This window comes from Chamaea fasciata, unplaced genomic scaffold, assembly GCF_029207755.1.
Source record: "Chamaea fasciata isolate MVZ Bird 193981 ecotype frontalis unplaced genomic scaffold, bChaFas1.0.hap1 SCAF_7, whole genome shotgun sequence".
NCBI classification, from domain to species: Eukaryota; Metazoa; Chordata; class Aves; order Passeriformes; family Sylviidae; genus Chamaea; species Chamaea fasciata.
Window position 1 is genome coordinate 39,339,891 of NW_027094092.1, and position 141,476 is coordinate 39,481,366.

Consider the following 141,476-nt stretch of genomic DNA (forward strand, 5'->3'; position numbering starts at 1 on the left):
CTGCCGGGCGGCGAGAGCCGCCGAGGCGGGGGAAGAAAGGTTCACCCGCGGGGAAAATGGAACGTGCCGGCGGTGGACTGGGAGGCGGAGCCGGCGCGCCCGCCTCGCGGGGGACGTTGGCCGTTCACCCCCCCGTGCCCGCGGCGCGGCCCCCCCGCTCCCCGCCCCTCCGGCGGCTCCCAACGCAGTGCGGCGGAGGCTGCTGCCCGGGGCGCGGCCCGGGAACACATTCCCTGCGGGTTCCACAGTGGGAGCGCCGGCCGCTGCCGGGGGGCAGACGCGGGACGGCCCCCGCCGGCCGCGCCTGCCGCGAGCGCCCGGTGTTTAGGAAAACTTGGAAAGGGTGGTGATGTCTGGCGGCGGCGGCGCGGAGGCCCGTATGGGACCGCACGTACGCCTTTGAGCCAGCAAAATTACCTCAGCAGCATTCCTGCTGCTGCCGCGGGAAACGCGCTGAGTGCGCAGGAAAGGTGGAGCGCGGCAGAGTCCGACATGTGACAGAACCCGGTGCGAGCCTGGAGGGAGGCAGGAGAAAGTGCTCCAAATCTTAGTACTCTCAGTTCCTTAAATCTCACCCACTTTTATAACATCCGTGCCTACATCCACTGTAGGTGTGTAAAGGTGACTTCTGTGCTTACAGAGTTTTAAGAGAATTTAGAAGTGTGTTACATGCTGATGCTGTAAAGGCTGAACAACAAGATGGTAATTGCATACATTTTTATTATTTAAAAAAGTATCGAAATGAAGTACTGGCATTATCTTGGACTAATGGACACAGTTTCTATAACAGCTTTATTTCTGAGTGTTCAGAAATGTACACACAAAATAATAAAAGTTGTGCTAATAGAAATAGAGTCTAGACTCTTCTTTCTGTATACGGAGCAGACATGCATTACAACCAGATTAATCAACAACCAAATCAAAACCACCACTCTCCCTTTACTCCACGACTGGCCATTTTTGCTGTCTCACAGCAGGGGTGAAAAAAGAATATCACTTATATTTTCTTGATTTTGGTCCTGGGGGAAGGAAACGTGCCTTCCATTTCTCCTTGATTGGAGAGAAGGAGCCTGTAGAGGCAGATGTTATGAAAGTAAGACTATAGGAAATTCCCAGCCAGCCAGTTCTCTCATCAGGGACCAGTGTTGCTTCACACACCTGCACAAGTGATTTGGACCAGCATAAACAACTCAGGTAAGTGCTGTGCTACTCCCACTGCAGATTCCACCGAAAATTCCCCAGGCAGTCAAGATGCATGTTCTCTGAAGCAGCCAAACTCATCTGGCCTAGAAGGATGCAAATGAAAGGAACTTATGCGCCTACATGTCTCCATATTTTAATATCTACTCAATGATTTCCCATTGTTGAGCTGGTGATGAGTCAAAGGACTTCCAAGATTACTGAGTATCTTAATGTAAAACAGCATCAAGCTTTATGATTCAGTTCCTTTGGATTACCAAAGCAGCATCAAGAAAAGTTGGTTTATGAAGTTAGTAGTTCTGCATTTATGGTTGCCTGTGTTGGATTGTATTGGATCAGCAATACAGTGGCATGCTGTGCTAGGGAAACTTTCCTGTCTGACCATCCAGGAGCTACTCTGGCGGTCACACTCTCACCACCTAAGTTGAGACCAAAACCCCTTCCCAGTGGGCAGCTTCAGTGAGCCTGACTCCCCACACACCCCAATATTCACACAGTCAGACAAGGTTTCCTTACCATCTCCACACCAGGTTTCCCATAGCAGAGTCTCAGTGGTACCAGTCCTTAAAATAAATCAGGTTTGGTGCAATAACTAACTAACAGTGTGAGCTGGGACCCTGGACAAAGGAAACCCTAGGTTTTTATACCCTCGTAGTATAAGCATGGGAATGTTTGGGGGTCCTTGGCTGCTGCCATGTCTCTGAGTGTCCAGTCACCTGGTTGGGACAGAGGTCCCTGAGCTTGTCAAAGGGTCAGCAGTTCACGGCCCCTTGCCTCAAACTCCAGCCATCCAGAGGGCTCTATCTGCAGCTTACACTGCAGCTGCAAACTGAGCTACCTGCACTGAATATATTCCTCAATGGTACAGTGAAATAGTCTTTTACTGTTACTGTTACATGCCTATTTAATGAGCTCCAGCTTTTTGGGACTGTGTTAAAAATTCAGACTTCAGGAGCTATTACTTTCACTTTTGTAGGCTTGAATAAACGAATTTGTCTAAAGCTTCAGGCCACCACAACTATGGCTGAGTGGTCCAACATGATAAATGCCAGACTTTCTAGGTTCCCTGATACAATCCATCTGCAGGGCCAGGATGGCACTGAGGCATCCCAGTCTCTGAGGCTGTTGATTCTGGGTGTTGAATCAGTTTTCCCTGCCTTGTACAACAGAAACGTGCTTCAGCTTGACTGAAAATTGATTTCACAGTGCAGGCTTTTGTTAGTATTAATGCAATGCCTGCAAGCTGATGAGATAATTACCTCAGAAAAAGACGTGCATCTAACTTGCTTGCAGACTTTATGGAATTACCAGGTGGCTCCAGCAGGTAGCTGGTCAATAGTCTTTTTGCTGAAGCACAAAGCTGTGAGTATGACTCCAATGCATTGCCCTCCATGAAGCCACTCACTGCACATTTAAAGCCGAGAGAGATATCTGAATCTGTATGCTGCAAATAAAATTTTTCAAATGTTCTCAAAGGCAGTAAAACCATATTGCACATCTTATAGGAGCTGGAAAAAAGAAACCATTTCAAAGGAGTTCAAGGCAGGAGACAACAGTCATTTACCAGGAAGTTACTACAGGTTCTTTCACAGTCCACCGTGGATCAGAAGAGGCTGTGCTCCGAAGGAGCCTCAGGAAACCTGATTTTGCCAGCCTTGACAGCTGCTGTTTGGTTACTTCCATATCACTGTGGTTTTCACTGCCTATCAGCACCAGGAGTGTACCACAAGCAGCTGTGCTGGCATGAGAGTCAGGAATCACATACAGCTCCAAAGCTACGGGCTAGCCATGACCGAGTTAAAGTTTACAGGACCTGAAGGTCACTAGTTCAGGTGCTAATGTCAAGACCAGAGGCTGCCAACTTCTTCAGGTGCTTAGTCCTGGTCACCTACAGATAATGAACTAAAACCAAAGTGCAAGTTTTTTAAATTACTCAGTCTTTTCATGGTTTTTTAGGTATATTACCAAGACATGTATGTCTCTGGAATTACTAACTTGGTATATGTTATTAGTGAGCTACTGTGAATTCCTGGAGTTTTCCATCACCCGCTGCAGGAACAGAGAGAGCAGTAAGTCAGAGCAAAGCAGAAACAGAAACAAAGTATTAGTAGGAAACCGGTGTTTCCACATTTGCTGTAACAAACCGGGATAATGTGTTCCCTGTTGATTTATGTGGAAAAAAAAAAAAGAGGAGCTCAGCAGATTGAACGTTTCCATACGGTTCCGGTATAAGTGTTCTCCTGTACGGTAACAATCCATATAAAAAAGGTTACTTGAAGAGGAATCAGGCTGCAGCTAAAGACTGCAGGCTTGGTAACGATCCCGATGGGACCGGGGAAAAGCCCAAGCACGGGGCTGTTCTCTTTCTGGGGGCGATGGAACCAGACGGTGGCAGGCGGCAGCGTCGCCCCGCCCCGCGCTCGCCCCGAGCCCGCGCGGTATTTCCGGCCCGGCCCGTCACGTCCGGGCGGCGGAGATGCCGGTAAGGCGGGTGGTGGGGGGTGGCCCGGCCGCTCCGGCGGGATTTGCCGACGCCCGTGGGGTGCGAGAGCCCAGCGAGCCGCGGAGCGCGGGGGGACGCCCCGGCCTTGCTGTCCTTCCCGTCCCCGCTGCCGGGGCCGCCCCTCACGGCTGCGGCCGGACCCGCGCCCTGGGGCGGGTGGCACCTGCCCCGCCGGGCCTCGGCGCTCCGCCCTGCCCCCGTTCCTCCGCCGGGCTCCTCCCGGCTGCAGCGCGGGCAGCCGGGCCTGGCAGCGCCGGCTCTTGTCCTCGCGGGTCACTCGGGGCCCGTCCTGCCGGGTGCGGGCTGACAGGGACAGCGGGTGGACGTGGGAGTCTCGCCGGGCCCGGGCTCGGGCTCGCTGCCTGCGGCGGACTGGGTTACTCTGCGCTCGCTGTGTGTGGTGTCTTGCCTCTTCGCGGCAAGTGAAGCACCGCGCTGCAGTGCTGCTGCCGGGAGTGTGAGAGGAAGGCTTTTAGGTTCTCTTTTTAGCTGATCCAGTATTCTCGTTATTTTTTAACATAGTCGGTAGATTGGTAGTTGTGTTGGAAAGGGGAAAGAGCTGTATGTAGTTCACATTTTTCTCCCGTCATCAGTGTCTGAGTGTTTTCCCAGCAGGCAAGAAAAGCTTGTCCTCGTGTTCCCCTTTGAGCACAAACATCATATAGGTATTTGTGAAATAAGTTCTATTTATCTGGGCTCATCAAGAAATTAAAATTCTGATTCTGTGAAATATCCTGACTGACAGGAAGAACTGATGTTTCCTGCTGACAGGTTGTTTGTATATGGCTCCCTTTTATCAATAATTTGGATAATTCCACTGTGTTGAGGGCTGGGAATTTAGCTTCCTCATGTCTTGCATGCTTTATGTGATTTGCAGTTGATCCCATAAGTTTCCAGAACAAACAAGGCAATTTGCCATTGAAAATTAGTGATTGCAAAGAAAATGTGGTAAATAGCATCCTAACACCATGAAATTAATTTTAAAGGCTATTTTGTTGATTCAGTGAAAACAGAAATCCAGGCACCTCAGTAAATGAGCTTTACTGATACCTCAAAGTATATTTTACAGTTGCATCAACACATGTTCGCTTCTTTTTGCTTTGCTCTTGTTTTTCAGTTCCTCTTTCTTTGTTTCCTTTTTTGTTGTTTTAGGTTAAATTAATTATTTCCGCAACAGAGCTTCTTGCAGAAGGACCACCACTCTGGTTTGCACTTAGGAAAATATGAAAATAATCAGGGAGTGTTGTTCTCTCTGAACTAAAAAAAAAAAAAAAAAAAAAAAAGAAATTAAAAAAAAAAAAAAAAAGAAATAAAAAAAATCTGTGCCTTGCTGAGAACAGCTGCAGGAGTTGGACACTTGAATCAATGTTATCGGATGAGTTAGAATCCAAACCTGAGGTGAGCAATTATGAACTGAGTTTGGTTCCCAGGAACGTTTATGGGCAACACTTAAGAGTTCAGTGAGTTTACTCAGATTGCTGCTTACATACTAATTTTCCAAGTGTTCTCAGTGACATCTTCTAATGCTTCCATGCTTTGATTTGAATGGCAAAATATTAGAAAAATATTATTTCACCTCCTTTCAAGTATCAGCCAATATTCTTGCCTGTTCTCAGGTTACATTTTTTCCTCACTATCACAGCACTCTTTTTTTACAAGAATAAAATAAATTTAACGAATTGACTATTTCTTTCCTGCAAACCAAATTGACTTTACTTGGTTTGGGACAATCTGAATTATTCTATCAGCATCAGCCAGTCCTGTTTTTCAAAGTACTCCTGTTTCAATTAAGCAGTTGGCAAAAGTGGTAGGCAGCAGCACACAGGGGATCCCAGTTGCTGGGTGTGAGGCTGCTGGACTGTTCCAGGTTCAGCTGGTAGCACAGCTGGGCATGAATTGCAGGGACCTTTGTGCATGCACAGCTGGCCACAAACACAGGGGAAGCATGAACATACACATTATCACATGCACAGGTGAAGCATGAACAACGAATGTTTGCTTAGTGGGCTGTAGCTGTACCCTCATCACTCAGTTCTCATGCATACTCACATCCACATGTCTCTGCCAGTCCTACAGTCCTTCCTTCTGGCCAGACCCGGGGCTTTTAGTCTTTTTCTGGCTGGAATGCGTTTTGGGGTTTTTTTTTCCAGACTTTGGTAGCCTCCTACTTGCATTAGTCAACTAGAAGCTCACTAGCAGTGGACTCACTTGTGGGTAGAATATTTAGGAATGTCTTTGGTAATTAGATAGGAGGGACTGCAGTGATCAGGCACAGCAGTGTACTGACTAGCAGCCAGCAAACATATGATTGGAGTCTCTTCTCTCCCCCCTACTCCTGGTTCTTCATTTATCCACCTTGATTCCTCCTTTGATCCTCCCCCTAAACATAGCATAATAAGCTTAACACATCCTGCTGTCCTTGTTATACTGGATAGTAAATTTGGTCTGTCCTATGAGACCCATTCTGATAAGCCATAATAACTTTGTTTTCTTACCAGTTAAAATTTCTGGTTGAACTTTTACAAGATGTCACTCTACCAGTGTCGCACTAATCAGCTTCTGAGGAGTTCTGGGTTTTGTTACTCTTACCTGTAATGTGCTAGATACAAGTATCTGCAATTTGTTACATTCAACACCACCACCAGCTGCTGCCTCTCCGATTTCTTGCCTTATTTTTCAGGTTGAATGGCTATTAGCTAGCTCTCTGTGCATTTCCCCACTCAGAGAGGCAGGGATTGTATCACTTGGTGTCCTTGCTTTTCCTGGTTCTCCACTTGACCTCTGCAAATGGCTAAAGTCCTAGAGCACAGGACATAGTACAGCTATGAAATACCTTTTGGGGAAGTTTGCAAGACTTAATTGCATGGTTTTTGTTGAGTCTTGTTTCTATGCCTGCAGGCAATGCAACGTGTATCTTAAACTAGTACTCTAAAAAAATGGTGAATACATGCTGGTAATTCATTACAGCCCCTGTGGCGTGTTTGAGGCATTTGTTTCTTAACAGAGCAGCCAAAACCCTTCCATCACACTATTCAGGAAAAGAAGCTGCAAATCTGTAGCAGCTCAGAGTAGTCTCAGCATGATCTGCAAAGAATTCCTCTCTCTTGCCTTGTCATTAATATCTCCTACATTCTATCAATTTTTTTCTGAGTTCTGAATAATAAGGTGGGAGGACTTTGTTACTTTTGTCTGTGGATGGGTGAGTTCCCTTAGGTTATTTCTGGCAGCCAAGGACCAGGGCAGTTGGAATACTCATTGCTCATTCCTCATATAGGAGCTGTAACTGGGCCTTGTCTCTTCTCAACCTGAGTAAGGTATTTGTTAATTAGGCTTGTTTACATAATAGTCCTATTTCCTCATGACAGAGTTGCATTTCCTTCCCAGCAAGCCCATATTAAGAGTTGGCTGTATATTCTCTGTGGCCTGGTACCTAAAAAAGTTGACAGTGGTTGTTGCAGAGGGCATCCTTTCTGTAAATGCTGTCTTCTAAACCGTGTTCCTCAATCTTGATTGAGGCTATTTTATACTAAAAGTTTTGATTCATTTCCATGTATATATTTCCACCCTCTTTTTCTAGTTCTGATTATGAAACTTGAGTGGTTAGTACTATTTTCTATTCATTTGATGTGAAACTAGTAGATACCCTTTTTACACTTTTCCCAAATAGCAGTTCAAATGTCTCTGAAAGTAAATAATGATTTTATATCCTCTAGTGAACCATGGCACCACAATTCTTATGGCCACAGATGTTTTTTTTCATATACCTACCATGTGAGAAATGTATTAATTAAGAGTTAGCTGTATTTCTGTAACATCTAGATAACAATCAAAGCACTGTCTCTATTGCATGGACTTCTTTTTTTGCTACTGGTTTTATCCCTAAAGAAGCCACCAACATACCATTAAATATTTAATGCTTGAGTAGAGGTGAATCCCTCTTTCATAGAGAGTTACAAAGTTGCTTGGAGACAGTTGTATGGACAGATGGATCTACTTTTTCTTCTGGACTCCCTGCTCCCAAAGCTATGTAACTATCATTCGTCAGGGAACTGCCAAGATTTGCATTTTGCATGCTTTAAGGCTTCAAGGTGATTTATTACACTTGCAAGTATTTCGAGTCACCTCTACCACACTGGTCTGGTGCAGGGTGCTTTCTGCTCTTGGGGTAACTCTTAGCACAATCAAATGAATTACAACTCTGTTCTGTAAATTGGATTAGTTATTGAAAAGGGAATGAAGAGAGGTATTTTAGCCTCTCTTTTCTCTCCTCCTCAGTGCCTCACAAGGAGAGACACTTGCGATTTAATTAGTTCCCCAGAGGCTGTATGGTAGGAGGACATCTCAGTTTCTAGGTAACAAGCCTTCTGCCCTGCACACCCTTCAGCTCCCGCCCCTCCTTTCTCCTCCCCCTCCACTAAATTTTCTTTTGACCTCTTTATTTTGTTGTGGTTCACTGGTTAAATTTAGAACAGGAGTGGTTTTGATTAAAGACATGGTCCCTGCTGCTCTGGGAATCTAGTCTAGCTCTCCAGCTGTCTAGTGGGAGGATAGATCTGAGGTTCTGGAGAACCTTCTTACCCTGCCCCTCCCAACAATCCCTACTTCGGCCAAAGCAGGTGCCTGACACCTCTTGGCTTTTGAATCATCTGTTATGGGACACAAACTTAAGACAATCCATCCCAGGTGGCCATATCATCACTTGTTTCTGGTTTGGTTGTTTTGTTGGGTTGTATGCTTGGTTGGGTTTGTTGTTGTTGTTTTTGGTTTTTTGTTTGTTAAGAATTTCTAGTAGAGATTCTCAGTTCTTTAAACAGTTTCTTGGTTGTTGTTTGTTGTGGGTTTGTTTTTTTTTCCCTCTCAGGTCAGGGACATTATCCAAGTCTCTTGGTAACACAGGCATTCTGCATTGCTTGCAGCGGTAGACCCAGAGATCATCCTGTCCAATCATTTCTTGTTGACCAGCAGGGATAACAAGTATTTCCTCAGTGACAACAGCCAAGAAATATTTTACATTTTTTAATACATTCACTGTCTGCATTATTTTGAGAATTTTCAGTTATGTGGCATTTCAGCAGAAGTAGTTAAAGGAGGGTATATTCAAGAAGGTGATATGACAGAGCAAAAATAAAATTCTTTCTATCAAGATGCGGCTGAACTTTGCCCTCCAAGGATTATAGATTCTCTCTGTATGATTCATGTCTGTCCCATAAAGTTTGAATTTCTTAAGTCAAGGATGTCCTTTTGCAATATTAAAATTTATTTCAAATTCCAAGGGATGTCTTAGCTATAGAGTAAAGCCACCTCACACCTCTTACTGTTCCTTTGGTATTCTGTTAATATTCTGTACATTCAATTTCCCTAACTATTCCTATTCTGGTGTCCCAAGATGACCTACCTGCTTTACTTACAAATTCTAGCACTTTGGTCATAGTGGATCAGTCTCCTCCCTATGTAGGGATTCTACAGTCACCATCTCAGGAATATTTACAGCCCATCTGGGGCCTGTTTGTGATGCCAGATGTTATTTGGTTATGGGATCTGTCCAACTGTATCATCAGGTTCCTGCGTTCCTGGTCTTTCAGACATGAGACCACTGGACTATTCCCAGGTACACACTAAAGTGCACCTGGGTCTGAACGGCCAAAATATGCCTGTGCACACACAGACAGTAAAGACATCATGGCTGTGTGGCAAGATAGGGCTTTTACCAGCCCACTCAAACACAAATGGCCTAATCCTGTCCCTGCCTATCAGGTAAAAAGGCTTGAAATTTGCTAGCATATCCTAGCATGTCACACATGTCCTCTCTTGGCTGATGTACATACTTGTGGTCATGCATCTGTCCACTCTTTGCCAAATCTTGAGTCCCTCCAGTATCCATCTCCTGGCCTTGGGCTTTTTAGTTCAGCCTCTGGCCAGGATCTTGGGTTTCCAGATTGTGGTTTTCTCTATTTCACAGGCTCTGCCAAAGTGAATTTAATCAAATGAAATCAGAAACCATTTAGGAGCAGAAAGGATTAGAGAGGATGAGATAGACCCCAGTGGTGATGCAGAGCATCAGCCTGCAGCCTGTTACTGTGGTCAATCAGTATAATCCCCCATCCCCTTTCTGTTCCCAGTAGTTGTTTCTCCCCTATCTACCTTGATCACTCCCTTTCCTTGCCGTTGGTCCTTCCCATAAACATCCATAAGTTTTTCACAGTCCCACAATCTTCACTAAAGATATCTTAATATGTTTTATCCAGTCCCAGAATTTCCCCCATATCCCGTAAGAAGTTTGCTCCTGCAGATGAGATGGTTTCTGGTAACCCAAGATAACATTGTTCCTATTCCTTACAAAGTTTCTGGTTTCATTTTTTTCAACTTCACTCAAGTTATTCCTGTACCAGCCCATCCATCAGTGTCCCAGGAGTTTTGGGTATTTTTATTATCACTTATCTGCAGTTTGGCAGAGTTAGTGTTTGTATATCTGTGTATTTAATTTATCACCTGTCCTGTTCCTATATTTCTATGCTGAATAGCCAATTACCAGATACCCTTATAATTTCTTATTTACCTTCAGCTGCAAAACCATTTTGTGAGAAGCATAAGAAAGCATGACGCAATGTTTGTAGTGAGTTCTTTCCTGTATTCCAGTTGCTGTAGTTTTCCACAAAGGTATTCAATAATTTTGAACAAGAAGGTTTAGGAAAAATCCATCAAGATAAAACTAACATGAAAACTTTTTATTTTGTCTGAATTGTTTGAGTTGATGATTGGTTTGCTTTAGTTTATGTGAAGGGTTGGGGTTTTTTTTCTTCCACATTTTAATAATGAGCATGATTCATGTCCGTTTGTTTCCTTCTGCTTTTTTTGCCCTCTCATAATTGTCTGTACTAGTTTGTCATTACTTACCAAAGCAAATTAAAAGGAACTTTTTTCTTCTGAGCACCTGTTTGTGGTAGCTGCATTTTGCTTTTCCCTAGTGGCTTAACATTGCTATGTTGAAGTGGAAGGTTTAAAGCAAAGCTTTCTTCTTGTAGGAGGCAAGTTTCATTTAGGCCTTTTTGTATAAAAATAGAGAAGTCCATGAAACAAGTGTTTCATGGTGGAGTAGAGAAGCAGTAGGGCTCATCAACATGAAAGACAACCCAATAATTTGCATCTATCTTAGTGCTCACAGTTTTCAGTCCCTACATCTTTCTTCTGGTTGCCTTGCTCATTATTCCTAACTCTCTTTTTACTTCTCTTTCTCCTATTTTTTAAATCCTAAATTAGAATGCATGGCCCTGGGGGAGGGACCATCTCTTATTGCCTGTGTATTTTTTTGACAACATAAAAATAGTTCCATCTTCTAGCTAGGTCCTCTGGATAATCTTGTATCTAAGATGAAACAATTCTAACCTTTCCAACTGCCATCTGGCTTGTGGCCTAGTTCAAATGGCACATTGCCATCTGAATGACTTCAGGACTTAATTTGTAGCTTCGTAATTGTCAGTGATGACAGGCTGCTCCTAAGGGAGGGTCAAGGGTGATCCCAGCTCAGGCAGTGCCCCCACAGACCAGGCCACAACACTGCAGCACCTGAGCATGGAAGACAGAGACAGACAGGTGCTGCAATCCACAACCCTCAGCCCTGGATAAGGCAAAGTGATGAGCCAGGTCCAGAGTCTATCCAGAGTCCAGGTAGGAGCAGCAGAAGATGGGGCTGGAGACACCGATGCAGTAAAAATCTGAGGTTCGTCCAGTAGACAGGGCTTGAGACAGGTAAACCTACAGCTTAACTCAGGAAGGGAATGACTGGCCCAGGCTGAGCTTAAGAGGAGCCCCTAGGGAGAGAGAGCTTGGGTGGGTGTCCCAGAGGAGACCAGACAGGGCTGTTAAAGCTTCAGGGTTCCTACAGCAGCAGCTCTTTGAGATAAGAGTGTTTGAGAAAGCATCAGTCTTTCTAGTGTTTTTGTGAGAGGAAATGACCATAGAGAAATCAGAGCAGAAAATACTAAGTTTTCTTTACAGTTTCTTTGATTTAACAGACTTTCTCTTGATGTAAGAGAGGCTTAAAAAGACTGGTGTCTGCCACAGGAATAATTTGGAATTAGATGCCAATAGTTCTGAAAAGGAAGTACTAAGACAATCACAACATACAAAATAATCAAATTATATGTGACTATTGGGTTTTAATCACAAATATAAAATGGGCACATCAGGATTTTTTAGTCTGGTTTTTTTGACACTAATGAACTATCTCACTGCACAGACAACTCCATCAGGGCTCTGTGTGACTGCATGCTAAAATGTGTCACAATGAGGGTAGTAGATTTGAATAAATATCTTGTACAATTTCCTTCTAAATGCCAAAGATAAAAGATGTTTGCTACCTACAGTTGTTTGCTAGACAGCAGCAGAATCAGCAGAATGCAGGATCTTTGTCAAGAAGTTTCCTAGAGATAAGGAACTTGAGGTTTAACTTTTTAGTGTATTGTTATTTTCCATGTTTCTTCATTCAGTGTTTAAAAAAAAGAATGTGCATATAGGAGTTAATTTGTTTGACAGAACCTATAGGCAAGCAAATTGATCCTATGTGTGGGTTTTGAGCAGCATTTTCCCTGAAACATGGAGTATGTGTCTGGGTGTGTTACAACTGGCCCCTTTCTGTCTTTCTGAAGTATAAATCCCTACAGGGGAGGGATTTGAGACTGTTTATAAAAGCTTGTGCAGTTCACAGAATTTGTTCAGTCCATTGCAAAAGTTGGAGTGTGTTATCTCCTAACTCCCAGCAGCACTTCCTTTGTTAAATCACAGTATTTTAATATGGAGTGCTGTGACATTGGTAACAGAAAAAAAGAGAGTCTCATTTCTGTGTCTGCCTTGGAGGTAAAGAGGAGTCCAGTATTCTCTCTGGTACTCTGACAAAAACTTGAGATGTTGTAAAAGGATCAGAATGAGTAAATGAGGCACATGCTTTGCTGCTCTGAACTAGGTTAAAAATATGGGAAGATTTTTCAGGGGTGAAAAAAGTAATTTCTCTGACTTCCTGTTCAAGTGTCAGGTTCCTTTTTTATAACTCAAGATTTTGAGGAGTTAGCTGGAAGTAATTTTTGCCAGAGCTGACTGATGTTAGGGATGGCAAAATCTGCTGGGCTGAATGACCTCTCATCTCCTGGGCTCATCAAGAAACACGAGGACAGCTCTCTAATTCTGATATTAGATCCAGCCAACTGGTGAGGTTCAGTACCTGTTTGAAAACATATGTGTGCACACACTTTACAGATGTGACTGGTACCAAACATATGAACACAGGCTGAGTGCTTGTAGCTTTACCCTCATAAACACAGGCAGCACAAAGTACCTGATTCTGTGTTCAAGGGTTGCTGCCTAAGGAAAACTTTCATGGATTTCTTTGGGATCTATCTCCACACTTCTCATTTCACTTGCTAACTAGGCTGGCTTGGAGTTCATTAGCATATGACACACACTAGAAACGAGTGTGTGCCACTAGAGATGCAGTGTAGAGAGCAGGACCACACAGGAAGTAGGTAAGAATGGAGTTTAATAAGACAACAGGATGGAGTGTAAGAGTTATGCTGTGCCAGACAACTGAATTGACCAACTTCCTGCTTATATGCAATGGGCCCTTTTTATCCTTCCCTCTTCATTTTCTTGTGTTTGTTCTGCCCTGATCCATCTTGATCCTTCCCGTTAAACGACGCCTAATAAGTCCTGTACAAATCTCCCCAAGTCTTTTCACCAGTCCCAAATTTCTCCCCAGGGAATGCATCTCAGTTTGAGTCCTATACCTGTTTATGCAATAGTCCCTCTTGTTTTGTGTAGTATTTTGGAGAGGGTTTCTTCTGTTAATCCCCTTAGTGGGTGGGTTGATTGTCCATCTTTGATGGTTTTAGGAGTAGCTGATTTGGGTGGGTAAGGCTGTCTGTGTCTCCCTTGTCATCCCAGCCTTGTTTCTCTGATTGTTTTCTGCTTATTTTGAATAGCCATATGATAGATATCTTTGTAACTAGTCTTCTGATTGCCTTTTTAATTTAGAAAAGGCCAACTTTAAGTATTTAAAGACAATTATTTTAAAAAATACCTGTACCAAAGGCTGAGCATGGGAAACATTTATTTGAAATGTTGGACAATAGTAAAATATCAAGTAGTAAAGTATTAATAAAAAAAAAAAATACAGCCTAATTAGACTTACTCTGCAATGATTCAGAGCTGTTTATTATATGCTAAAGAAATTAGAAGTTTATAGGTATTTCAGAGATAACAAACAATTCTTTTCTTGTATTAATGTAAATGGAAAAGTTTTCATTTATATCTGTGTGTATTCATGGTATTAAATTCAATGTCTCCTACAAGACAGTAGGGACTACTGGATTGACTGGATTTAGTACCTTTTTAAATGATTTGTGCTGCTCTTGCTCTTGATGTTTCTTCAGCTGCTGGTTCAGTTTGTTCAAAATACTTCTATTCCACTGGGACAAGGACTGGTGGAATCAGAACCAAAAGACATCACCTGTCTCTCTCTGCTTCCTGTTACTGAGACCTCAGAATGCAACAGACTCATGTTGCCAGGTAAAATCTCTGTGGCAGATCTTTGTGATCCTGTCCTTCATATAGCTGCCTTTACTTCACCACTCTGTCCCCACTGTCTCTTGCTGATAAGACATTCCAGGGATAGAGAAACAAGTTCAGCAGAGTGACTGAATTGTCTCATTTAATAGTGATGTCTGACTAGTTAGAAACTTCCTCCTCCCTTCTCTCTGAAGTTTTGGGGTCTTTTCCTAGAAAAATAATTTCATAGGTGTCTTTTAGTCATAGTGTATTTATGCTTTTATTTACTCTGGTTTCACTTTCCTCATTAGATGATGAAAGAGATCTCACTTCTCCAAGTCACACTAATTCTTCCAAAGATGTTTCTTCATCTGCTGTCTTGAGAAGTCTCCAGGTAAATGTAGGCCCTGATGGAGAGGAAACAAGGGCACAGAATGTGCAGAAACCATCTGAACTTCTGTCAACTCCAGAAACTTCTAGTTTATTGCAAGACCTCCAGCCCAGCGACAGCACTTCATTCATTCTTCTCAACCTAACAAGAGCAGGTAATTGTCCTTCTGTTTGTCATCTGGCTGGATATGTCTCAGTAGAGTGCAGGAGATACAAGTACAACTCTGTCCCTGCTGCTTATGAAGAGGAAAGATCATGAAATTTGCTGGCATTATTGGATATTTTAGGAGCATTTAGTCATCAACATCTTTCTACAACATAGAGGTCAGTGGAGACTTTTTCAGGGCAGCTATTTCATCCATGCTATGAACACTAATCTCTGAGAAGCAAAAGAAATTTCCCTCTGTTCCATTATTGTTTCACAAGTTTGTCTTCTTTTCTAGGGCTGGGGTCTCCCGCAGAGCACTTGGTGTTTGTTCAAGATGAAGCAGAAGATTCTGGCAATGACTTTCTCTCTCATGATAGCACAGACAGCAGCACCCCATGGTTCCTACGAGTGCAAGAATTGGCCCATGACAGTTTAATTGCTGCCACTCGGGCACAGCTCGCAAAGAATGCCAAAGCAAGCAATAATGGTAGGAGATCCACAGATTGTGTCTCAAAAGTTGAATGTTCCATACAAGGCCCCTAGTTCCACATTGTTTCTTCCTCTCTTTAATTCTCTCTTGCCTTGAATCAGTTATGACATCTTCAAATCATCAGTGACAGAATTATACAGGACAATTACGCCTTTTTTCTTTAGTATAAATAGGCTTTGCATTTTTTCTTGGGGAATCAACTCTAGTGGAACCATCTGTTCATTGTAGCCTACTAGTTCTCTGGTACATGTAAAGAATATCTTCTTTCTGACTGCAGCTGCTTCTTTTTCAACTCTCATTTTCACTTTTAAGAGCGTATTTTTAATACGTACTGTAAATTATGCTTTCTTTTTAGCTTCAGTGAGTTTGGAGATCAGTTTTCTGCAGAATACATAATTAGATTTAGTCACATGCTTTCTGACTTAATTATTTTAATAAATTATTGCAATCAAATGCAGTATCTCTTACTTTAGCTAAGGTGTTTTTCAAAACAGCTTAGCTAATAGGTGATAGTTGGTTGATAGTTGAAATTGGTTGTTTGGTATTGATATACAGACCATTTTTACAATTTCTGGTGCATTGGCTTTCTATTCTTTTTGTGATAAGCCTAATCTGGTAACAGTTGATCTGCCAGATCCAGATAGATTGTTGGGAATAGTTTATGGGCCAGGTAAGGTTTGCAAGTCTGTGTCTCATCTCTGTTACAGGCTAGGCAGCAGCATGTAGGACTTGCTAAACAGTTAGTAGCCAGACACATACCTGACTTGCAGTCCTGTATCATATATGATGCTGTTTTTTCTATTAAATTTGACACATTATAGTAATCTGTATATTTTTTAGATTTCGATGGGCTTTATTTTTAATTTCCAGGTGAAAATGTTCATCTTTGCACAGGAGATGGGCAGCCAAAAGATTCAAGCCCCATTCCTCATTTATCTCGTGTGGAAAGGAAGCTGAAGTGCACAGTTGAGGGCTGTGATCGGACATTTGTATGGCCAGCTCACTTCAAGTATCATCTGAAAACACACCGGTGAGAAGAATGAAGCGGTTTGTTATTATGACCTTGTAAAAATGCAGTCTGTATTTGAGATAATTTGTTAGGTTTTGACATTGACAAGCTGTGAAAACCTGGCATTATTCTTATAAATATTAGGTCTCTTGAGTGCTTTAAGTCAATTATGCTAAAGAACTTGGATTAGATTTAGATAATTTTGCAGGTCCTTGTTATGTTTGGTTTAGAATTTTTGTATTTTCACAGGGACTCATATTTAATAAAAGAAAGAAGTCAAGCGTTCATGAAAAAAATGTGTTGCAGTAGCTGGTAATGAAACAGCTTTTTGTTGCTTTCCAGGAACGACCGCTCCTTCACCTGCCCAGCAGAAGGTTGTGGAAAAAGTTTCTACGTCTTGCAAAGGCTGAAGGTGCACATGAGAACTCACAATGGTGAAAAACCCTTTGTGTGCACAGAACTGGGCTGTGGTAAACAGTTCACAACAGCTGGAAATCTGAAGAACCACCTACGAATTCACACTGGTGTGTTTTAGACCTCACCTATTTGTGGTCTGCTGAGGTGGGGTCTTTCCTGAGGAATAAACCACTTCCTCCTCTGTCCTCAAACTATTGAAAGTATTATGTTGTTTACTTCTGCCCTCCATTAATGTCCCTTTTCTGTCAATTCCCATTGATCTGTAGGTCAGATAAATCAAGTGCTAATCTCTTTTACTGTCCTGTATAGTTTCACACAGGCTTTGCCTTTCAAATAGTATGTGGTGATGCTGTATTCTGTTCAGATGCATACTCTGAAGATACCCTTTCAGCTGTGTGATGGAGGGAGGGGTGTGTGAAACTAGACTGTTATCAAGGGAATAGTTAGTGAACATGACTTCTGAAATTGTGTTTTGTAAAGAGGTTATTTGAAATTCCTGAAAGGTTCAACTGCTTAGATAGTAGGAGTTGTACTGACATCTGCCTGACTGACTAGCTTGTGTTACCTATGCTGCTTGATGAATGAGTACATTTGGGACATACAGGGAAATGAGGAATGCAGTGGAATGAGTTGCAAAAATACAGTAGCAAAGAAAAGTAGAAAAAAGCATTAATTAGAAGACAGCATTGTGGTGTGCAAACTGCTCTGTTTGTGCCAATGCTAATTTGGGATGTTACTGTATGCTGGAGCCTGTATACTTTCAATTCATGCTCAGCTTTTTATAGTAAATAAAACAAGAATCTTTATTTCAAAGTGCTGTATTTTATACATGGTTGGTTTGTGATGGCTCCTCTGGAGAATATGATCCTGCCCTGTCAGTATTTTTAGAAGTTGGTATAACAGCCAAAGTGCTTTAGATGTTTTTGTACTAGAAAGTTAGAGAGGCACAAAAGTTACTGCTGAAATGACCAGCAATTTAATAGTGACCAACAATTTAATTAATGATCAGTGAAGTTCATAGTGAATATTTTGGTGATTTTGTTTGTTTAGTTTTTTAAGCCTCAGGGTTATCACAACACTCAAAAAAATGGCCTGTTCAAGCTCCTCAGAATATTGCTACAGATTCCCTGATGGCCTTGGAAGCATTGTATTACAGTTGGGGAACATTTCAAAATAACCTTGACAAGTGTGAGAGAACAAGGCCTCCCAGGTAAAATGAAATGACAGGTTATGTGGGTCGGCAGCAGCTGTTTGTGCCTCCTGCCTTACTTAAACACAACCGTATGGTGTGTGGTCTGTGGATGCACATGGGAAAAGGCTGCTATTTTAAAGTATGTGCAGTCTAGCTAGAACACATGGTTTGGGGGCAGATGTTGGGATGTAGTTAAAAATTGTACATACCAATAATAAAATTTTGAGTGTGTAGTAACAGCAGCTATATTTTTTGCAGTTTTCTTTTGCACTTACAGCTCCCAGCTAAGGTGCAGATTAAGTTAATAGGCCCAGCTGATACATGCACAATCCTCCCTGATAAGTGAGCATTCTGTAACCAACAGAGTAGTAGCTTCTGGAGGAGTAAGTTAGAAACTTTCTAAGCTGCAAATGGAAAATGTGGAATTAAGCATTTGATCAGACCAAAGGTGTTATGAAATTGGAGGTGTAAATAGCCCTAGGGTGTCCTAGAGATAGAACTGTGTACTGTTATTTAGGTCAATGGTAGTTTTCCTAAACTTTCACAGATTTATACCAAGCCAGAAAGTACAGTCAGTGTTTGAGACTCTGCTGTGTATTTCAGCTTTGGAATATCAATTGGAACATGCTGTGTTGTTCCTTTTTGCTCACAGCTGTCAAATGCTATTGTAGATAAGAGGCTAGTAAATGAGCTGTAGGGAGAAGACTTCTGAAGGCAAAGCCACAGTAGAAACACCTTTAAAAACAAGTTTACTCTGAAAGAACTACTTATATGTCATATAATAAAATGTTAAAATAGCTTGCATAATCTCCTGTGATCTTGCTATTACTCTTGTGCAGGGGTCCAGTTAAAATCTTGAAATCATAGTGTTAAACATAGTATTTTGAGTTCTTTTGTGGGATGTTGCAGGCAAAAGTTATGTCTGGCTTTATTAAGAGAGTGTTCAAAATAGATTAATTTTATTGCACTGCATTAATGTAGTAACCTCCCAATTTATCAGAATTCAAATAAATCAAAAATAGCTGTGATATAGATTTCAGCCCATGAGAACAATTTGTGCCTTGAATTACAGTTCCTCCACACATAGATATAAATGACTGACACATCTCTCAGAGGATTTTGGCAAGTTCAGCCTGATCTGAAATAAGGTATAGAATCTGATATGGAGGGAAATACAGTTAATGGGATTTTTGGCACTGAGAGGCAGAAAGGGAGCAGGACCCTATGAGTGTGTGGAACAGAGAGGTGGTTGTTGAGAACTGCATTGAAGATACATCATAGATCAAGTAGTTTTATATTATTCTATTATTATTTATATACTTGGAAGATTATCTAGAAAGAGTGGTCTCTTGCTTCACTTTTAGTGAATGATGGTCTAAGAATATTTTAAAATAATGCCACTGTTTCCTCTGGTAAAGAGAATGCTGTAAAAGCCTTAGGAAGCTTATCAAGGATGTGTAATTTCCATGGAACTCTGATATACATAAGGCCAAATGGGAGAATGGAGTAGAGATGTCCAGGCTGTTCTCAGGGACTTGGGCAATCAGATTAAGCTGTGATCCCAAAATCTTAAGAACTTACTTTTCCCTTGTAGGGGAAAAACCCTTTCTGTGTCAGGCACAGGGATGTGGTCGCTCCTTTGCTGAATACTCCAGTCTTCGGAAACATTTGGTTGTCCACTCAGGTAAGAGTCTTCATCTGACATTCTGTGATCTGTCTGAAAAAATGCCTTTATTGTAGGACTTTGATTTGAGTTCCTTAAGAAAAACCCTGGTTTCTACAGAATTTCTGGTCATAGTGTTTTTTGACTTCCCTTTTGTGGTGCCTGTAGCCTGTACACTTTAATCTTTTAGGTTGTTTCTATTTCTAAATTCAAATTACATTTTAAATTTTTTTTTTTAAATTTGTTTCTAAAATGTCATGAAGTTGACTATCTTTTCCATAGCTGCCATTTGGTTATTTGAAGGAGACTCTAGCATCTCTGTATGTTAACCACAGCCATTTGAATCTGAAATCTCTTGCAAGTGGGTTTCTGCCATTGGTACAGTTTTCCTTTATTTTTTCCTACCACATACTTGTAATTGGACAAAGGTTTAGGTGGAAATGTATTTCACAAGTGTTTCAAAGCTTCTGCCCTCTGTTTTGATTGATCTATCTTAAATATATCATCAGCACACAATGAAAATGGTATGTTTGGGGAATAGGAGATTTTATTGAGGTAATAACATTTGGGATTGAATTCTCCATGCTTTTTCTGTCCTGTCTCCTTGTCTTCCATGCCATTGAGCCAAGAAGTATGGACAGCATGCTTGTATTGTGAAAACAATGAATTGCTCTGTAAAATGGAAATCCTTTCACAGTGACAAGTCATCCTCAAGTCTCTGCTCCGTAACATAAACCAGATGCTGCAATTCATTGTGTGATGGCAGGAGACAGCTTCCTTGCCTCTGGTCATTTTATTCTATGTGTGGGACATCAAGTATTTCCGTATCAATGAGTAAACGATTTCAAATAACTTGTTTCCTCTTATCAATCTGACTTGAAAACCTTGTTACTCTTCAGACTTGAGTTTTCCAACAGACTTGAGTTTGCCATTACTGATATCTAAACTACTTCTGTTCTAGAAGCTTATGGCCCTCCAGGAGACGGGAATTCTTCTCATTTGGTTTCTACTGATAAATTAGCACCAGTGGTGTTAACAGCCATTTCAAAACTGTTACTAGTTTCTTAGTTGATGAGGTTTCTTCTCCCAGTTTGATAATTCTTGGGATATTTCTTCCCCCTTTGACTCCAAGGAGTGAAGCCCCATCAGTGCCAAATTTGTGGGAAGACATTTTCCCAGAGTGGTAGCAGAAATGTGCATATGAGGAAACACCACTCCCGAATTGGAACAGCTGGCAGCAGGGAGCGAGAACAGCCAGGTAAAGAAGGAAGCACACTCACTCTGGGGAAAAAGTGCAGGAAAAAAATTAGTGGACAGTCAAACAAAAGATGTTTTTCCTGATAATATGAGACCACAAGCCAGTAAGAAACAAAAGTCTGTTCCTCTTGGAGATGAGGACTGCTTACCCTCCCATTTTCTAGGACAGAAGGCAAAGGTGTATTTTTGTATGGTGGTCAAGGGGCAGATATATTTATTGTTTCCAAAATCAATATGAATGTAGTTGGGGTTTTTTACGTGGATTTTTTCCCTTGGTTATGTTTTCTTGTTGCAAGCACCCTGGGTTTTTACATAATGTGAATTATTTAAAGAGAAAGCCTATCCTGCGTAAGATCCCACCGTAGTAAGGTTCAAAACAATAAATGTAGTATTTTCCATCCATTGGAGCACTGGATGCCCAAAGAGTAGGAATCATAAAGTAGGTGTGTAGGGAAGAAGTCAGTATGACTTGAAGTGGGGCAGGGATTGTATCTTATATTGCAGTGTCATTGCATCATGAGAATTTTACCCTTTTTTATTTCATAATAGAGTCACTGATGGGCAGCAGTTTGCTGGAAGAACCAACAATGCATAGTAAGAATCTCATCTCCATGAACTCTCAGCCCAGCCTTGGTGTTGAGTCTCTGCACTTGCCAGACACAGAGTCAATTATTGGAGTAGAAGAGGGTGAGACCAGCTGCTCTTTTTTCCGCCCTCTTATTTGTGGTGACTGAGATGGGATCGATCTTTCCTCCTTGAGGCTCACCATATTGCAGTGGGATGAATGAACATTGCTTTAACTGTGCACAGAGGGGTGGGTAGATAGTGGATGAATCCTAAAACTAGAGTTGGAGAAGATCTGCTGGACCAAGTTTCTCTCTTGCAGAGCTTAAAAGGTGAAGTCTGCTGCTTAGGTGTCACTTAGCCCATGTTGTGGAATGCCATTTCAAAACTGCTTATGCAGTCCATCTCCTAAAGCCTAAAGTGTTTGTTTTGCTGGAGCACCTAGGAGCCCCAGCTAAGGACCAGGACCTCATTGTGCTAGGCACTGTTCAAATATTCAGTATCTTGAGCAACAGGCCTTCCTTCTACCCTTTACCTTCAGAGACTATATTCTAATACATCTCACTGTCAGAACCTGACTTACTATATGAAATAAATGTACTACTTGATATCATTTGGTTACATTTGCTGTGTTCTGTTCCTGCTTTTCCCAGTCATTTTTCTCCAAAATTTGTTTGGTATATCAAGCTCTTTAAATGAGTCTTCCACATGGTGTTTTGAGTATTTTGTTACCTTAAAGAGTCTTCAGAACTGGCATTATTGAGAATGCAGAGTTTTGCTAAGGTACTGTGTGTCTGTAATAGCTTCTATGCAAAGGGAATGCCTAGAGTTTACATTGCTCCCTAGCTGAATGGAAAGGTAGTGCTGCTGCTGGTTCAGGTATTGTAACCTGGAGGTTCCTGCAGAAGTTCCATCAGGTACCTGGGAATCAGGGTTTGATGCAGTTTGGCTGCCATCTCAGCAATTGACGGGAGATGTCTTCTTTTCTAAAGTATTTTTGTAGGTTAGCTGAATGGGCTGTAAATCTTTTAATTGAACATAACCAGGTATTTTCATGAAAAGCAAAAATCCAGAACCATAGTTGAAACTCTTTATTTCCATACCATTTTTGAGACATAATAAGAGACTACAGCTCTCTTTTAGGATTACAGAAATGTAATCCTCCTTTCAGAACAAAACTTTGTTTAGCAAAATAGATGTGAGTTTCAGTTACTTAGTTTGATGCCTTTACTTTCATCACATTTCTGCAATTTCTGTTTATGGACCAATATGAAGACCTTAATTTTTTTGTTATCATATTCATGTCATTCATGTCACCTTAGTATTTGTTGAAAGGACATAGCATAAAAATTTAAACTTTTGTTCCTCCTTTCTTAGGGCTTTCCTTTTTACTTCACATACTTGGAAATCTCTTTTTTTCAGCACCATTAACTATTATTATGGAAATGAGCAACCAGTTTTAGTAAATACTCTTTAAAAGGTATGTATTAAAATTTCAGTCCCACTGCTCCAAATATATCCATACAAAGAGGCTTTATACCACAGACTTAGAGCATGGAAGTAATCTTCTTTCCTTCCTCTTTCAATGTGGCAAGGCACGGTGACAATATGCTTACATCGCCGCTCTTTTCCAGGGGGTTCCCAGAGAGAGAACAGCCTCTGTTTGTCCTACACAATTAAACCTGTGTAGGAACTGATACACTGGGAACAGCCTTCCTGGGACCTTCCAAGGAGCTTAAGCCTGTTCTCAGTGTGGAGACTGAGTCACGTGTGAGGATGCTGCAGTCCAGTGCATTCAGCCTGTAACACAGCAGTGTGAAACACCTGGGCCACAAATTCTTGCATTTACTACTTTGTTATGATTAAAAATGTCATTATTTCAGTTTTATATCTTTGTCTAATGTGGTAGCTCTGACAGGTACTGCATTTCTGATTTGATGATAAGGTTGTGTTGTTACAGTGTAAGGAAAAAAGGACTGAGGTGACAAAAAGAGACACATCTTCTATTTAAGTAAGTGCAGAAAAGATGATTGATAAGGAACATTGAGCAATACAGAAACATTATATCCATTTTAAAATATTTTAATGTCAAAGTGCAAAATTCTCAGAAAACATTCCAGGTGGCAAGGATTTTTATTTTTGAAATGGTTATTAGTGTCAGGTAAAGGGAGGTCAATAAAGCGTGAAATCCGCCATTCAAGATGCACTAGGCATTTGAGTGCAATGTGCTGGCAGGCAATACCTAATCTTTTTCCCTCCAAAATCCATCTTTGATATCACAGTAGTCATACAGTTAGGAAAACAATAACTCAAAGTGATGCACTGTTTAATTACAACCTTCTTCATAACTTTGGTTGTTTTTTGAGTCAAATGAATAACCTAAATTGGTAAATGTTGAAACACTTTCAAATCACGAAACTTGGAAGATTTTTTAATATAGGAAGACTATTGCTTCTTACTAATGGGAGGGAAGAAGTAGAGCTGGTAGTGGGTGAATGAAGAATTAACACCAGAGAAAGACTTCCCTGTGAGTCTTCTCCCAAGATGGGTCAAATCCTGGTATTTGTTTTTGTAGAAATACCTTGTCTGAAAGCATTCTAGGACCGTGGAAGGCATTCTCCCTTTCCTATGCGCTTCTGTGGCATGAATGCAAGGAGTTGACACTAGAGGATGCACCTCTTCAATCTTCCATGCATACTTTTATCCAAAGATAGTGCTTCAACCTCTTTAACTTGTTTTGTTGCCCATTAAAGGGAAAGAGCTCACGCAAGGGACACTTTTGAAGACTAAAGGAGGCTGCAGGGTTTGCTGGGCTGAACAGGACATGCTCTAAACAACAGTTGTTTTTTTTTTTCCTTTACTAAATTCTCCCATCTCACCCCACAGCAATTCTTAGGTGTCAGCTTAAACTATTAAGTTCCTGAGGATTAACCTGGAGAATCTTAAACAAAGAAAGTCAAGAGCTGATTGATGGATTCTTCTGCAAGCTTTTATGTTGCCACTTCCTTTGCGCTCTGTTCCTCCTGAGGTACTCCTTCCTGTTCAGTACAGTCATCCTTTTCACCTCGAGGCTCAGGCAGCCTGCAGAAACAGTGATGGTCTAATACCAGAAATGGTTTGCCCCGTGCATATGAAATAGGGTGCAGTCACAGGAATTCAGAGAGAGAAGCCACAATGCTTAATAAGAGCAGTGAAGTTGATTTAATTTTTCCCACACTGGATTATAGAAATTGGAATGCATTCATGAGCAAGGAAAATATTTTTAGTTACATACAAAAGAGCTGTACTGCATTGTTTTTATTACCTTTGAACATCAGATTCTTCTTCCAGCAAGTCAGTGGCATCTTCCCCTTTTTTCCTTACAAATTCTTCGCTTAGGCCAACCTGCTGGAGGGTGCGTCTGTAGCGACGCTCTGCTCCTTGACGAGCATCACGCTGCGAAATCGAAACTTAAACAGTAAATACATAGAACTGGGGATTCCCCATAAAGTCAGCTTGTTTGGAAGTGCATATCTGACACTCCTAATGGGCACAAGAGGACAACACAACCTCCTGTCCAAAATTCTTGTAATCCATACAGTACACTGAACACTAGAACAATGTCTAACATCTCTCAAAGCCAGAGCTCACATTTTCCTGCTTCAGTTCTTCGTTTTCTTCCTTCTTCTCCTCTCCTCCTTGTACCACATCCCAGTCTTACCAGACTGGTATACTTGTGTCTGAGTCTGAACTCTGACACTCAAATCAGAAACGTCCAAAAGAGAGTTGTGTGAAATACTGTAAGCAGGCTTGTAAGTGGTAAGAACTAACAACAGTGAAGTTACTAAATAGAGAGTGCCTGTGAAATAGCTTCATCTCAGTTCAATTAAAAAACAAGCATCTTGGGTCCTAAAGCCTCAGTGCCTCCAAATGAACCTTGCAAATCAATGTAGTCTGAGATGAGGGTTTTCCAGAGGGACTGGCCAGTCCCTAAAGATTAAGGTGTTCTTTATGCAAGGATAGAAACCTAATATCAACATGAGTGAACACTATTGATAATGATGAATTCTTACCAATCTGGTACATGGAAATATTACCAGTATTTATCACATGTGTGTTCTCTGCCTCCGGTATCAGAACAGAAAGCCTGATCCAGGAGGGTACTTTCTGTTGAGAATTTTTAAATCAGCATATTGTCAATGTATTGTCACTCTCTCTAACCAGCTGTAGTTCCTGCAAGGACAGGGAACTGAAAGAGAAAACTCAGGAAAAAGATAAAGTACAGATTGTATCTACACCGCAGGTGCAATAGAGATTTGCAGCCAGTACTGTGTGATGAGTGGGATGTGCTCAATGCAGCCCCGGATTGCAAAGCCTACAGGAGATAAAAGCCACATAACCATAATTAATGTTCTTCTGTAGCAGTGGATGTACAAAGATAAAGTGCTTAACTGGAGAGGGTTTTAAGCAAAAGTTTTGCATTTCCAGACTGTAGTCTATGATATTCAGGTGCAGAATAGGTATTTATTTAATTTCTGGTGTGATAATACCTTAATTTTGATCAGACCACATACTGTGCTTGCAATACATACTACAAACTGGCAAGCTCCTAGATATAAGCCTGAATGTTTTTTTTTTCAAGTGGTAGGAAGGAATTTAAATTATACTTTGGTGGCTTTTTCCATGTGTTATTTTGAGTGCAGTCCAGAGACTATTTGTACTTTCATATCCATGAATTAATTTGAATTAATGCCTGTCTTAAATGAAAGACAATTTATCCTATTGCCCAGAAACACTCAGGGACTTTGACCAGTTACCTTGGTGACCTGTTCGAAGAGGAATGGTCTGTTCTTGACACGCAGCTGCATTTCTTCCAGCTCCTTTCTGTATTCTTTTGTTCTGTCCTGCAAATTTTGCCTGAAATGGAAAAATTGCTGGTCTACTATAGGTTTCCTCTGATGGTAGCTGATCAGGAACGATGAATTCTCAGTGTGTGTTTCATTCTTTAAATCACTTTGGTAATTCTCTTGATTCTGAATGCTGGGAAAAAAAACCCTATTGCTGACAAGTTATGGACCTATTAGCAAAGCTCTTTTAGACTCCAAGCAAGGAAACAGTATTCAGATTTTTAGAAAACCTTGTCACTTACGTGTTCTTTACCAAGTTACACATTACGGTCGACTGGCTTGCAGAAATTAGTTTGTACAAATGTTAATCCAAAGGAAATGATTCTGTATGGAAGGAGAAGTGTGGAATTCTCAAGATATCCAGATGAATGTGGAATGGATAAAACAGCCAAAAAAGGTTAGGCTAGGAATGTTTTTAGACCCAACCTGTCCTAAAGAATTATCTGTTGATCCTCAGTTTGTAGAGCAAACAGTTATTTTTGTGCAGAATAGGACACTGACCTGTTCTGTTTTGACTTCTCCTTTTGTGTTTCCTCCAGAGTTTTATGAGGATCCAGGGCTTTTGCTCGGCTGTTTACAGACTTTTGCATAGCTTGACATTTTGTTTTCTGTTTCTCCAGCCAATAAATTCCTTCTTTCTCCCCTTTGTTTTTGTTTTCTTGGGCATATCTATACAGAAAAAAAAGTTACTGATGAGCCCATGTGGACTGCCAGACCACATGCTAGCTGGGAGTTTCATTTTTGTGTCCTCTAAGGGGAAAAAGCAAAGTTTTAGCCATACAAGTGTGCAGTTTCCAAAGCAACTGGGAGACAGAGCAAGACTTAGCAAAGAAAGAAGACAGAGAAACATTTAGAAAATGTACTGTTGATGTAGTTGATGTGATGAGGGAAAACACTGGTGGTTTTCCCTCCATATTGTGCAGTAGTTGTGCAGTCTTGTAGACAAACTTTTCTACCTACCTAATAGCTGATTCCCTCTTTCTAGTTGCATCTGTAATATGCACAGGAAGGGTGTTGGAAGAGAGAGAGGAAAGTCCAGGCAGAGAGTGACTTTTTTGCGCTGAAACCTTGGAAAGCTTCTGAGAATCCTGAAAGAAATGGAACTTCATTCAGTGTATTTGTTCACAGACCGCTGCTAGTACAGAATCTCCTCTGTTATTTGCCTACCAAAGAGAACAGCTGGGGTATGAGAATGCACTCATTTTTCTCTCTTCCATCAGCAGAGATTTACATGTGGATGGGCTGAGGGACAACGGGAAGGAGACATGATTATAGCTATGAAAGGGTAACTGTGCCTTAGCTGTCAGCTCATCTCTTTGTGTAGAATTTTGTTCTCTCATTTGTCCTAGAATTCTGCAGTACTGCCAATACAAGGGCAGAGATCACAAGATGTTAACCATTAATAATTAAATGCTATAAACTTGAGAGGTTGGTATCTTGATAGTAGAAAGCAGTACCACAGAAATATCCTGGTATCTCACCTTTATCTTTTCACTAGCCTGCCTCTGCCTGGCATGGAGATTGGAGGTTCTTAGCTTGAATGGTTTACTACGAATTGGCTCTTTGATTTCTTGTCTCCTTAATGTTTTCCTCTGAAACGCCCAGTAAAGTTCTTCAAAATCTGGTATTGTTGGATTAATCCTTGGTTTGAAGCTGAAACTTTTGTCCTGTAAGAAGCCAAGTCTTTCCTGCTTGGTTCTGGTGGCAGTTCGGGACTGAGGCTCCCTCCGACAGTTGCTGGTATCTATAGGAGCTACAGAGCTCTTGAGCAGATCTTTTGCTCTCATTTGAATACGGATTTCCCTGAAGAGTTCGGCTTCTAAAGGATCAAAGGGAAAGCAATGAGAAGAGTATGAGTGACATAAAAGGTTGTGAAATTGCCACTGCCCAAGTCTAAACTTTCCATTATGATGGCAGCTACACATATAGGAGAGACCAAACATCCTGTGCTCTCCTTTACCCCCTTTTCAACCCCTCTCCCCTCTGCTTCCCAGAGAAAAATAATTCAAAAATACCAGTAAAAACATGGTAGGGTCTCTTTCTTAGGCATTAATTTCTAGATATCTCTTCTACTTACTGGAGCAATAACTGAACAGGACTTCTATTCTTAGGGGTAACATGTAACTTTTTCCCTTTGTCTCCTTTGTCTTGCAGAAGTGTTAATCTTCCATACTAGTCTCATACTTTTTACATGGGACTTACAGCCATATTGACTGTGTGGTACAAATGAGTTGTTCAAGTATACTTGTAATAGATGATGGCTTTTCCATGTAATCTCCAGCAGTAATTGTCTATATTGGAAAAGCTTTTAAGTAAGGAACATGTGATGGATAGATCACATTTTGTGACATTCATGACAAACTTTCCATAGAATGTTTCAGATTATAGCATCAAACTGAAGTCCTTCCCTGTGCAGCACTAAATATTTGCGAAAATGCTGACAGTTGGCTGGGGGTTGGTTTTTGCTTTTAGGAAAAAAAAAATCAATACTGCTGTTTGCAAAATAAGATGGATTAGAGTCAATTTATAGGCATTCATTGCCTGAAGTATGAAATGTTCATTTCTCCTCCCTTCTCATGTGCCAGATAGAAACAGAACAATGGTTTATTCTTTGCTACCTTTTATCTTTCTAATCTATTTAGTTTAGTACACCCCAATAGAATGTTTTCTGATGAAAACTGAACTGGTGTATCCTCGAGGAGAAATCACTGGGAAACAGTCAAAAAGGAGAAAAGGATGAGAAAAGCCATGAGAATTATTAAGGACTGGCTTAGTTCCCACATTCAAGTGTGAAGTCTGAATTGCTTACTTCAAACTTTCAACTGTAATGGCTTAAGCCATCTGAAAGCAAGGAAGCATCAGTAACATTTCCTTGGCTGTCCTTCTGACTAGAATTGTCCTGGCACCTACTTCCCCTGTTTCAGCACTTGAGCCAGTGCAAGTGGGAAGGCAACTGGAAACATCAGAGAATGGCAGGAGAGACTGGACTACTACACTGTCACTTAAAACCAAACTAATTGCCTGATTTGGGCTCAGGAAATATTTTTCTCATCTCCTAGGGGTTCTGTGCAGAATGGATCACTTGGTAGGAGTAAAATTGTCAGACCTAAGATACTGCATGGATCTTGGAGACCTATGGCACTACATCTGTCTTCATGTTTGTGCCACAAATCATCTCCATCCCTTTAGTGTAACCAAAGGTATGGAATCCAGTGTAGGGAAAGATTCCCAAACTATCATGACCTGCAGCAAAATGGGTATGGAAATCTGTCTGACGAGCTCAACATGCCCATGTTTTCTGGGGAGTGGAACAGAACTGCTGCTGACACTGACACAAGACTACTAAACTTGGGGCACTCTACTGCAATGGTATCTAAACAAAATGTAATGACCAGTGACACACAGACTCAACAACACCAGGGGACACTGGTTTTAGGCTCTAAGTGATGCCCTATGGGCCATGATCTTACCTCCCAGCATGGAGACAGCAAGGGACAGGCAGGGAGGTGTTTTTACAGAAAGAGCCCTGGCATGTTACCTTTGAGTTTATCTCCAAGAAGTGAGTCATAAGTAGATTTAGGAACTTTTTTACTGGCTTGCTTCTGTTTGGAGCTCTCATTTGGGGTTGCTGCTGCCAGGAATTTTTGTCTGATAGCTTCTTTCTTTTTCTCTTCCTTCTCCAGAAAACTGAAGGGCCGCTGTGTTGAAAGTAGCAGCTCCTTTCTTTTCTGTGTTGCTGTTTGCCTGCGAATCTCATTCTGCTCCATTATTTCCTGATAAAGGGGCAGAAACACATGGGCAGGTACAGGCTGTGCCCGGAATTGTTTCTGACATTCAGCTTCATCCTGGCTTTGCCTTTTGTCTCTCTGTTTGTCTAGTTCAAGAAACATGTATGACTTCATCAACTCGGACTTTTTGCGAGCTTCCCGCAGTGTCATTTTGAAAGGCTGAGGGATGGTGATGGAAGGAATCCAGGGAGATGAAGCACTTTTTGGCCTCAAGCGGCATTTAGGAAACAAGTGAGGCTTTTGCTGTTCCCAGGTACTGTCTGAGGTGAGGTCGGTCAAAGAACTGGACTGCCTTATGTTACCAGATGTATGACTAAGACAAAGACATTATGAAGGGGAAATAAGTGAAATTATTAAAAAACAGAGTTAAAAGAAGGGAGACACTATTGGTTGAGAGAAAGACACCATAGGCTGAGCTGGTTGTTAAAAGACAGGCCTAGGTTTTGTCATTTTCAGGCTCCAAATTTCGCTTTGCTATGGAAGTTCATGAGCAGAGCTTTGCTTGTTTTGTTTTCTGTGTACAAAATGGAAGTTAGGCCTACTTAGCTTTGTCATGCAATTTATTATGCTGCTAGCACTCTATTGCCAGAAAGGCCACAAGCAAACCATAAAGTTCCAACTTTAGGGTTATCTTGCTAATAGCTACTCAACATATCAGACAAATGCAGGAGGAGCAATCAGGCACACAGATGCATAAATCCTAACAAACAGTACCAAACATTAGCATTCCTGGGATGCTGATGGGAATGTCATCACAAGAAACTGCTTTAATGTGATGTTTGAGAGGTTCAGCTAGAAATTTTGTACCTGAGAAGACGACCATATTATTGATAATAAGAAAAAAAAACCCACCTGAGACTATCCTGGGTCTCATTAAAATAGCAAACTTCTCATAGGATGCCTGAGGGTAATTGTGAAAGTGAGGGGAAACAGGAGATTTTAGGGAAGGAATAAATGCAGGCAAAAGGAACTATCAAGGTGAATCAGAGTGGACCAAGAACAGGAAAGGGGAAAAAAGGGGAGGAGACAGAAGGTGCAGATCATGTGTGAACAGACTCCTGGTCAATACATTTGTTGGTGATTGCTGCAGTCTCTTCATAAACTATATCCTGTGTAAGAGTGTGCACGTGTGACCTGCTAGTGAATGCCAAGCTAGACTAACCACAAGGAAAGTCAGCTGAGAGCTCGATCTTGGGAAGATCACAGCTCTGAAGACTGGATACTGGATAGAAACGTGTGTGATCTGCTGCCACATTTTAGCATGATTAGCTGATGAGTGAGGTGGGGATTTGTGCTGTTCGTGTTTTATATGAATGCTGCTTACGTGGGCACCTACTGACCCCATCCTCCCTGCTGTGACTACGCTTGTGGCCAGTGTTTTGGCACTACACACGTGCATTTTGAGACTTCATGCTCCGCCTCCACACTGGCCAGCAGGATGAGGAATCCTGCACCCCATCCTGCCATCCTTACCAGGTGCCATCCTACCTGAGAGCCTCCCTCAGCTTCTCACGCAGAACGTCGGCCTCCCTCCTGAAACCCTCCAACTCCTCATCTTCTTCGAGCACCCCGAGGTCACCCCATAACTCTGCCTGGCACGGTACGCCCGCTTCTAACGGAGACCGCCGGCCCCCCATCCCGACAAGATGCTCCTTGCCCGGCGGCGGGAAACGCTGGAGTCGGCGTGTTACAGCCTGAGGGGATGTCGCGTCACCTGGAAGAAATAAAATAAATCGGGAAGTGCAAGTTTCGGGGTTGCGACCCCGCCTCCCCGCCCGGGAGCGCCGCGGCCGAGCCCCCGCTCGTCTGCGGGCCACCGCCTCAGCCCGCCCCGCCCCGCCCCCGGCCTGCGCCAATCAGCGCGGCCAGCAGCGCTCGGGCCCGCCCACTTGGCTTCACGCAGCCAATCAGATGCGAGGCCGGCGGCGCGCACAGCCGTTGTCATGGTTCCGCGGCGCCACTTCCGCCGCCGTCAGTTCCGCGGCGATGGCGGCGCTGCGCGGGCGGGCGCTGCTGGCCCGGCTCGGAGCGCGGCTGAGGGCCGGGCCCCGCGCCCCGCTCCGCTCCGCCGCCTCCGCCCCGCCGCTCTACGATGTGGTGGTGTCGGGCGGGGGCATGGTCGGGAGCGCCATGGCCGCCGTGCTGGGTAAGGCTGTGACCCACTCACCCGCAGTGTGAGATAGCCCTGTGTAGGATCTCAGTGTCCAGGATCCTGCTGTGAGATCTCCTTGATCCTGCGTCCTCGTGTGACAGCGCTCTAATATTGACCTAAAGCTGTCTGGTGAGCTGATCAGTGATGAGCCTAGCCGTATCAGTGTGTGTGCACAGCTGTTAATGGAGCCATTAGTTTGAGTTGTATAGACTGTAGTGTGTCTGTCAAACATGCTCATCCTTAAATAGCTTATGGTCACCCATTGCTGAAACTGCTTTTCTGATTATAGAATCATGGAATGGGTTGGAAGGGACCTTAAATATCACCTAATTCCAGCCCCCTGCTGTGTGCAGGGACACCTTCCATAGACCGGATTGCTCTGAGCCACATCCAGCCTGGCCTCAAGCACCTCCAGGGCTGGAACACTTACAGCTTCTCTGAGCAACCTGTTCCAGTGTCTCACCACCCTCCCAGCAAAGAATTTCTTCCTAATATCTAATCTAAACCTTCTCTTTGAATTCATTGCACCTTGTCCTGTCACTACATGATCTTGTAAAAAGTCCCTTTTTGTCTTTCCCATGGTTACTGTCTTTCCCTTCAGGTACTGTATGCCCAGGACACTGCTGTCTTTAGGGCTGCTGTAGTAGTAAACTCTAGATTTCAACTGATAATAGTCTAATACTCTAGTAATTAATTTCCATTAACAAATGGTATAAATTTGTACAAAAATGTAAGCTTTATGTAAAAGGAAAATACGTAATCCTTGCTTTAGCTGCAAAAGAGTTGTCCATCTCAGTAACAGGACTGTAGTCATAAAGCTTTAACATACAAAAGTTTACCTGCCTGGTCAAAACCTGTATTTTATATGTATTTACATACAATATACATTTTGTATATGTATATGTATTTAAGTGTTGCATCTACTCTGTCTTATTAGAAAAACTCAGGTGTTTTGTTTTTGAGATTTTTGGCAGGAGCATTGTAACAAAGCATATATTTACTTATTTTAGGGCATGACATCCACTTCCATGATAAAAAGATTGCTTTGCTGGAGGCTGGTCCTAGGAAAGACTACAATCACATGCCAGACAGTTACAGTAACAGAGTCAGTTCCATCTCCCCAGGATCAGCAACCCTCCTAAGCAGTAAGTATGATTATGTTGTTGGTATTTTTAACATTTTTAGACTTGTTGTTTGCATTTTTAACATTTATAGACTTGTTGTTTGCATTTGCATTTTTAACATTTCAGCTGGTTTTGTTTAAACAAAAACCCTTTTAACCACATGCTGTCTTCACCCTAACTTCAATAAAATTATTTGCCTTTGTCTCAGCATGCTGAGTTGTGGTTATTAAATCCAAATTCTTGTGATAACAGGGGTCTGTGTTCTGGTATCTTGGTCTGATTTGTTATTATATAAGTATTTGTGACTTTAGGGTAGTGAAAGGTTGTAAGGTGTTCTCTACAGCACCTGGAGTGTTCTATTCACAAAAGAAACTTAGTGCTTTGTAGTCTGGTAACTCAGTCCTCAATTAATGAAGATTAATTGTAATTTTAAAAAGATATTTGAGCCTTGATTCCTTATGAAAAAAGCAATTTCTGTACAATAATGGCTGTGCATTTCTGTGTCTGTTTTATTACCCAGTGATGGGACAGTAAGAGTTGTCGGTTAGGTCAGAGGTTCATGGAGAGCTCTTGTTTCTTTCCTGCTGGCTTGTGTTAATAGTAAAACAATGTGATTCTGGAGCTGTGATAGCACTGAGGCAGACCTGGCCCTGTCCAGGGGTGGTGCAAGCCAAGCCTGAGCATAGTCAGGGAAGGGTGGAGGAGAGTATGGAGTGAGCTTCAGTTCTGTTTTGGTCTCAGTGTCACATGTGAACCTGTATCTCCATGTGTTTGTGTCCTTTTCCCATTCCAGGTTGTGGTGCCTGGGATCACGTCTGCAGCCTGAGACTCAAACCGTTCCGGCGAATGCAGGTGCCTGACTTAGGGCTGCAGATACACCACGTGTCTGTCTACTCTGAACTCTCAAAAGTCCTTACATCAATGATACAAAGGTTTTTCTTTCTATGGTAAAGAGCAGGTCATGCTTATGTTAATTTCTGTCCCTTTTTTGTGGGTAGCAGTCTGCTCAAAATACCTGTCCTACAGGCTGAAAGGTGGATTCCTAATGGCAGCTGTAGATATCAAGGCATGGAAAATATGGAAATAATGATAAAGGGTGTATTGGTTTGGCTGGGATAGAGTTTCTTCTCTTCATGGTAGCTTGTATGGGACAGTGTTTCAGATTTGTGTTGAAAACTGTTGATAACACAGGGGTGTTTTAGCTATTGCTGAGCAGTGCTTACACAGTGCCAGGGCTGTCTCTTTCTCACACTGCCCTGCCAGTGAGCAGGCTGGGGACGCACAAGAAGCTGGCAGGGTACACAGGATGGACAGCTGACCCTGGCTGATAACCCATATGGTGTCTTGTTTGGCAATAAATGCTGAGGAAAAGAAGGAGGAAAGATGGGAAGTTTGGAGTGATGGCATTTGTCTTCCCAAGTAACCATCATGCTTGATGGGGCCCTGCTTTCCTGGATATGGTTAAATACCTGCTTGCCCTTGGGAAGCAGTGAGTTAATTCCTTGGTTTGCTTTGCTTGCACATGTGGCTTTAGGTTTTCCTACTAAACTGTGTTTACCTCAAGCCAAGAGTTTTGTACTTTTCACCCTTCCAGTTTTCTTCCCCATCCTAGTGCAGGGGAGTAAGGAAGCAGCTGCATGGGGCTGAGCTGCCTGCTGGGGTTAACCTACAGCAAGGTTGTAGGGTAGCTTTATATGTCAATTATGTAACAGAAAAGTAGGGATAAAAAACTTGACGTGGAATTACTTTTTGAGCTTAAGCTAAATCATTTAATGAAATTAATTCTGTGGTGCACTTTAGTAGCTGGGAATGGACAGTAATCCAGGATGCTTCCTCTAGTTCAGTATTTCTAGATTACTGTGTCTTTTTGCTGTTAAGTCCCTGAAATGGACTTGTTTATCCATAGCTTCATGTAATGTATTTTTTCTTCGTAGGTGTGGGATGCTTGTTCAGAAGCCATGATCGTTTTTGAGAAAGATGACTTAGATGACATGGGTTACATAGTGGAGAATGATGTCATTATGTCTGCTCTCACAAAACAGTTAGATGCAGTAGCAGGTAGTGGACAACTTCTTCAATGTTTTATTTCCTGCAGATAGCTTTCAGTTACTTGCCTTCTATTGTGTATACTAAGTCTTGAGATGGAGAAATTCGTCTAAGAAGTAACTCTTGAGAAATGGGCAGCTTCTGGAATTGGGAAGGGAGGGAGAAATCTGACTTCCAAAGGCTACAGAGCAGGAAAGCACTTGCATATGTATTTCTCCAGAATACAGTCTCTCCAAAATTGGACATAATTGAAAGATCTGTAGCTCCTTGTCCAGAGCAAGCCTTGCAGTGACAAGGGGTTGTCCATGTCTGTTCTTTCAGGGTGGCTTGATAATTGTAGGATGAGCTCCTAGGGTGCTGTTAAGACACGTGTGGCCGTGGCTGTTTGTAGTGATGTTTCTTTTTTGCCTGTCCGTGTCATGCTGTGACCACAGTACTCTGTGTTCCCATCAGACCGGGTGGAGGTTTTCTACAGGAGCAAAGCAGTTGGGTACACCTGGCCCCTTCCTTCCCACAACTGTGACACAAGCCCTTGGGTCCAAGTTGAGTTAGCTGATGGACGCAGACTTCAGACCAAGCTGCTGGTAACTAAGCTCTTTATTTCTGTTGATAAGGTGTCATCTCTAACCCAAGTCCTTTCCACTGGATTTGGTTCTGATTTGTGTGTGCAGCTCCACCCACGTGGAGTGCTAGAATGAGGCGAGTGACTAACCCTGTCAGAGAAGGTGTGGGATACTGGGCATGGCCTTCTCTCTGCCTGGTGCAAGGAGGTGCTGCTGAATTTGAGAAGAGCAGAAGGGGCCACCTCTTCTGGTTTTGGGGGATTTTTATTTTTTCTGAATGAACAGACAGTATCTAGGTGCAGGCTGAAGTTTTTAGAGTGAAGTACTAGCTCTTAGTCTTTCTAGGAGCTGCTGAAGAAGTTGCTTTGCATCTCTTTGTTTTACAGATCGGTGCGGATGGTCATAACTCTGTGGTCCGGAAGGAAGCTGAAATTCAGAACATTGAACATCAGTATGACCAGTCAGCTGTGGTGGCAACTCTCCATTTATCTGAGGTAAAATTCTGCTAAACTGACTCTTCCAGAAGCAGCAGAACCTAAGAGGTGATCTGACTAGCTGTCCGCTTACTTCCTTCCACTGTAGGCCACAGACAACAATGTAGCATGGCAGCGGTTTCTTCCCACCGGGCCAATTGCGCTTCTTCCGGTAAGCGGTCTGTATTTTTTTTAAACATTTTAAAAATTTTGTAGTCTAGTAACTTTATTTCTGTCCATGCCTTTCTGTGTTGGTTCTGTCTCTTAAGAATTTGCACATCTGCCCTTTACTCTTCATTTATTGTGTTTTCCCCTCCTGCTGTCTCACTTTATCCTTGGCATTTCCCACTTGTAAAAAGTTGGGCTGGAACTGTAATTTTCAGGGGGACTGGTGTGAGGCAGGGCAGTGAGGAATTCTTTGCACTGAATATTTATTTTTGTTTCTTTTTCTCTTGATATTTACCATTGACGTTGTCTTCAACCAGCTGTCTGACACTGCCAGCTCTCTGGTCTGGTCTACATCTCATGACCATGCATTGGAACTTCTCGCTATGGATGAGGAAAGCTTTGTGGATAGCATCAACTCTGCCTTTGTGAGTATCAGCCTTGTGGCAGGGAAGAGGCTTTAAGAAATTGAATGGAATCCTGTAGCTTAAACGACAGTAATGGGAGAGGTGGATTCCGAAGTTCCTTGCTCTGATGAGAATGATACTAAAGAGGCACTTAGCAAAGAAAAGATAACCCCTTGGGGCTGAATTAGGTTAGTTCCGAAAGTCACAGAAGTTAACCTAAATTTCCAAAAGGCAGGAAGAGTAGGCTCATCTTAGTTGGAAACTTGTATGTCCTAAAATGGTGAAGATAGATTTTTCTACTGATAGTTTTGTCAAAGTGGTTAAAATTCAGTATCTGGAACTCAGATTTTTTTTTTTTTTCAGTTGGGTTCTTTTCAAGCTCTAGTTTGGGTCAACTTCCAAAGATTTGTTTGTTTCAGTGGAGCAACATAAATCACTCTGACTTCATTGACACTGCTGGGGCTGTGTTCCGTTCTGCCATTTCCCTCCTGAAGCCCTCAGGGACTGCAGTACGTCAGCTGCCCCCAAGTGTTGCCAAAGTGGATCCAGAGAGCCGAGCCATGTTCCCTCTTGGAATGGGGCACGCGACAGAGTACGTCCAGCACCGCGTGGCTCTTATCGGGTGAGGTCCTCAGTGGTACCCCCTGGGTGACTGGGTGGCATGTGGTTAGAAATGATGTGAGGATAGCAACTCCCAGTCAACAAATCAGATGTTAGAAATAATACATAGTTCCAGTTTGACTTTACCCAGGTTCAGTTTGTTCTGTGTGCTCTCATGTCCTTTTGTATGAGTAGCTTTCTGTCCATTGTCTGTGCTTTCTGTGTAAATGGAAAGATAATTGTTTCCCTTTCCTGGTTTGTACAGTCCAGTGAAACAATCCAATAGCTCATGCTGGATTTGTACTGCCCCTTACATTGTACCAGCCATTCTGTGCACCAGTTTGAGTTTTAAACTCACCTTTCTGGAACACAAATGACAAAAATTACTCCATGTGGGATGTCAGACACTTTTGTATGGTGACCTATTCAAACAGAAAAATACCTAATTTCTTATATTCCAAGGTCGCATGTACTTTCTTCTTTGCCCCAGCTGCAGTATGGTGGTAGCTTTTAGTAAGTCTTGGAAGTTGTGCTACACTTCTGTGTGGTACACTTTTCATCTTTCCAACCTGTGAACCACTCTATGTTTGGGAGCACACTGTGCTTTATAGCTTGGTAAAGTACATGATCTTGCATTTCATATCAAAACATCATTTAATTTCTCTGACTTTGTGATTCCCATATCTGTATTTGTCTTTGAGCTTTACAGGTAAATCTGTTCACAGAAGAACTTGATTTTGTTTCTATTCAATGATAATCCCACCTTTTCTTTATACTCATGATGTCTGTCCACTCTGTGTTCGTGCAGTGTGTCATTGACAGAGCTCCTGTTGTGCTGAGGTCATTTACAAAAACATGAAGGTCCGTTCCATGCGTGATCTGAGAGGACTTTGGCTAGTCACCTCTTTATAATTTTTCCTTTCAGACCTGCTTTTTGTTACCTCCCCTTTGTCTTGCTTCTTACAACTGGAGAGGCAGTCAGGTAGTTCAGCATAGCATGCAAGGAGGTACTGGATAAAGTGCATATGCTGCGTTCTAAGGTGGTTCATTGCAAAGAGGTGAGGAGTGCTGCACTCATCCCTTCTGGGGTTTGTCAGCCACTGTGGCTTTCTTCGAGATGGGAAATTAATTTCTGTCTTCTCTTGCTCCAGGGATGCAGCACACAGAGTCCACCCACTTGCAGGACAAGGAGTGAACCTGGGCTTTGGTGATATTGCATGTTTAGCTCATCACCTCAGTGCAGCAGCCTTCAACGGGAGTGATCTGGGTAAGGATCCAAGCCCATGCAGTGGCAGTGAGAGGATTACTCTTCCAGGCCTTTGCTTAACCTCTGGTTAAGCATTCTTAAGCTGTCTTGTGTTTGAAAGCTTTGTTGAAGCAAAGCTGTTCTGATGTCCATTGGCTGTGGAGCAGTTCACAATTCTTGGATGCAGTTTCCATCCCACAAGTCTTGAAGCTGCTTTAAAAAAAATAAAGCTCTGCAGGATGGCAGTTAGAGACATGGTGAGATGAAGAGCACTAGCTGGTGGAAGGAGGTCTTTATTGAGATGGATCATGTAGCAGTGTGCTTTTTAGATGTTGGAGCTGCTACCTATATCCCCATAAGCATCTCCTGTGGAAAAGCTGCTGGGGAGGATTCAGGCAAAGCAGCCAAGCTCACGCATCACACACACCATGGCTCAGAGAGGCAAAAAGGGCCTTTGTATGAATCAGCTCCAGCAAGATTTGTTTCAGGCACTGAAGGAAGATCAGGAGCAAAGACCTGGCCATGTGCTCTGCACAGGCCTAAACAGGGGTCAGGGACCAATGGTCAAAGGGCAGAGGTCAGTGACCTGCAGGGAAGATGGGGCCAGCCACCCGAGGTGCCACCACTAATAGGGAAACAGGGAAAGGAGAAACCACTACAATTAGGGACATATGGGGAAAGCAAACTGGGGTGAATCACAGTGTTGCAAGGCACCATAGGGGAGATCCTCTCTTTCAGCCTAGGCAGGGAAGACTCTCGTCCCTCCTTCCAAGGCAGGACCCTGCGAATTCCCTTAAGGGGATCCAGGCATTCCACAGGACAATTTCTCTGTTCTCTTTCTGTTGCCAGAGGAAACTGCTCTATAGATAAGATGCACAAATGTTTGTGGCACATCAAGTGTAATAGAAGCATTCAATTATCTCTTCCAGGCTCCTTAAAACACCTCCTCAAGTTTGAAACTGAACGTCAGAGACATAATGTCTCCTTGATAGCTGCTACTGATGTGCTAAAAAGGCTGTACTCTACCACACTGGCTCCTCTGGTGTTGCTGAGGACATGGGGATTGCAAGCAACAAATGCCCTACCTCCTCTCAAAGTAAGATCTCACTTCAGCGAGGGCTGTAGGAATTGTCCAAAACCATTCACGAAGTATGCACAAAGTATAAAGATCTTTGTTTGTTTTGAATGAAACATTTTTGATTGGAAAATACTAGTTTAAACTGGGGAGTCTGTGTCCTGAATAGGCCTGAGGAGTTCCTAAATAACTGACGGCTCAGTAGTGATGTGGTGTTTTTTTTTTTTTCCCTGCAGCGCAAGAGAATACAAAAGGTCTAAATGTTTTATATTCTGTATCAGTAATTAGGAGTTAGAGGTCATCAGAAGTCTTTGGCTTTATTTTGCTATAGAATTAAAATGTCAAACCTTGAATTGTATTCCAGCAATGCACAGAAAAAACAGGCCTGTGAAGACACATCTTCACTAAGACATTGGTTGACTTCATAGATGCAGTGTGCAGCCCACACTTTTCCTGTTTCTGTGCTGTTTTGCCTTGTGAATTGTCCCCTCACGGCAGAAGTTCAAGTCTCTAAAATGCAAATTACCCGAGGAAGGCAGTGGTGAGGAGTTTCTGTCTTAAACATAGACCGTCTCTTTGCAGTGTATCTGCCTGAACTCTTCACCCTCTTGACCTAGTTGCTGGATTTTTGTGAGGTTCCTTAAGCCCTCTGCTCTAAAAGCTCCCAAGCACCAGCAAATAAGATTCTCATTTTTGGATTTCAATTTTTATTTCATTTATTTCCCACCTTCATATTAAACACAGGTGCCCTGTTTCCTCTGTGTTATGGTCATAGTTGAGACACTTCCTCAATTGAAAATCAGTACATTCCTAAGGCAGAGCAGCTGCCACTGGCACGGTGTCTTCATTAAGGAAGATTATGCTGCTGCTTCAGTGCTCAGAATTTTCTCTTTCTCTGTTTAAAAGGAAAAAAACAAATGAAGATGTCCTTTCTGAGCAGAAAACCCATTGGTGGTACCAGTTTTGTGCTACTTGGGAAGGAAAGGAATGCTACAGTTTTGTTAATTTTCTATGACATAGGCATAGGTTCTCTGCAGGTGGATAGAAAGACTGGCCAAGAACTGTTGTTCATTTACATGAAAGGGAAGGTGCCTAAAGGTTCTTTCTAGAACACATGCTTATGAATTACTTCTCTTTTTCTTCTCTTCTAGGAACAAATCATGGCTTTGGCCAGCAAGTGATATGTTGTCAGTCTGCCTGTGAGCAGCTTGCCTATGAATGCATTGCCCTTAAAAGGGACTTGAATCTTTGAATTGTTATTTTAATTTACAATAAAACTGAGGGATTGAGTTGTGTATTACATCATCCACTGGTTTATGCGAAAGATGTCTCATTTGCCCTCCTCAAGAGGATTTAGGGTTTCTTTCCATAGCACCACAATGTCTTCAGCCAGAGAACTAAATGTACAATGTGCTTTTAATTTGGGCCTCCTGAATTGAAGATTGAGGTGCAAACAGCTGTCTGTCTTTTGGCAAAGACAGTGCTGAATTTTGCCAACTGTTGGTTAATTTTTAACAGCTTTGGCTGCTTAATTACTTTCAGTTTCTTCTGATATTATTTCTAGAGCTGTAACGTCACTCCTGGGTTCTTGGCACCTCAGCTCAGACAGAAGGAGTGGTTTTCAGCAGAGGGAGAAAACACATGGTGGCAGATGTATTTTAAAATTCTGTCTGTCGTTCTTTCACCCTTTTCCCTGCCTTTCTCTTGGTGCATTATTTAATAATGGTGTTTCTTGTGGAACTGGCTACTCTTAGGGGCTCCATGGGAAAGATACAAGGCAACAGTAAGATCTTGGAGAAGAAAACTATACCACAACATCTTGAGTATTGTTAAAAATGCTTTAATTACTAAAATAGACAATTCAGGATATTCCGTATTAGGTTCCAAACACCAGCCTCTTGCATTAGACATTTGCCACTCATAAAATTAAAATTAGCACTGCCCATGGGCAAGATTTACACAGTATCAGAAATGAACATCAGAAAGAACGAAATGTAAGTTTTGAACTGAAAGCCATTACTTGTGCTTCTGCAGTCACTCATATGAGGCAGTTCTTGTTAGTGGCTGGCTAAAAGACATTACAAAGGAGGAGATAAAAATCAGGGCTGCAAGTAGGGCTCTTCTCTTAAAAGGCTGCTTACTCTTTAGTTTAGCTAATAAATAATCTCATTGCACTAGGGTAAGTGTGAGGACTTGACTGGGTTGTCCAAACCCCCCACCTACTTGGGTTCAGATGTAAACAGTAGGGGCTCAATTCTGCAATTTCTTGCAAAAATAAACCTTTTAACAGCGTTTTGTTTTCTCCCATAACTGAACAATAATGCCAGTAATAGAAAGCAGCAGTTCTGCTTCAGTTAATGAATTGTGCCACTGACAAATGAAGACCCTGAGCATTCAGATTAAATGCAACTTTGGTACTGGAAAGCAGATGCTCCCCCCTAGCATTTGTAGTACCAGAGTCTCAGGAAAAGAATGCAGAAAAAACAACTTCCTCTGCATGGTACCCTTCTTCTAGTCCCTCCTTGCTCCAGACAAAACCCAGCCCTTGAGCCCTTCTCAGAGCTAGTGTGTGTTCAGGGGGTAGAGAACGCTGCTGCTTCTTCCTTAGGTACAGCATCCCACCTTTCCTTCCTGTTCAAAACACAGCCTCACTGCTGACAGCTCTTAGTCCCAAGATCCAGTAAGAGTTTGTCATAGCACTGGCTCAGACTGAAAGATGACCTCTGGATTATTAAATTACCTCATTCTCAGGATAATGCAGCCTGGCCAGTAACCACTCCATCCTACTTCGTGTTTTCTGAGAATACAAAAGTGCTCACTGAAGACAAAATGAATGCATTTGCAGTCACCTTGTTCTGCAGACCAGACCATATACCAAGTTTTGCCAACAGTAGAAAGAGGAAAAAGAAATGTTTATGGTTGAGTAGAGGCCACAGTTACTTTCTTCATGTTCAAACAGAAACTCCTAGAGAGGAAGGAACAGAACTTTGGTGTGACACTGAGGAATTTCTCAATATGGATCTCAAACAGATTCTAGTAAGGAGTTCACATGTAGGATGAGCATTTCCTGTTCCAAAAAAGCAGCCTGAATTTATGGTGAGGTGTCAGTGATGGGATAAATGTGGATGGATAAGTATGGATGGCTCCATCTCCAACCCTTGGATTCTTGTTGCTGATTGCACTTGTTTCAATCAAAAGCACACCTTGCAACCCTCATGATGTAAAACCTGAGATATGAAAAGGCGTAGCTTAATCAGCCACAGGCAAACTTGCACTGCTAACTAGAGGAAAAGGACTAATGTTCACAGTAAGGCAAAGTTCTAAGTCTCCAAACTGTTTGGCAAGACCACTGGAGACATGAGTGCACTACTTCCTCCCCTTGCTGGGAATTATTTTCAAATCCAGTTTGCAGAGAAGGTAGTGTGAGGGCAGTCTTTGGTTTGACAGAAGTGGGAAAGGTGTTTTAGAGCAAACAGATAACTGCAACTGCCCAATAGGGAAATGTTCATCACAAGACATCAGTAGATTAAAGTTTCCCTTAGTCACATGAATAATACCTCTTTGTTGAGGTGGGGCAAATTCACCTGTACCTTACACATTCCTTGGGGAGGAGAAGACAGTAGAAGCTGCCACTTATTTCATGGGGTGGAAAAAGTGTCTACAGCTGTTTTTACTTAGGGCAATGGATGGGTTTTAAATGGGAGACCACACCTTAGAGCTCACTCTAGCATTGGGACTGTGGTGCTCAGACAGCTCGCTGGCCCAGGAAGTCTCCCTGGGCTGTACCATACCTGCTGTCCTTGGGATGGCACTAGACTTGACTCTTGGGCATGCACCACCTCAGGTTTGGTGTCCTGAAATCAGTTCACACAAGAACCCGAGGAGCACCAGCAGCAGAGGGAAGACGCTGTGGGTGTGCCTTGCTGAGAGCAGAGAAACAGAACCGGTTCTCACAGCAAAGTGAGCTGTCAGATCAGCCATTTCATCTGACTGCAATCTCCTTGTGGGTGGAATGTGACAAGCTCTTCTTCTGGCAGCTGGGTTTCAATAGCTGGCACTGCTGCCTCGTTGTGCCAGCACAATTATGTGTTATGACTACATGCTAAATGAATAAATTTATCAAGTCTGGTAGTCAGATGTATGGTGTAGCTGCACAGACTTGTAAAGGGCAGCAAAACTGAAACAGCCAGGCACACATTCTGCTTGGGAAATGCCTACTGCCTAAAAAAATGCTTGGTAAATTACTGTGTTTTAGCCAACACCTTTCCCAAAACCATTCACCAAAGTGTACTTACAGCAGGCCCTTCCTGAAAGACTGGAATATTCTTGCCACATATTTGCTAAGCTAGCAGCTGGATTCTTGGAACACTGAGGTTGGCAGCATCCAGAATTTTTCACTTTTCTCTGAATGACTGTTGATGCTACTTCTAATTTCTGTATTTAACATCTCACAAGCAAACTTAAGTTACGTTATGTTTAAAATAGAAGAGGGTAGGGGAAGTCACGTGTCTGTAGTCTGCCACCACATCCAGGAACTCTGTGCTTCTGACAAACTTGCTGGTGAAAGCTGCTTTTGAGCCCCTTGCATATTCTCTGCTGGACTTTAGGCCTTTCGACTTTCATAAGGCAGATTCTGAATCATTTATGGCAATCACAGTCATAAATCATACTCTCACTAGGCACAATGCCAATCCAGGGTAAAGATCTGTTGTATATCTTTGGTCCATGTTCTGCTTTGTGACCAGTTCCAGCTGAACAACATGTCTGGAGATTGCAATTTACTTTCTCAGCCTTTCAGAAATGCTGAAGTCCACAGCAGTATCACAGGTCAATAGGTCATCCCCAGAGACTGCAGCAGATAAAAGGTAGCACCCAAAGTCCAGCTTGTCTCTATGTCATTTACTTTCTTTGTCAACTATAAAGGAAGAAAAACAAGTTGTTACTGACAGTTCTCTAGATTCATAAATTGCACAAATGACAGCAACTACATGTTACAAATCTGCAAAGATTCAGTAGATAATTAGTCAGAAAAAAATCAACTAATGCATGTTAATCGATAGGGATTTAACTGGTTTTTTCTCACCTGTAAGACTGTGTTGTCCCTAAATCCAAAACCATCCTTTAATAAAGCGGTGATGTAAGTGAGATCCATGCAGAGGAAAGGACTGGCTGAGTTGTACCTCTCCATGTTATCACAGACTAGAGAAAGAAAAAAGGGATTTCAGCAAAATAAGAGCTTTTATCCACACTGTACATTTGAACTGAACTCAAGTCAAAGCTTACTAAAACAAGCCACCCTCTTCTATTAGTGGGTATATATGACACATGGTACAAGCTACAGAGCTTTTCTATAATGTTGGAGAATAAACAATATAGTACATCCAATTTCTCTTAACTCCATCATAAGGACATCTTTTATTACAGCAACATAATCCACACAGCTCTTTTGAAGAACCTCTGCTCAACTGCTAACCAGCAGGGTGTTAGATTACTTATTTTTTCAAGAACACAGTATCACCTGTTTTCATCATCCTTGCTCCACAGATGGCTTCAGTAATGGATTCCACCTTCTAGGATGGCAGTTTAGTTTATTTTTTCCAACCACATTAGTCCAAGGAAATGGAAGAGGCTATTGCACAACCAACCACTCCCTCGCTGCAGCAAAGTCAAGATTCCACAGTCAGGGTGACAGTGACTGGGAAATGTATTTACACTAGGCATCACTTTCTAGACCTGCTGTTACTGTCTTGTTCTACTGGCAGCAAGAGCAGAGTTCACTTCCTTCTAAGAAAAGATGAGCAACATCCTTCTACTATTGAAACGAGATAGAGAAGAATTAGTTCAGGATCACAGAATTGATCTCCTGATGCCCTAAAGCTAAGTAAGTGGTTTGATAATGTTAGGTAACATCTTAGCCACATCTTTGAAATAAGCTCTCTCACTATCTAGGGAAAAAATAACGACCAACCCACACTCAAATTTTAGAGCCTAATCCCCCTATTCAAAATCATCCAAGTTTCCAGGGAGATTAGGTTTAACTGAAAAATCACTAAAATTTAGGCCTTATTTTAGAAAAAAAAAGCCAGTCCTGAACTATGTAATTAAGCATCTGCTGCTGAAAAATATGGTCTGCTCATTCTCATGAGAATGATCACAGTACAGAAGTAACTTGCATTTAGCCATCAGCAGCCAGGCAAGGTGGGTGCTCTTTATCCACAGGAGGTACAAAACTAGAACAAGCATTCAGGAAAAAAAACAGGGAGGTGAAGGAACGCAGAAGACGCTGTCAGACTTAAAAACCCTTTACTCTCTCCCTCCATTTTGTTAGAGATTAAATAGGATTTAAGGTGACGGACTTACAGAATTCAGTGCTCTGTTAAACTCAGAGTTGCATTTTGACAGAAGAAGCTCTTGATACAGCAAATTCACTTTCTTTTGTAGTGACATGAACTATCTCCTTCTCCTGAACAGAGCTGTAAAGCCACCAACCCCTCACTGCTCTATCAGTATTGTCTTCTGGATCAGTTAGAGTTTTTGACTAATAAAAGTAACATGACAGGTGTAAGTGAAATAAAGGTTAAATAAATTTGCTTTTCTTCCAAGTCACATTATGTGCTGCCTACACATTGATATTTTTGTTATTTCTTGTCCAAACCAGTTTCCCAGCTCATGACAATTACCTTCTTTGGCTTTTCTTTCAAAATCTCTCACTTCCAAAACACCTCCGCGTTCATAATCTGAAAAAGATGTGAGAAAACATCATCATAGACCTGACAGCATTTGAGTTCTTTATCTAAGTTGACCCTAGAGTGCAACTCAGTGATGCTGCACTAGGAGTACGACCTGTTTGGAACAGAAGACAGAGCTGCAGGTGTAACTGGAGCCCTGAGCACATTTCATGTGCTGAATGCTGAACACCAAACTGCAGTGACAGATAAATGTCATTCCCTCGAGGCATTTTGTGTGTCTTCCTCAATAACATTCCTTTCCTCTGCTCTCCATGGCTCCAGCCGCCTGGGTTCCCCTGTCTACCTTCTGGTTGACATGCTCACATGTAGTGGATTATCCCAAATTTACCAATTAGGTTGGTATCAGCTGCTCGATCATAGTAATAGGAGAAAGCATAGAAGGAACTTCCACGAATCTCCTCTGGTTGGTGAAGTTTCCCTTTGACAACCTTGAGTACTTCCAAGTAGCAAGGCTTGAATCCTGTTTCTCCTGTCAGGAAAAACACAGATGGGGTGAGCCAAAGAGCATATGCAAGAGATGGAAGAAATAATGGCAACAGGATGAAAAATAAAAGCAGCAGAGATTAAAGCATCAGAACAAGAGCTTATATATCCCTTCTATAATCCAATATGGCACCTGCACACAGGCAAGGACTCTAAAACCTCTTCAAGTAAAACTGGTCAGAGCAGATCATTGCTGTGTCTGACAGAAGTGCCATGCAAAACTACTTCCATGTCAGGCAAAACTCCCACTGACATGTTCTGTGGTCAGCAGAATCATCTACATTTGCTGCCACCTGTTAGATAAAACTTTGCTTTCTCTCCCCATCACATTGTAATTTTATCAATCCACTCCACACACACTAAATCTGCAATTCAGCTCTCATGTTCTCCAACCTGTTCAAGTCTATGATGGCAGCAGACTCATGCTCTCTATGCAGCGTTAGGGACTTATTATTATTAGATACTTAAGAAACAGTTCCACAATGAGATTAACTGGTAGGCCAAAATGTTTGTACCCTAGCACGGACAGAATTTTTGCACTTTGCCCAAAGCCTCAGAAAAACCTCTTATTTGCACAAGTAATTCTCAACATTTCCTATAAAGGTCTGGTTTGTAATAAGAGATCACAGTCAGAGGACAGGGGTATACGTCAGCTATTGTACAGCTTCAGATTTTAATCTGTATTTCTCAGAAGTCAACCTCTACAACTGCACAGCTATCCTTCATATCCCAATCATCATCAGTTAAATAAGAAAATATTTGACAAGGAAAAATTCAGATTCTGGAGATCAGACTTATTGTAAAAGAAACAAGTCTCTTTAACTTACCTTCTTTGTTGCCACCATACTGATATTTCACTCCCCCAAAGTGCCACTCTGCCTCCAACTTCTTTGGCAAACAAGAACTGCGGAACATTTGTCCATCCACAACTGGAATGGGAGCAGAGAGGAGAGTCAGAAAGCACAGAATTTAACATAGCTACAGATCAATATGCAGAATCAGAAAAGGGTGAAAGATCATCATTAAAGTTTTTAAGCAAAAGTACAAAAATCTGAATTGATGGATGTGGCACTAACTGGTTACAAATTAAGGACCAGTCTCGAGTCTGGAAAAGTTGTGTCCGTTTTGTCCTGCAAACAGCAGAGCAGCTGGGCTTGTCATTTCTTAATAAGATAGATGGCACAAGGAGATCTGGATAATGGCTATTCACCACAGAAGACAAGAAATGAGAGGTAATAAACACACAGATGCACAAACCCTAATGACAGCAGATAACCAAGACAAACAAAGCAACTGAACAATGAGGACAAAACCTCCTAAGACAGATCAATGGCCAATACAGGATCCACTGAATGTACCTTTGAGGGGTTCAACCAGAAATACTCTAACTGATAAGAAGAAAACATGATTATTGCTGCACACACAGGTCTCATGGACAAAGCAAACTTCTGAATGCCTGAGGCAGACTGTGGGACAGGAAAATTTACTATGGGATGCTTAGGGAAAGGCTCAAAGACTGGGAAGAGGGGGAATTAAGGGATCAAGGAACTGCAAGGATGGCAAACCAGAGGGGACTATAAAAGAAGACGGGTCACAAGTAAGCAGGCAGCTGCTCTGTATGCTTTTCTGTCTGAGCCTTGTGACCAATCACTGTAGTCTGTCCTATCTTCTTCTTAATCTCTATTCCCAACTATTTTTGATTTGAGTACATTCCAGTAATTATCACAAGTCCATCTAGCTATCAGGTAAGAATCCAGAACGTGGAAAGACCCCAGGTCCTGGCCAGAGACTAGACAAAAGGCCCAAGCCCTGGGTGAGAGACTGGAAAGACTCAGAAACGTGAGTGTGCACTCAGGTTAGTGAGTGCGTGTGATGTGCTTGTACGCTTCCATCTAGACTAAGCAGTGTGTACAACATGTCTGGGGAGCACCACAGGCCAGGCAGATACCAGAGGGGCCTACAAAGTGGGTTTGGCCTAAGCAGCAACCCTCAGGAAAAGGATCTATTCATGCTGCTTATGTTTCTGTGGATGCTTGTAAAGCTGTGTGTTTGTGGCTGGCCATGGTGTTTGTATGCTCCCACGTGTGCATTTCTGGAATTTGCACTTGAGTGTCACTGCTGGCTGATCTCAAAAATAGGGAAAAGTAGCTGTCTCACAAGACAACTTCTTAACAAGTGGAAGCTGTTTTCAGACAAATATATACCATCAGAAATATTGAAAAGCACAACATACAGAAGTGAAAACACACAGGAAATGGGCTGCTGACACAAGGCTAAATCTAAGCATCTCTTCATAAATCTTGAATGTTTTACTATACGAACATACCTTCCATATTCAAGGCTCCAAGCGTTGCCAGTCTTGCAGCTTTTAATCCAAACCCCAAATAGCTGTGAACAACAAAAGACAGACGTTATAGTCTTGATTTCTGCACATCTGGTGTGCTTTACTTATATCCCTCTTCCTATGTCCTGGAACACCCAAACCAAATTTCCTTCCTCTGATTCCCACAAGGCTTCCCTCTCTAAAATAGAGGTCCCTTTGCCAGAAAAGAGGGCCAAAAGAGTGACAGAAACCCAAGAAATACAAAGGGCTGTAAAATGGGTAAATCTAAAACTGCAGGAAGTGGTTAGAGCTGATGTGGCATTTATACAAGATGATCTTGAAAAGCAAAAATGCACGATCTTAAAAATGAGGGAGAAAGAAGGGCATGTGGTGAGTGCATGGGGAATTGGGGAGCCACTCATGTTACACACACAAAACTATGTGCTCTTAGGGCAGAGTGCAGAACCTCCCACAAAATGGGAATCATGGCTTTATGTGAAATTCACCTGTTTGACTCCACAGGTAACTGCAACATTCATTACAAGCTAGAATATGAACAATGCTTATGAGACTGTCATCACACATTGCAGCAACACAGCTAAGTTAAAATCCTGCTGAACCTTTCATTCCCACCTCTGTGTTTGGCCACTTACCACTTTTCTCATGTAATTTTAAACGTTTGCAGAATACTGAGTGTTAAACTAACATCCAGCTCTCTCTCAATTTTTAGGAGATGATTTTTCAATCCCAATTATTTGATCTAATGGACTGTATTGATGACTACAGCAATCAACAAATGTAAGGAGTAGGAGAGGATGACTTATTAGACCAGCTGTGGTGTTAAGTAAGCAGATTCTATAACTGAGTGAGATGATAATGTTCACTCTGCTGAGGAACAAGTCTCAGGAAAAGTCCTCTTTCCAAATCTCTGATCATATTTAGTTCTGACTACTGGCAAAGTATCTACCTTTCTGCTTGTTTCAGAATATTTGGTTTGACTCCAGTAATAAGAATTCTCCTTAAATATGGGCTCACAATGCTTTTTCTTCTTTTGACAGACTGCCTAACGTTCCCTTGCAGTGACATTAACCATGACCCTGGAATCTTTCCAACCAACTAATGTCGTGTTCCATTTCTACTGTTCCATGCAATAAGTAGTAAAAAAGTCATGGTCTCTGCCACTGGTGCCAGGATGATGTGGCTGATAGCTCAGGGGCTGCAAAAAGACTGATTTCCTCAGTGGAAATTGCAATCTTTTGCTCCTCACCTGTGAGTATAGAGCTTGTAGGTGCTATTAAACATTTCAAATGAGGTAAGAAAATCCCCAGGGGTTTCCTTCAGAGTTGCCTAAAAGTTAAGAAAAAAATGTTTTAGTTTATATTATGCAATAAAGAATAACCAACTTTAATGTAATAGCACAGCTATACCCATAGCGTTTACTGCACACTCATCTGATCTGCTTTGAAAACAAAGTACAGTTTTCCAATGGTGCTACTGCTGTAATATCTGCAGCTTGTAACACTGATTTTATTTATATGCATTTTTGTGTTACTTGGCAGCACAACAGATCAGGATGAAAACACCTTCTAATTCAGGTAACCTGAATTTTTCTAGAGCACTTACATGCTACTCCACATGTACAGAGTCCCCATCAAAATCAGCTGCCCTAGAAGTGCTATGAACTTTTGCAAGTCACACTAGGACCTTAAACTGAGGTACTCAGAAGAATTAAAAATACCAAGTATAGGCCCCATTTTCACGATGTCAAATGTCTTTCCAGTACTCGAGGAAACACTGTGACCACTCACTCCCAGTCTTAGGGCTGCTTCATCTAAATTAGCCTGTTGTCTCAAAACCTCCAGTTTTTTTCCTCTCACATTCTTCCCTCTGCGCACACCTCCATCCCACTGGTACCCTGCCTCAGCTTCCTGACAGACTAACTCACACTCTTGTAAAGCTGAACTGCTTTAGCAATCATTTACTGATTTACCACTCCCTAAGCTCTCAGTCTCAGTTTCTGTCTCTCCTCCCCTCATGGCCTCATTCTCCCACCCCTTCTTGCCTCTGTGCATTTATGTCAGACACTGTTATTCTGGGCCAAGCAGCAGAATCTCTGAGAGAACTGAAGCTGCCTAGTCCTGCAGCTACCATTCAAGTAAGGAGATCCAGATTGGGGTTGTTTTTTCTGGAGTCCTAGACAGAAGCCTGCTCAAAGCTGAAAGGAATTTGACAGTATTCAGCTTGAGCTGCTTCTGAGCAAATACAAATCGAAATTTGTTTTCAGTCTCAAGTTGATTATCACTGAAATGGCAGTCACATCCTTGGCCTCATACACACAAACTGCCATATTTTGAGTTCTGTTTCTAAACCTTACATCACAAAAACTATTTAAAGGAGAGATCCTCAAAAAAATTAGTTTGGAGAAAACAATTGTCTTTTTTCATGCCCTACTTTCACAAAAATGAGGCAGACACCAGGCAGTCAATTTCATAATTACTGTGATTAGTTTTCAGTTGCTTTTAACTTTGGCAATAATGCCATGAAATTAAAATCAGCTCCATGCAGTTATCATTATGTGTTCTCTACTTACTTGGAATTCATATTTAATTGACAAATCTCTTACTATTACAGTATTTTGTCCAAAATTAATACAAGAGCAAACATGTGACTGCCTTGGATTGCAGGAAGGAAAAATCCCCACTGCAAATCAATGGGAGATATCCCTGCTAATTCTGTCAAATGGGAAAAACTCCCAGAAACATACTGAGCTTATTTATTTGAACTTGACAAGACAGGTGAGAAGCAGACATAGCGTACAAGCAGGCAACATGAACCTTGACTCAACACTGCCCTACAAATTCACCCCATTAGTCCTGGTCAGCAGCAAACACTCCAGGCCTTTTCCTGCAAGGCCTGAAGAGGACGTTTGAATCCTGAGCTGCAGTTCAGCCTATTTCATGGTTCTATTTATTCTCCAAAACCCTGACATGCAACACCCTTTCCTGTTGGTCCGGTGCCCACTTTAGCAGGTGTTATCAACACAAAACAGAGGACAAGCCCAGAGTATACTTGAGGCTTTGCTGAACAGGATAAGGTTGCATGTCATGTTTCAACATAACACACGATTGCAGAACGAAAATATCCTGATGTGAAAGCCATGTGTTCTGTGGCCACGAAACATCCTTTGAGAATCTCAAGTTCTATAAACAAAACATGTTAAAGAAATTACCCCTTCAGAAAGAGTGACATAAACAACATCACAATATTAAGGTACAGAATGCTATAGTGCCTTTCCATTACTCATGTAATTTTCTCATACAAACTGCAGACTTGGGTCCCAGTTCAAATTGTTTCTAAAGAGCTACAGAACTACAAAGAAATCCAATGGAGGTGTCTGAGGGACAGAGATCAGAATGCTCAAAATGAATGAGAAGAAATTGATACGAAAACAGAGAAGTGACTGTGCTACTACTAAAGCAATTTATCCTATACAACATTCCTCCCCTCCAAAACTTAGTGAAGTTCTGTTATCAGACTGGAATGGGAAAAAAAAAGATAGACCAGCCCCTACATTTCTTCTAATATTCAAGAATACTACCTAGAAATGTTTGAACATCTGTTGAATACACAGCACTACCAACATTAATGAGGCTTTCCCAGCCTGAGTCTAGAAAACAAAAGCTGTTTCTTTTTGGTTTTACTCATTTGCTTTCTTTTTATTTCCTCATTATTCAGGCTCCTTTGTTTGCAAGCGCCTATCAGCCAACTGCTGAACTCAAAGGGAACAGAAATACAGATGTTCTATAAACCACAGATGTTCTGCTTGTGCCACTGCTGGCAAAGCATTATCAGAGAGTCCAGCAGTGCTCAGGCTTCTCCACTGGCCTTGCAGTCCCAACCCACGCAATTTTAACCACTCCTCACCTCAAACCGTGGCAGGAATGTGATTTGGGTTGAGGCTCCTCCCAAGTCCAGAATCCCAACAGTTTGCTGGTTCTGGCCAGACAGTTGCCCTGCAAACAACACCGTTCTCAGAACAGCCCCAAGTGCACAAATGCTGAAATGCAGACACTGCGTGGATGTTCAGGCAGCCACCAGGTGATCACAATATCACAGCAATACAAGGAGAGCTGAGCTGCCCTTCAAAGAAAAAAATCTCAGAGAGAACCGGCAGGCAAACAGAAGGTATTATGGAAAGCTTCATAGACTTTCTGCCTTAATTCCAGTCTCTCCTCCAAAGAGACAAAAGCAGATAAATCTCTAGGTATCAAGCAAAAGCTGAAAGTAGGAGACAAAGTATCTGCTGCAGAAGGCTGTGAGGGAGAGTACGCAAATTTTGTAACCATCATATAGCTGGTCAAAAACAGTAGGGGAAGGAAGGGCAGTAAGAGCCAAACCAGCTATTATAATTTCTGTTCACCCAGAGCAGCTTTTTTGCTTGCTCATCTATCTACTAGAGTACTGATTTTCTTTTCACTAGATTGCACTCCCAGAAGCTCTTAGAACCAGCAGTGCTAAGGCACCATGCCCTGCAACACCACTGTAGTTGCACAGCTCACACTGGGATGAAGAACACTGCAAGGCCTTGTTTCCCACACATCAGCAGTACCACTCCCCAGAGCACGTTAGGGAAACCAGCTTGCCAGTGCCTCCAAGATCTGAGTAAATTCTGGCACCTTCAGGGTTAAGATGTCTCCCTCTTACTACAGACTCTGCCCAAGACAATCCACTGCTTTAGCACCGGTGACAGAGCGGGTTGGAAAAGCATGGCAAAGGCAGAGGAACTTAGGGTGATCACCTCCACAGACGAGACTCAAGTTCAAATTTAGAGAGTAGTCATTCAGAATTAACTACCTGTCAAAAAGTTCACAGTGATCCAGGCTAAAATTCCTGCAAGGAGTGGGAAAAAAAAAAAGAAAAAAGTCACCACTGAATACTCCCACAATCTCCTGCCCACTGTTACCACCCCTCCACAAGTTATTTATTTACCTGGAAGTCATTACTAATTTAACCCAACCATCCCAGAGATTAATTCAAACTCTTAAGTAATGTATATGATGCATTATTGATTCACATAAATCTCATGAGCTGAAATAGGTAGGACTTTGTAATATCCATGCAACTGCAGCATACACAAATCATATCTATTATCCAAACAACATACAAAGAAGTAATGAGCTGACACAATGCACAAGTTTCCTTGGGCCTGTTTTTGCAGTCCAGCATTTCAATTCTTAATCTGAAAACTGCATTCACACCACTCGGTGTTTTAATCTTCAAGTTTCTATAATTACACTACAGACAGAGCAGCAACCAGCAAAACACAAACAGCTCCTTTGACTCCAGTGGCTTGCTTGGCAGTGACATGATTCTCACCCAAACACAAGCAAACATATGACAGTAGAAGAGGTAGGGATTTTAAATAAACTTGGCAGGCTACCCTGTGCTCTATTATGCCTCATTGGTCCTGCCCCCTGTCAATAAAACAGTTCTCCCTATTGTACAATTCCCCCATTAATCCATAGTGACAAACTGTGCACTGCACCATACTTATCAAATACTGGAAGACTTTATGGTACTTCTCCTTTTCTCTCGGCCCATGTGGACAGATTTTGTTCTTTAATCTTCCTCGATTTATTAGTTGTTTAAGCACTGTGATAATTCTTTTTGCTTTCCTTCAACAGCTTCCTAAGTGGCAATTTATCTGCCATAAGGAAGTGTTCTGAACTGAACATAACATGACAGGATGGTTCTTTTCATCAGGCATCCATGCAGATGATTATTGCTTGCCTGTTCTCCAAGGCAGTGTGTCTGGATATGTAGCCAGAACACTACAGTGTTCTTTTCTGCACTGCAAAGTCATTGTTCACTCCAAACCTACAACATATTTCACCTTTTCTTGTATTTTGCAGTACTTCCTTGCTAATTTACTAGCTGTATTTTTCCCAACGGAATATTTTTGACTTATTATTTTATTTAGTTATCTATTTTTAATACTTGCCAATTATCCTTCATTCCCCTCTAATATTTACAACCCTCCCAATTTTAGATTGAAAATTGATGAGCTAATCATAATAGGTTATTTTTAATGCTGATATTGCAGAATTTACGAGGCACTTTCCATAAGCTTCCCAGCTCACTATATATTATCATGTAGCCTTTAGAGGTGGACACCATCTCTTTTATACCAGTTCCCAAGAGCAGGCTTCAGCTGGTCAGTCTGCATCAGAAAATACTTATTGTTGAGACAAGGTTTTCTTCTGAAACCTGTGTAATCTCTTTGTGTATCTGCATTTGTAGCCTAACAGGTGACGAAGTAATGAACACCTCAGAAAGGCAGGATTGCATTGCTTCAAACAGGGCCAGAAATCTTTTATTTTTTTCTCCTTCATTTAGGGACCATTTCTCTTTCTCTCTCATCTTCCTAAGACATCTCTCTTTTTTTCCCATTTCTCTTCGCTTTTACTTTTTGCCCCTCCTAAAACATACCTTCATGAGATCCATCCATGATGCCAACACTGTCCTCTGGAACAAGAAATGGTGATTCCTCAAAGACTTCTTTCACCTGAGGAAAGAAATAGTGATTAGATTTCTTGGTCTTCAGAGTCTTGTTCTGCTCTGAGGATGACAAAGTTTTATTTTACACAGCAGCAGAAAACAAGACAAGTGTGCGGAGTAGGGGCTAGGAGAGAAAGAAATGAAGTATTGTAGGTCTCTCTCCATGCCTTCCATCACAGCAAGACGGAGGATTTCAGGACCAGACAAGATACTCTGCGAGTTTCATACAATCTTGGGATTGCAGTCTCTTTTCATACATGAAATTCTCTCATGCTAAACAGAATAGAGAACTGAATGGGGAAAAAAGATGAAACAGGGAGAACAATACTAGTGCATCCAAAACAACTTAGTACTACCTCTGAAAGCAGAGCCTGAGCTTTCTCCTCTGACAGCAAGCGAAGTCCAGCTGTGGCTTTTAACACTACTGGGGTCTTTTTCCAGAGATGAGGTGGCACAGCATCTACGGCCATGTCCAGCAAAGTTTTGACAGTTTCAGCACCCTAAAAGAAAAAATATGTTTTTTGTGAGGTTTCCTCCTACAGGCCGTCAGAGAAGAGGCCTCTCAGTTTCCCATTTAAAACTTGTGAGAACAGTATTCAATGGCAGAAGATACCCACACCCAAGATAAGTACAAAAACCATGCCAGACATCTCATTTGAACATTAAAGAGAATGTCTGTTTTGGAAGAAAAGATGTATTCATAAATACGTTTTAGGGAAGTTAAATATCATTGTTTGTGGAAAGTATTTTTTGGAAAGCATGGAGGGAGGTGAGAAAACTGATAAGCTGACAAACCTAAACATCTTGCAGTATGATGAAACTAAATGGTGCAATTACTGACTGAGGCCACCAAAGCAAGGGGAAATACCTGTAGATTTCACTAAATGCAACATAAGAATTCCAAGTGTGTCCATAGAAAATGTTTTAATTAAAATGCCAGCTGTGTAATGTTTACCACACAAGGTACAGACATCACTGCTGGCTCTTAATTATTTCCACTGCTCTAACAATTAGAGTTTGGAATTAGCAATAAACATTCTCCTGTGAAATGCCTAGAAATTTCTTTTGGGGTGAGTTCTCCTCTCCTACCCAACAAACAAGATTTACTGGAATCAAGATGGTCTTATAAAAGTTTTTTAAAAAATCCCAAATCCATTCACTCTTCCACAATATGTCACACTCAAATTCCTGTAGCATGGAATCCAACGGAGCGAAATGAGAATCCTGAAAGCCCCCAAATGCTTGCCCCCAAGGTCAAGGCTGCTAAAGCACACAAGATAGTGTATCTAATCTATCATTTCTCTGGCACCTCCTTTAGTTTGTGAAAGAGCTTCCTGTCAGCACAGGGTGTCTGGAAAATGGCAGCTTACTTCAGAACGGAGAGAATTATTCGTAATGAGACAGAGAATGCATTTATTCATATCTGGGGTAGCTATAGGGGAAATAAACACTGAATATGGATGCCGCTAGAGACAAAAATCACTCTGTCTTTGAAATTCTCAAAGGCATATAGTCTAGTTATATAAGCATTTAAGCAATTAATTAAGCCACTGTTCCACTGATGAAATATGTAAAACACAAGCTCCTATTTCCCCGTGTAGAACTTAACTCACAAAAGTAGAAGAACAGGTTTAGAAAGAAGCAGTAGATCTTCTACATTTCTTCTGGATTTTCTGCAATTGCAATCAGTAATACTTGAACTGCTTGGTAGAATCTAAATGATGTAACAGAAGCCTGACCAACTTCCACAGAATGAAGGACAGTCTTACCTTTTCAGGCTGATCAGCATAGGCAGACAGACCTGGCTTCACAGACTCAAAGATTTCCCCTTCCACCTCTGGAAGGTTTTCTGCACAAACAAAACATTACATGATACAGTCAACTCAAATCTTATTCTTTAATTTCCAAAAGGTTGCCCTCAACTCCTGTAAAGTGACTACCCTTGATTCTCCTGGCAAACAAGATTATTCCCCTCCTAAAATAAGCCTTGCTGCTTCACTTCAGGAACATATTTAGCAGAAACTTGCCCTTGTACCCTCCAAGTTCACAAACTATTTATTAATAACAAGTTGTTACAATTAAAAGTATATTCATTTAGCATTTGTGAACTACAGGAAGTTACAACAATGCAGCATAACTGTTGCCTATTCTTAATAAAATTTCTTTCCCTTTCTGTCTTTAAGGTAATTGTGAAATACTAGTGCATATTAAGACACACACAGTCAACTCCCAATTATCCTTAGGTGATTCATCCAACTCAGACAGAACAGAGCTGACTGTGCTCAAGTACTTGGCTGAGACACCAAGCAAGTTTGGCCACTGCTCCCAGAGCAGTTTGGGTGTAGATGCCATCCCTGAGTGTTGCATATTACAAGCCACGCTGAGTCCAACAGAACTGGACCTTGTACCAGTCCTTCCAAACTATGGATGAAGTCATGCAAAGACACATAAGTACTATGTCCCAGCAACCAGCCTTCAACCTTTGCAAACCCGCAGGCTCACTGTGCCCAAGCTAATTCATCCTCCTGAATCCTGCTGCACATGCAGCCAAAATTGTACTCTGCACCATGTGAGCATCAGAGACTGGAGTGTGGTGCATCTCAGCACAGTTCTGGAAATGGCTCAGACCTTCAGTACTTAAGAACTCTTAATTTACTGATTTTAATTTGCTACAAAATGTGACATAAACATATGCAGAATTCAAGTATCTCTTGATAAAATTTAAGGTAACATACAACCTGACAAAACCAGCAAAAGTATTTTTTCATCTCAATGAGATATTCCTTTTAAGCAGCTGCATAGATGAAAATGTTTTAAATTTTAGAATTCTTCAATATACCCAGAATTATATCTCTGAGACTCAAAAGACCTATGAAAAAGGTATTTGCCCAGCAAAACACCATGACAAATGAACCATAAACACCTGCAGGAGGACCGTTTGAAGGACAAACTGTAGAAATCTTCAGCTGCACCCAGATGCTGAGCTGGCAGAAAACAAAACTGTTTTTAGAAGTTGGAACCTAAGTAAACATACATGGGGGTCTTACCTGGGCTCTTCTGCACAAAGGTGTAAATATGAATACGGGTTCCAGTGCTTCCTGCGTCAAACATGATGCCATAAAAAGTGTTTGCTTTGGCATTTATAGGGCACACATTAGGTGGAAAGAAATCCTGAAACCACATTACCCTGTTTGAATGTGAGAGAACAAAGGGCAAAGAAGAAAATGCCAATGCTATAAGGATGGGAAGTCTGGAAGATTCCATCTTGCCAGGACTTATTGTGGCTGTTCAAGCACGTATCAGCTATCACAGAGCTGCAGGTGGTCCTGAAAAGTTTAAAAAAAAAAAAAAAAAAAAAAAGGAATAGAAATTACCAATTCTCTCCTTTAAAACTCTGTTAAAAACAAAATAAATAAATCATTCTGTACACATACATTCTCCCTTTAGGTGCTTTTCAACACCTCATCCAAAAAGAATTGTTTTATTGCACTTAGTTCTACAACTATATCAGATTTGTTCTTTCAGAGTAAAGGTTTCTCCATTTCCCAAGCGCAGAAGCGATGGAGCAGTTTGCTTTCCAGTATTTCTAGTTTTGACTTTTAGACAATTTCCTTCTCTTATTTGTCCTGAAGATTTTCAACATCCAGAGTCTCCAGAACCTCCCAAAAACCCAAATATTATCCGAAAGAAGCACCGCCAGAGGCAAACTCTGGGCAGAACTACTTTAACATTTACACATTTGAGATGCTGTGGCAGAACACAAGTGTTATTCAGAGTCACAAACAAAGAGAATTTCATCTCAGGCTAAGAACAGCTGCTGGGAGAGATTAGCACACAGAGAGAATGAAGGCATATCCTTCCAGCAGCATCCCCATCTCTGAGAAAAGCCTGTGCTGCACAAAAGGGGCTGAGCTGAAGTGCACCTGAGCTCTGCCTCTCAGTATTTTTTCATATTTTTCTTTTCTGTCTTTTTGGTTCGGTTTTTAGTTTTCGAATTACAAACAACAACAAAAAATCATAGCAAATGCCACACACTATTGCAAACCTAAAGCAGTTGCCCCAAACACTCAGGTAGCTTACACAGCTTCTAACAACAGTTTTTCAAGCCAAAGCCCCAAAGCTGTGTTACACAGTACTGGATATCAAGATACAACTGCATCTCCCCTTAACACTTATCCCTTTGTGTGTATTTTTCCTAAGATATGCTAATAAAAGACATGGGCACAGAAATCATGTGGTGCTCAGGTAAAAAAGAAGAGAATATATAGGCATCTTTAACAGCAGAAAAGAGCATGTGGCCAGATGTCCCACCATATGCAGTATTGCCTGCACCAACCCACATCCAGATCACTCAGCACACAGAAGGTGCAAACAGCTCCTTATCACTTTCCAGACACTTGGTAACACATCCATCCACCCACAGCACTGAATATTCTACTTTATTTGGCTGTTCATCAGCTCTGCCCAAGACCCCTGCCCACTGCTTGCTCTTATATTTCACTGTCTTTTCACAATTTGCTCAGCCCCACCATGTTCATTCTCTTGAAATCTCTACTTGCTGCCTCTATCCTACACGTATTCATTCCTAAACCCTCTCCTTTCCTTCCTATGTGAGTGTGCTATAGCCTCTATTTCCACATACCTTTCTCCCACACCCAAAGAGTTCACTTACACTCCACTACCTTTTATCCCAGATTCAGCCCTTGTAAGACATTTATTATTTCCATCCTTCACCTTTGTCCCCAGTTAGAGCAAAGGGAGATTTACTTTTAACTATTCCCAGCAAAAAAATGTCACATTCTTCAGGCATCTCTCTCACTCCAGCATTCTGCTATGTCTAGAGCCAAAAAAGTGCACAGCTCACAGCAGATGGGTAACCTCACCTGTCTGCTGTGACCTTTATTTTTATCCTCCTGTTCCAAACAAATGCAGAGAGATGTGGGCAGAAGCCCAGACTCCTGATCCTCTCTGCCTCAGAAGCAGACTCTGAGAAGAACTGACCACAATTCCACTTGCAGTGTCTGTGACAGATCAACTCCAACTGCACCAATTTCTAAAGTATCCACATTTTATGTGGAAAGGAGTAAATTTGTAATTCTGTAACAAAGTGCTCTCCTGAAGAGACTGGACGAGCAGTGCCAAGCAGTTAGGCAGTTTTGTAGCTATGGATTTGTACAAAGATATAGCTGGCATTACCCAGGTTTGCTTCATCACAGCAAGGGAGGGCCACTGAAAATCCAAGCAGCTGCGCTGCTTTAACAGAACAGAAGGTGCATTAGTGAGAGCCACCCTCCAGCAGGTTTGAAGAGGTGTTCTTATTCTTAGGTAAAATAAGGACTTTGTTTAAGTAACTATCACAAATACAACCCAAGCACCTGCCTTAAGAACAAACTCCAGAGTCCTATTACAAACAGCACGTGATAGTTATGTAAGCCTCAGAATCTCTGATGATCCGAAAATATCTGAGCAACTGTCATCATTAACTCATATTTTCCTTGCCAGATCTACGAGAACCTTAGTCTCACATGAAATTCCCTCATGAAGCTTCACTTCCCTATCCCTTCTCAGATATCCACCACCATATCACACTTTCTGTTTTCTGTATTTCCCCTGACTTTTTTTTCTTTCCCCTTTAATACTTCTAAGGACAAATAAAACTCCAACAAAACAACAAACTCACAACTAATCACCTTGGGATTTTATTTTTCTTCTCCCTCATTAAGAATGAAAACCGCACACTGAGCCCCTTCAATGACTGGTGAAGTCCATTTAACCAAGCACACTAGCAAAACAATGCCCCCAAGAATGAAAATAGATGAGAGTAAGAAACCAGCGACAAGAAAGAGAAATTAGCAGAGCATAACAGAAATGGAAAAAGAACTTGAAAAGACAATCGAAAGTATGGAAGAAAAAAATTCAGGGTAGAAATAGACAAGAGAAGTTTCAGAGAAGGAAAAATATTTTCAAAACAGTTCTTCTTTAACAACTTAAAAGTCCTAGCTGGTATCAGAATACAACAGGGTGGAGAAAATTTAAAACAAATAGAAAGGAGAAAACAGGGTAATTGTAATGTGAGCACAAGCTCATTAATGCAATCAAGCAGTTCAGCAAGGTAAAGCCTAGAGTTCCCCATCAATAGGCTCAGTTACTGTCGTTAAAAAGAAGCAGTAATAATCAGCATTTATCATGAACACATTAGGCACACACCTGAAGCAGGATGGAAGGAACAGCTACTCCACACCAGGGATTCCTAATGAAAACCACCTTCAGAGCACCACGGCAAGAGACACTGTGCCTGCACCTCTTCACCTTCGCTGTCAGCTAATAGGAGTGGACTATGTATCAGGCAAATTATAAGGTCATGAAAGCACATCAAATACCAATCTACTTGTTTTATTCAAATTTGAGTTTATCATTACTCAATACAAGCAGTGAAACATGCTTATATAACTACACAGGATGAACTTCAAGAAGGTGAAAGTTAACTTGATCTCGAGTTAGTAAAACATTTACACAAATGCTACAGTTGACCTCAACATCCCTGAGGCCCGAGCCAGCAAAACAGGACACAACACTAATTTTCCAGCACAGAGAAACTCATGTAAATGTCATCTGTACATAGCAGATTTTAGGTACTAAGTGAAAAAGCTGAAGTACATCCAAAATATAAAAATTTGAGAGCTATGCAAACTGTATGATCCAAAAATACTGAGATGTTGCATAGAGACTTCAAAGACTGAAAGCATGAACAGGAAGGAAAAAACCCAACACACCACCACCAAACAAACCCCCCAACCAAAGTCTCCTTAAACAACGAAAGTAAAAACTATACCATAATAATAACAACTAAACTGAACACAGCAAAACACAACCTTACTTAGAGCTCACCACACGCAGAAACACAGGTAATTTTCAAGACAAGAAATATTCAATACTTGACTATTTCTGACAAAATAACACACAAAACACAAACCACACTAAAGCATTTGCCTGGAAAAAGGAACGTGGTAGGAGGGGAGGGAGAAGCAGTGTATCAGAGATACACAAGAATTTCATGTCTGTTTCCTAACATAATATTGGGAAATATTTGGAGATACACAAAAATATTCAAAAATAATTATAAAGATTAATGATGTAAATACAGGCAAATATTTAAAAAAAAAAAAAAGGCAACCCACAAATTATTTTTGGAAACAAATAAAATTACATAATTCAATTAATATTCTTCCATGCTGAAGGACACCAGAAATCATTCAGAATGGAAACTCTTCCGTACTAAAACAGTAACAAAATCTATTTTCCAGATGAGCACCTCTTATGGTCACAAAATCTATTTCCCATAATGACAGCTTTAACACTTAACGCTCATGACTAAATACTTTTAAACCTTTTTTTCCCCGAAAAAGAAAGGCTACTACATATTTTTCTGGACTTATTTTTATTTATTGAAAAAAATAGCTGTCTTTGATTCTTTTGACAAAAACTTAAGCTTCTTAAAAGTATACTGTTTAGAAGACACAACAGAAGGAGTAACTGAATTCAAAGGCAGAATTTCCCAGTATTACCATAAAAATAATGGCATAGTATTCTTTGCGCACATATTTTTTCAGTAAAATTCTGGCTCCAGAGCTTGAAACTCCGGGGGAAAAAAGTAGAACCAACTCAGAAACATGCGTTATCAGAAGTTTTAATCTTTCTTCCCCCGTCCTGAGGCTCCAAAGACACCTTATTTTTTTATTCACATTTCTGGCCAAGTGGGTTTTCAATTTTCCTCTTTAATTAGACCAAGGCAGCTCTTCCAGGAAACCGCTACACTGCGTTGTGGGCACCCCTTGAGAGCCGCGAACGCGCACACCGGCGGGGACAGCTGGGATTCCTGGAAAACAGACCTTGGGTGCCGACAGCCTTGGGGCGCTGAGGGCTTTTGCTTCCATGCCAGGCTGGGAGCGCCCCGGCGCTGATTCCCACCGCCGCTCCCCGGGAATGCCCCGGCGCCTCAGGGCCCGCTCGACCCCGCCGCGGCTGCGGCTGCTGGCTCCGTCCCTGCTGCGCATCCCGGCGCCAGCGCGTCCTGCCTCGCTCCGTTTCCCACAGCTGTCGACCTAAACCCTCGCCCTGAGCACGCCCAAAAACCTTCCCTACCTTCCTTTCCCCTCCCCCGGCAAAAGCCTCCGCGGTCCTCTCTGTGCCCCGGCGGCGGGGAGCGCGGCCCGGGACTCCGCAGCTCTTCCCGGGGCCGGCACCGGTGGCGCTCGGCAGGAACGCCCGCAGAAACGCCCGTCCCCTCCTCACCCGCCGGCCAGCGCTATCACTCGACCGGGACTAGGCGGCCTCCCACCCGCCCCTGGGAGTAACGGAGACGCCGCCGACAGCCCAGCTTTCGCGCGTCTCCCGCCGCCTGTCCGGCCTCGCACCCAGCGGAGCGCCCTCCCGGGGCGCCGGGAGCCAGCTCGGCTCACCCAGCCCGGGAGCGGCGGGACGGCCGCCGCCCCACGCGCGCTCCCGATCCCGGCCCCGTTGGCACCGGGGGGGGGGGGGGGGGGGGGCGGGCGCGCCGTGTCCATGGCAGCGCGCGGACGCTGCCGCGCCCCTCCCCCCGCCCCCGCCGGCTGCGCGCGCTCACCGGCCGCTCGCGGCGCCGCATCCCGCCGGCCCCGCGCGCCGCGTCACCGCCCGCCCACGTGACGCGCCGCCCGTCGCGGGAGTTGCGCGTGGCGGGCGCGCGCCGTCCGGCCTCCGCGGGAGCGCGCGTCTCTCCCGGCGGGGCCGGACGCCGCTCCCGGCGCGCAGCCATGGGCGGCGCAGCTCCCCACGGCGGGGACGGCGCTGCCGCTGCCGCCGCCGGACGCGGGCGGGGCGGCGGGAGCTCCCCGCAGGCAGCGCCCGGCCCGCCGGGGCCGTGTGGGGCGGCAGCGCCCCCCGCGGGCGGGAAGGCGGGTGGGGCCGCCGGGAGGAGCCCCCGGGCCGTCCCCGCCTGCCGCCCGCTCCGACCCGCAGGAATCCGGCGGGATTTCGGTGTTCCCGTGGTGGTCGGGGCCTTCAGCACTTAAGGAGAGGACAAGGAGACGATGAAGCGCTTGTTCAGCTCGACAAAAGAAAGCTGGGAGGGAATCTGCTGGGAGGGGGTTTTAGAGAGAACGGAGCCAAACTATTCAGAACACAACGAAAGAGAAGCCCTATGCTGTAGCTCCCATTTGCTCCATCACAGATTCTTTTACGTTACCCCTGTTGCTACTTTTCTAAATCCGAGTACCAAGCAAACCCCGTACACAGTTAAAAACTGAAGACGGAAACAAAAATTCAGTTATTTTAACATCGTATTTATTGAATAAGATGATACAAAGCTCTTATCCAGAGGACGTTGATGAGGTCAGTCGGTAGGAGACTATTTTCTTGCTCATGTGCCAGTGCTTGCTTTCAGCCTATTAGCGTAATAGATCTTACTTGGACCTTTTTCCAGCTGGCTGTTTTTCTCTGTCATTTTTTCTCCTTTTCTAAACTTCCTCAGCACTGCACCACCATCTGTAGCACAGACCAGACATCTGCAGTATAAAGTGGAAACACTGGAAATGGCCTTGCAGCAAATGGCCAGAAAAGCTGTGGGAGTCTGAGAAAACACAGCACCAACCAAGTATGGTGGAGATCAAAAAACCTGCAGCAGCTACTAGAAATTAAGGATTGAGAGACAGACTGAATGAAGAACATAGACCGGAATACCTTAAATGAGGGGACTGAGGTGGAAAGGTTCTATATAGACACTCTGTGAGTCAGGAGATCATATCCACTAAAAAGCATGGAAAGAAAAAGGCCCAAACTACCTATAACAAAAGAATATGGAGGCATGTGCAGGGGAGAAACAATTTCCCCAAATCAAAACATTCAAAAGCAACAGAAATAGCACAAATAATGTGCACAGAGACTTAGAGGAAGCACATAAATGCTACTGGTATGGAAATATTGAAAATTAGTGTCTATCTTCCTAGACAGACACCTGAAAAATCCTTTGCATGATAACACTGTTTGGATTTGGAATGCTTAAGGAGACTTCTGTAGTGAAAATAAGTGTATGAGTTGCAATATCCTATAAATTAGTAATGACTTTGCGGGCACCTAATTTCAACTAGGTTATAACGTTTTCGTCATTATTTCTATGGATTAAACTAAAGGTAAGCTCTAAAGAGTTCTTCCCATACTCTGCCATGTCCTGTGGAATTGAATAGAGAACTTCCAGTACAGATGTGCTTCTGTAGTTTCATTTTAATGATTATTTTTGCTGCTTTTTGGTTTTATAGGCATTGCTTTTTCTGGCATTGCTCTTTTCCTTTTTATTCATTCCAGTGAGCTAACAGTGAAGCCTAAAAAAATTACAATTAAGGCGCTAACAGCTCTTTTCTGTATTGCTGATCATTTTAACAGAAACATACAGTAGATGGCAAATCCAGTCTGTTTTTCACTGGTTTTCCATATCTCAGAAGTCTCTGCTTTGCATTGTGCTTCCAAGGCTGTTTTCCTCAAGCTTTCTAATAATCTAAAAATTAAGTAATTACGTGAAACAGACACTGACATATTGAAAACAGGACCACATGCAGTGCAGTACTCATTGATAGGATTATATTTTATAGTGAATAAAACAAAATCTCAGATTTACAAGTGTATCTCAAAATTTCTGTTAGGATGCAGTTTAAATTAAATTAGAGCAACACATGCTGCAATAGCCTGGATTGCAGGTCTCCAGCCTCGTGCTAGACATTTGTAACTACCAACTGCAGCAGTGTGTCAGCACTTGGATTTTAAGCCATAGAGTTAAGGTCCCCCATAGCTGAAGCTTGCATACATCCTTGGTGAGAGATCAACATGTTCCTAAACCCCAGAAAAATGTTTGTTTAGTATGGATTGGCTACTGAATAACTTGGTGACACACAGTCAGTTGGAATGCTTTGTTCAGGTTATCTCAAAAATGATATAGCAGAAACACTCCCTGAAAAATCAGGGGTGAAATTTGTAATTGAGATCTAAGTTTCACCTGGAGAAGGAGAAGGGGGCGACTGGAACTGAGAGAGAAAATTACGTATTGACCCTTTTATGTATGAACAGGAGAGAAAAGGAAAGGACAATGTATTTGAAACTAATACATGTTCGTACAAGTCCTCCCCCTCCCATTATTTATAACCACTAACAGAACAGAAATCATTTGGTTTGTTCTATTTAGTTTAGAGAGCCATAGATTTAGAAGGTGAAAACACAACACTGTGTGCTCACATTTATTTTTCAAATTTACGTGCTATGAAAAGCTGAATGAGAGCAATGCAGAGCTAGAATTTTAAACCTGTTTTACACATACAGAATCCATGAATGATGTGCCTTTGAAATTTTCTTCAAATACATTGATCTTTTCCATGTTTTCCAGGGGAAATTTTTTTTGAAAAACTGGATATCAGTAAGATGACATGAAAAAAAAAACCCTGTGTTTTGTGATTGCTTTTTTGTCCAAATGAATAGGACAAATCCATGGTAATCTTCTGTTGCTTGAGTAGGTGTATACTGAACTGGGCTAGTCACTCCAGGTCACAGGATTCCAGTAAGTTCTAACACAAGAATCTAGCTGTGTGGCTTAGTGTGAGGTACTTTAACTTTTTGAAAAAGTTGGTGCACTATATACTGATTTTGTACATGCACTAGACTATACTGTTAGATCTTTGTGTATTATATCAAAAGAAAAACAAGTGGAAATAAATTTGGTACTGCTGAGGTCAAGAATAGAAGTCAGGAGAATTAACTTTGCTCAATGCAGTGGGATTTATTTTGTTCAGTCATTAATGGATCCCTATCCATCTTTATCAAACAAGTAGATAATGTCTATTGTGACAGTAGCACTCCCAGGTGTATTTCCTTATAAGAGTATTGTAAAGCAAACTTCCTGGTACTAAAAAGTACAAATCTGCAGCCAGATTATGAAAAGTTTACTTACTCTATTGTTCATTGCTGTCTGCATAAGGAATGTGGGAGCATGACTTCAGAGATACCTAAAATATGGCTTACACTGGAAATTCAAAGTTCAAGCAGCATTAAATATGTTATAAGCTGTGAATTGGGACATAAGATCTATAATAGTGTATCTATATGCACATGAATGCTTGTGTGACAAAAGTGAGGAATTTTAAATTAATTTTAAAATTTGTTATTGTGTTGATCTTTCAGCAGCAGGCATTTGGACTCAGTTCTCATGGAAAAAATCTCATGATTTGCTAAAGTCTTCTCTTAGTGAAAAGCAGGTTTCTGTTTTCTAGAGAATGCTCGTGTGAAAGTCCATGATCGTACAAGGAGATGCATTTTCAGCTAGCACAGTTAGTTTTGATTAAAAAGGCAAAATCTATGCAGCTGATGTTGCATTCAATATAGAATCAGAGAGGGTGGACCACGATGAAGACTCATATGCCTGATTTTTAGATACCAACTCAGATACAAATTTGTTGCTAATTATAACGCTCCAAGGCAAGCAATGTCAGCTTACCCTCCAGGAGTAGGTAGGGCGGGGTTCTGGCATGCACAGCTCATCAGACGTGAGGCAGTCAAGCACACAAGCCAAATTGTAATACTCAGACATCAAATTACCAGATAAAGTTCATAAGCAGGAGCCCTGGAGGCATTTCTACATAAAGGTATAGAAAGATGTGAGACACTTCCTTTGGAAAGGCAGGCTGCCACTTTCCAAAATGGATGTGGAAGTGGATTGGAGCCTTTTTCTTGAGACAGACAGGAAAAAAAAACCCTAGGAGTGAGTGGAAGTCACAGGGCCCAATTCTCAGAGGTGGTTAAGCCATTTAAAAACAATTTTTAGATTTATGCATATTAAATAACTTTCAGAATCTAGATTTCAGTGCCTTCTAAGCAAGAAACTGTTTTTAATAGTATTCAAAGGATTGACTATGAAATTGTATTTTAATAGTCTAAAGAAATTTATTATGGGATACTTTAGACTATACTTTAGACTTATAACATAGAAGATACATTATTTAGCTTATTTTTATGTCAAGTGTTAAATAAAAAGGAGAATAAATAGTCGAGTGGAAAGCAGTAACAGCAGTGAGATGAGGCAAGTAAATCACGATCAAATAGCATCTGCAGTTTGATCTAAAGAAGGCAGTTCATTATTAAAAAAGAAACACACAAGATTTGCATTTCTAGTACAATTACTTAAAACTATCTGCATAAAAATGCTGTTGGAAATGTGGATAATTAGAAAAGATGTTTGCACACAAATGAAAAGATCATACAGGTGTGTAGAAGATATCTGGAGAAGGTACAGGAATAGTCCTGCAATTCCTCAGGGAGCAGGTAACCCTGATAAGAGACTGCTTTTGTTGCAGGAAAAGATGGATTTTAGAATTTCTGAAGGAAAGATACAATGGGTTTTAATAGGACAACAGTGAAGTCAGAATAGCAATGCTGATTAGGGAGAAAATTAAGGCATTTTCTAAGTAAATGACTGTAGACAGTATTAGAGGCTGTTAATTAGTATTTCTTTGCTAGGTGCTTGAGTGAATGCCAATGTCTTAATAGTGACTTACCTAGAATATTTTACCTTTGCAACACAGAAAATACTTCTCCCAACCTAATATTTATTACACAGCAGGCCACATTATCAGATTCATCCTCTTCTGCAAAGATCCTTCCAGATATTCAGATGTCAGCAGCACAGACCAAGTAAGGCTGCTATACACTTTCCATGAACAGCAGTCAGCAATTAGCAACTCATCTGCACTTTTCATTTTGAAAGTTAACTTCTGAGTAAGGCTGTGAATTCTAGATCCTCTGTCTGCTGCATTGCTGCTTTGACTCTGTTTGAAATCCATCTGAAATATACTTATTTTTCTCCTTCCTAAAGACCTCATTCTTTCCCAAGCCAGGAGCTTGCAAGACCCTGTACAAAGCACTAGCATTTGGACTAGTGGTTAGAACCCTGTGTATAAAGTGTTGGTGTAACTTGGTGAATATGTATTTTCATTTTGTAGTAAAACTATTTACATGAAGCTTAAGAGGTTCTGTGATCAAATTATGTGTACATGGAAACAGAAACAAGGCATTCCTTGAAATGCTGTGCAAGGAAGCTGGTACAGAGGTCCCTGAGATACTGTCAAAGGAAGATGTATACATGGATTACAGGAGTTGCAAACCATCTTCTGTGAAGAGGGGAATAAAATCAACATCACACCAATATAAGGTCTTACAAGGAACAGTCATAGTCTGCAGAAATATATTAGCCTGTTTTTAATTTGTAATCAAATTGCAAGGTGAGAATTTCCCTCTAGTGTATAGCAGAGGAAAAAAACAAGATACAAACATAAGTGAATGCACAGCAATTGCACTAATATAGAGCTGTCAGTTACAAGGCATCTTTACCAGAAGGCAGGATACAAAGTGTTCACATTCAGATTGTTTAATTAGAACAAGTAATGGTTACAATCATTAGAAGAATATTATTTTCCATGGGTGTTTGAGTGAGATCCCTTCAGATCCTTCATGACTGCATCATCTTTCAGGAACCAGAAATAAAAATATAGGTTCTCCAGCTCCAAATGCACAGATTCTTAAAACCAGAGTTTATATACCAAGCCTTACTCTGCTCTAGCAATTGGAACTTGCAGTCTCAAGAGTACGTGACTGTGTTTGAGAAAATGTGACAAGGAGTCAATCAACCAACACAAGAAATACAGCTACAATCAGGACAGGAAACCAACAGATAAAGCCTGGCTGCTTTGTGATTAAAAAATGTGTTCTTTCTTCCTACTGACCTCTCCACTTATGCTCCATTTTATTCAGACACACATGATGCTGTGACATAAAGATACATAGACATGGTTATGTTTCTACTTCCACAGTTTCATATGCTACAGGACCTGTAGGCCTGTATCTGTTAGCACAGTGAAAAGGCACCAAACAGCTTTCAGGTATAATGGAATTGCTGGCAAGCTTGAGCATACAGGCCCAAGACAGAACAGGAACAGAAGTTTTCAAGCTGTCAGAGGCACAGTGAAGGTCACTGAACCATACAGAAATTTCTTTCATCCTCAGACAAGCAACCAAATATGCTTTCCTGAAAAATCCATACAAACCTATTTCCCAACATTTCAGAAACTGCTTGACAGGTGAAAGACTGACAACTTGCTGTCTTCATCATATGTAAAGTCACTTCTATGAGACACCCAAGATGTCCCAGTAATGTCACTCAAAATGAGCACTCATCTTTGAGTAAGGGGAACTCAGAATCTTAACATGCAAGATAAAGAGGTAAATAAACCTGCTACAAGATGTAGCCAGGAGTGAGTCACTAAGGCTAAAGATATTGAAGTAAAAACCAGAGTAATGTTCAAGTTCAAGTTTCTTTCCAGAAAGAAACACAAATTAAGACAAATCTCAGTGGCTGCCCTTTCAGTCAGATAAAGTTTTTTAGTCTTTGATAGGTTGTAGGGAAAAAAATTAGTTCAGCTAACCAAAAAACCACTGACAGCAACAGAAAATCCAGACCGTGAGTCACATGAGCCCACCCATGTCTGCACAGTAACAGATTCTTGAGACAAAGGAGCTTTCTATTCATTCCCAAATAAAGGGTGATAGGACAAAGCTTGCAGCATAGAAGGGCACCAAGAACAGCATCTGCAAAGGCTGGTTTAGTTTCCCATAGTTGGCATAACCACAGCAGGCTTGGCAATGGTGGCATCTTCCTCTTTCCATTGAGAAATTATAGTTTTCAGTTGTGTATAGAACTGCACTCCCTGGAGGAAAGCAGAGATCCACAGATCAGATATTTGGCCTTATGAATTCCGTAGGTCAATACTAGAGGTATTTCAAAACAGTTTTTGGTTTATCTAAAAAGGATTGATTTTCTTCTGTGGAAACAATTCTTGTCAGCCTGTTCTTTTCAGCAGTTTCACAAAGATTCTGATTCTGTGAGAAAGCTTGCTAGTTATTGCTACCTTCTCAAATCTCCTAAAAAGACTTGCATTTTTTTACTTAAGGGAAAAAGAGGCTATCTATGATAGTGACATGCATTATGGTGCTGCGATCACTGGCTGGTTTTCAGTTTCCTGGTTGAAATGGCTTCAAAGTCTCTACACTAATGAGGTCTGATGACCACCTCCCCATTGCCATTTACAACATGATTTATCACAATTCAACCCAATAGAGTACTCTGCATCAGAAAGTTACCTGTTTGCCATAGAAATTGGTGTCCCCTCTGAAAGAAGCACGAGAGCCGGTGAAAGAAAACATGGGCAGAGGTACTGGGATTGGAACGTTGACACCCACCTACACCAAAGGAAAGCTGCCATATCAGTCACAAGAAGTAGCAGATTGCAGAGCACTTTTCAAAAGCTTCTGCATTTTGTTTCCTTACACCTGAGGCTGGGTACTGCTGGCTGAGAGTGCAGTGATTACAGCTGAATAGTTACCCACTGTAAATGATGAGGGTTAAAAGCAACAATCCTAGCTGGAACATACCTGCCCCACATCTACTAAGTGAGAATACTTCCGAGCTGTGGCTCCATTGGTGGTGAAGATTGCAGTTCCATTCCCATAGGGGTTATTGTTCACCATCTCAATGGCTTCATCCAAACTGTCTGCTTCCAGCACCACTAGGACGGGCCCAAAGATTTCCTCCTTATAGCAAGTCATATTTGGCTGCCAATATAAACAGCAGAAAAATCAGATTGTATAAAGAATTTAATAAAAATATTATAGTAAATAGGATAAAAGAAACACATATGCTGTTAGTACTCATGATATTCCTAGGATTACTGATAACACTGCATTGCCACAGGCCATCCTCATTACTTCTTCACCATTTCCCATGCCCTGTCCTCTATCTAGTACACTAAAGAAGGCACCACTTTTCATCTTCAGTGTTTTCTGCTTTTACTGCCTGCATTACAATGAGTACTTAATTGACACTGTGCAAGGGATGGCTGAACCATTTATGGCCTTTCTACCTGGTGCTCATTGATTGTTGACTGATTTGGCTAACCCATTTTTCAGCTGACCCTGCTTATAAGAACTGGTTTTGCTCATCTTACCTTGACTTTGGCAAGGATCGTTGGTCCAACAAAATTGCCATTTTCATAACCCTTCACTTTGACATTACGTCCATCCAGGAGAAGGCTGGCACCTTCCTTTACTCCTTTCTCAATCAGACTGCAAACCCGTTCCTTAGCTTGGGGACTGATTAGAGGCCCAAGATCTGCCCCAGGCTGGTCTCCTGTGAAGAGGCAAACACACCAAGTTTTTAACTCTGACAACTTCCTTTTCATAGGCATCTGGGAGATAACTACACTGGCAGGAAAAATCTGAAAATCCTGATGTTTCCAAGATACAGAATAAAGATTTGAGACATTGATGAACAGGAACAATTGCCTGCAGCTCTCATCATCAACAAGGAATCAACAGGAAGCCAAAATTCAAAAAAAGATTCTTCTCAGGAAGGAGACTTTTCCCCTTTGCAGCACTTTATTGAATATAAACAAAATATAATTCCCCTAGAATTAGTAACAGTCTAGCTTTTCCAAAGTACTTGTTTCCATTTTTCTTTTTTTTTTTTGTATGCTTACTACAAATCGGAAGGATCTTGAAATGAGGTTGCTATATAAATGGCAGATATGAGTTAAACATAGGATTTAACCTCAAATCTCCAGTTAAAACAAGACTGATCCTGTAAACATTGCATCACGGTCCCACCAGCAAGCTGAAAACATATTCCTACCTCCAAGTCTAGGGCTGGGTTTCCCAATTGTCTGGATAGCTAGCTGTCCTACCCCTACACATCAAATGTGTGATGCCAATAGCTCCAAGGGTCACAACGCGGTATGGCAGATAAGCTAACCTAAAAAGCTATGGCTGTACAGAAGTGAAGTACCTTGTAAAAACTATCTCAGTCTTTACCTGCATTTACTCGTAGGTTTTTGGCTCTTTCCACAAGCTCTGGCAGCCATTTCTGAGCTTCTCCTACTAGAATTGCTGTAGACAGGGCCATGCAGCGTTGGCCAGCTGCTCCAAAAGCAGCTCCAACCAGCTGGTTCAAGGTGTTCTCTTTATTGGCATCAGGCATCACCACACCATGGTTCTTGGCTCCCTGAAGAACAACACACAGTCTCCCGTTATTAACCACCCCAGACTGCTTCTTCTCTAGCCCTCTGGCAATGACTTCTTATAGTAGCTATGATTCTACTACCAACAGGCTGGCAAGAGAGCAGCCTTATCACTTAGCTATCAGCAGCGAAGTCAGCTTCTGCTGCTGAGTGGTGTGGTCTCTTTTTAACATTCACAGGTGACAGAGGTAGTCTGTGTGTTAGTGTGCTCCATTCAGAGACATTACCATGTTGGCCTGGACTCTCTTGCCATTCCGGGATCCTCTCTCATAGATGTACTCTCCAGCCTGATTAGATCCCACAAAGCTGATTGCTCTGATATCCGGATGGTCACAAATGAAGTTCACAGCTTCAAATAGGAAATAATGCATTTTAACTATGGTGCACAAATGCTTCCCTCCGTTCCCATCCCCACAGCGCTAAATCTGTTCATATTTCTTATTGAAATTCTGGCCTCTGTGTTTCCTACATCTGAGTTCCATGAAAGCCTGTCTGTGCAACTTTTCACTCACTTCTTAGCACACATACTCCTGTCTTCATACTCCTGGCTCTCTTACGTGCTTTGGGCACCTCCCAGGGTATCTGAGCAATGCCAAAGTGAACTTACTGTTCTCTATTTGTATCATTGTGCCCTAAAGCTACTTGTGTGCTGTAAAAAATAGCAGGTTAGGAGCCAGGATACTGGCATCCACTTGTATAGTCAGTGAGGCATTTAATTCTTGTTTAGGCTTCCTTGTGAAACCAAGATGATTTACCTACTTATTGCAGTTGCAGTTTAGGTTGCTAAATAGAATGTGAGCACTTACATGCCTTGGGAACTCTGACCCCAATCCCCAAAATTTTGTTCACATATCTCCTGAAAGATCTGGTGCAAGGTGACAGAGAATCTCCCACTCACCTTTCAGCTTCATCAATAGAATTGAAACATCTGTCCAAACCTATCTAACAGCAGCAGTCTCAGACTCTCCAACTGGTACATCCCACTGAGCACACACCACAACACATACACTCATCATCTCCCAGGAAAGGTGGTTATTACCTTCATGTTGTCCATGGATAATATTCAGGGTCCCATCAGGGGCACCAGCATCCTGAAACAGCTTGGCAAGGAACATTAGTGCTCCTGGTACACGCTCGGACGGTTTCATCAAGAAGGTGTTTCCACAAACCATAGCCATGGGGAACATCCAAAGAGGAATCATGGCTGGGAAATTGAAGGGTGCAATTCCAGCACACACGCCCAGAGGCAGGCGGTAGGTGTAAGTGTCCATGTCTTTAGTGATGGAGGGCATGGTCTCTCCAAGGATGAGGGATGTCACACTGCAAGCATGTTCAACCACCTCTGTGGCAGAAAGGGCAATAGGCTGCTGGATGATCCATTAACACTTAGTCCCCAAACTCCCTTTTCACTACTGCCTTGGCCCACCTCTTCCTTCCAGCCTCTTCTCCCACAGCTTAAAACTCATTGTGCTCCAGAAAATCCCTCTGCCAAGCATTGTGAACAAATTATGAATGGATTCTCTCTTGACCACACTACACATCATTGTAAAAGGAGCACAGACACAACAGCCCCAGTACAAAATGCTCGGGTATAGTGTTACTGTACCACCTGGGACTCAACCTTAGATATCTGAACACAGGCGAGAAGTTCTTATTCCTTTTTAGTAATTTCCAGTCACTCCTAGAAAAAGCTCTAACAACTTGGAAGTGATTTAAAGATACTCTATCTAAGAAAACTCTTCAGCTTAGAGTTACAATTTACACTTTTCTTTGAGCAGGGGCCTATAAAGGGATCAACATGCATAGAGCCATCAGTTGCTCAGGAGACCTTAGCCCTTCCTGTGGGTTCTCAAACTCCCTTTTTTAACAGGAGGAGCCAGCAGCTTACGGAGGCCTCGGAACACATCTCCCTCAGCATCAGCCAGGGTCTTCCCTTGCTCAAAGGTGATGAGTTTGGAAATTTCTTTCTGAAAATGGAAAACACAAAGTTTATGAATGTTAGAAAAGTACCCACCCATGAAATAGAGTCCAAGGATAAGACAGAATTAACAGAGAGTTGAACATCACAGTGCATAGACTGAATGGAACCAGAAAAGCCTATACTGACAGATTTTCTCCTTGTAGACAAGAAGCCAAAAACCCACATAGGTGACATTTTAGAAAAAATCATCCTAGGATGACTTGTACTCTAATGCTTTCGGGTATGACACCACATTCACACCAAAAAAGCAATCAGGAAAACCCAAAAACATAGTAACATACTTGACTTCATCAACTGGCATATGTTCCATCAAGGCTCAAAGTTCCTTCTGCAGTCTCTTGGTAAAGGGACAAATTCAGAATAATATTCCCTAAGAAGCGCTGGCTCTCTGTTACCATTTGATGGGAAATGTTTTGCTGCACCTCTCAACAGTGTCTCAGCTGGCTCCTCAATCATGACACCTCATCAAGAACTCTGTAAACCCCAAGTCTCTCAAATTAGTTCCTAAAATTAGCTGCAATGCATTCAGCCACAGCCATCACACACACTCATGGTGTCTCACCAGATTTTCTTTGATGAGTTGTTGATAACGCAGAAAGATTTGCTGGCGACTCAAAACAGATGTTTCTGACCAGTTCCAAAAAGCCTTTTTACAAGAAGCCACAGCTGCTTCCATCTCACTGGCTGTGGCTTTCGGTACACGGCCAACCACCTCATTTGTGGCCTGAAAGAGAAAACAAATTGCATCAAAACTCAACTCTTCCCATCTGTCCCCACCAACCATTCAAGAGTCCTTTCACAGCACACACCTAATATTCTTGTTCTACAAGGAGTTGTACTTCTGAGGGCAGAGCACAAAGGTTGCACACAAAAGGCCTGGGCTAAAATTGGAGTAGTTCTGAAAACCTGCACTCCAAATATCTCAAATTAGGCACTCAGAAAACTGCAAATGCACTGCTGATTTCCAAGCTGGAGTAGAAGTGACTTGTCTATCTTGAAACTTCTAGAGCGTATAAGGCAAAAGTTTCCGTGGGCTGCGGTCTTTTCCCTCTCCATCATCTTGGTTCATCTGGCTGTCCCTCTTGCACATTAAATGAGGCAATATCCCTTTGGGAAAAGCAGTACATGACTGTGCAATTGCCATTGATGTTAGCTTACCTATACCCCTAGGCCTAAGTACTATATTTACAAGCAACCTTAGTTCTATAGTGTTTTAACTTCAAGCTTGTTGCCAGTTTAACCTCCTTCTAATGTTCTCTTAAAAATTAAATCTGCTTTGACATGACAAAAATTTCAGATATACCACTAAGAGAGAAACTACTCAAAACAAGAGGAAGAAAATTAAACAAGAACACTTCTTGCTACATAGAGACCAAATGAGCTTCATGAACATGGCTTGCTGCTCTGATCATTTCCACAAAGCAAATAAAGCTTTACAGAGAAAATAGAGCTTTACAGAACAGGTTTGGAAACTGCTGTTTAAATGCTTACTATGGAGGTCAAGAGGGTCAGAATTCTGAGTGCAACCTCATTTCCATTTGTCTTTGGTAGAGTACATAGACAATACAAGTGATACTTATCTATTTTGCACTGCATAGCATCCAGCTTTTAACTTCTTTGTGATTATTGTGGGTCACAGATAGAAGCTCTCTGAAAGGAGAGGAGCTTCAGCTGTTAGGATTTTTCACCTTTTTACTCTGAGAGTAATATCAGTCTCTATCAGGACTTCACATTTAGCTGGCATCAAATCACGCCCAGTTGATTTCAAATACAGGGTGAAAGACACCCTTCAGAAATTTGACATATTCATCACAGAGCCTTTCTATAAGAAAAAAAAAATACAACCAGAGTTTTAGCTTCCTTTCTGGAGATCAGGGGCTTACTGTGTGAGGGACGTAAAGGAGATAGTAACTTTCTGAGACTGACATTCCATGTGAAAAGGAAACTGAGAAGCCAATAGTCTACCTCAAGCTCCAAGTCTAAACCTTTCTCAAGAAATATATGTATGTTTTTCTTCTGCCCCATCCCTGAAGAGAGGCACAGACCTTTGTTCCACAGTCATCACTATTTATGTAAGTTGAGACTATTATGTAAGCTGAGACTATTTCACTTACCGGGTTGTGGATATCAATCCATTCAGTAGTTTTGGACTCAATAAACTTCCCATCAATGAAGAGTTTGGTTGTCGGCTGTGGAGGTCAAAACACTGGACAGTGAGTTATTTTTGTCTCAACATGCCTAAGTACCAGTGTGCCATATTACATGGAAGCCTTCATCATTTACTGCTATGTGAACCACTAGAGAGTCTAGATCCAGTCTTCACAGCAAGACTCAGCTAACTGCTCTCTGCCCCATTTTTCTCTCACTTTACACCAAAATGGCCAAAATTCTTTCTAAAAGCAGTAATAGAAAAAATACAATGCTCTGCTTAGGTTCAGAATTATTTCAATCTATTTAATCAAAACCCGAAAAACTGCAACTCATAAATGTTCAGAAGAAACAGTTAATAATTCACTTCATGGGAATTCTGTGAACCCAGTGCAGACTGTACCACTGCCCTGTGCGCCTCTGTCCCATCCAGCCACTGAGCAGGTTTATCTTTCCAGTTCATAGCTTCAAGCAGAAAATTGGACTTTCCCCACCCCCCACTTGGTCTTGCAAGTAAGAGCAAGGAACCTGCATGTGTGGAGTTCACAGTGACTGTCCTAACTGGCAGCGCAGAAAACAGAACCTTCTCACTCAGATGCAGAGGAGGCACAAGGAAAGCTTTAAATAAGGAGTTCAGGCAAACATTGAACAGAACAGAAAGCAGAGGTAAAAGCTGTAATTAGCACTAGATAGGCAACAAAACTATACCATGCAGGAAAACAAATTGTGACTGTATAAATTAAGAGACTAGAAAAGAGGAGCTGACATTGGGAGGTAAGGAGAGAACTAGGAGAAAGCAAGAACCAGTTATTATGACACAAACCCATGATTTGGGAAGAACAGGTAAGAAAAAGAGGAAATGGATCTTCTGTGTGAATAACAGAAATGGGACAGATCAACAGAACTGGGATATAAACCCAAAAGTATGAGAAAATTGAAGAAATTATGATGTGGAATTATGAAAGGGAGATGAGGACTTGGACGCTATCCAAAGTGTAATGAAGAGAAAGAGATCAGAGGAAGAATCAGGAATATAAATGGTATTGGGTAGACAAGTAATGACAGTGAAAAGTGGATGAAAATGAAAAAAAGTGAGCAACAATGTTAGTTGGAACAAGCTGAGAAAGCTCGGAGATGAGAAAGCTAGGATCAGAAGTGTGAGATAAGTCTTTTAATGTACAGGCAAGACCTAACAATTTGGAAAGCAACATTAGGAAAGTATTAAAATAAAAAGGTTGCAGATGATTATGTAGCTGGAATCACACTTGTGGAAGAGAGGCAGAACTCTGCCTAGGAAAACACAGTCTCCTCTAGAACCTGGAAGGAAGCACAGGAAATCTGAGTCCCTTGACCGAGTTTCTTGACTATCAGAAAAGCTGCTGGGCTAGCGCTGGTCTAAAGAATGACAAACTCCTATGGCTATCAATCACTCCATTAGCCTCAGTGCCGTGTATCTGCAATGGAGCTACAAGCTCCAGGGCTTTATGACCCACACAGACTTCACTTCAATGGAGTTCATTCAGTTTTTTTTTCAAATTACTTTAAAAGGGTATCTCAAAAATTGCCCATGCAACAGAAAATATTTTAATCAAGCCAAGAAATGCTGGATTAATATTAATTGCACTTTTTCCATAAGATCGCCACCCTTTTTCATGTCGAGAATGCACCTGGTGTGGGAACATGGACGGTAGTAAAGCAGACTATTTGTGGAATCCTGGCTTGGAGTTCGGAGAGTGTGCAGCTATAGACAGGGGAGGAAAAAAGGCAGTACAACAACTAAAGCTCTTCGATACTGTCCGAAGGAAACCAGATTCTCTCTCAGTCGCAAAGAGATGCCATGGGGCCAGTCCAGAGTCACCAGGAGTAACGCGCGGTGACGGGCGGCCACCGCTCAGCTCCGAACTCTGACAAATCGGACATGGAACTTTTTTCCGTCCCTCCCGTCGAGCACGAGGGCAGTGCCCATGTTTGTTCCACCGGAGTTCCCAGCCGAGGCGGCGGGAACTGCCTCAGCAGAGCAGACCCGAGGGAAGTGTCCGTCGGGCAGCGGCGGCGCCGCCCGGGGCTCTCCCGCGCCTCCCTCCCCCGCCCACCGGCCGCGCTCCGCGGGACGGGCACTCACCACCGAGGAGGAGAAGGACGCGGCGACTGAGGTGATCCAGGGGGCACCGGCTCTCCGCGGCAGCTGGACGGGGGAAGTACAGACCACCTAAGGGCGGGTCGAGAGGCACCTCCCCCCGACCCCCCTTCAGCTGCTCCCCGCCCGGGGCCGACACCCCCGCGGGGCCCCGGGTCCAGGTGAGCCGCGACCCCCCTGCGCCCCCCGAGCCGCGGGAGCCGCCGCGGGCCGGGGGCGGCCGCCTCACCCTGAGCGCCACGCGGCGCCGCCCGCCCCACGCTCCGCGCGCCACCGCCGCCGCCGCCATCCCGGCCGAGGGTCGCTGCTCCGGGGCCCCCGGCGGCGCCCCCCGCCCCGCCGCCGGCCCCGCCCCCGCGCGGCCCGCGGCCAATCGCCGCCAGCAGCGGCTCCGGCCACGCCCCGCGCGGCCCCCGCCCCCCGTGCCTGGCCGCGGATTGGCGGAGGAGGCCGATCCGCCCTCCGAGAGTCACGGCCCGGCCCCGCCCGGTCCGGCCCCGCCCCGCGGCGGCCGCGAGAGCGGCACGTGGGGTTTGGGGCGGGGTTTGGTTGCCGCTCCCGCTCGGCCGCGGGCAGTCACGTGAGGCGCGCGCCATGGCGGCTCCCGCGGACGGTGAGGCGGGAGGGTCGGGCGGCACCGCCGCTGCCCCGCGCCGCTCCCCGCGCGTCCTCCGCTCACCCCCTCTCTGTTGCAGGCGCCGACCTGGAGGCCTCGCTGCTGAGCTTCGAGAAGCTGGACCGCGCCTCCCCGGACCTGTGGCCCGAGCAGCGTAAGTCCGGCGGGCCCGCGGCCCCGGGTCTGACAGCTCGGGGTGGGGTGGGGAGAGCCCGAGCGGGGCCGGAGCTCCTTGGGGCAGCTGCACGGGCCGGGCTGGGCCCGCCGGGGCCGGGCGGGGTGGCGGTGCTGCCCTCAGAGGCGCTCACACCCCGCCAACCTCCGCTTTCTCTTCCCAGTGCCCGGGGTTGCCGAGTTCGCCGCCTCCTTCAAAAGCGTGAGTGAGCGCTTTGCCTTTCGCGTTTCCCCCTTCCGTGTGATGGTAGAGCTGCAGGTTCTCTTGCGGGCTTTACATTTTCTATGAGCCGTATCTCAGTAATAACTCTTGTATATCCTACAATATACCTTTTGGTTTAAATATCTTTTTTTTTTTTTTTTTTTTTTTTTTAAATCTTACGCAGTTTACTGCATATGTGAATTATACTTTGGAAGAAATAAAGGGTTTTAAACTTTGGAAAATCCTATTTTGCGTACTGATTTTTGGCTTCTGGATGGTAGTGTGCCGTTTTTAACTCTAAAATGTCCAGGAAAAAAACAAGATTAAACATTAAAGTATCTCTGTGAAGCACACTCTTGTATTTTTGCTGTCAGTGTAACTAGTTTTCCATACAGATCGTTCTTCATTGTATAATTCTAAAAATGGACTTTTCTGATTATGAGTTCTATTTGTTTTTTCAAAACAGCCCATTACAAGTTCTCCTCCCAAGTGGATGGCTGAATTAGAAAATGATGATATTGATATGTTGAAAGGTGAGTATGAATATTGTGGACAGGAGTTGAGGTTGCCAAAGCAGATGAGTACTTACTTAAGAGGTTTAAAACAGTTGTTGTTTCAATGTTCTGGTGGTGGCCCTATGGCCTGAGATTTCTAACCTTAATATTTGCAGAATCTCCAACTCAGAAGTCTCTTTGTCTTGTTGATGATAGATGTTTTCATTAAACCATTTTTTTCCGAGAGCCTATCCAGATGTAAGTGGCAGGCTGTTTTTTGAGCACTGTAACACTGTGTATATTTCAGTCACCTTGCTTAGCCATTTTTATCACTGCGTAAGTATAGTGAGTGTCCCCTGTATTTTGAGAATTAGCGTGAATTTTTTGGAGGGGCTCAGCTGATCAGTTGGTGAGTAGCTTAGACTCATTGATTGACTTGTTCAGAGATGCTCTATATGTGTGTATCTTCCCTCACAGATCCAGGAGCTCTAATGGTGAGGCTGTATGGGCAAGTTACAGAAGGATTAGCTAGCAGGTACACTTGCTGCATGTTGCAGTTGTTAGTTTGCAGTAAACATCCTTCTGCCTCTTGTGAATTCCAGATGGTGGTGTGTGATCATGTCACAGTGACGTGTCACAGCTGCAAAGTGGAAATGAGATGAGTTAACTCTGACTTGCTCCAAGAAATGTGCTTGAACTCTCATTATTAATGTAAAATAAGTCCATTCCCTTGCATACTTTTGTGTAGCTTGTTCATGCTGCAGTGTGAACTTACAGGAACTTCCGGAGTATGGATCAAATTACTCTTTGCAATGGTGGCAGATTAAAGCATGAACTAGAGTCATGGCTGTCTTTCTCCTTACGTTAATATTAGGAGTGGAGTCAGCTTGAATTTTGAACGTAAGCTGTTTTCTGAAACAGATCTTGACAGAAGTATGGCTTGAAGGTGCTCTATGAAGTATTTAACAGGTGAACTGCTACTGGAGGACTACAGACAGTGTTAAAATTCACCTTTTTCTCTCTTCTTAAGAGTTGGGGAGCCTCACTACAGCTAACCTGATGGAAAAAGTTCGTGGCCTGCAGAACCTGGCTTATCAACTGGGACTGGATGAATGTAAGTGCTGTACACAGGTGTGACTGACTCCATTGCAGATCTTTCCGCTAAAGTATGTGCTTGCACATTTGTATCTGGAAAAATGTGTTGGCAGATTTGGCAAGTGTTTGACAGTTAGTGACCTTCTGCAACAGGATGAGAGAATGATCTTACATCTTCAACTTACAGCCTACCTGCATGGGGGAAAACACGTATGTCAGTCTGCTGTTACCCAGTGACATAGAGACTTCTGTTCCTGAGTTAACATTGTCTCAAATAAATCAGGTCACTTTGCTGAATTTCTCATCAGATACTAAAGGTATTTCTCAGAATACTTGTGGCAGTACTTCTCTCAAATTTCATGCACTGCCTCCACAGTGAAACTTGCACTTGTGTATAGGATTCTCCTGTCGCTTTGTTTTCTGCTTCTGTAGCCGTTACTTTTTTTCTGCACTCAGTTTGTGGTGGGAAGTGATGTCACTGAGTAATAAAGATGACCTTCATCCCAATTGCAAACAGCCAACTCTTACTGTGTTTTTTTGAAGAAAGAGCTCCTTTCATTGTCTCGTTTAGGACTCTTGTTAACAGGTTGATCCAGCTTTGGGGATTTCAAGAGAATTGTGGAGTTGTTTTTAATGCTACCCATGCATACCAACACATTTATTTTTTTTCTGTTTAGGTAAGCTCTAACATAGACCTTGGTTGCAGTTTCTCTTGGGCTAATACACAATGCACCAAAAATTTCAAGTCTTTCATCTTCCTTTTAGTGGGTAACACAACTTAGTAATAAACCTTTAGAGTCTTTCTGACTGCAAACCTAGGATAGCTTAATGCATTGTTAATAACAAATCATTAGGCTTGTTTTAACACACTTCAAGTTTATTTTACTTTCAGTGCTAACATCTGTTAAGACTGTGTAAAGCATTTGGTGCAGTAGAAGTTAAAGTATAACAGTGTAAAACTGAGTCAAATGCAAAGATTGGCTGATAATTGGCTTTCTCATTGAAGTTGTAGGCTCTGATGTCAGACAGTGTTGTTCTGCTAAATGGACTTTAGCAGAGCCTGAGTTGCAGTAAAGCTGGGGAGGTGTTTGTTTCCTTATTGCATGTGCAGTATTTGTTGCCTGTGTTTCCGTTTATTTTTGCTGAGAACAAGTGCAAATGTAAAGAAAAAGTGAGTGAAAACTGAACTATCTGAGGCTCAACGGTTATAACTTAAGTCTTGAATTTTCAAGCCTTATGAAAGGTTTCCATGCTTGTAACTTCTTGTCACTGAAGGCAGTTTTCCTTTACACTGTAATCCATTGAATACTTTGTGTGTTGTAATGTACATTTATCTTTGGAAAATTATTGCCAAAAATTAGTTGCAGAATTTGAACAGAAGCTGCTCAGAACTGTTTTTCCTAATACTATCATTAGGTTATTTTCTCTTATGGACTTAGATAAGTGAGAGAACAGGAAAAAAAATCCCAAAGATCTGTTCATTAAAGTTAAGGGACTTGTGGTTTTGTCTCAGACGTATTGAATTTAGTTATATGTCTGTACTGGAGTTTGCTAGTCCCCTCTTGACTTGGCTGGTTCATTTAGACTGGCTGTCAAAAGCAGGACAAAACCTGCTGCTGACCAGTCTCCTCTAGATGGCAGCATGAGGCCTCCCGCAGAAGTCTTGCTTCTTTTTTACAGAACTCCTGACGTTTCAGTTATGGTTTGAAGCTGTTCTTCCCAAGGTTCTTTTTTGTGACATATTTTCTCTTCAGAATGTGCACTGTCTTTTTTAATGGTATTTTCAAGTGTTTCAGCAATGAGGTTGAAACACAATCCTGCTTCACTGTATTAGCAACTTCTCCTTCCAGCTCTTCTCTTCTAGATCCCACCTCAAATCCTTCATATTTTCAAAGACTTGTATTTTAATCCAAGTTATTAATTACATACTGTACAGGACCAGGGTGATTCCTGCAGCACTCCATGAAAAATGTAGCTATTGAGTGACATTGCAATCATGTTGTGAGATCTGTTATACCCAGTTCACAACATACTTTACATCAATTTTCCATTAGAATTCATTAGGCAAAGTCCTGTGGGACTGGGTATCTTTTGAAAAGTTTATTTATTGAGGTACTGTTGCAACATTAGCATTGAAATCTGAATAATTGATTTGGCATGATGTAGTTTGATAAATTAATAATTACTGAGTTACATGCCATATTTCTTGAATCCATATGAACTCACTTGCTATTTTGTCTATATTAAGTGAGCTTTCTTGACAAGTTTGGAACAGATGTATTGAATGTTTTGTCCATCTTGATGGGACATCTGGCTTTCGTCTAGGAGCAGTTGAATACTGTTATCTGAATTCCACATTTTTATTATCTACAATTCCAGCTGTGTCTGACTTTTTGGCTACGGATTGCTCAGTTCCTCTTTTGGTTGCGTGCTTTTCACAGATTTCCTTTCTCTACAACTGACTTCCTCCCCTCTTTTTCCCATTTTACCTTTACTTTCTGTAACCCTGGCGACTTTGTTGACTGCCCCATGGCTTGTGGGAATCAATTTCATTTGTAAACATATAATTTAGCTTTTCTTTCCAGCTTGTTCTTTCCAGCTTCCTTCTCCCTGGTGTCCTAGTGGGTGGATTCTTACTCAGAATGTTCCTTGCAGAATATTCTTCCCTTCCTTATCCCAGGATTCACTTCAAAGTATAGCTTGCCTTCAATGAAGCATGATTTTTGTAGCATGAACCATTTAAAAAAAAAAAAATTTTACTTTCCTCTTTGAGGACAGGCTTGGGTCTCTTGTGTCTGTTTATTCTTTGTTAAAAGGTGATTTTGGAGTTCTCTAGAAGCTTCCAGGCTCAGGTCCTTGTATCAGTAAAATAATCAGTATTATTTTAAAATAATATTTTAAAAATAAATTTTTTTTTCCGCAGTTCTTCTGAGGTTTCAGCTTGTGTTTCCTTGTCTGCTTTTTAAACTCTGTAAAATTCTACCTCATCATTTTGCTTGTACCTGCTTTCCTCTGTTTGCTTTGGTTCTTAGATTCACAGAAATATTTAGGCTGGAAAAGACCTCCAAGATCATGAAGTCCAACCGTCTCACATTAGAGCTTCTATTTTCCATCCGTTAATTAATTATTTTATTGGTTCGAAGAATCAAAACCATTTTTAGTATTAAAAGTCCTGCTTTGTGGCATTTTTACTGTTGCTGTTAATGTGGGTATTCTAAGGGAGAAGGAATTGGGCTCAATGAATACACTGACTTTTAGTTGTGCATACAGTTAGGGTGACTTTGGGAGGCATAGTAACTCTTCTGAATGTGAGCTGCAGCCACCCAGTGAGTCTCATTTCTGAGTTTGGGGGAAAAAAGGTATAAAAGCCTTGTTATGAACTTTTTTCTCCCCTCTGTGCCCCTTAATTTTTCCACTTGCAGGCTTTGTTTGGACTGGAGTAGTGAGCACTGCAGAATGAGCAGACCCCAGCTAATGTGGCAGGCAAGAGGGAAATAGTTCTTTCTTGGGAGCCCAGTCACAGGCCCCCTGACTCAATGTTTGTGGCGCACAAAGCAGCAAGTTTCAAAACACTTAATGTAAATAACTACAAACTTAGATTGGAAGCTCTGTTTTTCTACTGTATGACCCATTGCACCTTTTGGAGCATCTTAGTCAAAGTTGACTTTAGAAGAATTTTAAAGTCTTGGTTTCATGAATTGGCGACTCAGAATTCTATGCATTTAAAGAAATGCCCTGTCATCCTTTGGGATATATATATACAGAGAGATGTATCTGAGAACTACATACATAAATATTTTTCTTAAAAGAAACCTAAAAGCTTGTTTTTTTCCAAACTTCAGAAAAAAACTTAGTATAAAAGTAACAGATATGTAGGATGGGTGAATGGAAAAAGCACTCTATCATTGAAGGAATGTGGTTGTCCAGGGACTTTTTGAAGGCCCTGCTATTGTTTCCCTGTGAATCTCTGATATTTTTCAGATAACACCTGCTATACTGGTTCAGAAGTCCTGAAATGTAAATGTAGACAGCTGGTGTCACAGCCATGTTTATAAAATCTCACTGATGCCAGAATGGTTATCTGGCCACTATGGTATCACAGTACAGTTCCAGTGATACTGTCAGTGTGAGACTTCCTGCAAAGCCTGTTCTACTTAAGGCCTAATATCTTTGTGAAGGTAGTGGTACTTGGTGCTGGGTGTGCCTTAAATATTAGAAAATGTGGGATAACTGACCAAACAGATATGAATATCATTTATAATTTCCCTGTCAGTGATTTTTGCTAGTCTAATCTATTGTGTTAGATTCAGTTTTTATTTGAAGATAGTTTATGATGTTCCTGTTGTAAAATTAGGAGTGACTGTATTATCCAATGTCAAATGCTCTTTCAAGAGCAATGAGACAGTTCCCAAACATGCTCAAACAAGTCTCCCTATTTATAATTTCCTGTGGTTTTGTGCACTCTGGCTAGTTGCAGGTTATAGCAACTTTGCTCCTATTTTCTTTTGGACGCTGATGTATTTTCCATATATGTTCAAGCAAATTTAAAAAAAAAAAGAGTGCAGTGGAAGAGCTGTTTGATCAAGGGCTCACAGGTTAGACCTGGATGACCTGGGAGATTGCAGATGAACAGCAAAAGGTTGGTCATCTTGTAGCACCACGCTGATAGAGGAAAAACCGTTTCAGGTTTTGTCAGTCAGTGATGGTTTTCTTTAAGATGAAGAATAAGTATATGACCAGGGTTTTTTGGCCTGGAGAGAAGCAGCTAATGTAGTATGTGGAAAAGATCTGTGAAACACTAATGCAGAGAAAATGTGAATAGGGAATGACTCCTCACTGTTTCTCATTGTATGGGAGCCAGAGAGAATAAAAGACTGTGTTGAGACAGACATGAGGAGATACTTCTGTTGTGCATTGAAGTCAGAGCACATCACCACTGGAGCTTGTGGGCATAGAGTTTCTCACTCAATAATGAGAAAAATGATTGGAAGATAAATCATTCCGGGGTGGTGAGAAGTCCCCAGTAGCTTGGACATTTTGGAGATGCAGAAAGCAGAGAGATTACTATGCATGTACAGCTATGTGCCTCCCTGCACCTATACTCTCCTGTGAAGGTTTGCCATTGGCATGTCAGCCAGGGTGGTGGGTTGGAGGAATCTTTTGTTTGATAATGAATATTATTTATTTTAGTAATAGGCCAAACTGCCTGGTAGTTAAGCAACCACTACCAGAAATCTCTGAGGGTTCCCTGTAATGGAGGGACTCTTCCAGAGACAGCAGGAGATGGATGAGCACATGAATGAGAAACAGCTTCCTTGGTCTCAAGTTAAGCTGTCCTTGGTTTTGAATTGTAGTCTTCTGCAACCTCAGCAGCCTCTGAAATTTCGGGAAAATCATAAAGGAGTCTTTCTGAATTCCAAGATATGTACAGATCACCATTTTTCCTTAGATTGGTAGTCTTTGGTTTTTCATTTTTCATTTCAGATAAATGCTGTCTGTTGTGATCTCTTTTCTGCAAGTTCAGTTTTTCTGTAGGTTTGGAGGGGCTGAGCAGTTCATCAGGATTTAACTGTAGCATTTTTTGAACATACACCCTTTGTTCTGCCAGTGATCCTTGCAGGCTGCTCTTGTCATTGAGTTTTGGATGGTGTTTTTTACCTCACTTTGATGCTGGTCATAGGCAGGATATGTTTAAATTGGGCTGTATCTTTGGTGGACTGAACTTATCTATTAAACTACAAGACAGGACATGACAGTTGCTACACTTGAACTTTGTATATACAAAGTTGCTGAATTAGAATCAAAATAAGAAAATGAAGGAAGATAATGTGTCCTTTTACTGAAATATCTTTTCTCCTTTTGTGTAATAGTTTGGCTTGCCTAGTAGTGTCTTCACTTCATGTAGGGTGAACATGCAGCGTTTTTAGGCTTCATGCAGAACACCTGGCCTTTGTACCCAAACAGGCTTCTACCAAAGATGTAATTGATCACATAAAAATATTTTCTGATCTTAACTTTTTCTTTAGTCCTGGCAGCACAGAGGCTTTTTAAGTTCAGAAGCCTTACTTTACATTTGTGAATATGGCCTCACTTCTGCATTACAGTTACCTGGTGCTCTTTCTGGTGTGTATGTACAGTTGTTTGCAACAAAATGTTTCAGGTTCTTACATTTGTAGGAAACCAACATATGAACAGATGTGTAAGTAAAGGGTGCTTTAATATGTCTTATGACGTCTTTTGAAATCTCTTGGTAGTCCATTTTAGTAAAAGCTGTATGTCCACTCTCTGTAGTCTGGAGAGTTGCATGGAAAAGTAAATTTGACTCTTACGGTTTCTTACTAGTCAAAATGAGGTTTTCGAACTGTGTAGAAGAGCAGACTCTTTCTGTAACATGAACTCTTTCTGTTTCCTTGGGGAAATAAGACTATCTAATGTGTTGTGGTGGAGCTGGAGAAGAAAACTGCCTTTGGAGAGGCAAGGAGGAAATAAAGTGAAAGAGTGGCCTGTGATTTGGATCTACATCCCACAGCAGTCCCAGTGCAGCTATTACAAAGATATGGCAGTGTTTTTACCACCTTGACTGCTGACAAAAGAGTGAGAAGGACGCTCTCTTTTTCCTTGTTAAAAGCTGGCATCTCCACAAGTGCTGTGCTTCTAGCACATATGTGCCTGTATTAATCTGAAACATGATGGCAGAAAATATGTTTTGGATTGCTTACATTGTTCTAAATATGTTGAGCTTGGAAGAGAACACTGTCTGCCAAGTCTCGTGCTTGTTTTGTTCTTAAACAAATTACACAATTTATTTACTTGCAAGGTGAACTGTCCTGCATAAGAAGAAGCCGTCTGCGATGTGTATGCTTCTGTTATTTCTGCTCTGCTTAGAATTTTCTTTGTAGCAACTATTCTTTTCTTGGTTAGTTTTCTCCATTCCCTGCCTTGCTGGGTGAATCTTCATCATGTTTCATTTTTGCTTGAAAGCATATTTCTCACTTATTTTGTTATTTAGTACTGTGTTTGGCAAGGACTTTATGTGAAATAGTATACTTCATGTGCTTCAAAGCTCAAAGGCAGAGTTTTAGATCTGGACAGCAAAATTATGCTCTTTGGACGCTGGATTTCTGTAATACACAGCTTGAGAAGTTGCTGAGCAGAGTTAGTAGACTTCTCCTGTAGAATGTGTCACATTTTGGATGGTTCATTTTTGAGTTAGGAGATGATCACAGAGAATTTCAGGAGCTCACTGTCAGCTGAAATGGTTGGTTTGGTTTTTCACAGTAGGAAAAACATGGAGGCTGTTTTCAGTTTACATTCATAGTAATTCTTGGGCCTTAGCTGATGGTTTCAGAGGTGAAAAGAACACTTAAATTGTCTGTTAAGGTGTTTATATGGCTTGTCACCATGATATCCAAGGTGCTGTGATTTCCATGTGAAACCTTGGCCTTTCTCCTGATTCTTCTTACACTCTCCTCCCACACTGTAGATCTACTGCTTCATTTTAATGCACATTGCTGTGGTAAGAGATACTCTGCATCTGCAGAGGGACAAGGAAATCACCTTTCCTTATACTGTTTGCTGGGTGGCTTATTTACAGGCAGGATTTTTCTGGGGCACCTCCTGTTGGAAGAGCGAGATGTCAGAATGCCAGCCTGAAATTGCCATTCATACATGATCTGTGAATTGGCCAATTCTGACATGCAGGTAGTTAAGAAATGATTACAGTCAGAGGAGTCGTGACCTCAACTTTTCATCATCTCCATTGGCTTGTGCCCCAGTTTGGAAGTGAAGGAGGCATAGGAAGTTTTAATTGTACCTGTGTGATTTATCCTCAGTCAGCTCTTTAATTTCTTCTGGCTGTCTGAGGTTTCCGACACGCTGTAAATTTCTCCAACTTTTTCATTATCTGCAATTTCTTTATGACTCATGAATCGGAGTGGAGAGAGAGTATGGATTTACAGCAGAGATAAACATGTCCATAAAGTCTGTATCTGTGTCAGTAATTGTACTGCTGTCAGTGACTGTCCTGTTTTACAGATCTCTCTTGGGAGAGGAACACGCTTTGCTACCAGTGTCAGAGAAGTGTTCGCTTTGATTTGCATTAACATGCCAGGAGATTAGGTTGCGGTGGTGAGGATGGAAATTGAGTTTGGACCATGGCTGCTATTGTTTTGGGTTTTTTTAATAAATGGGTGTGTATTTGAGTTGCCCTCTGTGTGCAAGAAAAAAAAAAAAAGAGGCAGGTTCAGGTTTTTCTTAAATATAAAATCAGAGAGAGACAGTATACTGATGATATCAGATATGATTCTACCCATATGCATAAATGGTGCATTCTTACCATAAAACAAATGCTGTGTCTAGGTAACTGTCATGTATGGAAAGAAATACTGCATGGATCCTTAGTGTGTTCTCTGTCTGCTGGTAAAGTGGAATGAATATTTCTGTAAGTTTCATGGAATTTCTGCATCTTTGCCTTGCCCTTTCCTTACTCTTAGGGAAAGATGCTATGGTGGACATTGATGGTGAGTACTAATGCATCATCATAGTCTCCAGGCATTGATTATTCTGATTGCTACAGAAGGAGGTGTATACTTGTGAAGTTTGAAAAAAGGAAAAAAAAATCCCTAAAACTCGCCTATATGTGTTAGAAGTTTAAACTTCTACGGTTCCTCTGTGTTTATATTTTCTGTTTGATGCCTGTTGTAGATACTTTTCTCTGTGGAATCTTCTTTTGTTAAATTCTACAGTTTGAGTTGGCTTTTTTTGTCTGTGACTTAATTTTTTTCATAGTAAGGTAATTATGTTACCACAGAATTATTCTCAAATATCCTAAGTGACTGTAAAGCCCCAAATTTCCATTATGTCAGGTATTCAGGGACTCCCAAATGCAGCTGATTGCATTTTTCTAATTCTGATGGACCTCTTACCAAAGGGAGTTTATCATAAACAGTGTCAACTCTGTGACTGGTTAGATAGCTTTAAAATGTGGTTAGGTGTAGAAGTGTTAGAAATGCTAAAATAACACCTGCCACTGCATGGTTGATTCTGGAGCCTGAAGTTGGAAGTACAACGAGGAGTTTTTCTGGTGGTAGGCAGGGTCCCATCTACCTCTGATAACTGAGTTTCCAAAGCTATATATATAAGGATCGCATGCTGAGTGGCCCAAAAGCTGGCAGGTAACTGCTTTTGAAGTGAGTGATGCTCAATGCAACAGCTGAATTCTAAATAAAAGCTGAGTTGATGAGATGCTTTTTACCAGATCTTTATTGAAATGTGGGGTTTTTTTCCTTTTCTCTTGTCCTCCTCCTCACCTTTTCCACGTGCCCATACCTAGTTTGTGAATCTGATTTTGTTAAAACAAAGGTTACCTCTGAAAGGTACTTCAGCCAGGATGTATTACTTGCTTTATTAAAAAAAGACAAAAACACCACCTCTGCCTCCACTGAAAAGAAATCCAGGACAACAAATACCAACAAACAAGAACAACAAAATAAACCCATCAAACCAATAAAAAACTCACACAAAAGATTTCCTGTACCCTGGTATTGAAGTCTAAGAACGTCTCTTCTGAAAGTCCCCTTTGTCTCCTATAGTTTGTTCAATAGTAGGAAGAAATTCTGCAATGGTTTGATCATTCCTGGAAAAGAGTTTTTGAATTTATGTTGATAGAGCGAAGGTTGATCTGGGATACTTGCTGTGGTTAAGAAAAGGAAGCCTTTTCCTTGTTAGTGGGAGAGAAGAGAAAGAAATCTGATTAATCTGAAAACCAACTGACCAAATGGCTCTGAAGACTGTGAAATCAGTCGTTTGATTCATCACCATTAACTTCTGTGGGGTTTTTGGTATGCTACTCAATGCACTAATTATGCTGAAGACATCTGGAGTGTTAGTCGTGGTTGGTCAAGTAGTGGAACACCTTGTGCAGACACCAGTTCTGCATTCTCTGTTCTTGGAGGTTTTTCGGACCTGACTCCATAAAGCTTTAAGCAGCATGATTTGACCTCATAATCGACCCTACTTTGACCAGGAGACCTCCTGAGCCCTTGTAACCCCAATCATGCAGTGACTCCATCTTTGTGTGATCTAAGATTTCTCTAGAACTGGAAGTGCATTTGAAGCCTGCATTCCCCACAGCACCAAAGGGTTCAGCTTATGAGCTTTAGGCAAGGTGCAGCTTCATGATCAGCCTCTATGGGAGCAGCTGATTAGGAACAGGAAACCTAAGACTTCCTGTGTCACAGTGATAGTTTTTAGGCTGGGGGGGGGATGATGAATGGACTTTCAAATACGGCCATTGACAGAGCTGATTACAAGTCTGTGCAGTAGGGCCCGAAGAGCCCATTTTTGTGCATAGGGAGATAAAGTCCATTCAGCACAGTTCTTTGAGCAGAATAGGAGAATGGTCCTCAGCATACACAGAGGTTCTTGTGTGTCTTGGCTGAAATGAACAGTGAAACCACCCTCATCTGTCTGGACAAGTAGAGGGTCAATGGGGCTTGACTGAAGAGCTTTTAGCCACAAAAGTAAAGGAATGGGCTGTCACATTAAAGCATTTCTACCTGCCACATGCTTGGCACAGAAAGAAACATGACTACAAACAAAATGTTCTTACATTATACTGTCAGAAGCCTATTTTTTGCTACTCTTATTCTGACAGGATAACTTGTAGACCACTGTCAGTGGAGAAATTGAGGATGGGGAAAAGTTTGATCAAGCATAAGGTTATGTGCATTTTTCCATTATAATTTAAAAATACGAAAAAGCCAAACAAATCTCAGGACTCATTCTAGCAGGGACTCTCGAACCTTTACAACTGGTCTGTATTTATTACTTAAACATCTTTTACTGTTTATATCTTTATTCAATTAAAACTTCCCACTTCTGTGTTACTAGAACATTTACTGTGCTTTTATAGATATTGGAAAGATTGTGTCATCTCTGGCTGAAATGTTTTCCTGTAATTTCTGGTGTCTGGCAGGAGTGAAGAGAGAATTTTCTTCCACAGTATGGGTTCTTGGACCTATTTGCAGAGCAGCAGCTGATCCTAGTGAAAAATCTCACTAGAGTGTGACTTGGGAGACTTGGCTCAGTTTCTGGTACTACCCCTCTTCTGCTTGGTTCATTTATCTGCCTTCTTACATGCCTTTTCCTGTCTCCCCAGCTGTAAGGTGGAGTTCATGTTAACTTGAAAGGCATTGAAAAAATAATGAATTTTAAAAACCAGCATATAAAGCATTTATTGTTAAGTATCCTTTGCTGTGTGCTGCTGTTTGTTGTTTCCCCCTGCTTGCTGCTATTATATGCCACAGGAAGGTATCATTAGAATATTGTGTTGGTCATCAGAAGTAAAATGAGAATATGATAATAAAACATCCCAGTATCAAGTGCTCTTCAGCCTGGGACCCAAGCAGGGTAGCTAAGGAAAAGCAAGGCTGTTCTCAGCCATTTGCAGACATTCTATATATAAAGGGATTTCTATTTGCAAGCAGCATAAAGGTTGGAAATTATTAATCTGTAACCGTTCTAATGCCAGAGGCTATTTACCTGTTTCGTTTGCTATATCCCTCTTCAGTTATCCTAATTTTGGATCTAGTGATAATGCATACAAAGCTATGTGGAAATTTGCCAAGCATTTTGTCACTTTATTGAGTGGTTTCAGTCGTTCTGAGCATGAAGTCTTCTGTAAGATCAATAGTGAACTTGCCACCTTACCTCTTGCATCTGCAGTAAATGCAGCTTTGAACATCCCATCTTTACAATGTTGCTAGACCAAGTCTGATAGTATCTGTCTCTTATTGCTTCATTAACTTGTGAGCATTAGAACAAGATAAAAATGCCCTAAAGCCTCTTATCTGATGATTGTTGTAACCTTCTGAGTGCCATTAGTTTAAGTTTGCAATCAAATGCTTCCCCTGAGTATAAGGAGCACTGATTAAACCTGAAGTGTCCCCAGAGGCTTTTACAGCTGTCATGGGGGCAGTGGCTTCCCCTTTTCCAAAAGTAAAAGGAGGGCTGCAGGTCCCAGTGGGGGGGGCCACTCTGCAGACATCCACGTGGCTGCCCCAGCTGTTCTGCTTTGCCTAATGAATTGTTTTACAAGGAGAGGCTGGATATTGTCATCACAAGCTGCCTTCCCCAGGGACTGAAGCCAGCCTGATAATGACTAATGTTAGTGATAGTAATTGAAGTGTGATGGCTCTCCAGGGACTTTCACACATGCAGAGCTGTCAGGCACTTGTGGCTGGTACACTCCCATGAATACTTCAGAAATGCTTTTTAATTGCTTGACTTTCATAACTAGTTCCCATCCATCTCCTGCAGAAATACACATTTTAAGGGGATAAGGAAAAGGAGCTGAGGACTCTGCTAGGACCCTTGGTGTACACATGTAGTTACTGTCCTGACATGTTTCCAGTAGGGATGGCTGAGTGTTCTTGCTGCCCTTGGTCTTGGTGTGGACTTGCTCGGTGTCTGCACAGGAATGTGCAACAGATTACACCTGAATGTACCTTTTCTTTTATGCCTAAGCCTTGTGTTCTTAATGCACAAAGATTGTACTTTATTCTTAAAGAAGACAATAACTTTATTTAACAATACCAAGGGATTGCTGCTTTTCATAGCATGGAAGCAATGACAGCTATTTGCATTTTCTTAGGCATTGAAAACTAAATGTAAGATAGAATAAAAATCTTGTAAAACCATAGCATATCCATGTGTCCCAGTATGACTGGAGTTTATGGCCATGAGATTCTGGGAATTTAGGGCAGAGGAGTAACCAGTTTATGTAAAACAGTGATTTTTGTTCTAAAAATATTCTTATTTAGAAGTGCATTGTTGAATAGAGCAGTGGGCCTGAGACAAAAATAGCTCCAATGGGGTACTGTGCTCCTGACTTCCAGGCTCTTAATTTGAATTTGTCAGGGTGCTGAGATGTTTTGCATTGCCTCTGTCTCTACAGGAAGGTTTTGCTGTGGCTTTTTGAATTCTTGCTGGAGATCAAAAAAGGAAGCTTGATGCTATTGCCAGCAGAGTAGACATACTACCTCTTCTTATCATATTCATTGCAAGTTTGTTCTTCACCTCCCCCCTCCAGTGAAGTGTTGGCTCTTAGAAATTTATTTTGGTAATAAAACATTACTTTATACTTGCCCATGAAAGCATGTTTGAAGGCTGTTTGTGGATTCTTTAAAGTGTCCAAGAGATTGTTGTTCCCTAAGCACACTGCAAACTCGTGTCATAATTAAATCTGATGAATTAATGTGCAGAAAGTTAAGCTCATAACTTTTAGTGGTTAACTTAGGCTCTTAAAATGTAGACCCAAACCTGTGGTTGGTGTGCTGTAATTTGGTTGTCAGTCTCAAAATTGTATGCTTCAATGGGTTTTGGTTCTGAGAAAATGGGTAAATTTATTCTTGCTATTTTTGGTCACAATGAGGAGATAATAAAGTTGTGCTTACTGCTTTTCACAGTTGTAAGTCTTGACAGTAAAGCTAAAAGATATAGTTCAGTTATTTTCTTGCAATTTATCTCACAACTTGGACTGTAATTGTGGAGGTGGGAATAGGAAACTCCATGCTGTGTAAGAAGAGATTTTCAGTTTGTAATTTAGTTGTACTGATTGGTTGCTACAGCAGAAGCACAAGAGTGGAGGTAATTGAAAGGCATCTAATAACTGATTAGGTAGATTTAATTTATGTGTTGTTTTGAGCACTGTTTTAGTGAAAGCTTGTAAACTTTATTATAATAAATTCAGCAGAATATATTTTCTGTGTAGAAATTATTTTACATTGATAGGGCTTTTTCATATGGAGAGCTTTTGTGTTATGAGGAATATATTTTCAAATATTGTTTAAATTTCAAAAGTGACAATTATTTTGGTGTCACTATGCACTGTCATGTAAAATTTTGTTTTTCAGGTATTTTTTTCCCATATATTTTCAGGTGATTTTTTACAAACATATGTATTATAAAGTAGTATCTCTAAGTCCTTGCAGAACTTTCCCCAAACCTACTATTACATTTTAAAGCTTTCCAAGTTTACTAGCAAGACAATAAATATTAGCTCCTATATTCTTCAAATTAAAATGTGACTTGTGTTTTCTCACTGTTCAGGTCTGTTCTGCTGAACCAGGTAAAATCGGGTTTGGTGGAAGAGAATCTGTGAAGAGCCCAGATGTTGCATTAAGCAATATTGGTGCCCTTCTCCTGGAGGGTTGCTGAACTGTTATCCCATGGTAGCTCTAGAGGGCTCTCTGCTGTTGGAAATGTCTCATTTCCAATGACTTACATGACAAAGGTCTTAATAACTTGTTGGTCGTTAAGGAGCTCATAACACTTTTTTTTGTAAATGCTAACCTCATTGTCGTCAGCAAAGTATAGCATATGCAATTAGAATCTAATTTTCTCCAGTGTCAATTAAAGGGTCTCATTTTTATTCTGAACTGTGTTGTACTCTGCCTGTAAATGTCTGTCACTTAAGTTACAGGATTTTTGTGGTGTAGGAAGTAATTTTTGTGTGTGCAGTTTGTGATGTTCCTTGTGAAGTCACTAAGAGTATGATGTTGCTGACAATGACTGTGCAAGAAAGAGAGGAGATAATCATCCCAGGCTTTATTGTAATCATGCAGTTTGTTACTGCAGTAGCTTTAAAAGTATACGGACATTGTTTCAGGAGAATTGGAAATAGACATATAAGTTGGAGGACAAGATGGGACAGGACAAAAGTATGAAGAGTAATTTTCAGCAGAGTAATAGGTACTTGTCCTCAAGTTCTATCAAGGCTTTAGAAAGGAAAGAGTACCTTCTGGTAATACTTCTGGTTTTATTTTAAAACCCTATGGGTGTTATCCAGGAACATGAATTCCAGTTCTGCTTGATGGGTAGGCAGTGGTATGCTGGGTTTGACTGGGTATTTATATCAGATTTGGTTGCATTAAAATGGACTTTAAACTGGTTAATTTGAAAATCATTGGTTAATTTGACTTTAAACTGGTTAACTGGCTCACCCAATGTTGAGTTCTCTGTTCTAATAGTAAATTCTATTCTCTAATAGTTTTGTAGGGTTTTTTTCTGTGTATATGCCAGTGCTACATTACTTTCACTCTATTGTGTTTTGAAAGCAGTGAAAAGTAGAAATAACTAGGAGTAACATCTGTGAAAACTACAAGACTAGAAATAACATCTGTCTAGACTAGAAATAACTGCAACATGATTGCAGCTTACGTTTTGCAGCACCTTTGGGCATCATGGGTTGGATGTCTGTTATGGACAGTGCTGCAGTTTTCTGCATGATAAGGAGCTTACATATTGAGGGAGTGAAAATCACGTTGAGTTTGATGCTCAGTGAGCTTCCCAGTGGAAACATGCATGAGTGTCCTATTTTACCTGCTCTGTGGTGAGTTCTGTCTTGCGTATTCTGCAAAGCCCTTGTTTGAAATCACCCTTGTGAATTTACTGCTGAAGGGGGAAAAGGTGAAGTATGGATAGACTCAGGAAAGGAAGAGGTTGTTTTATTTTCATTGGTAGCATTTGCAGTTCCCCAAGCAATGAGGGCTGCACAAACTGGCTGTTGAGAGCCACAACTTGATTAGATGTTTGGGTGTGTTGTAAAATCCTGTGGTGTCTGCCTCTTGTGCCAGCCTGAAAATCCTCCTCGTACAGTGGGGGAAAGGTATTGAGAAATCTTTCATGTAAATTCTGTGTCTTCTTCCTTCTTCTAGAAACTACATTTCATAGTAGGAAAAATACACAGAATCACCCTTATTTGCAGAAAACACAAACTAATAACAACTAAGCTATTGATTACATTTTCAGGCAGTAAAAAGATACTTCTTCCAGGATTCGTTTCCCCATGCCATCCTTGACTTCAAACACCTGCAACATACAAGTTCTGGTTGTAGATGAATTCACTCAGTCCTCCTAGCATTTTGGATGTATTTATTGCATGTACTACATCTTTTCATGTCTCACCACTGTAATTTGAGAAGAAATAATATATTTTGTATTTAAAGTTATGAGTTATACTAGTTCAGTTGAAGTGGGGATTTTATATGTTTTAATGCACTACTGCAATTTTTGTGTAATGGAATCTTAAATGAAAACCTTTCATGTAACTATTGAGCTTGTGCTTGTAAATTCAGAGGATATAGGCATAGCCAGTTTTAAACTACACAAGGTTTTGGAATGTTCTTTGAAATATATTTTCAAGTAATTGTGATTGAACTGAAATATTTTTTGTGAGATACTGTATTGTGGAATGGCATCTGCATCCTCTTTATGCTTTGACTTGTTAGTTTTGAATACCTCTGTAGTCAGTTAATAGTGTGATCAGAATACTGAAGTTGCTTAACAAAATGTCTCATAACAGTGTCTCAGAATTAGTGTTGACAGAAATGCTCTCAATATGTTTAAACATGCCTCTATCTATATTTCATATAACACTGTATATTGTTAAATCCTGTCAGTTTTGAGATCTAAATATTTTAGGAAAGAATTAGTCAAAAATACCCTTTTGGCTACTGCATCTGTGTGAGGGATATCCACCTCGGTCAGTGCATTTGAAAATAGAATCCCTATATTTACGGTGTTTATTTATATTTACTTCCCTGTAGAGCTGTTCAAGAAAGTGACCAAAGCCAGATGGGGACACATTGAAAGTTACTTAGTACAAATTTGTATTGAGAAGAAAAAGGAAATAAACATTTTCTGTAATCTTCCATTCCTAGTTGTTTTCTGATTAAGTAGTTATGGTGGGTAAAATTCAGGTGCATTTGAGTTTTGGAGATCACTACACAGCTGACAGGGATAAAAAGAGTTTTTCACCAGTGATAGCCTTGAACCTTCAGAGGCCCATGTATATAAGCTTTATGTTATATGAAGCTGTATTCTAACTGCCTTAAGGTATATCCAGTGCATGTATAAGTCTTTTCACTTCAAGGTCTGCTTTTTACTGAGTATTCAACATCTCTTTTGTAAAGAATAGAAAATTAGTTTTTAAATTGTTTTTAGCCATTTTCACTTTTTGGTAATCAGCAGCATCACTGATTTTCTGCGTCTGAGTTTGAATGTACGGTAGTGGTGTTCCATTTTTAAAACAGTTTAGTTGGAATGATTATAGCAGAAATAATATAAAGGTTGTAACAGTATGCACTTTTCAAAAAGCTGAACTTTATTTGTAAATGCATGTATTAGTGTTACCTGGCAATTGTTTTCAGCACTGATCTGAATGTTTCATTCAAACTTTTGAAAACATCTTTTTTTCTTTGTTATTTTGACCTAGTTTTGTTGCACTGATGGCTCTGTTTAGTGAACTTTTTCCAGCCATTCCACACACTGAGCCATCAGCGGATAGTAATTCTCTAGCTGCAGTGGGTGGCAATGCCTACTCTCTGAAGAGCTGGGTTGTGAATCCTTGTCTGAGGTTCTGGTCTGAATTTCTTGGTCATGCCGAGGTCACCACAGTGCATTTACCAGGCTGAAGTTGCAAAGTCCTCAGTGTCCAGCTTGCCTGGTGCTTCCCTGTTAGAATTCAGCGTGCCAGACCCACGGCACCCCTGTCTTTCATGAATGGAATTCAAAAAGACACTTATATTTCCATAAATAAATTAGGAATTCAGTGGCTTCTTCCGGCTAATCAGGGCAGGCTGATAAACCTTGCTAGCTGTTTAATAAATGAATTGTGACTGATTACCTATTAATATGGACGCCTCAGGAATTCACCCTGGGGGAAGCAGAGCAGTGAAATAGAGAGGGGCATGGCCCCCTGGGAAATCAGGGCTTCATGTTTGCAGCTTAAATATCTCTGTGAAGTATCAATAAGGAGGTAATTGAATTTTGAACACAAACATGAGTGCCGGATGGATGAAGGAGAGGGGGGCCCTGATCATCTCTTCGTGCCCCTTCGTACTCCCCTCCCCTTCCCCTTAGAGACCACTCTAGTGAAGATAGATGCTAAATCCATTAAATAAAGATTAGACTCTGTCGTGGTAGAAAATGGCAGCTTAGCTAGATCCCGGGCAAATTGGGACCTTTAAGCAATACAGAAAATTAAAATATACATTTTTAACAAGTGTGCTGTCGACACAGTAATAATGACTCTGTGGCTTGTGGGGTTTGCTCACCTTTCAAATCTGCTTTTGTTTGGTTTTATCACTTGCTCTTGTTTTGAAACCAGCCTGCTTGGTCTCTCTGAAGCAGAGAAGACTTATGGGAAGGAAGGTTATTTTCCCACCTTGCTTTCTGTCTTTGGCACTTTTTATTGGCTCTTATGCTTATAATAGTATAGAAGATCAGTATTCTTGTATTTGAATATGGAAATAATTGACTTTGGCTCCGACACACTCGGTTGGATGTTCTGAAAAGTAGTTGGAAATAGTCTGGAGGAAGCATGGAGATGTAAATGTGATCAAACATTTTCTTAATGTTTTTTATTTTCTAAGCACACAGCTTTATTTTTTATTTACCCCAGATCAATTTTTTCTGAATTCTACTCTTGTGGGTAAAATTACTACAGGGGTGTGCATTGTAAAAGGTCAGTATTCTTTTTTGTCACACAGTGAATTGTAGAAACACAGCTGAAGTGGCATTCAAGGGGAGACAGTCTTTATAACACTGTGCTGGACATAGAACACAACCAGGCCTTCTTCACAATCTCACATTGTCTGCTGCAGAAAGTCAACAGATCTTCTTGGGTTTTGCAGGCAGAACCTCATCTGCCAGCACAAGTAGAGGACCAACTGCCATACTGAAGAGACTACTCCTCCTACTTTTTCCAAGTATAATCATTCTACAGAGCAAAATCCAAATTTGTTTCTGTTTAATGATTTGGAACAAGAAATGAGCCTAAACCCATATTTTCCTAGAGATAACTGCTGTTCCTTCAATCTAGAATTTTTTTCTTTAGTCTAGATGGTTTTGAAAATGGAAAGAGAAAAAGAAGGTTTTGTGCTTTGCTGAATGTCTCGGTTTAAGACAAGTTAGGAGGAAACCCCAAGACACTGAATTACAGTGGACTGAGACAATAGTAACATGGGGACTTCTGTCTGTACTTTCACAACATCTCCCTGACAACACCACTTCCCTTTTTTCAGACTCCTCTCAAATATTAGCAGTTGTGCCCAGAAAACCCTTGATGCTGCATCCTCAGCTTTAGCTGCTAAGAAGTGAACTCAGCATCTTTATTTTTTGATTAAGAAGAACAGTAGATATTATTAAGTATAAAAACATATTAACACACATGTGTCATTCCAGAGACAGTAATGAGTGTACTGGGAATGTTTTACCTTCTATTTACTTAGAGCTGCATTCAGATATGGTTTTCTATTTGTTTTCCAGACTCATCTGCTTCCACATTCTAGCAGTTTCCTCACTTGTCTTTCGTGACAGGTGTTTTGCATTGGGAATGTCTGTATTCTTTCATTCAGCCTTGCTTCTAGGAAGAAAAAAATCTTTATAAGCTGGCTTAGCCTCAAAGATTCTCTTCCATGGTATTGACACCAAATTGAAAATGAACAGGTACCACCCCTTAGCTAAATTGCAATAATTGATTGTATATGTGCTGGAGCCTGTCAATTGAAGAAGCCAGATCTCAAGCCTCCCTTGCTGAGGGGAGATTACACCACTGGGTTTACCTTTGGCCAAGCATGTCGATCATGGGCTTTTTCTTTTTTGGGACTTCCTGGCCTTTGTTCTCCTTGCAAGGGGCTGAACCCCATCCCTCTCTCCAGTTCTCAGTCTGCTATTTATAACACATCTAGTTTCCTTTAACCTTAGCTGGCCCCTTTCAAAGAAGTCACCTGTACCTTGACAGCCTGTGTCCTTTTTTTTCTTATGCTATGAGTATTCCTTAGCCTTATTGTATCACCTATGCCTCTGCCTATTTTGGAGATTTTTCTGCCCTCTTCTTCCGGCTTGTACACTTAGACTAATTTTCGAGCTCAGGAGTCTTCCTTCTTTTGTATACCCCAAATTTAAAAGGAGACTCTTGCTAATTTGTTCTGTTGTTTCTTCTGAAGGGAGGCATGTGCCAGGAACCTCACAAGCTTATGGCTTTCCATATTAAGGCACTTAGTGATGCAACATTTTAATTAAATTAACCAGAATTCGTAAATTGTAGATAGACAGATTTTCCAGATCATCTCAATATGAGCTTTTAGAGTGATCGACACTCTGCTCGTGTTTAATCCATCAGACTGCCATATGGGGTGTTGAAGAGTAGAATATCTGTTTATTAACAATTGTTGTTTTTTCACGTCAGCAAGTACGATTTCTGTATTTGAGGACCTAGGAGTGCAATCTGTTCCTCCATCTCTTACATGAGTTTTATCAACCTCATGCCAGACCTCATTTTGTGCCAATCCCTTTTTTAGTCAATTCAGGTGATCCAATAGGCTGTCTAAATGGCATAATAGAGCAAGAGGTCATTCTCCCAGAGTCTTCAGAAGTTCTTTGGTTACACTGGCACAAGGGGAATGTGTTCAGATGTCTTTTATGAGCAATTGCAGATAACCATATTGTTGGTGATTCCTGTGAACAGTTGAGACGCATTTAGTGAAGCTTTGCAATTTGATTGTCCATGATACATCATAATTCACAAAAGTCAGAAAATCGTTCAAGGTCAAGCCAACATTTTATTCACTCTGAATTAATAAATACATGTTATCAAATCGTAGGATATCTGCTGTTGGACTACTCTAGGAATAGAATTTACCCGTCTCTTTAGAGCAGTTGTCAGTTCCATTTTACTGTGAAATACAAGTCTGTTTATACGCATTTAGCTGAGTGAACACTTTCCATTGTTGGTCTTTCCAATGGGAAAAATACTCTTCAGGCAAGAGGAAAAAAACCTTGTGTTGTGACGTTTTCATTTGTCTCCTCAGAAAGAAGTATTAGCTCTTCCAGAATGGGAGATGAGGTTAGTGCAATGCAGGAATATGTTTTGCAGCACAGGCATCAAGCTCTTCTCACCATATCCATTTTAAGATGTTTTTCTCTGTAAGAACCCCCTGAATTCTGAGCTGGGGTAAAATGCAGTCATTTGATACATTCAAACATGTCCATAAATATTGGCTTGCTTGCTTTCTTGGAGGCATTAGCAGAGTAGGGAATAAGATTATTAAGACAACTTCAGATTTGATCTTTGTTTAGTAAGGTACAAAGAGGAGGGAGCGGTTGGTATGAGTTGGTGGTGATAGATGGAAAACAGCAGGTATTTGCCTTTATTAGAGTTGTCTGTCTTATCCAGCAGATGGCATTGAAAACGTACCTGCTGGTCTCTCTTCTTGCTAAGCACTGCCTTAACTGAAATCCAAAATCCTACAAGCTGGACTCTTCCCTTTAGTGCATAGCTGCAGATCACTTCCTAATGAGGATTTTGAGTAGCCCCTGCCTGCTGGATAAAACAAAAGACCTACTGCTGGATTTCCAGGGAGAGCACAAGTTCTTCAAGCCAGTAGCAACATCTGTCCCAGTGAAGGGCATGTCTTAGGCTGGTGACAATAGGAGTTTATAGGCCCTTTGCATGTGTGTCAATGAGAGGAGGAGAAATGGTGAATGTTGATTTTTAGGGTGGGTATCACCTAGTTTCCAATTAAATGATGACGAAAGTGGGATGTAGATGTATTGTAATCATTCAAATTGTATGTGGTTATGGCAGTGAAACTGAGAAGTGAAAAATCTGTTCTGTGAATGAAGAGAATATCAGTTCTGTAGCACTTTATCTTTATTTCCTGTCTTTTCAGTACTCTATCTTTATTCTCTTTTCAGTAAATAATTCTGATAATATAGTTTCTGTGCAAGTACTACAGTGCTCATGCAAGGTAGTGTTTTGTTACTCTTAAAAAGCCAGATAATTTGAAAAAAAGAGTAAAATTTATGTACATGAAACAAAAGTATCTTGTAGAGTGAGTGTGAATGCATGTGTTGCACGGCTTTGTTTGTCTCATATCGTATTTTATTCTGTATTATGACTGTAAGTTAGCAACATCCATATTTCAGAGTATTTAGAGCAAGAGCTAATAACCATTGCTACCTTTCTAGAACCTATGTGATTAAAAATGCTTCCTAGCAGCCCCTTCATTTCCCTTATATCTGAGGGACCTGAATACTTTTGAAACTGGAAACTTGTTGAAACCTTATGTATATATCCATCCACACAGTGCTTATCCAAGTTTTTATAATATTACACCTTTCTCAGAGTCTTTTACTCCGATCTTATCAAATCCTGTTCCACTCACAAAAATGAGCTCCATATTTTGACTGTGATCAAGATCTCCATACATTTCTACACATACTTCACTATTGTATCAGACCATTTCACCATTTCACTTTCTTGTCATGTTTTTTTCTTTGTTGTTCTGATGTTGTGTATGTTGTGGGTTTTTACATGACTTTTGTGTTTCTGGATGAAAAACTTGCTGTTTGGCAGAATTGTCTTGACAAATCTGTCTGAAGTTGCTGGAGAATTTACTCAAAGTAATTGAGTTTTGTGCACAGTTGATGAATGTGGCAAAATTTAATCATGTTTTATATGTGCCCCTCAAACCTCCTGAGCTCCTGGGATCACCCAAAACAGCCAGGTCCCCAGCATGGTGAAGCTGAGCAAATTGTTCTTCTCCTGTATGTCTTCAGGCTTGAGTGAATCTCCAAGTCACAGCAAATTATTATGCTATCTCCCACCTCTTCTGTTTGAATATCAATAATTGTTTATACTTTACACCCTATATTTTGCATAAGGTCTAATAATCTTTTCCCACTAAGGAAATAAGTCCCATTCTCTGTTTCATAACTTTGGATACTCTGTCACTTCAGACAGTATGCTGGTAGGGATAATTTTGTGATAGTGTGGTATACACTATTCACTTCTAGAGAGCTGCTTATAAATCAAGAGTTTGCTTCATGAGAATGTGTGGGGGAAAAAAGAGGATTTCTTTGACTTTGAAAGGTAGTGCAGTTGTTATTTTACATCTCTTCAGTTGAGAACATAAATTGAAAATTCCTATTGATTCCCAATCCTGAAAAGAATGAGAGTGGAAAAAATCAGAAAACAAATATTGGAAGCTAGTGAGATTAAAATTAGCAAAAATAAATGCTTTTTATATAATGAATGATTTGATGTGGGACTTTCTGCCACACTGGGATTATTGTTTTTTTAGACCAAGTACTTAGCAGCAATTGAAAAGGAATCGGGCAATTAAAGGGACGATGAGAACATTTTTAGTTAGAACAGAAAAAATCTAAAATAAGTAGGAAATATCAGCTCCTTCAGGATACAAAACAAGCACTTAAGAAGAATCTTTCAGTAATACTTATTCCATATGTCTTCATAGTGTGGCTCCCTCCCTTTTCTTGTGATGCTTCTGATCTTGGGTGCAGTCAGACAGGTTGTCTGACTGGGAAGATTACTGATCTGCCTTGCTTTTTCAATTCCTGTGCTCATTTACAGTTTTTATGACTACAGAGCACACAGATTCCTGTTTAATAGAAAATAACATTTCTACAATCTCTTTTTGCAGCTAGTCATAGATCCTATTTATATATAGGATTTTATATACAAGATTTTAGTCAGTGGTGTAGAATGTAAATTCTGAGCATGCTCTGAGTTACATCTCTAGAGAGAACATCATTATTAAACCTTTTTGAAGGTGTCCCTGGTGGCAGCTCTATAGAGCAGGTGGCCTGCATGGCGCAAGCACACAGAGAGTCAGGAGCCTGTGTCTTATCAGACCATGTAATCTAAAAATCACTCAGCCTGTTTTGGTCTCCTGGGGAAATGATGACGATGACACAGGTCTCTTATGCTAAAAACTAATTGTTAACCTGCAGAGGACGTCATTCAACACAAATCCCAGCAGAAAAGGGCTGGGTGATGGATGTTTCTGGGTAGCAGGCCAAGCTCTCATTTGGTTTTCAATAGATAGTTCTCTGGGTTGCCCCAAGATTTTCATGTCTAGTACCTGGCTTACTTGAAAAGAGAGAGCACATTAATTTAAAAAAATGCTTACAATTTGTGTTTACTAATGTATATATGTATATTAATGTATATATATAATGTATATATAACTGAAAGGAGCAAATAGTTCCTTCCCTGTCTCAGGGCATTAAATGCCCTTATTCTTGCCTATGGTGCTTGGGTTTCCTGGAACCTTAAGCAAAGCAGTGGGTACCTAGAAGGTTAAAGGCAAGGAAACAGTGTTGAAAAGGAATACAGCAAGTAAGTAGTATATGGGAAAGGAATGTGGGATTTCATATACGTCTGTTGATTAATCGAAACATGGCCTGAAGATCCAGGGAAGTGATGCATCTGCAATGCCACATCCAGTGGTGTCCTCCATGCCCCAGCATGAAGAAGATGTTGGTAAACTGGAGTGAGTCCAGTGGAGGGCCACCAAGATGATCAGGGGCTGGAGCACTTGCCCTGTGAACAGAAGCCAAGGGAACGGGGCTCATTCAGCACGGAAAAGTGGTGGCCTCACAGGGACCTTATAGCTGCCTGCTAGAATGTGCAGGGAGGTTATTTGAGAAGATGGTGTCAGGCTGTGGAAGGACAAGAGACAATAATTGTGAATTGATGCAATAATGTTTCTGGCTCGAATCAAGAGAAAACTTTTCCAGCATGGAACAGTCAAGTATTGGAAGGATTGTCAAGAGAGGTTGTGCAGTCTCCATCTATGGATGTTTTTATGGCTTGGCTGGATAAAGCCTTGAGCAGTCTGTCTGCTCTGAACAGAACATTAAATGGAGACCTGCCAAGGTTCTATCAAATCAGAATGAATCTCTGATTCTGTACAATTTTCCTCATATGATATCATACTGTATACCTTATTTCATCTGTTCTCTTCTGGTAGATTAAATTTTCTTCACTAAATACTTTTTCCTTGTATCCTCATTTTATTATACCCCTTCTACTCTGCCATACCTTTCCAACTCTAAATACATCTGATAGTTCCATTGTCACTGGATCATGGAGTCTTCAGAGTTCTCCAGACTTCCAAAGTTTCTTCAGTACCCCTCAACCCTCAGAGCAGTGTTCGCAGTCACCAAATCTGTGAAGACTCTTCATGGCCATCTTCATGGCAAAGCAGAGACACTGCCTTCTGCTTTCCTTTCTGAGCTGTCTTGTAGAAGGTTTGCTGTTTGCTTTGCTGCAGTGCCTCTGTTCTTTCTTCTAGTAATGGATGACAAACAATTCTGTGCTCATTAAAAGATAGCAGTGTGGCTGCATTCAGCTTTCAGAAGAGAAGTACCTAATGGTAGATGTGGCATCAGACCAGTGGTATGTATGGACTGTAAATAAACATGAAGGGATTTTTGGAAGCTTACTGGGCTACTCTCAGTAGACCTTCTAGGGCAAAAAAAAAAATTATTTTTTGTTTGTTTTGGCTTTATTTCTGGGTTTCAAAAAACTGGAGTTTCTTCTGGCCTCTACTGTCAGGAGATATCTTCAGACTCCAGTACCCTCTGTATTTCTGGTATTCTTAATATTTTCTTCAAAACTTATCAATACTAAAAGCGTGAAGGTGTTCATGAAAAATGTTCTCACATTTCCTTGTGGGTCTGGGAGGGTGTATTTTTGGGTATATCTTTTACATATGCTTTTACAGTTGAGCCTTGCCTAGTTGCCTTTAAGCTCATTAGCAGCTAAATTGTAATAACTGGCAGAACCTACATTGTTTATATTTTAATACCCATTCCAAATAGCCTTGAGTGGTATTACAATTTTGTTATCACATAGGTCAGGTTAACACTAGTTATAGATTCTCTGAGTAATAGCAGCTTTTCCCTGTTCATTTGAACTTGACTCTACTAGCATTTGGATGCCCTAAAAATTGTAACATTTCTAAATCAGTGCATTTCCTCAGATGTCTTGTGACCAGCTTGGAGTTGGTAAAGATTGTTTTGAATTTCCTGAAACCTCTTCTGGTCTCTCAGATACTCCTTAGCTCAGGGTATTGCTACCAGAAGAATATTGTAGTGGGCAAAACACGTGAAACTTATCAAGTTAAAATAATTTAAATAGTATAACTATAACTTCAAATGCTGGAGTAAAGCAAGCAGTGAATATTCTGGGAAGGATGAGGATATGGATAAGGGTAATTATTATATGAAGTACCTTTGATTCATTCAAAGGAAAGAATAAAATGATGGAGGCAGTTGTGAAGGTTTTCTTCTGCAGCCTACAAACTGCATATTGCTGTTCTTCCATAATTCTGTCTGAACAAAACCTGAGACTTTGACCTTGGAACACTAAGATTTTAAGTCTTTTGCATGTATTTGGCCATACAAACGTTTTCCTTGGATTTTTGGAAAGTTTGGAAGTCTATGTCATGTAATGTGTTGTATCAACTAATTGCAAAAGAAATCTTGGTATAATTCATGTGTAAATCAAATAGTATTTTTCAGTCAAAGCCCATGAATCTTCTTTTCATGCGACCTTCAATACTGATAATGCATTGTTGTGTCAGGGGCTGCAGTCATCTAAACAGAAAAATGTTTCAATAAGGAATCTTGGGATTAGAAAACATTTAAAAGATTTAGTCTGCTCTTTAAAGTAAAGACATACAGCTGGACAAATAAATACAGACTACCATATTGTGAGCTTCTTTGATCTAGATATCTCTCTCCATTAAGTTTGTTGATGGAAGTTAAATTTAAAAATTCAATTTTTCTTCACAGTTCAGGCCATTAGCTAACCTATTGACAGGGGCTAGTTTCTACCTTTTGGAGGTCAAGGAAGCTGTACCGTTCTCAATGCAGTGCAGCAAGCCTCCCCGTAAACAAGCCTTGATGTCTTCTGATTGGATTTGTGTGCCCTGGCTTGCATAACCATACAGCTTGTATCCCAGCGTTATTAGCCAAAAGGAATATAGGGACTTACATAATCATTACACGATTATTTTTCAGTAACTGTACTGTAAATATGTAATTCTCTCTGCTCCTAATAACTCTTAATCCCTTTGTTTCTATTGGCTCCTGGGCTCAGATTTGGCCATGGCCTCCATGCTCTGGCCACTGATAAAACTTGAAGAAATTGTTGCTCTCAGGGTTCACCTGCTTTGCTCCCAGCAGTAAATACGTGTTCCCCAGCACAGGCAGAGGCACTGCATTGTGGTGCACTGTGTTGTGGAAGTGTGGGCAGCACTCCTGCCTCTGTTCCTTCTGAGAAGGGTCCATTCACCCCCAGAAACGTTTTATACCTGGCTCCGTGTGTATGTTCAGCACAGACCTCTTTGCTGAGCTTCTTTGTGTGTTTTATGCCCGGGAGTTCTTGAGCAAACAGTTTTGATCTCATTTCTGCATGTTGTTTGAGAAAGGAGATTCTTCCATGAGATCCTGTGGTGAGAAAATCTAAATTATCAAGAGCTCTGGATCCACTGCAGGTGTTGGAAGCCAGAAAGAGGTTATTTTCCTTTTGGTACAAGCAAATAGAAAAAGGCCCTTTAGAGTGCTTCTTGTGAAAACATGGCCCTATTCTGCTGTTTAGTTGTGATATCTGTGGGATTTGATGGTCAGAGCTCTCCCAAGTTGTAGCTCTTCCAGTGATAGCTTATGCTAGTAAAGTACCTTTCAGGTATATTTGAAAATATCCTCAACTTTGATGCAAAATTGCTTTTCTTACTGCTTTAAATATTAGAGGTGTAACTACTTATTATTATTATTATTATTATTATTATTATTATTATTATTATTATTATTATTATTATTATTATTATTATTATTATTATTTCAGCCTTACAAAATACTTGAAAATAATTTTTCTGTGTTTAATTAGCGTCATGAGTCAGTGCCTGGTCTTAGGTCTTGACTTTTTTGGCACGCAAAATTTTCTTCTGTGTTTGACTTCAGCTTTATTCCAGAATAAATATTTTAAGCTGCTGGTTGTGTGTAGTTGGGTGGTTTTTTTTGTCTTTGGTCTGAGACTTAGGGGGCAGGCATAAGGAGCACTGAGAGAAGTGAAGTGTATAAACCACAATTAGAAATGCAGTACACAGGTGTCTGTGGGTCTTACACAATTGCCAAGCTATTTGTTTCTCAAATGATAAGGGCTTTGGGAGTGCATTTTGGAGAATAAAGGGAGCAGAAGGCCTTCCGTTTGCATGTTAGGTTGTGGGTTTGGTTGTTTGGAGTTTTTTGGTTTTCTTTTTTTTCAAATCCTGCTTTAAATTCTTCCAGATTTGATACATTTGATATCTTTACAGAACTAGCATATTGAATGGTTGAAAGTGATCTACTGTGGCTGGGGATGCAGTTTATAACTGCCTTCACAGAGGAATCAGCATTGAAGAATAAAAATTTCTTGCATAATAGCTTTTCTTTGAGCATCAAATTAGGTCTTGTGGTTTAAAAATCTGAATGCCAACATTGAAAATAAGATGACTTGTAATAATATTAAAAAAGAATGACTTTAGCATCAAGGTTATGGGTGAGTTCTGCTGCAGGCCCTTGAGGATCTTTTTGAGAAGAGAGGCATCTTAAATCTCTATGCTAGTCATACACAAAATATTATTGCAATGAAAAAATAGTGACGTGAATAAGCAGCGGCTCACAGTACAGGATGCTTGATGTATCAGGAGTCCTAGTGTTCACTGTATTTTGCAATTTAATGCACAATAATTTTTTAGTTCTGTATTTCTGTATGCTCCACTCACTGTGTTGGATCTGTATTCTTAGGATGTGAGGTTCCATTAAAAAATAAATAATAATGGCAGCCCCCGCTCCCCCCACGTACACTCATTTTCTGTAATATGGTAATGATATCACCGTAGCAGTAATTACGGGTCATCTTCATTTCTTTCATCTCTGCTGGTTCTGATGGCTTCATTCCTTTGACGGAGAAGATTTGGCTCTGGGTGCTGTGATTATTTTGTTAAGCATTATTCGAATAGACAGGAGTGAGAGAAATTAATCAATCCAAATGCAATTAGCATCATGTTTAACCCAGTGATGGACGTCTCAAGGTGAAACAGCCAGGGGAGTTTCAGACATTATTATTCAATCCAGTGGCTCTTATCTAAATTATAATCAAGAGGTTTTTATTGGCTTTGCAGAGAGAAGATGTAACTCTTTCCCTGCTTTGGGGGTCATAGGGATCAGATCTTTGGCCCTACAAGATATTGGCTGCAGGCAGCTCCTAGAACTGGGAGGTACCAAAGGAGTTTACTGTAATATCAGGGTCACTCAGGACAAAATACCTACACATCCTAGTGTCTGTGGCCTGGAAGATAAGTTTTTGTAGCTCCCTGGTCATTGGCAGGGGTGTCTTTGCCCCTTGCTTTGAGCATTTTCATTGACTAGCTTTGCCCATCTGTATGTGAATGAATACTGTTTGTAGTTTTGGCATTCAAAGCTCTGTGAACGTCACAGTTTGCAACTGAATGCAAACAGAATGGTAACCTCCTTGCAAGGTAGGGAAATCTCGTTAGGAGAACAAGGTAAATTATTCTGCAGGAAAGGAATCTATTTTTTCTTAGAGCAGATGTAACTTTAGTATTTATTGATAGCAACAATAACATTTCTGAGGATTTATTAATCTGCAGCAGGTCTGTTATCACTGGATAATCCTGAATGATCTGAGATCTCTTATCAGGTATAAGATAAAATATGAGAACTATGTGTGGAGAAAAACAAGGTGGAAAGAGGTTACGTGAGGATTTCATAATTCAGGAAAGCATTAGGTATTTGATTGCAATTCTTAGCTCGAGCTAACACGAACACTAACTGTTTCAATGGTTTAAAACTTTATCATTCTCAGCTATTTACCACTTCTCTGTCAGAGAGGACCGTTTTCATAGCATACTGGGAGGAGCAGTCCATGTGCTCACCTCCTCCTATTCACAGCCTGGCTTTGTGCAAGCTTTCACCTTCTTCAGCATTTCAAAACAAGCCATGCCAGACTGTGAAGTACAGCTGACATAAGGGCACATTCTGCTGTCTCATTCACCAAGGGAAGGACGTTGATGTTTTGTACCAAGGGGGTGTTATTATTTAAAAAGGCTGCAGCAAGACTTGACAGCTCATCTTTCAGAGCCTGAATTCTAGCACAGTTGCTGAATCCTTTCGCATACATCTTGTGCTGGTTTTAACTGGGGTAGAGTTGATTTTCTTCCCAGTGGCTGGTATGGGCCTGTGTTCTGGATTTGTGCTGAACACAGGTTGATGATAGAGAGGTGGTTTTGTTATTAGTGAGCAGAGCTAAGGCCTTTTCTGCTTTGCATACTGCTACCCTGGCAGAGAGGCTTGAGGTTGGGAGGAGACACAGCTGGGACAGGTAATCCAAACTGACCAAAGGGATATTTCAGACCACATGACATTGTGCTCAGTATATAAAGTGCGGGGAAGCCGGAGAAGGGGAGGGATGTTCAGAGTGTGGTGTTTGCCTTCCCAAGTCACCATTATGTGTGATGGGGCCCTGCTCTCCTGGAGATGGCTGAATACCTCCCTGCCATGGGAAGCAGTGAATCTATTCCTTGTTTCGCTTTGCTTTCTCTGTTAGACTGTCCTTATCTTGACCCAACAAATTCCCAGCTTTTAGCTTTCTGATCCTCTCCCTGATACTGCTAGTGAGGGAGTGAGCAAATGGCTGCATGGGGCTTGGTTGCTTGCTGGGGTGAAAGCACAAGAATCTGTACTGAGGCTGTGACCCCATCTGTAAGGTGGGAATTAAATCACTGTATGTTTCAAGAATATTGTAAGGGTTGATAAACTTTGCAAGTGCTTTGTTACTGATTACTGAGAGATGCCATGGTAATGCCAAGTTATTCCACCTGGAGGCTTACACTGATTCTGTTGTCTTAGCTGAGGAATGTGTTTCAGGAGTGTTAGGTGATTGCAGTGGTCTTCATTGTCAGTGTAACAGTTCCTGAAGCACATCTTGGAGAGTCTGCATGTGCCAGTTGTGCCTCCAGTGAAAGTGACTGACCTTGTTTTCACTAGCCACTGCTCTCCTGAGATGGCAGTTCAGCTCTCTGAAATTGGGCTTGAGGTAGCATTCACTGGTAAGTATTTGTCAAAGGCCAACAGTCTTCAACTAGGAGCTCATTTGACACTTATATTAGGAAGTAGACAACAGATAGCAGAGTAATTGAAGCTCTTTTTGTGAAGAAAGAGGTGTGATCTGGTGCCAGGTGGTGATAGGATTTTGGGGCTCTGATTTGAGATTGATCTGCAGGGACCAGCTTCTATCTCTTACAGAAATTCAGATTATGTTGTCTGGGTAATAATATTCTCTTGGTCTTGTCTGTCATATGCATCTTTTTTCTTTTGAGGGCTATTCAGTAATAATGTCAATCTTAAATAGTTTTGCTGATTTTAAATTACCTTTTTGCCTTCAACCCTCATCTCGGCTTATTTTGTTATTTTCCTTCCACGTGCAATATTAGTTGAGCCCAGCTATAAGGTATGACTTTGCAATTGGCTTTCACAAGTTCAGTGAAGCAAGGCTCCCACAGTTGCTCACAGGCAAGTTCTTCTAGGCCTTTTTTATGCCCTGCCAACTAAGAAAAAGAATAATTGTGTCTTCTTATCCTAACATTGTATCTCAGCCCATAAGAAATCATTTCTAATGCAACACCCTCTTGTGATAGAAGGTTAAAAACCAGAGAACTGTTCTGTTGTCTTTCTGCAATTCATATTCTTTGCCATAAAATGGTAATTTGCATTGACAGTGCTTCAGAAATAAACTTTTCTAGTTTTGTTTTCTATGTAGTCCAAGGACACAGCAGTATTTTGAGAGTGCATTATTAGTACTTTAAAGGAATCCTTCCACGCTGAAAATACAAGTTCTTTAGTTACCATAAATACATCTGGATGGGAGGAATAACTGATAAGGTAACACTGTATAACAGTGCCTAAAATAGCCTTTTTGTAGGCAAGAATGTAGCATTCAAAATGTGACACTGCAAGACATTTCAGATCTAAAAACATTAATTGTATTGCTGGGTTTTATTAGTAGCAAGATCTCTAGATTTCAGCTAGGCTATATTTTCAGGTCGGAGAAGGATCACAGTCAAATTTGTCCCATAAGTTGTGCATCTGGGATAGAAGCTAAGAAGTGCGTCTTTAGCAAGTGACTTCGTATTAAAGTATCTGTAATTTGAAGATAGTCACAAGCTTTGTTTTGAGATTTTTAGATAAGCCCAGAAGTAGTAAGCAGTGAAGGTATAATGTTCACGATGAATGTGCGATAAATACAGTTTGTCACTTATATCTTTTACGTAGACTTTACCCCCAAGTGTGTTGTGGATATATTTAAGCGTATATTATGTTTCAAAAGTGTGAATGTATGTGTGTTGCTTAGGGATTCTCCTGGATGAAAGTTGCTTATGTAAGTATAAATCACTGTTTTCCTTGCTGATTTTAAAGCAGTAAATCCTTCCATTATTTCCTGGCTATCCAGACCTTATGACACAGTATGTCCAGTGCTGTCATATGTGTGAGAAGGCTTTTTATGGGGAGCAATCAGGCTGGACCCCAATCTCCAGGGCAGTGGTTTTTTCTAATTAAATTGTCAGTGGAAGGAATATCCGGAACAGCAGTTTTCATTTTCAATCGAGGAAAAAACATTATGAGTCTTTGTCATTTGATTAAAAGTTACTTAACCTTTAAATTGCTACAGATGTAAAGATAGCTCTGAGTTTCCAATGTAATCGCCTCCAAGTTAAAATCAGGAAAATCTTTGTGTAATGAAACCCATATGTCATAGTGAAAGGATGCAAAGCACTGGCAGAGTGGGCTGCTCTAGCAGGAGATTCTGCACCCAATCTTGTTAACCAGGACTGCTTTTGGTAATCCCTCATCTCCTCACTTGTAGGAAATCAATCTGTACTACTGAATCTTTTCAACCAGCAACTACAAAATTTACTGCAGAGAGGCAGCTTGGGGACAAGTGTAGTAAAAACGGAGCCTGAGGCAACAAGGCTAAATGTGGGATTGAGGGATTGAAGTTCTAAAGAGGAGATTATATTAAACCTTATTCTGCTCCCCTATCAAGTAGAAATGTCTCCTCCTCCTTTCAGCCCCAGCCTTTCCTATCCAGTACCTGTTCATGAGATCTGCTTAGCAGATCCTGCCAGGCAGAAAACTTAATTCCTACAGTACAGCATTCTCTGTTAATTATAACCTGATACCATTTTTCAATGCATTTATCTGGAGGAGTTTATTCAAGCACTACTTCCAGAGCAACCAGTGCTGATACCAACTTAAAGTGATTTTTTCTGTGGAGTTCAGAGTCTTCTTTCTCCCTAGTAGGTGAGGTTAATTTGTATCCAAGCTAGTGCAATGGTATCCATTGTTGTTTTTTCTATTGTAGTAGATGCGCAGCATAGGCAAGGTTGGAAATTGTGACATGTCATGCAGATTCATGTTTCTGTTTTGTGCTGTGCAGCCTCTGTAGTGTGTGTCTGCTGCTACAATGAAACCTGTGCTCAGACCCTCTCTTCTCTTGAAGTCTGTGGTTTAAACTACCGTTGTAAGAAAGAAATCCCTGAGGTTTTCAATATAGTTTTGTCTAACCTTTTAATTAAAAAATCCACCTCTGCTATTCAAATGGCTTCTGCTGGTCCCTTGGGTAGTTGCTTAAAGCTGGTTTTACCATCTCTCTTAGCCTACAATCATATTTGGAATGTGGGTGATGGTTTCTTCATTCACAAGCTCTTCCCTCACTCCAGCAAGCTCCCTAAGACCCCAATGGAAATTATATTCCTATTATTAAGAATTCATTTCTCAGAAGCAATACTGAGCAGTTTAATATCAGAGCCTTTTACTGTGCAAAATCCATCAGATCGTACTCCAGCACAGATGAAAATGAAACAAAGGTGAAGGAATAGCCAAGATGTTTGAACACAGTACCATGTAATAAAAATTTGGCCCATGTTTACCAGGAGTACACTGAACTGTGGTTCTTGGGCAGATAAGGGAAGCAGCTGATGCAGAGAAGACAAGACTGTTAATGCTCGTGGAAACTTGCCCTTAGTTTGGCTGTGGGTTTTCTGTCAAACGGGTATGTTACTTCCTGGCCATTTTCATACATATACAAAGATAATAGGTCCTTTTTCTTTCCCAGTTTGGCATCATATCTTTAAAAATAAAGCCCTGCTGCAAGCCTGAGTCTGTGAGGAGATGAGGAATACAGAATAGCAGAAGGCTGTCTCCTGCTCCTAATGGGATTTTGTAGCAGCATGTGTGAGTTTGTTTCAGAAGTCAGAAATGAACAGATGTTGGTATAAATTACCTCTGTGTCTGATGTCTTGCAAATTAAAAGCGCGGTTGGCATCACTAAACAATTTCACCAGGTTGGGGGGGGAAGCGGGTGGTGATTATTGTAGCAGGTCGGTAAGAATCTTTAAGCTGCAGCAGAACAGGATAGCAAGGATAAAGGAATGAAGAATAAAATGAGAGGTCTGTGAATTAATCAGAAATGTTAACATCTCCGATGACAAGTGAACAGGCAGGCACGTGCTCTTGGAGCAACCTCCAACCCACAGTAATTTCACTCAGCGCACAGAAGGAGTCTATGCTCTCTGCCTGATTTATAGGGTGCAGCCCTCTTTGGGGGAACAGAATTGTCATGCATTCGTATATCTCCTGTGTGGGACTTGCACTCTGGAGAACTTTCCACTTTATCAAGTACAGTTCAGCTTATGTGCTTTTCTCATTAAGAATGTTTTAAAACCATGCACTATTGTTGGAGCAAGGCAGGGAGGTGTCAAAGAACTAAGAATCTCTTCCAAGCTGAAATTTTAAAAATCTTTCAGTTTTATTTAGTAATTTATGTTCTTTGTGCATAACAACTTAGTTCCTGACAAAATACCAATCTGTTCTTCTGCAGCACCTTCTATCCCTGTGTCACTTCAGCAGCACTTAAAGCACAGAGGTTATCTTGGGGTTGGGGAGGTAGAGGTACAAATGAGTACTTTTGTAGTTGTTCATGGTGCAAATCAGAAGCAGGATCCCAGGTGATATAACTCACAGCTGGAGGCCTGAGGCAAGTAAATAGTGTGCAGTGATCTGCTTGAACCTCCAGCTGGTCTGAAGCATGTTCCACTCAGGCACTGGACTTTAGAGCCTACAAGTATCAGTATGTAACAGAGAGGTTATATACTTTTACATACAATTAATTGTTTTACAGGGATTTTGCTGATGACAATACCTCGTGATAAAATTTTGTGTAAACATATTAGAATGTAATAATTCAAAGAAGAGGCTTTAAGACACGAATTCTAACTTTTATGTAAACAACAACAAAATGTCTTTATCTGAGTGCACACTGAGTATTGTAAGCTGAACATTTTGATTGCATTTTATTTAGTTTTGTTCTGACAGATAGTCAATAATGTCAGAGGAAAACCCAACATCAACAAACCCACCTCCAGTTTTTATGCTAATTTTAATTTCTGATGTTTGTCTCAGTAGAGAAGTGAGGAATTGAATGGATAAAACAGAAAATTAATTCCTATCTCCTTCTAGACTGTCTTTGAGGCTAGGTGTGGGAAACATGCATGCTTTCAGTATTCCTGTGAATAAAACCCTCCATGTTTTGATGCCTGCCAGTCCAACACAAAGCTTACACCTTTATTGAAAAGAAATAGAGGGGCACCAGTGGGAAGATTGTAATTCTCTGGGCCTCAGTTGCTAATGGTGTTGTCTTTGATGCATTGTGTTGTTATTGCAAGACAAGAATAGTATGAGGACTGCTTTGCCAGCTTGTGATCTTATGGATTCTCAAGTCAGAAGTGTCTCATGCAGAAAAGTGGCTGTGTAAACCCTGCTGTAGTACAGCTACCAGAGATTGATGGTACTGAGAGTGAGAGAGAGAGACATATAAGCCTTGCCTTGCTGTATTAAACACCGAAGGACTGACAACACAGAGAGAAGACCAAAGCTCTATAAACTTTATTACCCTGTCCATAGATGGAACTACATCGAAGGAATATAAACCCCATTATATTACAGCATCCAGGGACTGACACTGCTGAGACAGAGAAAATGCTGCCTAATTTCTGTTGAAGACCACATCATCCAGGGACCAATAATCCTGAAACAGAGAGAGTTCCATAATCTCTGACAGATTATAACATACAGGAACAATTGTGCTGAGATAGAGCGATGGAGATTTGGATTTCACCATTCAGAGATGGATGGTACAGAGAAAAGGAGGTGCTGCAAGAGCATAATGCAGTAGGAATAGAAAGCATAGATTGTATGTAATGAGACAGCCTGTGGGAATTATTGCTGAGTTTAGAAGATTCCAGACCCTGCCTGCATTTGTAGCATGTCAGGAATTCAAGCTGAAATGCAGTTTTATTTATTTTCCACTTTAATAGATAGATAATTCTTAGTTGCAGTACAAGCACAAATCTAAATGAATTTCTTATCCTATGGTTAGAATATGTTATGCAATTATACAAATTATATGATTGTTTGAGTTTCTTGGCTTTTAAAAAAATACTGATTTCTTTTTCCTCCCTTGTAATTTCAGCTAGAGAAATGACTCGAGGGAAATTCCTGAACATCCTAGAGAAACCCAAGAAGTAGCTGCATCTAGCATTTGGACGAAAATACCCCAACTAGGTCATTTTATATACTGTGGATCCAGATGAAGCTCAGAAAGTCTAAGAAGAACAAAGCTCTTGCTCTAGACCTTCAGAAGCAAACATCTCTTTTGGCTTCCACAGCTCATCTCTTTACAGGGGAAATGTACGATATGCACAGGTCACAAGGACTGCAGTTGGTTGCACTGGAATTCAGACTTCATCTGACCACAGGATGTCCAGCAGGAGGACTTTGCCCTGACATGCAGTTCCCTGTTTAAATCAGCAGTTCAAAGTGAACAGCCAGTGTCCTTATTCAGCTGCTCCCAGGGGCAGCCTGTTTGAGGTACACAGCAGATCTGACACTGGTCAGTGTCCATCATGAGGCCTTGACCCTTTTGTGTGTCTTTTGTCTTAGATGCATTGATTTCCTGTGTGTGACGTCTGTGCTGAAGGAGTTGAGCATAGTTTGGTGTGTGGATTGACCAGGAGCACTGGCTCAGCAGGAGCATATGCTTTTAGTGTGGAAGCTGAGTGCAGTCTCTGCATTAGATCCCAGTTGCTCACTGCCTTCAAAGAAGCAGGTCTGGTACTCTGAGGAACACCACCAGACCTTCTGTGTGCCAGGAGCTTCCACTGCTAAGTGGTTCTTTAAGTGAAATTGAAACTACCAGACCACAGGGAGTAAGAAGTGTTACTGTGTCTCGAGGAAGATACCCTCACAGAAGCTTTGGCCAGTACACAAAGAAACGGCTTTGTCAGTCTCTGCAGTTCTTTGCTTCTGACAGGGCTAGAAACTGGAAAGAGTTATAAAGTTGAAAGACGGTAATGTTTTCAGTTATCACTCCAAGAAGTGGCAACAGGACTGTTAGCCACATTATGAAGATGGTCTGCCTATACAGGATCTCAGCATTTCTGAAAATAAAGTTTTGTGGTATTTTTAATTGCTTATAAACCAGCACCTCAAAATTTTCTTCTCCTACAAACCCAGAATTTTTAAGATAGAAACTTCTAAGCTGCTCCCTTTCAGAACACTGTGATTACAGTTTAATGCCTTTTTTCTTCTGTTCATGCACTTCTACATATTCACCCCTTGGAAAAGATACAGAACATGTTCAGACTTTTTGTTTTACTTAAGAGAATATTTTTTTTCATTCCATCCTCTTTCCTTTTCCCAGAAAACAATATTTTAAGCATTAGTAAATATGTTCTTTTCTAGGATACAACATAATGTTGAAACATAACATAAAGTAATGTTATTTTTACTGTGCAGGCTTTTCAAAATGTGTCATTTCTCAGGCTGTAGTCACATTATGAGAGGAGAAATTATTTGGAAACAGTACATGTAACAGTCTGTCCTTACAGCACTGCATTTTTCTGGCTTTGCAGAGAGAGGAGACTCTTTTTGGGTGCATGTGCAATAAAGAAGGGGAGATTTTTTTGATCAAATAAACTTCTGAGTTTCACGGAATCAATGGTGATTCTTTGGTTTGCGGTCTGCGGTTTTGGTTATTGCCAGTCAGAACTAGGCTTGTTTTGGCCAGCTCCGGTTAACTAAGTTTAAATAGTTAAATCCTACATCCTGCAAAGACGCTGCAGAAATTTAGAAGTACCAGGAGCCTGATTTAAGACTTAACAGAGTTATTTCTGTCCTTCACAGTTTATGCAGGGCTGAGCTTAACAGGAACTCCATCCCTTGAGAACATGAGAATTAAGACAGATGAATGAGAAGAGAAGCTGAAAGTGGGAGTTCAGGAACAGAAAAAAACCTGATGGTGCAAACTGATGTGGATATAGCTTTAAGCATTGAATTCTAGATTTGGAATGCAAATTTAAGTTTGTATACAATATATGTAATATGTGTACACATATATGACATAATGGGATACTTTATCTGTATCACCACTATTAGTTTGTGCATTTTATAGACGGTTCTTGGTCCAACACATTAAGGAATTGAGATCTGAAAAGAAGATGTAGGAAAATATATGAAAGCCCGTCCTGGATGTATTTGTATTTTCTGATATGGGCAGTAAGAAATTTCAAACTCTAGGTAGTTTTTAGTAACATACATATGTTAAAAAAAAAAAAAAAAGAAAAGTCTTCTTTTAATATACACAGTAATCATCTTCTCTAGGGCAGCCATTAACATATGCTTTAGAATTGTGACATTTTTTGCATTTTTGTATTTATCATCTGTAGAGATGAATCAATGTTTTTTTTAAAATTGGCAATATTTATATGTATTTTCGTGTGTTAGCTAAAGAATTTTCTGTCTGTTACTGCTTTTTGGTTTAATAATATGCAAATGCAAACCTCAGACGTTTGTCTGGTTTCCAAAATAGCCCTCTGAGATGCAAAAGCTTTTGCTTGGCCACTTAGGCAATACTATTCCTCAGGCTCTTCTTCACTTATCTGCATGACACCACCTCAGGGTTTGGCCTGTGGATGTTCCATTCCCATCAGTAAATAAATATTTGTCAATATCCAAATGCTACTAAAGGTTTTCATACCCTTTTGAACCCTATTTTTTTCCTTCAGTGCTATCCTTTCTGACATCCATGCAGTTATCTATCTATACAAGAAAATCTGAGTGACTTTTTGTTACTGATGGGAATGAAAAGTGTAAGAAAATCAAGATTTAGTAATATTAATCAAGCTGGTGCATCGTTTTATAAAGTGTTTTCATGTATTGGTATATTAGATGTGAGTTTCTTGGATGTAAACTCAATATTTATTTGGTTCCTTTTAAATGCCAGTATTACACACGTTCAGTTATAAAGGCTATTCACTTCAGATTTGGACTATCAAATGCTTTGCTCTCTAATCCAACTGAGAAGAATTCTTGTTTTTTATGTTAATCGTTATCAAAATAAAAGTCTATGTGCACTGGCAATTGAATAATGTGATAGTCCATTTAACTCAGTGTTTTGAGATTACAAAATCAACTATTTTGTAACAGTCCTGTAACTCACAGTTCTCAACTTTGATTAATATTTCCCTCAAAAAGACACCTAGAAGTGACAGATTAGTGAAAATTGACTAATTTGTCTTGGAGGTAATGTTTGAACCTTTTTCTGGTTTTACTCATTTTTATATTATGTAAAAACGTAAGGTGCTATTACAAGTCAAATCACAAGCCAGTCTTATCTGTAATCTTCTCTTTGCTTATAAACAGTTGTAGAAGGATAGAGAAGGATATAAACAAAAGGCTTACACAGTGATTTTGCATTAGAGTAACTTACACAGCATCCAGCAATCTGTTTTAGTTGAATCTGGTCCACAGTAGATCCTACCCTCCATAAATTTGTCTTGGTCCTAATTTGTCTGTATTTCTGACCAGAAAAATGCCCTAGGATAGTGAGTTCCATAATTCAGTTATACAAAGAAAGGTTAAAAATTAAAACAACCAAAAAAAACTGGGGGGGGGGGGGAAGTTGTTTTAAATCTGCTTACCTGATAATTCTGTTTTGAACCTTTCATTTCTTTTATTGTCAGGAACAATTGTTTGGATTTTTTCTTCTTTACTGTCTGTGCACTACTCATGGTTTTTCAGGTTCTACTATGTTTTTTGTTCTGTGGTTATGTTCACCTTCCTTGTGTTCAGAATGTTCAGTGGTCTGTCTTCTATTACAGCCTGAGCTGGCATAATCAAAATTGCGGAGTATTCTTAGTGCAGGGAGACTGGGAAGTGTGGATGTCACTAATTGCAGCTTGTGTTTTGTTACTCTGCTGTTTTCTTTCACAGCATTGGGGCCTAAATCCTGTTTTAAGTATGCGTAAGAACAGGATCATCAGCTAGATTTGCAGCTGATCTCATCCAGTTCACCTACAGTAACTAGTGCTGGGCAAACAACGATTTTTTCCAAATCACAATGACAGTGATGCCAACCATTCCGTGCTGATGAATTGACACCTGGCAATTCCATCATCACCGTCTGCACTATGTGAAAAAGGTAAATTTTGTCTTTGTCACGTGGTCTGAAATCCTGGCCTCCTGGCCTGCCACAAGTTCAGTAACTTCTTATAAACATTCTAAACTAATATAAATTTTTAGATATATACAACCAAAAGAAAAAGACAACTTGCAAATTACTGTTGCAAAAAGTCCACATTGACGCATACGCTCCCCTAGAACCAGCAGTCATTCAAAAACACCAGAGATACAATCTCTGGTGTAGCACTTCAAGCATCTTCACATTTGAGTTTCTCCTAAGTAAGAACCTCGGGCAACAGGGGTACTTGTAGTGGGAAAATGTGTCGCATCTTTGAGTGAACTATCTGAACATGGCATACAAACTTGATAGAGCATGAAAATAATCCTCACTTCTTAGTGTTGTAACCCCATCTTCATATGCCAGTCTGTACTGACACTTTTGAAGAAGACATTAATTAATCTTTAGTAGAAGATGAAAATTCACTGAAAGACGATATTCTAGAAGGTTGTCTCTGTATCTTCAGCCCAGGAAAATTATAGTTGGACAGAAACTTCCCCTGGAGCAACAACTCTGAGCTGGATAAAAATTATTAGAAGAACAAATGCAAATGTTGTAAACACATTTCTGCTATCACTATAGCAACACCTTTCCCACAGAAATACCAAAACCCACACCCACTCCTACATGCACATCCCAGCACATGCATCAGCCAAGGTGCCAGATACATCCAAAAGGTATTACATGCATGATGCCAAATATACATTGCCTTGATAAGAGATTCACCTTGATATTTTTAGAAGGCAAGGAAAGAGGAAAAAAAAATCTAAAAAGACAAAGAAAATGAAAAAGACTGGATCCTTTTGGTTTTACATAATGCTATACTTCTTGGAATCAAACTTATTCTGGATACACGTTATTTCTGCAAGCCAATCTTTATATCAGTGCTTTGAGTTTCTTTCAGGAGGATGTGAAATGCAATATTCTGAACTCAAATCATTGTAGCCAATCATAAAGTCCATATAAAGATAGTTAAAAGGTTAAGTAGCCAGAGAGCCAGACTGATCCAGTTGTTACAGAGTGTAATCTAATGTGCAACAATGCCAGTTTTATTTAGATTGTTCTAGATTTTCAGCATGGCAGGATCCCTTCACATCTTGACTTCGTCATCCATTGATGGTTTTTAGACTTGACCTTTTCCGTCGTGTCTCTTTGAGGAGGATGACTGACTCCAGGCAGCTGATGAGTGCACAGAATAGGCGTTTTCTTGTTGGGTTTGTGTGGTTGACCTCTGCTCTGCCTGCTGATTCCTATAATACAGATCAGTGACCAGTGAAGCCAGAATGCTCCCTGCCTGTCTCTGTTATAGACACCTCAGTAAGGAACAGAAAAGAGGAAAAGGGCTGAGCTTGAGAGCCCTTACTTAATTGCTAGTAGAAAAAATGGGTAATAAGAATGACCTTGCACCTTATTTATTGACCAGATCTCTGTGAGGACAAAGTACTTGACTTGGTTCTGTATCACTTGAAAGGCTGGCTCTGTGGCCCATAGCTGATGAGTAGGCGTAATAATATAGGGTAATTAAATTTTGTGCTTGCAGACACTTACAGGTGAGGGAGGATTTCCCTCTCAAAAACAGCAGGCTCCATTTTCTTCATAATCACAGAATTTTAAGCTAAATTTGAAGGAATATAAATTTGCCATTTACCATCTTCCACTTACTAGGATAGCCCAAAATGCAGCAGGCTATGTATGAAAAGGCAGGAAGAGAGCTCACCAGCTACATGAGAATGAGGGACAAGAGACCAGCAGAGCAACCCAAGTGGGCACAGATGCTCAGGCTGCCCGGTTTTGTGGCCTTCGGTTTGTTTTCCTCTCTCTGTATTAAAGTAACTTTTTAGTTATAGCTAATTTTAATTTATTCTTATATATACTTATATAGATTGTCCCAAATTGCCTTTCAGAGAAGGCAATGGCACCTGTCTTTCTCTTGTACTCTGCATGGGTCAGCTTGTCACCCTGTCTTAGGTTTTTCTCCCTGCTTTGCACACTGAAGCCAAATAGCACATGTAAAAATGGGACAAATTGCTTCTGTTGAGGCCCGTTGTGGGAGGAATCAGGGTGAGCCTGGATTTGCAGAAGGGATCAGTTTGTAATCAGCTGCACAGGAGGCAAATGGATCTACAGGCCACAAGTATCCTTAACAGGATCAGCTGTGATATTTTGTTCAATATGAGCTTGCAATCAAAAATTAGGGAAAATGTTTTGCTGAAAAACATTTGGTTGATGACGGTTTCTGAAGAAAGTGTCAGGTTGAAAATTAGAGGGATTATGTGTGTTTCTTTGCCTTGTTTTGATAAGAGCACTTGAGCTGGGGTCTCCTACCCACCTCACAACTCATGCTTTTAATAATTTTGTGAGAATCTTCAGAAACCTGTCCTGTGAGACCCAGCACGTGTTCCTTTCCATGAGAACTGATAGGATCTATTTTACATACATCCTCCTTCCCAGCCTGAATTCTGGGGCAGACCCATGGCAAGGCCTAACTGGAGAAAAAGCCCATGCCAGGTGCAGCATTTCTCTAAGGGCAGCTCTAAGCAAGCCTTAGCAGAGACTTGAGGCAAATCTTTGCAGTCAGATATTTGGTTTTGATGGCGCATTTCTGTGTGGAAGCTCAAGTACCTGTGTACCGTTGGAGATGACAGAGGGTAAGACAGTCTAGAGAACTGGATTCAGGTTTCCACCATACAGGTGGACAGTGGAGATGGAGAAAGGATGGAGAAGGCCCATGTCCCCAGCACCGCGTGGCTGATGTCCAGCTGCTGGCCCCGTGCCATGTAGCTGGGCCCCAGTGCTTGGATTGCTTTTCTGGCTGCTTCTCCCCGTCCCCCTTCTCCTGCCGGTGCCTGAGAGGCGGCTCCCTGTCCGTCTGCGGCGCAGGGAGTGCTGGCTGCCGCTCGTTAGAAGAATTCCCCCAAGTCAGACCTATGGTACGAGCCGTGTGAAGCGGAAGACAATTAGGGGCTTATTAGTGTCCTGGGGAGACGTGTAACTTGTGTTGCTGGGACTTACCAAAACAGCGAGAGTCTTACCGGCAAGCTCCAGCCGAGAAAAGACTGAGGGATTGTCTCACCTAATTACGGGGAATGGGCCTCTTTGTGTTTGTGATTCGGTACGGTTGTCCGATCGCTTTTCTCTGGCTGCTGGCTCAGGCCGAGCTGGAAGTGTGCTAATTAGAAGAGAAATGGACGTAGTGATCCTGTCAGCTCTCGTTACCGGCGTGGACAAAGCCGAATATTATTCTGAGGCAGTGTTTTGTGAGTGTCCCTCTTCCAGCTCTCATTAAGGGCAAGGTTGGTGGACGGAGAGGGGACTTGACCACATGGGTTGGCTAATGGAGCAAAGTTACCGTTACTGTGCTAATTAACGGGCTCAGGAGGCAAATGTTTCTCCAACCAGCGGTCCCAGCAGCTGCACCTGGTGCTTCCAAAACCGAACCATCTCACTGGGCAAGCCAGGCAAACACTGTGTGTACAAGCAGAAAGGGGGTTATGTATGATGCATCCATCAGCCATCCAAAAGTGCAGAACCAGTAAAATGGCCATCAGAGAGATGGAAAGGATTTAGTGCTGCAGCGGCAACAGGTCAAACTCCAGCAGTCGCTTCTCCCCAGTGATCCTTCAGACAGAGGACAATGTGCCAGCTTCTGCCCCTGGAAAGTGGGTAGCAAGGAGAGAGCTGAGGAATTGCCAGGACCTCCAGGTGCCATCAAGAAAGAAATCTCCTTAGTTGTTATGATCATCACAGCTCTCAATGTGGCCAGGAAGGGAAAAGCTGGAAAGATGAGAGGTGACATGGAGGTGAATCAGACTATCCTGCTCTGTGTTGAAGATGGGATGCTTATGGTCTGAGGTGAAAAGCAAGATGTACATACATATCAGGATGATTGTTTTGCTCCAAAAGGCATTTAAGCAACATTGAAATTATACACAAAAATTGATGTAGGTGAAGATGATGACCAAAGGGGCCACAGAAAATTCTAAAACCAAAATGTGAGCTTTTGTGCTTTTAGCCTGAAACTACTACAGTGAGAGTAAAGAGAGTGACAGCAGATAGTGACCTACTACAGAGGGAGCAGAGAGACAGAAGACAAAGCAGGAGCCAGAGCATGTCTATAGTGTCACAGCAGCTGAGATGGCCTCAGCAGAAGGGAAGAATAGTGTGTGCTGAGGAGGCTTAGTGGAAGCAAGTAGTTTTACTAACTCATCACAGACTTTCATTTTAATACATAGGTGTTTTGTAAACAGAATAACTTGGACAAGTTAATTGCTGGTTGATGTTTCCAAAGTTTTGGGAATGTATTAGTGATTAAGTCTGATTTGGATGTTATGATCATTCTAAAGGTCCTTTGTATCTTTGAGCTAAATGTAGTAAAACGTATAACCATGTCTTAAACCTTTTGATTTGCTTTCTCTCTTTTAACAATGTACTCGTTGCATGCACTCAGGCATGCTTCAGTCCTGTTTTCACTCATCCTTTGTCAAGGGTTAAAGTTGCAAGAGGTTCCCTCTTTAGTTTCTTGGATTATTTTTCCCTGGTGGGTGAAGCTGTTCCAGCAGGATGGTTTGTGTCCTTCGAAGTCTCCAGCAACAGTCTCCTGTCATCTTGGATGGAGCTTGAACTCTGCCTAGTGCTTGTGCCTCCTTATTTTTTCTGTCTCCATTAGCTGTGAACCAAACAAGGATCCTTTTGCCAGGGCAGCATGTACCCTATGTCCAAGCCCTGTGGTCCTACAGAGCTGTAAAAGCCTTTCCCTTTTAACTGCGGTTCAATTCCTACTGGCTGCTGTGATGTCTTGAATCTTAGGAGTCTTGATCTTAGGAGCCTGATCTCCAAAGAGGGCTTGAGAAGTATCTTCTCTGCAAAGAGGTTTATTCTAGAAGGAGGAGATGCATAATCCTCTTACTAAAACCCAGAGAGGAAAGGAGAAAAGCTTTATTGCTCCTGCCTTACCCCAGTGAGCTGGCAGCTTTTATGCTGCCTCATGAATAGAAAGAGGCAAAGGTCTGAACACAAGCACTCTACCTGAGCTGAGGCTCTCTCGTGGATGCTCAGTGAAACCCATCTGCACTGCTTTCCAGTGTCACAGCAGAACTTTTTCTGAAAACGAAAAACAACTGCCTGTTATACCGTGTGGCTACTTCAGTCTTGGTCTACGGAGGAGTCACAAATCACTGGCAGAAAACTAAAGACCATCACACCCATCTCCATTTTTGTGCTCTGGAAGCTCAGGAGTCAAGTGGCCTCCTTGTGTAAAGCTTGTGACAGCTTCCCATGTCAGGCCTTCCTCAAGAGATTGGGCTTTACTGGCAGACACCAGGAGAAAAGACACACTGTTGGTTTGGCCAATTTATCTCTGTTTCTTTGCCCAAGGAAGTACTGGTGTCCCTGCTTGTAACACCTCTATTTGACTGGCCTGCCATCTTGCTGTATGAATAATATCATGTCAAATTTCTTACTTCCAAATGCAAATAAGGATCCACTTAGCATAAAAAAGTGTTGGTTTTGTGTCCTTGTGAGGGTGGCATTCTGATAAAGAACATCCATCATACAGATTAGCAGTACTCAGGAACATTGTCAAGACAAGTGAAAATATGCAGATGGAGGGAAAGGGTGCAATGGCTTCTTATGGCCTTCACTGAGACCTCCTGGCATTCATGTAACACTCGTTAGTTGTATGGTGCCTCGCCCGTGGCCTCGAGTGGTCTTTGGAGGACATCTCTTCAGCAGTTTGAGTTCTCGAGTGCACTACTAAAGTAATTTAATTCATGGTGACCTCAGCAAGTATCAGAACTTTGTTGTGCCGTGCATCATGGAAACACACAATAAGGTGAACATTTCTGTCCTCAGGAGGTTGTAAGAAGATGAAACAGTAAAAGGATGGGAGATGAAAAGGAGATGTCAAGATGTAAAGAGTCTGGTTAGAGGTTATCCAGCACAGTTCAAACCCTGTGACTTCTTAGCCACAGTCGAGTGACCCTTCTACTGCTTCTTATCTGCTTTGTTGTTTTATTAAATAGATGTGGGTTTTAAAGTAAAGAAATAAAAATGCAAATGCCTAAGCAACCAACAGGCATAAGAAATTTAAATAATAATAAATTACAGTACAATACCAGACATTTTAATCTTTTTTTAGACCTGTAAGAACTATTCTATGAATTTAATTTTTGTGTGACTTTATGCAGTGTTAAAGATTTGAGAATTTAAAAACAGAACTCCAAAAATGGAGGTTTCTCACAGCACTGTTAACTGCCTAGTGTGCACAGGGTACACACGTATTTAGAAGAAAGCTAGGAGCATTACAGAGACCCTACAAATAATTGTAACATCTTCACAGATATAGAACACTTATTCTGACTTTGCTGAGCCTTTTACACTCAGGTACAGAGGGTGTAAGTGCTACTTTGCAGATTTCATGTTATTCCACACTTGCTCAGTCCAAATGTTTGCCAACAAATCAAGGCAGGAAAAATATAATTTTCCTAATTTTACCGCATTGAAAATCTTGCTATTGCTCTGATGATCTGTGGGTCTGATCCTGCCTTCACACAAAATACTATTAAAATGATCACTGCAGTTCTCTAGGGAGATTAAAACTATTTTCTCTAGCAAAAGAGAGATCATTTCTCTCATTCACTTCAATAATTTGGAGAGGGAGGAATTTGATGCAATAGATATTAGCGTACCCCATTTGTGTATGCATCTGGGTACAGTTTACAGGAATTTTACTAGCAAGTATAAAAAATATTATTAGCAAGTTTTTTTTTGCTGGGAGAGGACTGTGGAAATAGTGATATGGAAGACTGAAAAAAAAATACAGGTAAGTGAGAAGAATTAAGGACTTAGAAATAGGAACTTAGAGGACAGGAGAGCAAGATAGGTAAAAAAGTACATTTTGAAAGACAGCAAGGCATGGGCAGGAGGTTGGAGCAAATTCAAAGGAGTGAATGAGGCAGACTGTTACAAATGCAGTACAAGAAGAAAAATAGTGAAAAAATCAAAACATGAGGGGAGAAAATAGGATGAGATGGTGGTTTTCAGCAAGAAGGAGGTCAGAGAAAAGCAGAAGTTTCATGAGAAGTGGCACCAGCCAAGGAAGTGTGGTTTTCCTTGTGGATTTGTCTCTCAAGACTGCATCATGTGTGGATTCTCTGATGCCTTACAGGAGGTATGCTCACACTTCAGCAAGGGCAGTCATTGGGTTTCTTTCTTAGCCAATTAATGTAATAAAATGTACAGAAATGCATTGCCTACCTGGAAAGTTGTCTGAAATTAGCCTACAGGTTCAGAAGTCATTGGGACACCCATGTACACCTGTAGATGGATGCTAAGATTAGATGATTAATAGCTGAAATTGCAAATGGACAGAGAATGGCAAAACATTAGGAAAATGGGTATTTGTGTCTGCTGTTAATGCATTTAATTTGCTTTACTGCCATTTCCATTCCTGGTTTTACAGTTTCTAAAAATGAATGAGGATCTGTTTAAAGCCCTCCTCCCAAATCAGGCTGACTTCACTGTATCCACACTGGTTGTTTCTGGGGAGAAAAATCTCTTACAGCAGTTTTGTGTCCAGTATGCAACAAAAGAGATTCCAGGAGCTGCCCTACCAGCTACATCATCAAAACCTGCCTGCGACCTCACTGAAAGCATACGTGGGACAAAGATCTTGCAAAAGCCTTCTGGTCTTTCCATACTGGGGTGATTTGCAGCTCTATTACTCAAACACTTCAGCTGCTTTTCTGCTGTGCTACACAGCTAATTCCTATCTCATTGGTTCCTGCTGTAGTTATTCTCATCTGGTGTTTTCCAGGAACCTCCTCATGACTGTATACTGTGGTTTAGACAATACATGTATTTTTACTGGCATGCCATTTTATTTTATTTATATGCTGTATCCCTCACGTCCTTCCATATTTCACTCTCTTAACAAAATTTTCTGATTTTCAGGCAGAAGGTGTCATGTCAAGAGGTGTTAAATAGGACAGAGCTGATCTCTGGGAGGAAGATCTCTCCCTCTAACACAATACCTTTTAATGCATCATTATCCTTTATTTGTGGGTCTCCAGCCAATTTTTCATTCCATCTAGTGGTGTAGCCAAACCCATTTGCATTAATTTTGAGTAGGATTTATGTATCAAATCTTTACTAAAATCCAAATGTATCAAATCCATTGTGTTCCCATCATCCACTAATTTTGCAATTCTATTTTAAAAAGCAATCAGGTTTCTCCAGCACAATTTGTTTTTTAGAAATCCCTAGTACAAATGCTTGTTTTCTTATCTCTGGATGGTTAGCATTTTTCCCCCATTTTTAAAATTCTGTTATTTTACTGGCTATAGATATTCCTGGGAACTCCAATTTTATTATTTTTTTGTTTTGTTTGAATGATCAATAGCACAATTCCTTTTCCCTAGGCAGCTGCTTCGTTTCTGTAAATTAATAAAATTATTGTCTGTGACAAAAACTTAACATTTGTCATGTTCCTTGCAGCATGTGGATGGATGTCTCTTTTGTCCTGAAAACTTGACTGTACAGGTAGGGTGCTAAATAGTTGATGAGCCAAATGTGTGTCAGTGAAACAAACGTGTGGAAATCATTGACTTCCTAAGTGAATCCAGTCAGGCTTTTTGGCTGGTAATATCCATTCTGGGATACTGTTATTGCCTACTGAAGAAGTACCAGGATGGCATTTGTACATTATTTTATTTTAATGTCCATAAAGGTCTTAAACTAAGATGAAATAAAAATACCATCCAAATAAGCTGCATCCATATTTGTATACATATATAAGCTGTAAGTATTATTGAGGGAAGCTAACAAAAAGAATACCATATTATCAGAACAGTAAATAAATTTTGTCTCAGCACTGCATTGAAGACTGGTCATCAAAATAATGCCTAAATAGTCAGCCCCTATAAATTCTGAGACGCTGTCCTACCACACTGGTTATAAATCCCAGTTTGGAGCTATACAAATTAAACAGTCTGTACTTTCAAGTGCTGAGTATCTGATGTCTTTTCATGTCTACCACTTACATAACTTCAAAATACCTTTAGTTGGGAGAGTATGGATAGATGCTCAGAATCAGCTGTCCCTGCACTTCTTTCCTCAGAGTCACTTCTCCACATCTGCAGTCACATTTTCACTGTCAGTGCCTTAGCCAGAAGTCAGGGGCAAACCTTTTTCGGACTTGTGCTGTTGGACAGCAGTTCATCCAATAGCCCCATGCCAGTCCCACATTTGCCAAAGTGCCCTCTTCACTCTGGACTTTTGGTCCTTACTTGGAGGTACAGAGAGATGGATTCTAGGAAGGAGGAACTCACTCAGTCTCTTAGTCTTTTCAAGGTGACAAACAGCTCTGGGGCACTCCAGGAGACTAATACTCCCGGTGACTTGCTGATCTAAAAAGAGAAAGAAACCTTTCACCCTTGTGGTTCACACTGCCTTGCAGGATCTTCAAACAAACTAGATGTAAGATCTCCCGTGGGACTCTTCAGTTTAATTCAAACAAGTTTGCAACAGATCAGCACTGCTGTGCACGAACATAGTGTCATGTAAGCTAAATGTTGAAAAATATTCCTTATTTGCTACACCACGCAAACTGATGGCTTTTGGTTCTCTCACCTCAAAATGTTACAGTGCAGGACACATAAGGTGGTTTGTTTTTATTTGGGTTGGTCATCTGTCTTGAAAAATTCCAACATTTAATGGAAAATTTAATATAAAATTCCTACAGAAATAATGGGAACAATACTAGCACAAAGGTCAGGAATTCAACATTTATTCATCAGCAAAATAAAAATACACTTGGGCTGTTGCAGCAGCCCTCTTGTTACAGGGTATAAATCAGCTGAGACACAGACTTCTTATTTATCACAGCATGGAAAGGGTCCTGCGTTATTCCTCTTCACACTTCAGCCATCCTGACTCCAACTATTTGCTGACTCTGGCTGCAGCAAGCTCCTACTGTAGGTTTCCCTTGCAGCCGCTGACTGCTGGTTATTTCCTGCTAAGCTATGACTACATTATATGAGTTTGCAGGCTTTTACCTGGCTAGACTGTAAGTTCCAACAACAGCCTCTAACTACAGACCCACACTGACCTCACAGCAGAGATTGTCTCTCTCCTCAGGATCCTTCTTCATGATCCTCTTATTCCCTCTTCCTCCTCCATGATTCTCTCTTACCAGCTAACCCACTCCCTTTTATCACATTTATCTTTATTGCATATAGCTGTGACTCATCAGGGGCGAGGCTGTATTGGGTAATTAACACAGCTGTTACTTATCAGGGGCAAGGTCACCTGTATTCCCTTCTACATGGGCTAATGATAAATTTCACTATTTCAATTCCTTCTGCTAACCAACAATGAGATAAATGTTCTTATTTTTCTTGCAAACAACATATTTACAGTAACCCTCTTACTCCTGAGCAAGGCAATTGATCAGGCATCTTCTTTCTGAAACCCAGATACTGATAGAGAATAGTTACTTAACAGCTCTTTAAGGTGAAAGATGTTTGAAGTTATATAAAATCTGAGCACCTCTGTACACTCTCCTGCTAACTGGCTTCTTAGGCTCATGAAGTATGTGGATCAGAAATTTGTGCATCATGTACTGCATTTGGGTTGGAACTGTAGAATTTTGATCCTGATGTTTAATTTAAGCTTAAAATACAAGCTGGTTTTCTGGTGATTGGGAGCTATGTCACTTACATAGGCAGCATCAGAAAAAATAACTTTCTTCAAACTTCAGAACTGGAGGTTAACCTGCTTGGTGCAAACATGGGCTATGGATATTTGTTAGTTTTTGAAGCTGTTTAGTAGGATCTTCACTTAAAATTCAGCCTTCTAATTGCTTTGGGAGAGTTGTCATATAGCCCTGCAGAGTAGGTGCCAATATACAGATGTACATGAGCATATACATAGTAGTTATGACATGGCTTTTAAAGCAACATTTCAAAAAGCTTTTGTTGTTGGCATCATCATTTTGAGCTACTTCACACAGGTTCTGTGTATGTGGAAAAAATTGTTTCTGGAGCCAGACTCAATAGAAAGAGCTTCTTTTTGGTGGCCACTCTCTCCATATGTTACAGAAGAAATTCTTAAGTACAAAAAAAATCTGGAAATATTTCAGAAAAATCAGGGCTAAGAAGCTCTCCCTCCAGCCACTCCTACTCCTCAGGTTCAGAGCAGTCCTCTCAGCCTGTTGTATTATCTCATGCTGGGGAGGTACCCAAATTAAATGGAGACACTGGAGAAGCAGCAGGGTGCTCTTTTAGAAGTCACTGATTACAGATGGTGGTGTGGAAGATTGAGACACAGCTTCAGCTGCAAATGCAGTTATGAGGTAGGCCTTTGTGGCTGGACATGTGGTGAGGGATGTTAGTGCTGAACAACTGCTTGTATCTGCCAGATTGGAGAAGAACAGATGTAGTCAAGAAAATCTTAGTGTTTTACGTCTAACGCTCTTCCTCCTTCAACTGGCCTGAGCTAGGTCCAAAGAGGAAAGCAGCAGAAAGGCTGTCACAGAAGGAGCAAGTTGTGTTGCTGAGCACAGTTCTCATCCAGTGACACAAATGACTGCTTCAGCATCTTGTGCTGGCCCAGGTGTAAGCAAAGGCATCCTTGCCACTGTTCAGGTAATCATCTTTCTAAAACACTCCAACCTGCTGGGAGTCCAGACTGCTTTCAAAATGGTAGTCTTGCCTCCCTCAGACAATTTGCTGAGACCTCCTCCTCTTCTTTGGATTCCCAAGAAAAGACAATTCCAAAGCCAAAACCTCTGAGATAAAAAGTAAATTAAATTCAAACAGGTTACCCTGTCATTGATCACAGCAATAGTTTCCATTCTGCTAATGTATTTGGAAAGCTTATGTGTAGTTTGTGTAGGGATTACTTGCACTTTTACTACTGTAAAAAAACTACTGGTATTACACATTTTCCAATTTTTCCTTTTTCTCCAGCATCCACAGACTTACTACAGAAAGGAGTTTGCCTAAATTTAATGGAATTCCGGGTGTCCAAGTGATCTGTGTTTAAATACCAATAGCTAGTTATATACCAATAACCAGTCTCCCTGGCTGAAATGACACCAGCCTGTCACAATATACTGTTATAGAATGGATTTCTCTGAGGAAACATCTCTCAAATAAATGATCCTATGCTATCCCGATTCTTATACTGATTGTGTATCTGATTGTCATACCTGTATCAGTATGACAATCCTAGTGAGGCTACTTACTACTCCCTCAAAGATTGTATCTGTTGCTGCTTACCCACAGCTTTAGAGCTGTGTAAAATTTCCTGCTACTAGAACTAATCCCCTAAGACTGGACTCAGCAATTTCCTTACAGACAGAAGGAGCTCCTGACTCAGTTACCATAGAATCATGAACGTTGGAAAAGACCTCTAAAACTGAATCCAACCATTAAAGTAACTCAGACAGGTCTACCACCATATCCCTAAGCATCATATCTACATGCTTTTGGAACACTTCCAGGGATGGTGAGTGGGACTTCTGGCTTCCAGATATTTCTTGGGAATTCAGGCAAATATTCAGTATCAAAAAGGAAGTTTTCTTAAAGCTTAGCTAAACGGGGACAACCACCTAATCTGCCTCCATCCTAGCACTCCATCTGTAAGCTGATGGTAACACTATGTGAATCCACAGAAAATGTATATGGTTAAATGTAGCCCTGTTTATGAGATTCTTTCATCACTATTGATGAAATCTGTGTCAACACAGAAAAGAGGAAGAAATTCATGAGGAGGTAACCCAGTGCTATGCCTAATTCTTAATATCACTGCATCAATGTACAGTCTTTGTGTTTACACTACAAGGCAACAGCCTTGTAATAGTCAAGATGAGAAATGGCCAAGGTTTAGCCACTTTCAACAATGGATTTAGAGAGAAAAAGAGGAAACTACCTGTCTGGGCTCCTCTGAATAACTCCTCTCCCAGGTTCTAAATGATAAATGCCACTATAGAAGTTGTTGGGGTGTTCTCCTCTCAAATGCAACTTAAATTATGGACACCTTCTCCTGAAAGAGACAGACATGGAAAGGTTCCAAGCAAGTGAGCAAAATTTATTTGGCACATGGGTCCATTTGGCCTCCGTACCATGAATCATCACCGAGTCCAGGTGTGTTTAGGGTAGAAAGAAGGAGCAACAAATGGGAGAAGGGTATTAAGTAATGCTTGCCATAGAGACCACATCAGCTTTACCCACCTCCATGAAGTTCAAACAATCAGTGCATTTCAAAGGGATAAAGAGCAGTGTACAAGTTAGCTGTGGAATGTAACAACAGAATATCAAAGCAAGTTGTTTGGTCAAGTTTCTAAAAGCCACTGTCAGCAATATGCAGATGAGACAAGCAGTCATCTTCAGGTAACCTGCTTTGTGCTTGCCTAAAAGTGTAAAGATGGTTTTATCGTCAAGGCCTAGAGTGTAGGGCTCAAAAAGCCGGATCCAGTTTAGATTTTCAATGCAACCTTGGTTGTATTATTTAGCCTCTCTCCATGTGGGGATTCTGCCAGTTCTAGAAAGGTGAGGTAAGAATACATTTGTAAATCCAGAGGATGTGCCTGAATTCTCCATTGAGGGAGAGCAATAGAATGTTAGGTAAACAGCTCTCTTGCTGTCCTGTCATTTGCATGCAGTAAAGTGCAACTAAGAAAAGTCTGACTGAAAAAAGATTCCCTTTTTTCAATCAGTAGTTGTATGATGTAAACATGAAGTGACTAATGATGTCTTGCCGTACAGCAAGCGGTACTTGCAGTCCACCAGCAGCTACTGTGGACTCCGGTTGAAGTGATGGACCTGTGGCATCCCTCCATCACCCTGGACACCCTGCTGGGGCCATGGGCATGGTGGGGGACTGCTGGTCCAGCCTACAAGGAGCTGCAGCCTTGGGAGCTTTCATCCCATGCACATCTCTCTCCCCTCCCACGCCTGCATGCTTGGGTTCTTGTCCTTGAGCCCCCAGCCCATCACCAACCTCCAAAGGCCTCTCCTCCCGCTTTATCACCGCAGGGAGCCCTCCTGCCCTGCAGCATCCCTCACGCTCCCGACGCCCTGTGGCCATGGCCCCCAGCATCCCCTCTCCCACAGGGCAGCCTCACTTGTCCCCACCCTGGGCCGCCCAGGTGAGTGGGCGGCAAGCGGGCACCAGAGGGGGGCTGCACATCACCTGACCCCCTCCAGCTGATTCCCTCAGACAGGACGTCAAGTTAATGAGCCCTCAGGCCTGTAATTAGCTGTCAATTACCTCAAATTAATCAACTCCTCGCCTAATTAAGCATAATCGGCAGGTGGGCAGAAAACGGGCCATTGTGCGGGAGCCATGAGAAAAGCATGGCTGGCAAACTTGTTTAGGATCAGCGGCGCATTCCCGGACGCCGCGCCACCGACACCCGGGCGCCCGCCCCGCTCGCGGGCGCCCCGGCCCCGGCCCCGGCCCCGGCCCCGGCCCCGGCCCCGGCCCCGGCCCCGGCCCCGGCCCCGGCCCCGGCCCCGGCCCCGGCCCCGGCCCCGGCCCGCCGTGGTGGGGCAGCGCGGCCGAGGCCCCGCCGGGCCGAGGGGCAGCGGCGCTCCAGCCCGGCCGGCCTGGGGCGGCCCCGGTGCTGCCCGGGGGCCCGGGCCTGCAAAGAGCCATGGCTTGGCCTTAGCGGGGGCGTTTCTTCTGGCGAAATACACGCACCACCAAGCCTTAATGCACCATCTCGCCCTCGGCATTTTCTCTCCCTGGCTTGCCGTGCTTTCTGCGCCCGTACCCTTCTCACGTCTCTCTGAGAAAGGCACTGAAACACACGCCCCGTTCCCTGGCCCAGGCCCTCCTCAGTTCTGCGCACACCAACTCAACAGCGTGGAGATGCATCTGGGTGGAAAACAGGGTTTCACCAGGCACTAATTACTACCTATAAAAATGAATCATACTGAATTACTTTTTGTGTGGAATTAACATAATCCAAGAAAGTCCCCATCCATCCTCCAGAGCTCTGTTTGGCAAAGGGGAGACATTCCCCACCGAGGCCAGGGAAGGAGCAGGGCTCCTGCCAACTTTTGGATGTCACTGGAGCACAGGACGGAAACTGCTCTCCCCTGTGCTCGGGGCCGGATCCTGCACCCTGCCCGCTAAATCCCAGTGAGCACCCACTTCGTCCAGAGGAAAAAAGAGCACGGTATCCTTCTGAGCTGCAGAAAAGGAGAGCTGGGGAAAATGCAATTTCATTGTAAAAGTACTGTGCTCAATATTAAAGTGAAAGGTTTTGATTATGCCTAGAAAGTATTTTTCTTTTTTCTTTTTTTTTTATGTAGCCAGATTATCACCCAGCGTGCTGGATTTACACTGCATTAGCGATTGTCAAGATTAGAGCAGAATCCCCAGATAACAAACAGGAACACAAGACGTCAATTTATGACATAATAGCAATAGTAATGCAACAATAATCATAGGTGAAGAAGGATACAGTGGAGGGCAAGTTGAATATCTCGGCTCTGAAGAGAGAAGCTCCCTGCATTGGAGTGGCTTTGATTAAAAATTCCCATTATGACTGTAAGTATAATTTTATACTTCTTCTTCCTGTCAGAGAGGAAAAACAACAGCCCAGCACAGGTCTGCCAAAGCTGGTGCATGAAACCACCAGAAGTTATAGGGACGAGTTGGGCAATGCAACCTTCTCTCTGGACCCTGCTAAGTGTCTATGCAGGTCACAAAAGCTTCCTGGACCTCCCAAAAAAAGGTGTAAAAACGTGGCATTCCTGTGCTTGCAGCTATTTGAAACACAAGCCCCAAGAAGAGAGGCTGCAAGCAGCCAGCCCCTGCCCTGCAAAGGGTGTCATCAGCTGGTGTGAGAGAGGCTGTGGAGTTGCCATGCTGGACAACAAGCTGGATCCTGGCAGCTAGCCTGACCCCGAGGGATTAGAGACTCCCCCACCTTCCCAGCTCACATGGTGGCACACGCTGCAGCCAGGCCCATGAAGCCCCTTTTTTTTTGTTCTTGCCTGCCCTGTTCTCAATCGAGCGCTTATTACTGCAGCAGGAGGCTTGAGCAGGGACCCCTCTGCACACATGGTGTAAGAGCCATGAGATGCTGGGGGACTCAGTGTCTCCTCTGTCCCCTTGTGAAAGCCACCATTTCCCAGAGCTTCTCCTGCACCTGCTGGCTCAGGGTGATCACTAGATCCTTCGGGGGAAAACCTTTTTTTTTTTGGGGGGGGGGACCAGGAACCACTCTAATATCCTCACTTCCCTCATTTATGAGTGGTTTTTTTCCAGACCCCTTTCTCCATCACATGTCTTCCTTTGGCTGAAGCACTGATCCCACTCTTTGGGTTCCATCAGCACACTCACAAGGACCAGGCTGGAAAGGATGCACTGCTTGATGGTGTCATGGATGGTGACATGAGCTGCAGGCAAACAGCACTCTCCAGCAGTTCCCTGCCTATTTGCCAGCATGCTGCATATGCACACTGGTTTCACCTGCTCATTCCCATTTAGAGCTGGAGCACTCAAATTACTTACATCAAGGCTGACTGCCCATTTCTACTATTAGCAGCCTTCTTAATCACTCATAACTCTTTTGGATGGGGAGTGTGAAGTTCTCCAGACCTTATCTCTACCCAGGGAAGCAGTGGTTGCTTTGACTGTGCTGAGTTTGAGCAAAAACAGCCCAGGGATTTATGACTTTAAGTGCCCAAGCCACAGAATCCTTATCCCATTATAAACCAAAACTCTATCTTCATGGAAATTAAAGAAAAAACCCAAAACAACAGAGAAACAGGCAGTAGAAATCTGTTAGGACTAAAATGATGAAGCAACTTTCAGTGATCCATTGAAAATCAATTGCAACAAGGGCTGAGTTGTTACAGGTAAAGAAATGGTGCTGAGAGAGGCAGTGTTACTGCTGCTGGGCTGCTGCTGCTGCCTGGAGACCTGCTTGCTGTAGGGACTGCATGGTGAGCAGGTGTGCAAGGTTCTGTACAGTGGAATGCTGCCCCATGGGGAAACCAGGGGCTTGACTGGGACTGCACGTGGTCACCTCTTACAGGAGCACACCTGGAGCCTGGCTGCTGGCTGCAGAGCTGCCTCTTGGAGAGGAAGAGGAGGGGTACAGGGGCAAAGTTAGAGCAGATCAGAGGAGTCCAGCGGCTATCCAAGTTCAAGCTGGAAAAATATATCTGTTCCTATCTCTGACATTGTTTGAACTTGACAGCCACTCCAGCTGTACCAGACTATGCTGTCCTCCAGGTAGTGCCCCAGCTGGGAAAATGCTCTTCCCTTCCTTGGCACTGTCATACCAAACACCAAAAAAAGCTGGGTAAGCAGTGAAGCTGTGCTATTCTCTGAGTTTGAAAAAGCTATAACTATTTCATTAATTATTTTGGCCAATGAGTTGGAAACAACAGCAGGGAAGTCACAATCACTTGCCTGTCATTCTGTCTGTACACAATACTGTTAGCAAGGATCATGGTCACCATCTCATTTACTTTGTGCAATGCCATAACATTGAGGCTGGCCATGTTTTGGTTTGATTGTTCCTTACTGCACTGCCTTGGCAAGCAGCAGAAGTAGTTTGAGGGGAAGGCACTGGAGCTCTAAACAGCTGTTGCTACAAAAGCCATGAGCTTCTCTGGACTTAACAGCTACGTGGAGCAAGGTGGAGAGTGAGATCTTCCTGACCAATCCCTCTGTGCAGCTCTACTCCATAATTATAAAAACAAAGGACTCAGATTAGAAACTACTTACAGGGCGCACAAGTGTTTTAAACATCATGATTCTCCTACATGTGTTCATTACAACACAATCTGCAGTGGCATATCTGTAGTGTTGCAGTCTCTTCCTGGCCTTGCATGAAACCAACTTCAGTAACAGCTGGGTAACCACTGAAAAAAGCAGCCAATCCCCAAGGCCAAGAGTTTTGGCCTAGCCTCAAGCAGGCTGCCTTTCCTCAGCTCCTGCTTGCCCTG

At 41.6% G+C, this 141,476-nt stretch overlaps 6 protein-coding genes across 14 annotated transcripts; 3 read left to right on the top strand and 3 right to left on the bottom strand.

Annotated features, from left to right (window-relative positions):
• Positions 1 to 3,637: 3,637 nt before the first annotated feature.
• ZNF410 (zinc finger protein 410) lies at positions 3,638 to 21,979 on the top strand. 3 transcript variants are annotated; one of them, XM_066188472.1, is made up of 10 exons: positions 3,638 to 3,682; positions 4,856 to 5,101; positions 14,125 to 14,260; positions 14,551 to 14,784; positions 15,073 to 15,264; positions 16,138 to 16,297; positions 16,619 to 16,800; positions 19,480 to 19,569; positions 20,681 to 20,806; positions 21,355 to 21,979. In XM_066188472.1, the coding sequence occupies exons 2-10, from the start codon at positions 5,069 to 5,071 to the stop codon at positions 21,537 to 21,539; spliced, it is 1,338 nt and encodes a 445-aa protein (XP_066044569.1). In that variant the 5' UTR covers positions 3,638 to 3,682; positions 4,856 to 5,068; the 3' UTR covers positions 21,540 to 21,979. The 3 variants fall into 3 exon arrangements, with proteins under 3 accessions (XP_066044569.1, XP_066044571.1, XP_066044570.1); XM_066188473.1 differs by lacking the exon at positions 3,638 to 3,682 and adding an exon at positions 4,055 to 4,368; XM_066188474.1 differs by lacking the exon at positions 4,856 to 5,101 and having other exon boundaries at positions 3,661 to 3,682.
• A 493-nt stretch (positions 21,980 to 22,472) lies between these two features.
• On the bottom strand, positions 22,473 to 31,809 carry FAM161B (FAM161 centrosomal protein B). The gene is made up of 8 exons (XM_066188470.1): positions 31,532 to 31,809; positions 29,794 to 30,356; positions 27,737 to 28,074; positions 27,216 to 27,343; positions 26,757 to 26,924; positions 26,166 to 26,265; positions 24,674 to 24,804; positions 22,473 to 24,450 (listed from the first exon to the last, which is right to left on the bottom strand). Exons 1-8 carry the CDS (start codon positions 31,678 to 31,680, stop codon positions 24,360 to 24,362), a joined length of 1,668 nt encoding a protein of 555 aa, XP_066044567.1. The 5' UTR covers positions 31,681 to 31,809; the 3' UTR covers positions 22,473 to 24,359.
• A 215-nt stretch (positions 31,810 to 32,024) lies between these two features.
• Positions 32,025 to 41,199, top strand: COQ6 (coenzyme Q6, monooxygenase). Of its 4 annotated transcripts, none has more exons than XM_066188475.1 (12): positions 32,025 to 32,189; positions 33,206 to 33,340; positions 34,113 to 34,171; positions 35,254 to 35,377; positions 35,819 to 35,949; positions 36,315 to 36,422; positions 36,511 to 36,573; positions 36,887 to 36,994; positions 37,393 to 37,595; positions 38,725 to 38,840; positions 39,749 to 39,915; positions 41,046 to 41,199. In XM_066188475.1, exons 1-12 carry the CDS (start codon positions 32,030 to 32,032, stop codon positions 41,073 to 41,075), a joined length of 1,404 nt encoding a protein of 467 aa, XP_066044572.1. In that variant the 5' UTR covers positions 32,025 to 32,029; the 3' UTR covers positions 41,076 to 41,199. The 4 variants fall into 4 exon arrangements, with proteins under 4 accessions (XP_066044572.1, XP_066044573.1, XP_066044575.1 ...); XM_066188476.1 differs by having other exon boundaries at positions 37,393 to 37,565; XM_066188478.1 differs by having other exon boundaries at positions 37,468 to 37,595.
• Positions 41,200 to 41,718: 519 nt separating this feature from the next.
• ENTPD5 (ectonucleoside triphosphate diphosphohydrolase 5 (inactive)) lies at positions 41,719 to 64,521 on the bottom strand. Of its 3 annotated transcripts, none has more exons than XM_066188482.1 (15): positions 64,300 to 64,521; positions 62,215 to 62,328; positions 59,055 to 59,333; positions 57,777 to 57,856; positions 56,364 to 56,507; positions 55,939 to 56,014; positions 54,304 to 54,339; positions 53,374 to 53,462; positions 50,717 to 50,796; positions 49,453 to 49,514; positions 47,954 to 48,055; positions 46,972 to 47,112; positions 46,575 to 46,631; positions 44,978 to 45,093; positions 41,719 to 44,809 (listed from the first exon to the last, which is right to left on the bottom strand). In XM_066188482.1, the coding sequence occupies exons 3-15, from the start codon at positions 59,269 to 59,271 to the stop codon at positions 44,723 to 44,725; spliced, it is 1,287 nt and encodes a 428-aa protein (XP_066044579.1). In that variant the 5' UTR covers positions 59,272 to 59,333; positions 62,215 to 62,328; positions 64,300 to 64,521; the 3' UTR covers positions 41,719 to 44,722. The 3 variants fall into 3 exon arrangements, with proteins under 3 accessions (XP_066044579.1, XP_066044578.1, XP_066044577.1); XM_066188481.1 differs by having other exon boundaries at positions 64,150 to 64,521; XM_066188480.1 differs by having other exon boundaries at positions 63,897 to 64,521.
• A 5,731-nt stretch (positions 64,522 to 70,252) lies between these two features.
• ALDH6A1 (aldehyde dehydrogenase 6 family member A1) lies at positions 70,253 to 80,742 on the bottom strand. The gene is made up of 12 exons (XM_066188483.1): positions 80,640 to 80,742; positions 80,396 to 80,458; positions 78,240 to 78,314; positions 76,688 to 76,849; positions 76,033 to 76,111; positions 75,184 to 75,486; positions 74,372 to 74,493; positions 73,939 to 74,128; positions 73,077 to 73,258; positions 72,505 to 72,684; positions 72,214 to 72,312; positions 70,253 to 71,780 (listed from the first exon to the last, which is right to left on the bottom strand). Exons 1-12 carry the CDS (start codon positions 80,697 to 80,699, stop codon positions 71,676 to 71,678), a joined length of 1,620 nt encoding a protein of 539 aa, XP_066044580.1. The 5' UTR covers positions 80,700 to 80,742; the 3' UTR covers positions 70,253 to 71,675.
• Positions 80,743 to 80,942: 200 nt separating this feature from the next.
• LIN52 (lin-52 DREAM MuvB core complex component) lies at positions 80,943 to 121,609 on the top strand. Of its 2 annotated transcripts, none has more exons than XM_066188484.1 (6): positions 80,943 to 81,023; positions 81,106 to 81,180; positions 81,365 to 81,402; positions 81,869 to 81,935; positions 82,927 to 83,010; positions 119,458 to 121,609. In XM_066188484.1, the coding sequence occupies exons 1-6, from the start codon at positions 81,005 to 81,007 to the stop codon at positions 119,511 to 119,513; spliced, it is 339 nt and encodes a 112-aa protein (XP_066044581.1). In that variant the 5' UTR covers positions 80,943 to 81,004; the 3' UTR covers positions 119,514 to 121,609. The 2 variants fall into 2 exon arrangements, with proteins under 2 accessions (XP_066044581.1, XP_066044582.1); XM_066188485.1 differs by lacking the exon at positions 119,458 to 121,609 and adding an exon at positions 83,105 to 83,462.
• The last annotated feature ends 19,867 nt before the right edge of the window (positions 121,610 to 141,476 follow it).

What these genes read in the sequence shown, in the direction of transcription:
- ZNF410 (XM_066188472.1), top strand. Translation starts at nt 5,069, where the DNA reads ATGTTATCGGATGAGTTAGAATCCAAACCTGAG. An exon ending in CAACAGACTCATGTTGCCAG is followed by an intron (nt 14,261 to 14,550) that starts GTAAAATCTCTG and finishes TTTCCTCATTAG; the next exon opens with ATGATGAAAGAGATCTCACT. An exon ending in CCACCTACGAATTCACACTG is followed by an intron (nt 16,801 to 19,479) that starts GTGTGTTTTAGA and finishes TTTCCCTTGTAG; the next exon opens with GGGAAAAACCCTTTCTGTGT.
- FAM161B (XM_066188470.1), bottom strand. Translation starts at nt 31,680, where the DNA reads ATGGGGGGCCGGCGGTCTCCGTTAGAAGCGGGCGTACCGTGCCAGGCA. An exon ending in AAGCTGAGGGAGGCTCTCAG is followed by an intron (nt 30,357 to 31,531) that starts GTAGGATGGCAC and finishes TCTTTGTCTTAG; the next exon opens with TCATACATCTGGTAACATAA. An exon ending in TCTTGGAGATAAACTCAAAG is followed by an intron (nt 28,075 to 29,793) that starts GTAACATGCCAG and finishes TTGATCCTTTAG; the next exon opens with AAGCCGAACTCTTCAGGGAA.
- COQ6 (XM_066188475.1), top strand. Translation starts at nt 32,030, where the DNA reads ATGGCGGCGCTGCGCGGGCGGGCGCTGCTGGCCCGGCTCGGAGCGCGG. An exon ending in CGCCATGGCCGCCGTGCTGG is followed by an intron (nt 32,190 to 33,205) that starts GTAAGGCTGTGA and finishes TACTTATTTTAG; the next exon opens with GGCATGACATCCACTTCCAT. An exon ending in ATAGCATCAACTCTGCCTTT is followed by an intron (nt 36,995 to 37,392) that starts GTGAGTATCAGC and finishes TGTTTGTTTCAG; the next exon opens with TGGAGCAACATAAATCACTC.
- ENTPD5 (XM_066188482.1), bottom strand. Translation starts at nt 59,271, where the DNA reads ATGGAATCTTCCAGACTTCCCATCCTTATAGCATTGGCATTTTCTTCT. An exon ending in CATGGATGGATCTCATGAAG is followed by an intron (nt 54,340 to 55,938) that starts GTATGTTTTAGG and finishes CACTCCTTGCAG; the next exon opens with GAATTTTAGCCTGGATCACT. An exon ending in GGGACAACACAGTCTTACAG is followed by an intron (nt 44,810 to 44,977) that starts GTGAGAAAAAAC and finishes CTTCCTTTATAG; the next exon opens with TTGACAAAGAAAGTAAATGA.
- ALDH6A1 (XM_066188483.1), bottom strand. Translation starts at nt 80,699, where the DNA reads ATGGCGGCGGCGGCGGTGGCGCGCGGAGCGTGGGGCGGGCGGCGCCGC. An exon ending in CGTCCTTCTCCTCCTCGGTG is followed by an intron (nt 78,315 to 80,395) that starts GTGAGTGCCCGT and finishes TGACCTCCACAG; the next exon opens with CCGACAACCAAACTCTTCAT. An exon ending in ACTTAGTAGATGTGGGGCAG is followed by an intron (nt 72,313 to 72,504) that starts GTATGTTCCAGC and finishes CCTTTGGTGTAG; the next exon opens with GTGGGTGTCAACGTTCCAAT.
- LIN52 (XM_066188484.1), top strand. An exon ending in GGACCTGTGGCCCGAGCAGC is followed by an intron (nt 81,181 to 81,364) that starts GTAAGTCCGGCG and finishes TTCTCTTCCCAG; the next exon opens with TGCCCGGGGTTGCCGAGTTC. An exon ending in TCAACTGGGACTGGATGAAT is followed by an intron (nt 83,011 to 119,457) that starts GTAAGTGCTGTA and finishes TTGTAATTTCAG; the next exon opens with CTAGAGAAATGACTCGAGGG.